This window comes from Apus apus, chromosome 14, assembly GCF_020740795.1.
Source record: "Apus apus isolate bApuApu2 chromosome 14, bApuApu2.pri.cur, whole genome shotgun sequence".
NCBI lineage: Eukaryota > Metazoa > Chordata > Aves > Apodiformes > Apodidae > Apus > Apus apus.
The window spans coordinates 7,009,010-7,153,188 of record NC_067295.1 but is presented as its reverse complement, the minus strand read 5'-3'; the positions used below and the strand labels follow the sequence as shown (position 1 = coordinate 7,153,188).

General features: G+C 38.2%; 2 protein-coding genes across 4 annotated transcripts; one reads left to right on the top strand and one right to left on the bottom strand.

Annotated features, from left to right (window-relative positions):
• Nucleotides 1–28,049: 28,049 nt before the first annotated feature.
• TMEM130 (transmembrane protein 130) lies at nt 28,050–37,761 on the bottom strand. Its single transcript, XM_051632459.1, has 8 exons — nt 37,431–37,761; nt 34,946–35,236; nt 32,919–33,087; nt 32,083–32,252; nt 31,393–31,477; nt 30,096–30,298; nt 29,310–29,422; nt 28,050–28,569 (listed from the first exon to the last, which is right to left on the bottom strand). Exons 1-8 carry the CDS (start codon nt 37,759–37,761, stop codon nt 28,399–28,401), a joined length of 1,533 nt encoding a protein of 510 aa, XP_051488419.1. The 3' UTR covers nt 28,050–28,398.
• Nucleotides 37,762–38,210: 449 nt separating this feature from the next.
• TRRAP (transformation/transcription domain associated protein) lies at nt 38,211–128,319 on the top strand. 3 transcript variants are annotated; one of them, XM_051632070.1, is made up of 71 exons: nt 38,211–38,291; nt 39,567–39,717; nt 40,063–40,112; nt 41,546–41,656; nt 42,238–42,342; nt 42,983–43,066; nt 43,569–43,625; nt 44,283–44,408; nt 44,737–44,814; nt 45,036–45,124; nt 46,010–46,106; nt 46,478–46,616; nt 49,568–49,646; nt 50,669–50,903; nt 52,643–52,970; nt 53,087–53,184; nt 53,803–53,997; nt 54,369–54,560; nt 56,304–56,469; nt 57,663–57,919; nt 58,796–58,996; nt 59,398–59,549; nt 60,631–60,830; nt 61,603–61,820; nt 61,956–62,153; nt 62,586–62,846; nt 63,816–63,977; nt 65,142–65,238; nt 65,684–65,805; nt 67,219–67,389; nt 68,087–68,155; nt 71,958–72,077; nt 72,403–72,522; nt 72,870–73,034; nt 73,403–73,584; nt 73,854–74,052; nt 74,428–74,556; nt 75,170–75,436; nt 75,967–76,173; nt 77,049–77,207; nt 77,292–77,426; nt 77,628–77,738; nt 79,007–79,153; nt 80,693–80,906; nt 81,570–81,695; nt 83,539–83,685; nt 84,680–84,882; nt 85,555–85,676; nt 86,544–86,757; nt 87,617–87,796; nt 88,486–88,632; nt 89,375–89,494; nt 89,790–90,077; nt 91,036–91,173; nt 91,565–91,677; nt 92,181–92,316; nt 97,812–98,003; nt 100,985–101,180; nt 101,449–101,714; nt 102,391–102,491; nt 105,218–105,419; nt 106,513–106,677; nt 109,133–109,223; nt 110,872–111,071; nt 111,806–112,067; nt 118,659–118,884; nt 119,418–119,635; nt 121,866–122,050; nt 123,705–123,908; nt 124,864–125,058; nt 127,073–128,319. In XM_051632070.1, the coding sequence occupies exons 2-71, from the start codon at nt 39,618–39,620 to the stop codon at nt 127,355–127,357; spliced, it is 11,514 nt and encodes a 3,837-aa protein (XP_051488030.1). In that variant the 5' UTR covers nt 38,211–38,291; nt 39,567–39,617; the 3' UTR covers nt 127,358–128,319. The 3 variants fall into 3 exon arrangements, with proteins under 3 accessions (XP_051488030.1, XP_051488028.1, XP_051488029.1); XM_051632068.1 differs by having other exon boundaries at nt 59,398–59,576; XM_051632069.1 differs by lacking the exon at nt 38,211–38,291 and adding an exon at nt 38,891–38,951 and having other exon boundaries at nt 59,398–59,576.
• Nucleotides 128,320–144,179: the final 15,860 nt, after the last annotated feature.

Here is a 144,179-nt window from a genome sequence, read left to right as displayed (position 1 = left end):
TTTGATATGCATAACAGCTCCTCTTGTTCCCACTTAACACAAAGCTTTTACTCCTTCCAGAAGTGTGACCTTGTAACTCGGCTGTGGCAACACCACGACACGTGGGCTTGTTCTCTGCAAAGCTCTCCAAGCAGCACCCATGCCCTCTGCTCTGGCGTGAGCCTTCATTTCACTTATTGCTGAATCCTTAGCAGCCTGTGTGCAGCTTGTCAGCCCTTCGTGTTCTCCCTTCCATGCTCTTAGTTTCCTAGTAGGAGGAAAAAATGGTCCTGGCTTGTAGCTGGAGCCCTTTGCTGTGACGTGTCCTTGCCCAGAGCCTCTCCTCCTAAGGGTGAATGCTCTGTCTGGCAGCCTCCCTCCAAGCTGCAATCTGCCATCCAAGGGTTATGCTGGGTGTTATTTAGACGCATCTGAGCCTCATGGGTATCGCCAGATTTCTTTGCAAAAGGGTGGGAGAGAGGAGGAGGCAGACAAAGTGCCCTGTGCCCTACTTAGCAAATACCAAAAACGGGGCCTGGTTTGTGTTGCTGCCTGCCGCAAAACCAGTTCAATAAAGACGTAACACGTTGGGGCCAGAAATCCCCCAGTTCAATGTTAACCTTGTGTAAATGCTTTCCCACTGACTAAACGTCAGCAACCCCAAAGTTGCCAGAAGCATTTTGACGCTTCCCTTTCTGGCAGACCTAAAATGGCGGCTGGAGCTGCGCGAGGGTCTCCCCGGGACTCATTAGCATGGCACCCCCGTCGCCTCTGCTGGCGGCAGCCGCGGGGGAGGTGTCACACCAGCAGCTGCTGGCAACCTGCACGCAGGAGCAAAACTGGGAGGCAAAACTGCAGTGGAGGGGAAGGATCATGCTTAATAATATGCAAATCGGTGTAGCATCTCACAAAGATTTGATTTGCTTTTCCAGGCAGCTGCTAAAAATGTTGTTTTAACCCCTCTTGGGAGCATAAATATATCCAGTAGACATAGGCTAGATAGAGAGTGATTAAATTTTATAATAACTGTAATTTTACAAGGTAGAACATTTGAAAGCTGCTGTTTCTTTCATGCTTGGACCGAGTTTGTTGGGGAGATGTCCGTGCAAGGGTAATTGTATCAATGTTAATACGGCAGAACCCTGCCAACTCATGCAAAAAATTGCACTCAGAAATGCCCTGCAGATTTGTAAGGATGTGAGGAAGTTTTACTATAAATAATGAATCATGAAATATAATTTTCAATGCACAAAGGACATGCTTTCTCCTTGCTTTTTATTGTTTCATCACAGGCAGCCCAATCCTTGGCGGTGCTGCCTGGGCTCGATCGTTATGCCACCTGGCTGCACATCCTCTCTGCTGAATCAAGTGCTTACGTGCTAACCTGAGAGACTCAGTCAAGACTAGTTTTTTTTCTTGTGCTTAAGGGCAAATTATTTGGGTCCCTTGTGTTCCTGTAACCAATTCCACACGGTGTTAAGCTTGTGTAACTCAGGTGGCATTTTATCGCCTGTCTCGCAGAAACCAGTGCTGGACTTATTGCAGTTGCTTCGATGTGACACAGCTGTAAGAAAGAGCAATAATTTGGGCCAGGGCCGGTGAAAAGCAGAGAGGTGCTTCAGGAGGCAGAGACCTGCATGAAGCCTGAGGCCTCGGTGCCTGGAAAAGAATAAATGAGCAGCACACCCCTGTGGTAACACTCAGGGAAGAGTTGATTGTGTCCTGCTCCACCAAGTCGTTGTTCAGGAGATAGCAAATTGGTATTTCTGTGGCTTGGACCCATTTCAGTTTGTGTTCCTGTATTCAGATCATCTGTCTCCAGCTGCTTGCTTGGGTTGAGTTTGACAGAGTTGCACAAATGGACTCATGGCTCATCATTTTCTAAACATCTCTATTTCTCCTCCCTTTAGTTTTTGGTTTGGGCATTTATGCTAGCATTGATACTGTAATGGGCCAGGATTCCTTGCTCTGCAAACACAAAACCAAAAGGCCATCCTGGGCTTAGGGAGTTTCCAGGCTTTATTTTGTTTAGAGACATGTAGTTGATTGCAAGTACAAAGGTACTGATGGATTTCATCACGCTGCAGTACTGTGCTTGACAAAATCTTACCTGTTCAGATGAGGCCCTGTTGAATCAGAAAAGGACTGTCCATAGGCTTTGCCATAATTTAAGGGCCAGCAGCCCATTTCATTTTAGCCCTGCAGGACTTGCCTCCTCCACCCACCCATGGCAGCAGGGAGCAGTTGTGCAGGGCAGTGTGCCCCCCAGCAGGATGGTGCTGCTCTTTGACACCTGCTGCCTTCGGTGCCTCTCCATCATGAGAGGGAGGGAGACTGTATCACTCTGACACAATCTACTGCTTCCCTTGGTGTTTGCTCAAAGCTTTGATCATTCTCTATATTACCTGTCTTGCAGGGCACTGTTTTGAATTTGCCAAGTCTCATCCAGCTAAAGGAAACTTTTAGTAATAACTACTCCCCTTCTGCCTTTCCCCTTCCTTCTCTGAGGTCTCCACACATTGTGAACCACACAGCTCCTGGTCTCTGATTGGAGTCTTATAAAACCAGGCATGTATTCTGATCCTCTAAGAAATTCTATAGCTTTTCACCTTTCCTGGTTTTCAAAGTTATTTTTTTGAAATTTGAGTTCTAAGGCATTATGGAATATTTTATCATCAGTTTCACCAGGGTTGCAAATAGAAGTGTATTTATCTCCCTATTTGTGGCTTACTTATTTATGTATCTGAGGATCATTATCTAGGTTTTAGTCCCTTATTCTGTAGTTGTGCCTAGGTGTACTTGTTGTTCCTAGATGTATAATGACAAATTTAACTTCAAATGAACCTAGTGAAAATGAGTGGATTTCCCTGAGATATCAAGGTTTATTGAAAATGAAATAGGTCTCATCTAACTCCGCTACAGCTCCTCTGTGCAGGCTTCCCTTTAACTGCCTTAAAATGTTTATTCCTCGATCTCTAATGTCCTCTTGAGTTTGTCAAGAATTGGAAGACATTTAATTTTCCTACTGCCCTTTTTATGCATGGACAAGAGATAGGTATTGAACAATTTTGCCTCTTCTGGATTATTATTGAAGCCTGTGCCAGCTGCATAGCTGCTGTGCTGCTGAGGTTCTTTTGCTCTGTTTAAACTCCCTTTCCTCAACCAGGCCTGCGATGGCTTTTTCTCTGTCCTTTTTAGTTTTCCTGATAAATATTTCATCCTTTGTGATTTTGTTGACAGTAATTCCTATTGATTTCCTCCTTTTCAGTCATTTTATATTGGCTTTTTGTTCCTAATTGCCTCTTTCACTTTGTATCAAATGAGAATGTGCTTTTAGCTAGACTTGTGCTGTTTGGTATTTTTTTAATTGTGCTGTTGTGGCTCTTGTCAACTCAAGAATTTTTCCACAAGAACTCCCAGTTCTCATCCTGTCTGCTTTTTCTATTCAGTCAGATTTTGGGCATTTTGTATTACTTACTTTTTGAGCAACAGTCCTTTTGAAGCCTTAGGTAGAAAATTACACATCACATTTACTCTTTCTGTTCTGTCTGCATTTTTTAATATCTTGTTTTATATAGTATGATGTTAAACATCAGTATCTGGATCAGCAGTGGGGTTTCCAATATGTTTGAAAAGCACTTGGAAAATCATGTCCTATATCTTTGTGTCCCAGTCTTTGTAGAGAATGTTTTCTGTTCTGGCCTTTTCTCAATTAATGCAACAAAGTTGAACACTTAGCAATTTGTTCTCAGTCTGTTTGTTCCATTTCAGCCCTAAAAAAGAACCCATGTTCTTCAGGCTCTATCTGTGGGTTTTTCTGGGTGCATTAACTGGCATAATAGAGGATATTCTTCCTTCTACAAACCCTGCTTGCATCCTTAGATTCCTACATGTACGCTGTTGGAAAATAGGATTTGATTATAATCCTTTTTAGGAGAATTCACTAAGCAAGGTCTCCTGACAGTAGGATTATACTTCTGCAGTGGTAATTTTATGTGTGAAATAGACTGTCACAGGGATAAAACTCCTTGTTTGGGGTGCTGTGTTATGAGACCTGTTGCTGTGAGATGCTGAGGCCTGGCATAAAACCAGTGTATGCTACTAGATCTGCATCCAAAGTCACTGTTGCACCAATTGCTATGAAATAATTTGCTCCTGCTGTGGCAGCAATTTTGGGTAGTATTTGGCAGCTCAAGCTGCCAGAATGATCTTGTTCTTATTGCATGGGTGTCCAGCAAACTACACAGCAAGCTGTAAAGCTAAAAAATTCACTGTTTTGCAAGAACATGGCAGATTGAGTTTGCATTCCCAGTCAGTCCCTTACTGAGTCACTTTGCTTTGTCATGAATCTGAATCACTGACACTTAATTGATGAAAACTTTTTTTTTTTTTTTTTTTTTTTTTTTAATGCAACAGATGTCCCTCTTGTGCAGGGACCTGGTGAGTTATCCTGGACTCCAGGTGACTGACTGGGAAGGTTCTTCAAGTCAAACTGATCTGCAGAGAGACAACCTTACTGCACCTAGCCATGCACAGTAAAGGATGTTTTAGTCTCTGAGTGCAGTCAGATTGAACACCATAATCATAATTTCCTGCAGCAGCCCCCTGAAGTATCTCTAGAGCATCTTTTGGATTTGAGAGGGCACCATGATTTTTTGTGTGACAGAGGACATCTGGTAGCTCCCAAGATGTGAGCGAGGTCATCATGCTGTGTTGCATGAGGTATAACCCTACCCACAGGGGATCCTGAACACAGACTGTCTTTATCTGTGAGGCTGACAACAGCCAGCTCAGCCTTACAGAGCATTCATAAGATGGTTTTTAATGCCTGGATGACTTCTTACATCCACAGAAAATTTCTTGGGGCCCCAGACTTGATGAATGTCCCTGAATAAGGTCTGCTACCACTAAACTTCTCTTCTCCCCCTTTCCTACCATGCAGCTGGAGCCAGAAAGGCAGAATCTGGCCCAAGTTGTCCGTGCTGATATTGTTTTCTAATTGCCATTTGTGCACTATCTCTCCCTGCGTTCTTCCTCCTCTCAAAATGTGTGTCCCTTGATATCTAAACACATCCTACCAAGAGTGCTCAGTGAGCACAGAGCAGATTGACTGTGAGCCCTTCTGATGCTGAATTCAGCTGACAATCAGCTCCTAATGCCAGCAGCTATTCCTGTTCTGTATCCTCTTCCTTCAATCTCATGTCGACAAGGTCAAGTTTAGAAACTTCTAACAAATGTTACTTTCTCATTAGCAGACAGCCTGTGGGGTGGCAAGTCCTGTTTTGTATATGCCACTTGCCATTTTAATCAGCTCTTTCTTCTGTAAGCTTTGGATTTGAATAGTTGGTAATGCCAGGGTGGTGAATGGCGTAAGTGCCAGCAGATCTCTCTGCACATGTTGTTTAGTTCTTCATATTTTTTAGAGCAATTAGTATTTGAATCCCATTTTCGAAGTGACTCTGACTGTTCCTGCTCTTTGAGGAGGAAGGGATGAAGTGGCAGAGCAGGAGACAACAGGGGAGGGAGGGGAGGATGGATGGATGGATGGATGGATGGATGGATGGATGGATGGATGGATGGATGGATGGAGAACATCACAAACAGGTTGCAGCTGGTCTATAGAGCTGTGCTGTCATGGAAACTGCTTCCATGTGGAGGATTCCTGGTTCCAAACCCCAAAATTACCGTTTTCCTATACTGTGCCTTCAGCATCCTGCCTTGCCTAAGGGCAGTTGAAGTTTGCCAGGGATTCTAACTCAGCTAAGTATCTTAAAGTTGTGTATCCTGCACAGTAAGGAAAATTAACTCCCTGATGTGTTGGTTTTGGATAACAGGCTGAACTAAGAGCCCTGTTTTATCATGATGTGTTTGTTGGCTCTTCTCATCTAATTATCAGTGTGATCTCTAACCTAGTGCTGCAGGCACGGTTTCACATACACACTGATAGCAATTACATAAGTGAATGAATCAAATGTATATATGTGTGAGATATATACATATGGTGATTTGAAATTGTACTGTGAAGATGTATATGTAAACTTACAGTTTGAATCAATTCCCTTTTGAATCATTGGCAATCTTTCCACTGCTGTCTGTAGCCTGTGGTTGGCTTCTTAATGATTTGTCTTCATTACTGAAAGTTGTAGAGTACATCTTCCTCTGAGCAGTTCAGGGCTGTCAAGTCCTGATGGATGCTCTGTCTGAATGATGGCACTGAGAGTTAATGTCTGCTAGTGATGCAGTGAGGTGTGTGAGATTGTTCTTTCAGTCTTGCTGAGGGGCAGAGTCAGGGCTGTTTAAGGATGAATGAGAGTAGAATGACTTTTGACAAGCTGGAAAGGGGATCTCCAGAAGAGCACTCTTGTCCATTATGCTTTGGGATTGATACCCAGCATCAGCTGTAATGAAATGGCCTCTCATTAACTCTAATCACACTTACCTCTTACTTTTCACAGTAGATAATGAACATAGTTATGTACTGGAAAGCTTGCTCTCCCTTTTTCTGCTGTGACAGCATTAGATTGCTGTGATTTATTCTCTTCATATAGGTAGTAATATGATTATTCAGTTAATCTATTATTCATTTCACTCATGATCTATTATTTTCACATTCTTATTCTGTGAGTCAATTTCTCTCTCTGTGTTTTAATAGAGTAGCATTTTAAATTGTGAGAACACTGCATTAAACATGTATAAGATTTAATCTAATTTAAAATCTTTTCTTCTAGCAGGATATACCTAATAAGCATAAACCAAATAATGTTCAAAATGGTATGGCATATTAATAAGACACATTGTGAGGGATGCATTTTGCAAATAAAACTAAGCATTAATTGATGAATATGTAAAAAAACTTTCTTATCCTTTATCCTGAAGCAGTATGATTGATATGCGAAATGATCTTTTGACAAAATAGTATTGCACACAGGCTGCCACATTTACTGAGCTTGCAAGTACTAATTCTTGCTGTCTAATGTGATACCTTTTAAAGTAACACAAAATAAGTGGTATCTCACAGGATCAATGTTATATGGATAGTGAAGTGCTTGTGAATAATTAATCTGCACTTGATTCAGTACTGGCTGAATGCATGGAACCCACTGGTGGAAAGAGATTTTAGTGTTCCTGTCTGCAGAGCTCAAGTTCCAGCCTGCAGTGACACTGCCTGGCTGTTGATTCTTATGCTTGTAGTTTTAAAGACTCTTACCAGAGTATCTGGGCAATAATTATTTTTGCTAAAAAATTTGTTTGACAGGAAAATGAAGTTTTAATTTGACTGAAAACTCCTTGAAACTAATTCAGCTTTCTACTGGCTGTCTGAAAACTGAGTAATTTCAATGTGGTTTTATGTGATACACTGGTTTTCTGCCTTGAAATTATGCTTACTTTTAGCAGTTAGGTCAATGCATTCTTGCAAAAATGTAAGACCTGTCCAGATACAAACCAAATATTTTACTATCAACTGCACAAATACTTAGTCTAACTAAATAAATTTTCTGTTTTTCTGTTCCTTTGACTGTTTTGATGACCCCTTTTAATGCTCAGTTTTTGATCATGCACACAGCCCCAGTGTGGGGATTCAGAAAAGAGTAAAACCCTCATCCTACAGAAAGCTGTGCACAAACTTAGGGTTTATTATGGCTGTGACAGTTCCTGTGCAGCCTGCAGGAGCCAGTTTTTCCTTTATCTACAGGGCAAGACAGAGGGTAGGAAGGCAGCAGAGCCCAATCCCGTGTTATGAGGCTGGGTTGTGGCCAGGATGAGTCCCCACTGTGCAGGTTTGGAAGCCTTCTCAGCTCTGTCATTTTAGACCAAGCCAGTGGAAGCTGCTTTGTAATACCCAGTGGGAAAACTGGTATAATTAAGCACATCTCTATGTCTCTGCCATTCCTTAATCTGCTTTTTGAATCTCTGGTTCATTATCATTATATCAGTGTAATTATAGATTTTCAGCAGAGGCTGAGATGCAGCAGGAGGTCTAATTGCGCATTCGGTTTCCGGGATTGCTCATTCCCAGCAGGTAACTCCAGGCACATATGGTGGAATTAGCTATTTGCTCTCACTGCTGACCTTCTCCATTTCGGTGTCTGTGAGCCCTTGCACTCCCACACTTTCAGAAGGCTGAGTCTGAAGTGATGGAAAAGGAGACTTGGACAGTTGGAGGAAGATCACTGAGACAGCTTGCTGTGAGCTGTGCCTCAAATGATGTAGAAAAATGACTAATGCTGCAAGTTCCAGAACACAAACTCCTGTGATACTAGGAGTGGTTAAAAAAAATACTTTCTGACAACAGGTCAGAAGAATATTGGTTCTGAGCATGGCTTGGATTCAGCAGTGGTTTTCCTTAAGCATGTGTAAGCTCTTGCTGAGGTCGGATCTTTCCTGAGTATTTCTGTTTATTATTTGTATCTTGCTAGTTGCTAGGTACTCTAGTTGTAGTCCAGGACCTATTGTGCTGGTGCTGTTTGAACATAAGAGAACAATGAGAGTGTTTTGTACTTAAGGAATGTATTAGGAGTGTACTTAATTCTACATATCTCTGTTAAGGAACTCACATGAAGTAAACTTCTACGGGAAAACAACTTTGAGCATTACAAAACCAATGTTTGGGAATGAATGTGCATGTATGGCATTTTTTTTAAATTGAGGGGTTGCAACTGCCCTTTGTAATTCTTTGTGCCAGGAGAAGCTTACAGAAACTGTATTACAGGAGTTCAGGAAACCCAGACATAGATGTTGGGACTTCAGCGATGGCTCTTGATGTGCTGGAGAGACACATCAGTAAACTGTGGTCATTCTTGCAGACATATAAAGTTAAAGCAATCACTACTTTCAGAACTGGGAAGGAAATTTCCCTATATATTTCCCAAGTATTGTTAGGTGCCATGGATCCTCCTGTTTCTCTAACACTGCAATCCCAGTGAATTTAGGAAAAAACCAAAACAAAACACTTTGAGTAGATGGTTCAGTGTTCTGTGGCTGTGGGTGAATGGCATAACTGGCTCTCAGTCCTTCTGTCATCAGGACTGTTTCTATTTGCAATTACACCTGCACCTCTGCAGCACTAGAAAACAAGGTGGGTGGCAGGTCTTCACCTTGTGCTCTGCTTAGCAATGTGCCCCAAAACCTGCCCAGAAACTTCCAGCAGAGAAAAATGCTATTGTATAATTACATTGCTTGGTTTTACAAAGTAGTGCCTCATAGGTGACACCCTGCAGACAATTAAAAGAGTGGGCTTTGATCTATAAGGCTTTTCCTGTTTAGGATCCTGGATGCCTCAGTGCTGGCACATCTCAAGTTGACAATTGGCGTCATTGACTGTTTGGGAAGCTTAGGCCCTGGGAATACAAAGATGCAGCCCTTTTTTTTTTTTTTTTTTTTAATGTCTTCCTCATATCCATCAGTCTTAACCGAGATGTTATTTCTAGCCCTCATTGTTTAGTATCTCCTTTCAGCAATTCACATAAGAGGAAGGTCTGCAACAATTTTGGAAAACTTTATAGGAAAAGGTTAATGATGACTGCTCCTTCTTCTACGGGCATTTGGAAAAATCCTTGAGATGATGTTTGGTGTCTTGGTGAAATGAATTATTACTATGGTAACAGCTGCTGAAATGTTACAGAAAAGTTTTTCTCTACTTTTCCTTTTTATGTTTTTATGCTGACATGAAACCATGTGGCCTTATTGCTGAGATGATGACATGAACATGTCAGTAATATTAGTTATGCAGCTTAAAAAAAGAGAAAGGAGCAAACATGTCAAACTCTTGGTATTCAGGATCTGGGCAGAGCAGTAGAAATAAATACCATCATACTGAAATAAAGAAACTAAGAAGAAAAATCACATCAATTGGAAGAATCTTGAATGCTAGTGTTTTTAAAAATTAAAATATTATTATGGGATTTATATCACAATCCTACAGTTATAAACTGCTATTTAGTTACTTAAAAATTGCCTTTACAGTAGGAATTTCATATTTCTGCCAGCATGCCCAAATCTGCCTTATGATAGTTGAGTAGGTTGTAGAGAAGGAAGAACTGAATGCTTTGCCTGCCCTGGGGTTGGTCAGGCACAAAATGTCATATCCATCTTGATGGAATAAATGGCCCTGAATTATCAAAAGTGTAAATGTCTGCTTGACCACACAAAACACAGCAGAAAAGTAAGCTTTGGGCCTCTGAATGTGGAAGTTCAGTTATCACAGTGGACACAAAAGAATCTAAAAGTGTGGAAATTAAAATTTAAAGTTAATAGAAGTTTTTTTTGTTCAGTTCTGGGTGTAAATGACCAGGACTCTGAAGACTCGGTAATGCTTGACTGGATAGGTGGATACAAAGAAGCACAGGGCAGGAAATACGGCTTTTTTGTCAGTGTCCTCAGAATCTAGCTGGATTGTCCATCATGGATAGATACTCCAGCCCTGGCAGCCCATCTTGTAGGATTGAAAAAGCCCTTGCCAGACCAGTAGTTCATTTATCTGTTGTGAAGCAGAGTCTGCACTTGGGTACATTCTCTGGACTCAGGAAAAATTCAGCACCAGCTCAATTATCAAAGCAGCTTGAGAAAGACAGAGCTGTTTTTCCATATGAAACAGGCTGAAAGGAGGATCCAAGGAACTACAGACCTGTCAGTCTGACCTCAGTGACAAGGAAGGTCATGAAGCAGATCGTCTTGAGTGCCATATACAGAACAACCAGGTGATCAGGTCCAATCAGCACAGGTTTATGAAAGGCAGGGCCTGCTTGATGAACCTGATCTCTTGGCACTTGGGGACATGGCTTAATGCTGGACTTGGTAGAGTAGGGTTAATGGTTGGACTTGATGATCCTGAAGGTGTTTTCCAACCTAAGTGATTCTGGGACCCTGACATGCTAAAGAGCTAGTGAGCTGTTTTTTCATTTATGTCCTCTGTGAAATTCCAGACTTACTATATATGCAAACACCAGGCAGGTAGAGAGCTTGATCTCAAGGAGCAATATCTGCTCTGTCCTTTAAAAACACTTGCTTTTAGAAGTTAGATCTTTGGCGATGGTTACAATGATGGGCTTTGTTCTAAGCAACAAGCACTTAGAAATACTTTATTTGAAATGGCACCTAGCATACTTTGAGATATTACTGCCAGTTTTATTCCACTATTTGGGACCTTAGTCCTTCTACAGCAGCAAAGTATTTCAGGTGATTTAATTTCTTGTACGAATAGCTGGTTGGGGCTGTCTGGCTACTGCTGATTTAAGAAGAGGAGTGAGGAATTTTGTCCATGGAAGATTAGAAGCTGCAAGTGAATCAGATGGTGGGAGAAAAAGTGGGTTTGAATTTGCAAACTTGGCCCCAAACTCGGCGCTGGCACCAAAGATGTTTTTTTGACAAATCTTGATTCTTATCATGTATAAATCAGTGGCAATTAGGAGCAACTCCACTAAAGTGAATGGGTTTATCCCTTGAAACAGAGATGAGATCATATTTAAGCTTCTGTGCCACCAGTCTTAGCAGGGAGTGGATCCTGAGCAAAACAAAAAGACTCAGGTTTGAATGTATTTTAAATTTTTTATTTTTTTTTTTTAACTATCCTTCCCATAATTCCTGCCTCTTTAAATCCAAAATAAAGTATCACATGGAGCTCTTTCATAAAAAATTTACTTTCTGCCTGACACCAGTCAGGGAGGTATAAAGCTTCCTGTGTGTACATGCTGCTTTTAGAGCTCAGTAGTAACTAGACCTGAATTTAAAACAAAAAATCTGAAGATTTTTATTTTTCTAAGAGGCTGGAAGAGGTTCAGGGACTCTGAAAGAGTCAATTCAGGCCCCACCACATCAAACACTCTCTGTAGTGTTTGAAAAGGCACCATTCATTTATCCTCACCCTCTCAGAGGGAAGAGGGATGACGTGGGAAGGACCGCCCTTGTGGTCAATGAACTGGGTGGAACTTGTGGGATTTTGTCTAAAGTTTCAGCCCTGCTCTAGGTGACATCAGGTGGGTACAGTGCAGTCCTGTGCTGCCATTTCTAGGCTGCCTCCCAGCAAGCTGGGAAGCAGAATAGTTGCATTGATATGTTATGTCCAGGCAAAGGTACTTGCTGCCCATTGAGGTTAGCTAACACAATAGGTGTGTCTTGTTTTCCCAGATGACCTCACAAAATTACTAAATTTCCATCTTTCACAGGGAGAGTAATTATTGAGCAAGCTGTGGAGTCTGGAGCTGTTTTTCCAAATGTCCTGTGTGACCTTGGACAAATCACTTAGGCAGAAATTTAGTGAATTATTAAAGCATTTCAGTCCCTTCAAGGGCTTATCTCTGGTTCATTTCAGTAGGATTTAGGCTTCCATTTGTACTTAAGTACCTAAATCTCTATATAAAATCTTAAAGTTTCTCTTTGAAAAAATGGGACCATAGAATGTCTTGTCTCACAGGGTTGCTTTGAGGAGAAATTCAAGATTGTGAATAAAATAAAAGGTTTGACTAAGAGGCTATGTAGACATGATAGAATGATCATGCATTCCCTAAAACAAAATCAGGAGTACATGCTTGACATGAGTGTTGTGCAACTGTTTCCAAGCTGGCAAGAGCATCCCGTCTCCATGTTGCACAAAGACCATGCTATAATTTACAGCAAATATCTGGAAAATACTTCTTTCACTTAAAACAAAAATCCGAAAAATATCTACCTGCCTGTGGCATGGCATCTGTAACATGCTTAGCAAGCAGCATGAGCTCTTTATAATTCATCAAAAAGGCCACACAGATAAAAAGACAAGGCTCCTGGCTGTAGCTAAATATTTCTACCCAATGCTGCTTCAAAACAAAAAGTACCAAGATGATGGCATCTGTAGTCATCCCACTCAACTCAGCACTGGTGAGGCCACACCCCAGAAACTGTTCAGTTTTGGGCCCCTCACTACCACAAGGACATTGAGGTGTTGGAGCATGTCCAAAGAAGGGCAACAAAGCTAGTAAAGGGTCTGGAGCACAAGTCTTAAGAGGAGCGTCTGAGGGAACTGAGGTTGTTGGGTCTGGAGAAAAGGAGGCAAAGGGGGACATTATCACTCTCTACAACTCCCTGAAAGAAGGCTGGAGCAAGGCGGAGGTTGGTCTGTCAAGTAACAGGCGATAGAACAAGAGAAAATTGCCTCAAGTTGTGCCAAGGGAGGTTTAGGTTGAAAGGGTTGTGAGGCACTGGAACAGGCTGCCCAGGGAAGCAGTTGAGTCACCATCCCTGGAGGGATTTAAAAGATGTGTAGGTCATGGTTTAGTGGTAGACTTGGCAGTGTTAGGTTAATGGTTGAACTTGTTGATCTTAAAGGTCGTTTCCAACCAAAACAATTTGATGATTCTACTGTATGATACCATGATAAGCAAAGGGAAGCCTTGCTCCAGCACCAGGGCCCAGTGCATGCCAAGAACAATCAGTCCACAGAGTGGAGCCTGTGTCTGGGGGGCCACCATTTGTCACCCTCCTCCAAGGATGCTACAGCCCAAAGTACCAAGCCATAAACCAATCCTGCCCAGCTCTGGCACAGAATTTGGACTAAAGTGTCCAAGCTGAGGCTAAAATGAGCTTCGAAAAGCTGTCAGAGCTGCTTTGGTAACTGCTGCAGCTATCTGCCACCACTGTGCCTTCAGCCAGGGCTGGAATTCAGCTGGGGCTGGGGTGGGAGAGTTTTCTGGCTCTGTGCAGACCCAGAAAATATTGCTGGAAGGGAAGGAGAGCTGGAGTTTGGGCTCATTTTGTTTCTAGAGGACATTGTGAGCAGGGCTGAGCTCAGTCTTCTTGTGGCCCTGGGGAAAGAAAATGTCCATTGGAAATTATCCTTTCACTTGGCACTGTTTCCAGTGGGAACCAGGGAAGATTTCAGAGATGTTCTCCCTGATGTGCTAAATCTTAGCTTAAAAAAACACAGAGATGAAAGGGCAGGCTTCTCTGGCATGCGATGAGATGTGACAGGGTGAGCGGCTGCTGTGGCTGTAATGAGCTCCCGTAACGGGAGTCACAGGCACTAAAAACTCACAGGAACAGAAATGTCTGTGTGCAGGGAGATCTCAGTGCTGCCTGCACACATGGTGTATTCAGTCCTGTCCTTTTCACATCTGTGTAACTCCCCGAGGTTTTGGGGGCACTTCTGAGGTGTCTGGGAGGAGTGGGAGAATTGCTGCACTGTATAGGTTTGCTCTGCATGCTGGCCACCTCCATAGATCCCAGTTTGCTTTTTCCTTCTTTGTATTTGAAATTTAAACTGCAGAGACTTTGATGCTATAACAGAAGAGGAAAGTTAGGTGACTGTACTCCTCTGAAAGTTGTTAGGTTATTTCCTAGTCTTGCAGTAGCCTTTTCCAGTCTGTTTTATAACTCTAGGTGAAGGTGTAATGCAGAGATATGAGATTTTCCATCATGTTGCATGACTTTGGCAAGGTTGCCAGGATCTGTAATTTAGCAAACTTTTAAAAGCACAGTTTCTTTGTGGAGTTCAGGATCTGTGTTCTCCCATGTGTTTTGTGGGAAACTTGTAGGTGTAATGTGGGTGTTGAGATCAATGAATCAATTGCTTTCTTCTCCCTTTTCTCATCTTTAGTTTCATGAATCTTGCAGAAATAAGTAAGGAAGACTAGGAAATGATGCCCCCATCCCTCTGTCTGTGGAATACAAAGTCAGATGGAAGAGAGCACTGGAGGAGAAAACTCAACTGTGAAAAGTGTGATGGGATGGAAGTGCTTACACCTGCTCTGCATTCCCTGCCTAAGCTCAGTGTTTAATTGCAATCAAAAGAATGGGAGAAGAGACATTAGAGAGGGATTTATGAAGGATTTGCTAATAGCTATAAGCAGAGGTTTGCTTTCCCTCTCCTTCAGTCTGGAGTATGTCTTATGGTCTCAATAATGCACTGACTGAGCGACGTGCACTTCTGTCTAGTGGATGGTAAATGGTGCAGCATGACAAGCAATGACTAGGAATGGTACCACCTATCTCTGCTTCCTAAGTGGGGTAAGCAACCAAACTAACTCTGTACACAGTGGAGATGCAGGAGTTATTGTGGCAATAACCTGTAGAGTCACTGTTTTTTATTATACAATTATTTCTGTTCAGATCTGACGCGATAATGTGCTATACTGAAACACTGCAGAAATGGAAATGAATGCAGAGAGCATTGCTCCACAGGGCAGAATGTCCCTGCTGAATAAAATCTATAGCTATTTCCCTTAAGCTCTAGTTAATAAGGGTCTAAGAATGATGGGTGAACTCCTTAGGGGCTGGCAGCTGAGTACAGTTGAGAAAGAATAACCCAAAATTCAGACGCTTCTCTAAAGCTTCGCTCATCCATTTGAATGTCATGAGTCTTCAAACCAGGACTGAAACCCCTGTGAAGACACACTTCTCAGCAGTATTTCAACTTCTCACATTCCCACTGGAGAAGAGAACTGCAAAGGCACACAAAACTCACCACATTTCAAGCTTAAAACCAAAAGTTGCTGGTGGACTGATAGCAGGCAGAGGTTTAGGGTGGAGGAGCATCTTTGTGACAGGTTTCAGACAATGGAAAAATTTCATCTTTGTTTAATGTACGTAGTGTGGGAAGCTTCTAGATAACAAATGGGGGAGGGCTTTGGAACCTGTCCCTATTTATTCAATGTTCAGATTGCTTATGAAATATCTTGTCTAATCTAAGACATGTTAACATGGCCCAGCCCACTGTCTTGGTCTTAATGCGAAGACAAAACACACTCCCATGTTTGAGCTGCTGGGATTCCTGGTATAGTGTAAATAGCACAGGCAGAACCTCTCCCACACAGAGCCCCAGGGCTCAGTCCTTTCACATGGACTGAGAAAAAGGCATGTCCCTCTTCCAGGGCAGGATGCGGTGCACGTATCCCTGTGTGATGTGACCTGGTCTCATATACAATCTAGGATGTGGCTTTCCAGAAGGCAGCACCCTTAGGAGAGACTGGGGGTTTCCATAGCAGGTACCGTTTCAGTAGGAACCTTCTATTCTGAAGAGAAATACTACTTTTTTATTATTATTATTTATTTTTCTGAGAGAGAAAACAAGCCACACAGAGCCTAGCAACTCTGGATTTCTGGATTGCATTCCTCAGCATAAGAACTGGCAATCTGTCAAGGATAGTCTTTCAGAATATAGATATATATTTGCAAATTGGACATCAAGTGTGTTAGCAGAAATGTGGTATAAATGGGAGATGTTTTCAATCAAAACTCAATATGCTGCTCATCCAGCTCATCTTACCCCTGGGGAGGCAGCAGTTTGCAGTTGTGGCTCACATGAGACAACAGATAAGGGAACCAGGGCTAGGGACTGCTACTCCTTGTTGACATGTGTGCCTCTTCAGGTGATGTGGTTCATTACTGTAGCCCAGCCTAGCAGCTTGCTGTCAAAATACCGGCTTTATCCTCTTTGCTACCCCTGGTTTGCCTTGCTAACCACCAGTCTCTGGTCTTTTGAGTTCTTTGACATCAATGTGAGTTCTTAAAACCTAATTTTGTCTGAACCACACCAGACTGTTTAGAAATTGTGTGACTACAACGATGCGTCAAATCTGTGAGTGTGTCTGTTTTTTGGATTTGGAGGAAAGTGCATCTGAAGGAGAGAGGAGGAAGTGTATGAAAATCCTTGGGTTTAAACAGTGATGACTAAGGATTGTCTACACAGGAGTTTCCTGTGTGATGAGATAGGTTTTGGAGTGAAGTGCTTTACTTAGCTGCCATTTCCATCCTCAATGTCTGGATCCATTGTATCCCTCCTACAAGTTTCTGAGGTAGTAGCGTAGCTGAGTTAACCAGGGACAAGATATAAAGGGATGGAAACTTTGCACAGAGGGTGTAGGATGCTGGAATTTCATATTCTTGCTGTATCAGCTACAGTATTGCAGAAAAATCTGTGTTCCTTTGCATGTTAGAGCAGAGACTGGGCAAGTCTACCCGTGGTGATTATGGAGTACTCAGGGGGAGGTGGAACATGCTCTTTGTCATACGCCTATAAATGTTTGGATGCACATAAATGTTTGCGGTATATCTGAAGAGCTTTGTGACCCAAGGCCATCTGTGCTACTTGTCCTGAATTACTGGCAGACCTGCAGTGCTTCCAAATGTCTGAAAATACACAACTAACATTGTATTCTGGCAACTTTTTCTTATAACAGAATTGTTTTAAAATTCCCAACAAGGACAAAGAACTGCAAAGGGGCATTAAAGGTACATGAAATTCTGGCAGCAATGCAGTCCTGGGTTACTGAGTTCATAAAAAAACATCTTGATAAGCAGGAACCAAGAAGAACAACTTTCCAAAGCAGAGCTAGGCTTGTTCCTAGCAGGATCCCTCCTGCTTCATTGGCTTTCAGTAGCACCCATGGCCTTGCTCACTCTCTGGGCTTCTGAGAATGTCCAGGCACTGTTGGGACAGTTTTGTGAGAAAAGCTAGAAACAATATATTATGTGCATTTTCCTCTCAAGCCACCTAAACCAAAGCCACTTATTTGCTTTATTCTCGGATTGTCTGGGTGGCAGTTGTCTTTTAGGCTGTGCCAGTAAACCTAGCACTAAATGCTGTATTAAGGTATTAGAGAGAGGAGAATAACATCAACTGCAGTTATCAGTGCTTTAGCTCCCAGAATGTTCTGTGGATTTGCAGGCAAACTGACTTGAAGGTATTGAAATGAGACCCATTGTTTTCCTCCCCACCCTCGTGGTGTCCCTGACTCCTGCAGAGCACTAAAGCTCATCCTCCTCAGATCCACAGAGGGAAGCTGAGGAGTAGTTTCAGTGCAGCTTACTGGATCCTTGATGCACTCTTGAAGGGTTTTTGATTGCATTGTTATTTCCTCTTAGAGCCAATGTGATTTCCTCTGTGCCACAATAAAACCACTCAACAATCTTTCTTCCCTTTCAGGAGAAAGGAAGCAATTTTAAAAAATATATAGCCGCATATATCTCCAGCATTTCTGGGCTAAAAAATATATGACATTTAAAACATTGTGGCTGTGGCTCTGCAGGCTTTCCTACATCCTAACAATGTCATGTTCCAAAACTTCATGACTTGTGAGATTCATGCTGGGCTGGTAACATATACATTGCATTTTTTGAAAAGTTACAGTGCTATGTATCATTAGAAAGAGAAAATACTTATTTGTCCTCTAATATTGAACACTGATGAGTAGCCTTGTCAAATTTGAATTAGAAATATTTTAAACTGTGGCTCTCAGTAGCAAATAAAAGGCATATTAGATTATTTTAGAATGTTTTTACACCTCCATGTGAGTAATTCGACAGATGGTACCAAGGCACTTGGTTATAATGCTGAAAGAACATAAAAAATGATCTTTCTTAAAATAAGAAAGTAAATTCTAAAAAAAATTGACAACGGTTTTACAGCAGTGTGGCATGTGCAGCATAGATAAAGAACTGCATGTGAATCCATAATGGCATAGCCTGCCTTAAAACCCCAAGTAAAAGATCATGCAAATAGTAATGCTGTCACACATGCACGTTTATGGAATATTTACATTCCATGGGTCTGTATCCTTCTGGAAGATGAATGTGAGTTTGTAGGTACAGGCTGTGTTTGTGGAGTGTGAGTTAGTGAAACAAATCCAGCTATTGTGAAATCTTGCTATCTTTGAGGCATAAATTAAGTGGAAATTTTCCAGATTTATACTTAAAAATTACATACTCAAGAGCTTTGGAACTGAACAAGCCCCATCTGTTTTAAAAATTACACAGCACTAAGAACGTGCCCCAGTATACATTAAAATTTGGGATGATATATGAAACAGCAATTTCTAGGAGAGTAATAGGAGGATTACAAAAAAACATTTTGCAAGTCTTTTCTTGAAGCAGTTGGTTAAATGCACTCATTGCCTGTTCTACTATTTTTAGCACTGATAATGAATCGTTTTCAAGTTTGATTTCTGATGGAAAGGTTTCATCATGTATAATGATGGGACTGTCTTAGCAGGTAGGTTGTTCTCAGCCAGGAGAGGGCTCACTCTGGCACCAGCCAACCTATGACCCATCTGCTGCATAATATCTATATTAAAATAAAGATGCTTTGGCTTTAGATGATTCTAAACTTGGTTGTGGTTGGTACTGCTGAATGGGAATATCTAACGATGTCTGAATTTTCCACAGCCTTTGCATCAAGCAACAGTTCCTCTTGGGACACACTTGTAAGCACAGGGAGGAGAAGGTCGTTGGGAACAGCCAGCACATATCTGGGGTTTGAAAAGGGGATTTCTGTATGTTCATTGTACCCAGGAGACACAATATTTACTGAATTACTGCTACTAAATTTGCTGTTCTAGAAAGAAGGAAGGAAACTGAAAAGTTGACTCAAAGCTTGTGTAAACAATTAGTAGCAAGTAAACCAAGTTGTGAACTGAGAGCGCCTCAGCTAACGCCTGGAATTCCTTTGTGTGAAGCAGCTCATGTTTCTCAGAAAGCACAGTGAGGCCCTGGACAGATGCCCTTTTGCAGGTCCAGCTGAGACAATGGAAGATGCTATTGATCCAGCTGCCCCTCAGTGCTTTTCTGCCAGAGGTTGCTGCCTGTTCCTATTTGCTGGCAGGAGGGGTTTGCATGAGCAAACTTCGGCTCAGGCCCCATCAGCAGGGCTGGCACAAACTGTCCAAATGGTTGGTGTGAGCTGGCCCCAGGGATTTGGCTAATGTAAATTAGGAAATTCCCATGTAGTGCTCAATGTGGTGGATCCAGTGCAGGGACAAGCCCTGGGGATTACTCCCAGGAGCTGGCTGGAGGGGGAGGAGGGCAGCCCTGAGGCCAAGGGCACATTGCACAGAGAAGCATTTACCTGTGGAACTGAGGAGCTGTGAGTTCACACCCCTTTCACAGTACATTAGCTTTCTCACTTTCAGAAGGTGATTAGATAGTTGTGTGCCACTGCCAGTGCATAAGGATACTCACCTTTTCTGAAAACTCCCTGTAAGGGTGAACATAGGGGTTACCATAGTCTTTCTTCTTGGGTCTCCCCAGTAGTTCAACAGAAGCACAGATGTTACCCAGAAAATTCCCAAACCATAGAATTGCCACATATTTTTTTATGCTGTTTGCTTCATTTTGATATTTCTCTGAAGGTTGCTATGCCTTCTTCTTTCTCTTTCTGGACAGAAAGTCCCTTTGTAGTGTCCTGATATTGCTGATACTATTTTTCCAATTTAAAAGCTTGCTTTGAAGTTATTTCTGCTTCCATGGCAGTCAGTCCCCAGGAATTATTTTGTTTTTACATAATTTACATGCCTGTGTTTTGTCTGTGGTGTGAAAACCAGCAGAATAATGCTTGATAATAACAACAACTGTACATCCATCGCTTTCCTATTGACACTGTGACCCTTCCAAAGTCATTGATAAGTCATCATCTTGTAGCAGCTCAAAATGAGCAGCGTGTAAGGGGTGAATTCCTGCTGGTGTAGTGTGGCTATCAAGTGTCTTCATTGCCTCCTGCACCCTGACAAGTTCTTGAAGCACAGTTTCAGCTCACCTGTCACTGAACCATGGCCACCTCTGCAACATGCATGGCAAGTTTTGATCCAAACTGAGCTCCCTGGGGAAGGGCAGGATCTGTTGATGATTATTTCTGGCAGATGTTTGCCTGTCCTGTAATGACGTGGGAGAACAGCTCTTTGAATCACAGGACTGTCAGTAGCTGCAAACATCTGCGGATATAGGATCTGTAATCTCTCCTCTCAGGCCCTGACACTGCTGTTTAATCTGCTATTTGTGACTACAGTTTGTGGGGGGTTTCTGTTTGGTTGGGGTTTTTTGTTTGTTTTGTTTGGGTTTATTGTGGTTTTTTGTTGTTGTTGTTGGTTGGTGTTTAGTTGCTGTTGTTGTTTCCTGTTGGGGTTTTTTGGTGGTGTTTTCTTTTTTTGGTTTTGTGTTTGTTTTGGGGTATTTTTTTGGTGTTTGTTTTTTGTGGGTTTTTTTGTTGTTGTTTTGGGTCTTTTTTAATAAGAGTCATGTAAAATCCACTGCAGGAAGGAATCACTGTGCATTTCTCATTTGAATGGCAGAGGATATTGCACAAATAAATACATGTATATGTATGTATTTGGAAAAATACACAAATATATCAATAAAAACACGGGGAACTGTAGTCCAGATATTACCACATACTTCAGAAAGCCAAACAAAGGCAGCAGTTAATACATGGGATGGAGCTGCTGAGTTTTCCAGTGGTACAATAATGAAAAGTAGATGTGCCTCAGGGTCCTGCTCAGGCCTGATGGTGACATCTGGGAGACCCCAACGTATGTCTCAAGGATGACATACCCAGAGAGATATAACAGTTCTATATTAAAGTGCTCACTGCTTTGGAACCGAGGACTTTCTGTACTGAACAAAATCTGCCTTTGATTGATCAGTTCTGAAATGAATCGATTTATAAGTTTGCATTTTTTTGCTTTTCTTAGGGGACAGATTTCAAAAGCCTTTTGATCTATTGGTGATAGGTATTTAGTAACAGGCAGGTATGCCTTTACAAAAAGAACCACGGAAGTCTTGTAGACAGGGACACGTATAAAGCCCTGATCAAAAAGCATTCAGAACACATGTTCAGCAGGTCCATTGACTTCAGTAGGCCTGTGCACACTCACAGGGTTGCTCTTGTGCCCATTCTTCAGCAGGATCAATGGTTTGAAAAGGTAAAATCAGGCTGCTGTTCTGTGGAGAAAAAAAAAAAAGAGGTAATGTTTACTCTAAAGGTCAGAAAATATTTATGTGGCATCTTCTGTTAACAGAGTACAGGCAGCACAAATCTTTACAAATAAGTGTCCTGCTGGTACCAATTGAAATGCGGGAGGCAGTTAGTGTCGCTCAATTGTAGCTGTCATTTCATCCCTAGGGAGGCATTTAATGGATGGTATTTCCCTACAGAGAGTCCTGTCTTTTCTTTCTGTACTTCATTAGTAATAGTTGAGGGTCCTCCTGTTCATAAAAAATGTATGCACTGCTTACCTGATTTTTCACATACTGTATTATGAAAAAAGGTGCAATTCCTAAAGAACTAAATAGACTATGTTTAATTACAGGTTGTCTTCCTATCTGCAAGCAGGTTTTCCCCACTACTGATTACCCAGCTGAGGGGAAAGAAAGAATAAAACAGAGAAAAGAGAGTAAAAGCAGAATAAAGCTATGGCTAATTGTAAATCCACTTGTCTCTGAACGCTTCCCCCTCCCCATCCAAGCTGTGAGGCCTGAGTCAGTTTTAAGGATACTTAGGAATGTATCTTCTATCTGCAGTGAGATATCCACAGGAAATGGATGCCTCACTCCTGTGGAGGTGGACCTGTGATATGAAACACTCTTCTTATGAATAATTTTATCCCTAAATGAAATCTTGCAGTTGTTTGAGAAGGTAGAGCATTAGTATCCTACTGCTGTTAGAGGGAGGAAAAAAAAAAAAAAATCACATGTAAGAACTCGAAATATCAAAAGTAGATCTACCTGGATTAATTTCAGGTCCAAAACTCAAGCTGTAACAAAAATCCAGGTCTTTACCTCATGGCTCAAGGGGACTATACTGACCTATCTCTCTTCCCCAAGGTCAGGGACTAACTTTTGTTTTCTGATACTGTCTTGCAAGTGAATTCATTGCATGTGAAAAAATTATGGTAGTGGGTTAAGAAATGGGTTTTGCACTAGACACAAGGTCTCCAGATGCAGGTGCTCACTGTATGCCATTTGATGTTGTCCTGAGAACTGGGGTCTCCCACTCAAGCAAGGCTGCTCACCTTTTCTTTGGTCCCTTTCCACCATTCTGAGAAACTGCTCCTCCAACTCTGGTCCAGTGTTTGCACTGAGGCAAGTGTTTCAGTGCTTCACTGAAGCAGAAGCAAACTGGCCAATTTCATACTGGCTTGTTTGTTTGTTTGTTTGTTTTTGGTTTGTTTTTGTTTTTTTGTGTGTGTGGTTTTCTTGTGTTTGTTTTTTTTTTTTTTTGTTATAGAGCTTGAGATGGTGAGAAAAGTCCATTAAATTTGAAGTTTATTATTGTGGCAAGAGTGTAATTTATCCAGATTGCATGAATGGAAGAAAGGGCATTGCTGTTTAATTAACAAGTGTTTGGATTATTTTAGATTATTTTTTCCTTTTTGATTTAATTCAAAATACAAGTATTTCACATATAATGAACGAACAACAGATGAAGGACAGGAAACTGAAAAGATGTTTAAAAATTATGGCTTTTATTTTATTTTTTTTCCTATAAAGTATGTGCTGTTGATCATTATTGCTGTGGTCTGTTCTTATCTAAATTGTAGCTGAGAATAAACTTTAAATGACAAAATCCTAATTTATATTACCAGGAAGGACTGAGTTTAGAGAGCTATTCGACCAGAATGTGTCTGTTAGTTGCTTCTTCTGCTTCAGTGTTTCTAAGACCTTACACTGAAGCCGTGGGGACCTCCAGGAGATTTCAAGAAATGTTTATGTTCAGCTGTGTGCACTCAGGATCTGCTTTACACTGTGGGCTGCTTTCTTCTTCATTTTCCTTCATTTATGTCATTGTAGATTGAAATTTCACAGTTACTCCCTTCATGGAAGGTTATATTGCCTTCATTCACAGGTCTGGGCTCAGTCCCACCAGGTTCCACTCGTGCAGCAGGTGTCCTGTTGATGTGAGGGACTGTAAAACAGTGTGTTGTCCTGTCCAGTGTGTTCAGTAAAGCACAGAAAGCTTCCTCCTGGAAGCATTACTGCCTGCACAGCTTGCTTAGTCTGTCCATCCATCTCCTTCCAGTGAGACATGAAGCGCTCACCTGGCCCTGGGCAAAGGTTTCTGTGCGCAGTGATCGACACCGAGTCATCTCTCATAGCACCCTGGGCCGGTGCCCAAAACTACAGCACTTGTTTTGTGAATACTATGCATCTTTTATGGAATCTGGTGGAGCATTTAGCTTACATGCCACAGCCAGGCGTGCAGAAAAATATTCGCGGAGAGTCTTAGCAGCTGCTCACCCTTGCCGCGGCGGCAGCGTGAGTGAGGACTGTGGAAATATTCTTGTGCGTTGGGAGACACCTGCTGTGCAGTCCCCACATCACAGCTCCGCACCGCGCTGTGCCCAGGCTCCTTGGTACAGCTACTAGGGTAGGTAAGCGTATCTAAGTTGGTGTCTCTAAAAGGCTGCCTGAAGGTAGTGCTTACCCTGCTCGGCGGGCTGTAAAAAGAACCAAGATTAGGTAAACGGTCTGTGTAGTTCCTTAATCTTTTTCATCTTCAACTTCGTGCAGGCATCTACACCTGCCCCAGCACCCAAGCAAGCTCCGTATCTCCGCGTGGCTCCCTTTTGCCTCCTGTGAATGGTGATAATATCAAATCTCTGCCTCCCAGGACTGCTGTGAGGAAATGCATTAGCAATTTATTTGGCTGGGATAGGCGTAGAAATATTTCACTAGTGCTGTAGTATAATTTGCTCTTGTAGTGGTGTCAGTTGTTGTGCAATGATGATATTTTGTACAAACCCCACTACACACTGCACCTGCTGGCCTTACGCACACTGCTGTAGGAATTCTGCACGCTGGCAGTGAGCGTACCCAGGTCTGAAAGATTAGACCCAAGAACTTTCTGGAACTTCTGTGTACCTGTGTTGGTGGCTGTAATTTAAAACCCACAGTGCTTGGTGGGCTGTCAAAGCTGAGATCTGCAGGATTTAAACAACTTTGTGACAGTTGCAGGATAGCACTTCAGTTTCCACGGAAACAGGCACTGGCTCTCCAAAATCAAGGTGAAGTGTTGGCTGATTATCTAATAATAATGCTGAACATTTAAGCATGAAGTTCTTCACTTTCCTTTAGCTGAAACAATTTCCATTCCTACAGCATCTAGCAAATGCAATAGAGGCCTTGTGAATTCAAACTGTTTTCACAGCGTGGGCTGTTATCTACTTTCCAGAGAGGAAAGAGATTTCAGCCTTGACCTGTTCAGCCACTGAGCCTCATGCTCTGCTAAGATAAAGGGCTAATTTGTCCCCACATTTACTGCACAGACTGGCACCATTGTTTATGTGACAAATTAGAGAATAACAGAAGTTCTTTTGCTTTACTCTACCTTTTTATACTATGCCTTTCCAGAATATTTTTGTCCTCAGATGCATTTCCTTGTAATTGACTCTCATTGCATAACATTTTATCTGCTCATACTCTTGCTTATCACCAGAATTTAATTGCTCTTTGGCTTTGTACTCACTGGTCTCTTGTTTTGAATCACTGAGTTTCATCGTTTTGCTGAACATTCCTTTTTCCAGGTCATTGATTTCTAAGGTTAACAAAATGAATCCTCCTGCTGATCCTTGTTACATCCCACTAACCTCCTCGCTATATCCTGAACCACTCAATTACCTTTTGTCTTCAATTTCAGAGGCATTTATTGAACCCACAGATCAGTCTTCTGTGCAGGAAGCAGTTTTATATTGGATTCAGGAACATATTCATGTGAATATTTCTCACACTTATACCTTAATTTGTTAAGGTTGTTTAAATTTTCTTGGTTAATTTGCTTCTTGACGTGCCCTTTAAAGTGTACTTTCTCCACTGCTTATTTTTTGCAAGAGATGTCTTTCTCACCTCTAGTCTTTCCATCTGCTCTTAAATATCTTCCACTGTTTTATAGTGTTGACTTTCCTCTCTGCTGCACTTTATCTTTTCACCTTTCTGAATAATTGGACTCCTTTGCCATCCTTTGTTCATTTTAGGAAGTGAGTAAAAGCCAATATTCTTGTGAAGGACATTTGCTCTGTTTTCCTCTCTTGGAAACTGGGGACTTTCTTAGGCCTGACTTTCATATCACTTACTCCAGGTCCCTCTTTTGTTTTTTTTCACTGAGGGTTGTGTCACAACCTGGGTAGAGTAAGCCAGGAGATTATTATCTTAGGCTGCATGATCATAAAGGCTGGCACTTAGATTACAAGAGTACAACACATATATGTATGACTGACAACATACGTGCAATACATATGTATATATGTAAGCTGCACAACCTAAGAAAAAGTCATGGTTGCTTGTGTTACTTGATGATTTTTAGGAAGAAAGAGTGAGAGTAGAAGAAAAGTTTAGAAAGATAGATAATAGAAAATCACCAGTCCTGGATCCAGCGTTGGGCCAGCCAGTGGGGAAGAGGGGGTGTCAGTGAGGGTCCCCAAGCCCACCATTGCAGCCCCCTTTTTTATAGGCCCAGTTCCCTTGTTTTGCAAGGATGAGCAGTTGTGTTTGAGTTGCAAGACTGGGCAGCTGGAGTGGACCTCTGCACCTTCCACCCCTCAATCATTGTCCTTATCTCAGTGGTTGTATATGCAAGTTGCAGGATACCAGGCCGTCATGGTTGTCTCCATCCTCTCAGGCAGGCCTTTTGAGATGCAAACAAGACTTTGTTTGAGGGGTTGCAATAGGGTTTTGTCACCAATTGCAGCAAGTATGAGTCCTGAGGGCTGGTCCCTTACAGGTTGATACCCACTTTAGCCAGGTTGGGCACGATCAGTTGTATCTCAGCTAGGATGTACTGGGTGGAGCACAGAGGCACAAAACCAAAGCAGCAATATTTGTGGCCTAACACCCCCTGATACTCTTTGAATGAGCTGAGTCTTAATGGGACAGAGCACAGGTCTTACTCTTTTGATATGATCTTCCTCCAACTCAAATGATCCCTGTTCCAGGTACCTGTAACTGAGTCTGCTCTCATAGTTACTGTCTTTGCTAGGAGTGCAATGTGAAGAAATACACATTCATTAGTGTGCCAAGGAGTTAGCAAGGGTCACATGTCTGTCACAAATGTAATAAAAGAAGCCCAAACTAAACTTCTGGCTGCAGAGAGCCCCTGTGCAGTCTGTCTGGAGCCACCATCACTCCAACCTGCATTTTTCACATCAGAAATCTGTTATATCCAGTGCCCAAGGACCGTGTAGCCCTTTACAGAACACGCTGACATTCCAGAACAAGTCATGTACTTTTGGCAGAGGCTCAGACGCCTTGGATCTCAGGAACAAGCAATGAAACTGAAGCTCTTAAGAACAATAACTTCTTTGCTAGTCTAAGGAGAAGCACATTTGTAACAGTGACTGAGTATGACTGAAGATAAGAGTTTGACACCAGGGCACTGAGAAGGAATACAAAGGACTCCACACCTAATCAACAAGCTTGCTTATAAATACAATTTGTCATTAGGAAAAAAAAAGCCACATGAAGTTCTGCCTTGGGAAGTACTTTTTTTAACAAAAAACTTGGTTTTACTGGATCATTTGTTATCTTAGATTATCTTACTGTATTTTTAATGTATCAAGTTAAGTAATGAAGCCATTCTGAGGTAATGTAATTTTGTTCACAGACAAACTGAAGCTCTGGGCTTCTCTGAGGAAACACAGAAGTTGAATGTGTGAGATAAGCACCTGAAAACTTCATGGTAAATCTCCTCACATTCAGACAACTCTCTCCCAGTCAGTGCATTTGAGAAATTACAACATAATTGAAAAATCCCAAACCCACCTTTCCCATGGGCTTTAAATCAGAGATGGGGAAGGTCTGTCACATTTTAAAAAGGAAGTGGCTGCCAAGGAACTTTTGTTTAAAAGCCTCTGGGGGGAGGAAATCAGGGTGAGCTGAAAGCTGGTAATGGAAGATAGTTTGCAACAGGCTCAGAGTTTATGCAGCCTTGAACACTGACTATTAATTTGAATGTAATAAGTTTTGCTGAGCAGCCATGAGCTATTTATACAGATTAGAGTAGTATGTGTACTACTTCATAAAGTGTTGGAGATGTGGAGTCTTCTACAGCACTTGCTGCAATCCCACCCAGCTACTGGTAACAGCTAACTCTCCATGAGCAGGTCACTGTACCAGCCACTAAAGTCCCAAAGAAGCCCATTAACTTAAAGAAGGGATCTTTTAAGACATGAAGAAAAAAGACAACACAATTAGGTAGTCTGGTTCATTGGAACCAGCTAGACCTTTCCCAACCTGGACAAGTCAGTTCCTTTCTATAAAAAATACACACTCAACAGCATTTTGCGTGACTTCCATTTCCAGTAATATTGTGGTAACATAGGGAAGAGAGGTATGTTTGTCTGAAGCATTTTCTTCTTTGAAACAGACAGCAAAAGGAACAGAGAAATTACAAGAGGTAGTGAGTTTAGCAAGCCTGCACATAAAACAATCATTCCTAAGAATAAAATGCTGCATTTACAGCTGTAAATGTATACACCCGTATAATTTTAAAATACAAAGCTACTTTTACTGTGTTTTGGGGCTTGCTTTTTTGTGGTTCAGAGAATGAAACACTCAAGTGCTGGACTTAAAAGTGGTTAACCTCACTGCGTTGGCAAAGCCAAACCATTCATGCAGCACTGGGCATTTAACTCATCTTAAGTGAAGAAGGTAAACTTGACAGCTAGTGTAACCAAAGTGCACTTGTGTTCTTCACACGGTGTATGTTTTGACTGGCTTGTAAAAAGAATGTAGCAGTTCGTGACTCTCCCTGGCAGCTTCTTGAGATGACAGAAGGCAACATGATCTGCAACACATTCGGCCTGACTCTGAATGAGAAGACAGGCTTTTATCAGAGAGTGGAGAAAAGTCGAAGTCAGCTACCTAGAAAAGGAACATCAAAAAGATAATTTTTACTTTGGGTCCTACTGGCTCAAATGAGTCCAGCAAGACTACTTTGGGCCAGAACTGGCCCTGGGGCCTCAGCCAGTTTCAGTCAGCCACCAACTTCAAATAGACTTCTGATTTATACCTGCTGCACAGCCAATGTCTCTAGAGGTTTATTATTCATATTGTTGCATGATGTAAAGTGTATTAGATATTTTCCAAAGGGCTAAAAAAGTTCCTTTTCTTTGGGAGTCCATGCTTATTACAAATATGATATTATAATTAGTGAAAGCTACACCAGAGATAGGAGGGAGCTGGGGAGACAAAGGTCATATACCAGGGTCAGGTGACAATTTAATGCCACTATAGGTAACATACCCATCCTTTTTTACTGCCCTGTATCCTCTTTCACTACCCTCCTCTTTTCTTTCATGTAACCACTTTGAGGTAGGTGCTCTGGAAGGGATACTTCAATGTAAGCCCCTGCCTGGGAATATTAACAAACTGCCCATGAGAGCTCTGGCAACTTGAATTACAGTCATAGTTTTCCACAGCAGCCAGAAACATGCCTGTTGCTTCAAGTGTTTCCTACATTGTTTGTGCTTTCCTGTGGAACAGATCAGATATATCAGGGAAATACTCCCTCCACCTCTGTTTGCCTGGGGATTAAAGAAGGGACATGGCTGAAACGTATCTAGTTACTATCCCAGCTCAATGTAAAAGTAACTGAGTAATACCTCCACGAGATCTTTTTGTTGTGTGTTGCTTCGAAAGGTCATGTACAGCACCAGTCCTACCATCACTGAAACCAGAGCGACGCAAAGTAGGACAAAGAGAACTGGGTGGATCCCTAGGAAAGAGCACAGGGGGACGTTCCTGGAGTAATACAATACACTGAGAAGAGGCTGCAGTGAGAAGGAAATTACGGTTTAGGACAACTTTTCATATTTTTAGAACAAAGGACAAGGATGTGGCATGGAATAAGTTTTTCAGCCCAGATCACTTCAGGTCTTTCTGAAATCTCGGAAGTGGGAATGTTGGGTTGTGAAGTAGTTAGGGTCTTTCCTTTTTTACCCCTTTTTTCCCTTGAACAGCCTAAAATCCCCCACCCCCAGGAGGCCTAGAAAAACCTACCCTTAGAAAACCCATAACTAAACTAAACAAAAAGAAGAACTGAGACTGCTTAATTAAGGGAGTGTTACAGATGCTATGTTTTCCTAGTTATCCTCTCTTGACTATAAGAACCAGACTATTTAAACTGAAAGAGATGTCATTTAAGTTACTCAGCCTTCCCAGGAAACTCATTAGCTTCAAGACACTCTTGAGACGAAGGCTACAGCAGGATGCAAGCTCAGAGCAGTTATACTTGGCACAATACAGGCTCTCCCTCATCTCCCTGCTTCCTGTGCTTTTAGGGATCTATACCGGTTTCCAGCACCTTCATCTGCAGGCTAGTAACTGTCCCTGACATCTTTGAGACTGTCAGTTCCCTGGCAGGGGGGAATCTCTGTGCTTCTCCCCACCTGTTGGCCACACTTTTATTTCATGGTAGGTCTGCAGCATCGTCACGCCGTTCTGCACTCGGACGCTGAGGCAGTACCGCCCGGCGTCACTGAAGGTGTGGCTGAGGTTGTAGCAGGAACCATCAATCACCACCAGATGGCATTTGTCACCTTCAAGTGGAATGCACTCGGACTTTATAAGCCAGCACAATGCCAGCGGCGGGCTGAAAAGGCGAGAGCAACCAGAAAGAAAAAATGAGCTGAAAACTTCGCAAAAAATTTCAGCTAAGAGCTTATGAATCACTCGGTTGAAGTGGTGTAATAATTTAATTTAAATAGAAGCAGAGAAGCAAATAACTGCACAATTCTTTGGTTTGTAGTATTTGTCAAGTGAAAAAGTTCTTTGTGATGCTTCTATAAAAGCCTCCCAGCTGAGAGTTAAAGACCTGAGCGGGTCACAGACAGGCCTCTGTGTGTAGAAAACGCCTTAGTCCTTGTTTAATAAAGATAAAAGGAATGCTTTTTTCCTGCACTTCCAAGGGAGTATAGGTTTTTCCTTTGTTCTTCTTACACAGAAGAATTCACTGTCTGTGATACTTAAGTGCACCCAAGACTCTTCTGATTAAAAAAAAAACAAACAACAACCACAACTGGAAAGAATGTAAAGTGAGATCTGTACAATGGATTAATAGCTGGAAAAGGTAAATAAATGGCAAGGATCTTGGTACTCCCTTACAATAACAAAAAGTTTTTTATTTGCTATCAAGCAATCTAAGTCCTATCCATTTTATGGCCATGTGTCTTCTCACCATGTCTAGTTGATGCCCTTTATTTACATTTTCAGACCCTTGTTCCAACTGATTCTGCTTGGATTCCCTTGTGCACTATGGACTTTGAGTCTGACAACAGACAGAGCATTTCTTTACCCTGCCTTACTAGTGTTTTGTTCCTTATCTGTTTAGGTAATTCTCTGCTAAAGAAAGGAGTATATTTATGTGTTTAGCTCATTTTCTAAGCTTTGTTTTTGAGAACCGATCTCTCAAGCCTTTGTTGCTTTTTATCATAAACTCACATTGTGTCAGTCCTGTGGGTCTTAGGTCTGAAGAGCACTGTCCGTCCTAGAACCAAGCCTGCTTTTAGGGCTCTCAAGTTTGTCTGTAATGGTTTTTGGCTTTTTGTATTTACCTGCATGCTACTTCCAGTTTCCACTCCTGCCATTCGTGTTCTGAATGGAAACTGTGCTGCTTTGTCAGGACTATTTATGCCTTTGGCAAAGGACTCTGCCTTTGGGGGGAAGTAAGTTGTGTTTGCTACTTACGTGCCATTGATATGAAGAGTCAAATTTAAATTTTCCATTACATGAGTCTCTCTGGAGCCCACTACATTAATACTTCTAACAGCATCTGAAAGGAGGAACAAAAAGCATGTCACACTGCACATATAAATTTGAAATTAACTGGTTTTTCAATGAATGTTTGTTTTCATAGGTTTGCAGATTTTAGTTCCATCAGACAAATAATAATACTTGCCTCACACCCAAAAGGGAATCCTACTGCTAGAGCTGTTTGAAGTTTTCAGAATGTTTTGTGATTTCTTTTTAGTATATAATCAACTACTTCATTGATCCTATACATTTTTACTTGTGTTCATTTACTCTGGAAGCTGATCACATCAATGAGACTTTTCTAATGCTTATTTTTAGGGATAGCCAGCACAAACAAATCCTTCCTAACTTACGGTAAACGTTTTAGTGTAAGTTTTAAGACAGTTAAAATTTTGGTAAACAAAAAAGAAACAGAAAAGTTGATATATTTCCATATATTTTTTCTGCATTTGAACAGCATGAAGACTATTTTGCAGAGGAAACTCTTTATTTAACAATGTTGACCAGTTCCTGCATGTGAAACAATGCTGAAGTTGTGTTATCATATGAACACATTAAAGCTAGATTGTATCTGTACATATATAGCAAGTTCCTTGTTGAGTATGCAAAATGTTCTACAATTACCTAGCAGCTCCAGAGCAGTGCTAAAATCCCCAGTTTTCTGCACTGTTTCTCTTTCATGTATGATGCTTCCAACTTGCTCCCATTCAGCTATGACTTTCAGATGCACTGTGCGATTCCCCATGGTAGAGCAGTTATAGTAGACAAAGGGTTCTTTAGTAATCTGATAAACTCTATGTGCAACAAGAAGAGATTTAGAATTAAAATAGTCTTTTAACAAGTCCTTACTTATTTTTTATTTTAAAAAGAGCAAGCCTGAATATATTTTCTTTACAGACAATGCTGCAGTTGTTTGTGATTCTAATGTCCATATCAATGAGGATTGATGTCTGAGGCATTGCCAATAAAACTACAAGAGGTATAAGACCCAGAGTATATTTATGCATTTTAAATCAAAGAAATCAAAGGTAATGCTAAAAGAATTCTCAAAATGGAATAAGAATAGTCAATGAATAATGAAAACTACCTTTATAGCGGGTGGGATGTAAGCTAACTGAAGCATTAAGGGGAAGGTGGGGAGAAAAAAAATAGGAAAAAAATTAATATTCAAAGACTAAAGCTTACTTTTCCAGTTCATTTGGCTCATTGTACATACAGTAATACACTTAAGCACACACTTGAACAGGGAATTTAGATCTTCAAAACATTACCTTTTTGTGAGTGTGCAGTGACTTACTTGCCAAAGTTTTCATAATTCACTTGGCTGACATGCTAAGAATGTACAACTGGCAAAGGTGTGTGCTTTGTCCTGTCATTTAATCAGGATTTTTTGCTAGATGAGGATCTGAATCAGAGCCATTTTGAGTACTCCTTAAGGCAAACATAGTAACCATACCTACCCATCTCCAAAATCCCAGTTGTAGACAAATGATGCCGACTTGAAGTAACGACTTGGGTCATGAAGACAGAAAGAAATCCGGGTCACGGCACCTGTGGAGGGACTGGAACCACGTCTGATAAATCTGCTGTCTTCTATCTGGGCAATGGTAAGATTCCCTGTGATAAATTCTGCAGAATAGTACAGTGGGGAAAGAATGATAGCATATATCATTTTCATAGCATGCTCTGTGTGAGTATCAAAACATTATTTAAAATGGACTGTGTAGGTCTTTCTGTGTCCTAATCCAAGTGTATTTTGTATCTGTTACTCAGTGTTGTTAGTGAGGCAGAGAAATTAAATTGTTAGGTGTTATACAGGGGGTCATGATAAATCTTCTAATAGAACTAAGAGAAATAATCCTTCACTGATGGAGGTCAATATTGAACTGGGATTAACACCAAATTTCTAGATCAAGGGATTCAGAGCCGAACCAGTATAAACACCTTTCTGTTTGGGGTGTGGGTTGTTTTTTTTTCTTTTTTTTTTTTTCTTTTCTTTTTTTTTTTTTTTTTTAATGGGGTTTTTAAGTTGCTGTTTTTTTGGTTTTACCTGCTTCCACAGAAATGAAAATTTTACTGCTATGAATAACATGTGCCCTACATAGACAGTATAAAAAGGGTGAAATTTTGATGTCTCTGAGAGAATCTGTGCTTGAGTTTGTTTGCAAGGGCTGGCAAAGGCTGATCTAAAAATCCCCTCTAACCTATAAAGACAGAAGTATTATAATGATAGACTTATCAGTTCATTGATTATGGATATTAGCTACCAGTAACAGACTCTTAAGCTGTTAACAATTCATTAAATCTGGTTAACTCTTCTCTAGGTGATGCACAAATAAGAATCAGAATTAGTGCTTCAGACTGGGGCTAGTCATGCAGAGCTAACTGGAGCTGTAATTTATATGAGTTTTTGGCAACTACCTTTGGGCCCCTGTGAAGCCCCTGTGGGTGCTCATGCCTGGAGAAGGAAGAAAGGTACAATTGGATCTTACTTTTCACAGCTATAGGAAGCTTCCCTCCCTTTTGCTTGTGGCATGAGAATATAAGACATTACAAAGCGAGAAAGGAAGAAGTAGATACTACGCAAAGCAGCAGTTGTTAAGAGAGAAAAGATCTCATTAACATTTTTTATAAAGACTTATCAAATAAGCTTGGTGCTTCTCGAAGAAAAATCTCTATAGGTATTCCCCAAAATGTCAGCTATGCCCTATCATTGGCTCTTTTGTCCTCGTGCATGTCCTTGTCTTTGGCTGGGAGCTTGGTCTAATCTGGAGTGTCTGAGAAGAGCACTGGGAGATGTGGCCAGAGGGATGTGGTTATTAGTCCTTGAAAGAAGTTATTGCAGGAGGCTCCCAGATGATATTTTGTGTAAATTCCTGTGCCAGAGATCAGGTTAGCAGAGTTACTGCACCATTGTTCAATTTGTCCAGAAAATGCATGTTTATGGTTATGAATATTCCCAGTGATCTGAAATGGCACTTAGCAATATTTGGCACTTAGCAATATTTGGAAGTGCAGCTATGACTTCACATCCAATTTCAGTACACTCAGTCAGAATTTTAAAAGAAAATGTAATGGCTCTGTTGTGCAGATGGCTTCAGATTTTGCTATGTCATGCAACAGGGAAAATCAGTCGATTGTCACTGCAGCTTGTCATCCTAACTTCAGGACTAGAAATGCTGGGAAGCATTTCAGGAAGCATTGTTTTAGGAGTCTGGACATCACTGAACAACACTGCAGCTACTGAGGTATCTGGCTTCTAGCTCAGTTTTCCAGTGACAGAGGCAGGGAAACATGGGCAGGCTGGCACTTGCATCCAGAGGTAGGTGGGCTACATTACAGCCCAAATACCTGTTCAAAACCACCTTCGATCAAAAGGCAGAAGTCATATTTATATCTGGCTTCATTTTCTGATACTAGCAAAGGCAGCAGGCATTCTGATGTGTACTGAATTCCTGAAGACAGAGAAGCTGTAAAGCCGTATTACCTGTGATCTGAAGCAGGGTGTCATTTCTAGCAACTGGCCGACACAACCAACAGTTTCTGTGGGTCACCCAGACAGATACAGGAAAAGTCCCAGGAAATTCACCGGTCAAATTAATCACAGAGTTCAAGTGGTGCTCAGATTTCTCTATCAGAATCAGAGGAGCATAAATCCAGTTAAAGTGATACAAGTTTGGTGCAACAGTGTTATTCTTCATACTTAGACTGGCGTGGACAGTAGCCTGAGCCCCTGTTGTGATCGGGCCATTGTTGGTTATTTCCAGACTATACTCCCCTGTGGAAACCAGAAGAAAAAAACAAAAGCAACCAAAGCATGTTGAATTCTGTTGTATTCTGTGGGGTTTTTAAATTATTATTAATTTTTATTATTATTATTTACAACTTTTAACTAGTCAGTTGTAGTTACATGACTCACAATGACAACAAAGACTTTACTATCTTTCTTTTTTTTTAACACTTAAAAACCTGAAACAGAAAAACTGTTGCATGTATATATGAGTTCAAACAAGTAGCATTGGACATCGTATTAGACTGGATCTTAGAAATGTTAATAGTAGAAGGAATGTTCAGATGAGAACATCACAAAAACTTTGATGAGGTTTTACAGGCAGAGCTGGGCACTGGCTGTAGCTTCAGCATCACTAATGATCTAACATGTCACTAATCTTCCAGCTACTGGAAGAAAGTCAAACTCAGCTCTAATCTCAATCCTAAAAAAATGAACTTTCAAAGTCAGGAAATATTTAATCTAATAGATTCCTTTATCAGCTCTGTTGACTGACAAGTCTCTCCCATCTTTTTGCTAACTGAATAAAAAAAACCTTAGTACCAGCTTCTTCTCTGGTCTACCATTGACTTTCTTTTCCAGAAAAGGACTGAAAATCCCAATGTAAATAAAACTTGTACCACTCCCTAGTGGCAGATGAGTTACCAGCAACCTGATCTAGTTAAGATGTCCCTGCTCATTGCAAAGGAATTGGACTAGATGACCTCTAAAGATCCCCTCCAACCCAAACGATTCAATCAAAGAGCGAGGTGTGTGAAGTACAGGACCTGTGATCCTGAACCATCCCTGCTGCTCTGGAGTGCTCACCATTATCTTCTCTGCCACATTTACACAAGCTACTGACTTCAGCTCTTACAAGTACCACAGGGAGCAGAGCACAAAGAAGGTTGGATTTTATGGAAAAGATATTTTTTTTTTTAAATAAACAGTGCAAGAAGATTAAATGACCTGCATGTGTTAAAAACAACAAAAAACAACTCCAAAACAAGTGCAACAGCCACTGGAAGTTGTGAATTGGGGCAGAGTTGGGAACAGAATCTGATTGGTTGCCTCTAACATGGAGCATATTCCTTCCCTACATCAGTGATGTTCCTAGTTGTCCTTTCACTGGAGAGCAATGGGGCAAAGCTGTGCAGAGCAGCAGAGCTGAGGGGGGGTGGTATTCTGCTGGTAACTTCCCTTCTCTCTTTTAGCAGCCACCAGATTGCTAACAGGGACCTGAATCTTTGAGCTTCAGCAGTTGCATCTCTCGTTCATCCAAGACCTGTGATGTGGAGGGAGCACTGGGGTCAGCTAATCCCTGTACTGCCTTTCCTGCACCCATCAGCTTGGCATGGGCTGGAAGGAGAACCTGGAGCATCTGCTTAGTGCCCACATTTTATTCCACAGATCACAGGTGCTGAGCAAAGCTGGATGCAAAAAGACTGTGAGAAAAAACTGTAACATTACTGTCTGAGCGAGAACTTCACTGTTCCCATTTCACAACCCAAGGAATGGTCCTCAGTTCAGATTTTCAAGTTAACAGAGAAATGCTTATGTTGTGATGAAATTTGGTGCAGAGGTTTCTGGTCTCAAGAACATTCAGTCTATCCTCTTCTTTGTTTTAGTAGAACTTGAGGAAAGAATAGCCAGCTACCTCATGCTTATCTAGCACTTCTCCTTGGAGGTTATCACGGTGCTTTACACACCAGGGCCGTGCTGTAGCCCCAGCTGCAGCAGTCGGAGATTAAGTGGCCAACCCAAGGTCACCCAGTGAGTCATCGGCAAAACAAGGCATTTCATCCAGTTCAGAGATTTCTTCTACCTTTCCGACCTCTCTCAGCAGAATGCAGCACAGGGAGGCTACCAAAGCAAGAGACGAGGCTGCCCAGGCGCCTTGTGACCCACTGCGCTGGCTCCAGGGGAGGAAGCACAAACGCAGCTTTTAGCTTAGAAAGCGCAAAGCAGAATCCTGGCTCCCCGGGATGCCCCAGCTCGCTGCGAGCACCCAAGGTCGCAGCGCCTGGGAATAAAGTCTGGGCTGGCGAGAGAGCGCCCGGAGCCGTTTCCATCCCCTGCTGTGGCAGAGAAACCACCACCGCCCTGATGCCGGATCTGTGCCCCCCTCTCCCCGCGGCCGCAGCTGCCCTCGCCCCCCTCGCCCGCTCCCCGGCGGCGACGCCAGCGCAGACCTGCCCCTTACCTGCCGCCGCGGCGGCGCGGCCGAGCAGCAGCACCGCGCAGACCAGCCGCAACATGCTGGGGGCGGCGGGGACCGCGGGCAGGCACCGCCGGGGCCGGGGCCGGGGCCGGGTGCGGGTCTCGCCGCGCTGGGACCGGCGCTGCCCCCGAGGCCGCCCGCGGTTCTGCAGCAGCTCGGTCCGCGCCCCCGGGGCGCTCCCCCGCGGCAGCGCCCAACCAGCCTCTCCCGGGGGAAGTTCCTGCGGGATTGCGTTGCCAATGTAACTGGCTGCTGCAAAACCTCCGGGGGATTGAAAGCAAAATAATAAATAAGCAGCACAAACGCTGCCCATCTGCAGAGAGGGTGGGCGCAGCTCTGAGCGCGTCAGCGTTTGGGAAAGAGTTCGTGACTTGGTTTGGTGGCTGACATGGCAGGGACGAGGCATTTTTCAGGCTCGGGCGGGGTGAGGGCGCAGTTTGGCTGCGGTGACTCGGTGGTTCAGCGCCCAGGCCGGCGGGTCTCCCTAAGGAGTCCGCACCCCCCGTGGGCAGCGGGAGCTCCGGGGGAGAGCCAGGAGAGCGGCTCCCACAGACGCAATGCAGGGGTTTTGATTTCGTTGAAGTATCGATTCGAAGTCCTTTCTTACTCCCGGCTGCACCTTTTCATTTCAGGGAGCAGCCCCCCCCCCCCGTGCCGGCTTTGCTCCCGCTTCCCGCCGCGGCGGGGCCGGTGCCGCGGCCGCTCCCCCGGGGCGTCACCGGGTCACGGCTGCATCGGCGGGGCGGGACCTCGGCGGGAGGTGCCCGGCCCTGCCTGGGGGGCCGACGGCGGCCGCGTTCGCACGGGGCAACTCCTCGCTCGCCGATACCAGCGTCGCGGCCGGTGCGTTAAGCGGAGACCCCGGGGCTGAGAGAGGGACGGGCCCGGCGGCAGCGGGCGGGCCCGCTTCCCAGCTGCGGCCAAACCGCCCCGGCAGGGCAGGGGTAGCCGGGTTTACGGGCCCCAACCGCGCCTGGGCGCGCTGAGGGGAACGGGCCCCGGCACCCGCCTGCGCCCGGGGAGATGCGCGGGAGGCGGGCGGGCAGGAGGAGGCGGCCGGAACTGCGCTCAGGCGCTTCCGTTGCGCCCATGCGCTGCCGCCGGCCTGCGGGGCAACAAAGGAGGGCGCCGGGGGGGCCGGGGCGGGCTGAGCCCGGGGAGCCGCGGGGTGAGCAGCGCTGGGGGCGCCGGCCCCTCGGTGGGCCCTGGGCGCCGGGGCGGGGTGAAGCGAAGCGGCGGGAGGCGAGGCCCGGCGCAGCCTGCGGGGCGGAACCGGTGCGGCGCGGGGAGGAGGAAGGGGCCGCAGCCCCGCTAGCTCCGCGCACGGAGGCCTCGGGCCGCGACGGGAGCCGCGGGGGGCTGGGAGGCTGCGGGAAGGCTCGTTGCGGCCTTTCACGGGTGCCCGTGTTTACAGGGCGGGCGCCTCGGCGGGGATGGGGTCGGCGTGATGTCGCCCTGGCAGCGGGGAGCGACCCGGTGGCGACCGGCCCTGCGGCGGGGAAGGTAAGGGGGGGCTGCGGGCCCCCGGGCGGGGCTGTTTGCGGGGTACCCCCCGCTCTGGGTCGCGGTGGGCGCAGTGAAGGGCGGCTTGGCTGCAGCGGGCTGTGTGGGAGAGCTGACAGGAACGGGCCGAGGTGAGGAGAGAGGTCGCCGCTCTTTCAAGCTGAGCTCGATGTCGGGTTTCTTTACAAGTGAGAAAGGCAGCAGGAAAACTTCTGGCACCTCTGGGAGGGAGTCCTGCTGAGGTTCGTCCAAGGGTAGCTGTAAGTTTGGGATCCAGCTGGGTTGGAAGACAAGATAGCAGGTGTGTGGGAGCAGGAGCATCCCTCAGCCTGCTGGTGCTTCTGGGGGAGCATAAACCAGCCGAGATGTGAGCAGGTGTGGGGTGTGATGTGAAGAGCCCAGCAACCGCTTGTATCTACAAGTGTGATCCGGTGGTGCCGAGTGCTGTACGTGCTGGGCCTTCTGTTTGTAAGCCTAAATAAATGCAAGAGTTACCTTTTTTTTGAAAATAAGTGTCCTTTTCAGTACGTCAAAAAGAATGGATGGTGGGTGCTGTAATAGCTGGTGTTAACCAGCCATATAAAGTAACATTTATGTATTTAATTTTTTTTGTAGGCGTGTTGGTCTTGATTTTATGTGCTGAAAGCTGATCCTTCCTCCTCCAAGATGGCATTTGTTACAGCACAAGGGCCTACCGTGGTGGACCAAACCACTTTGATGAAAAAATACCTTCAGTTTGTGGCTGCTCTTACGGATGTCAATACACGTAAGATACTTTGTTTCTATTGAAAGTTACGGTTCTTCCGTAGTTTGTTTAACAAGCCACTGCAATACTGTTTAGACAGCTGATAAATGTTTTGATTTAACTTGAAACTTCATTTGAGTTTTGTTTTTTGAAGAAGCAAAGTGATGAGCAATACTTGCATGAGCCAAAGTGAGTGAGTTGTGTGAGTGTTGTGTGATGGTTGGTTGTGAGAAGTGTGTCTCTTATAACTGGGCCATGATAGCTAAACTGATAAGATCTGATTGCTTCTTTGATCAATAAGCCTGGTGTTTTCCTTTATCATGGAGTTTTTACATTTAATTTTTTCACTTGAATTTCCATTTTCAGCTGATGAAACCAAATTGAAAATGATGCAAGAAGTCAGTGAGAATTTTGAGGTAAAATAAAAAACCCCAAACAACAAAACCCCCCAACCTTCTGAAATGGCAATCTTTCTTGTGCTTGTTGTATGTTGGTTTGATTTCTGATGTTATGTTGTTAAATATTAATATCACATTACTTATGGTTTATATTGTTATACGTAGTTGATTTTAGATTTGTATTTAGGAAATGGTGAGATTATTAAAGAATGACAATATTTGGAGTTTGAGAGCTCTTTCATTCCCTAATCTTTATTCATTAAATATTTAAATAAATGTGAAGTAATAGATTTTTTTTTTTCTGTTTTGTTAAATTATATGAAATCTCTGTATTTAAAGCATTTTTATATTTAGTTCAAATGTGTGTTGTGCCCTCACAAAGCAGAGACCTCTCCAGTTCCTCTGTGTAGTTCCACAGGACAGAAGTGAGGGAGGAGTTGTGAGATACAGAATCTGATATCAGGACTGAAGGTGGCTCTAGTGACACTTTTTGCATAGTAATGAACCATCAAGTTTAGATGAGCAGCAGAAAAAAAGGGATACACAAGTCAAACCAATCCTGTGTTGGCAGAAATTATACTATAGTTGATTACTTAGTTATGATGTGTCTGCTTTGAAATTATAGAGAACTTACTATGTTGTAGAATAAAATCAAGATCTTAGAATCACTGTAATTTTCTGTATCTGTTTTTTTAGTCATGTTGTGATTTGATACCACTATAACGTACTTGTTTTTTACCTGCTTGATTTGAAGTGATCTTGCTATGTCTGTGATACAGAAATATAAATACACATTCTAGTCCTTTTTCATATCTTTGGCTATTTTAAAGTAAGCTTTATGCAGAGTTACATCCAGCAGGTGCTGGGTGTTGAAAGCTCTGCCAGTTTTAGTTGTTTCTGTGTTAGCAGTGGAATTTCCCATCCAGTGCTTTTTGTTGGGTTTGTTTTTTTTTTTTGGTCCAGTGTAATGTGACATAGTGGAATAACAGAGCAAAAGCTGTGCATGCAAGTAAAGCAAAACAAGAAATTAATTCACTACTTCCCATGGGCAGGCAGGGGTTCAGCCATCTCCAGGAAAGCAGGGTTCCATCAAGCATAACACTTACTTGGGAAGACAAATGCCATCACTCTGGATGTCCTCCCCTTCCTTCTTCCCCTAGTTTTACATTGCTGAGCATGACATCATACAGTATGGAGTATCCCTTTGGTCAGTTGGGGTCAGCTGTCCCTGTTGTCCAGCAAGTCTGTTGGAATTGGAGGAAAGAGATTAACTTGTATTCACTTTTGTTTGTTCCACTAATGGTGCTCTGCAGTGTGTCAGCAGATGCAGTCACTGAGTCTATTAAAAAGTCACTGAAAATATTTAATAGAAGTTTTGAATGTAGCTTTTTATTACCTGTATAATGTCTATTGTATCTGTCTCCTCCCTTTTTCTTTTTTTCCTTAATTAGAATGTGACATCATCCCCTCAATATTCTACTTTCCTGGAACACATCATCCCTAGGTTTCTGACATTTCTACAGGATGGAGAAGTTCAGTTTCTGCAGGAGAAACCAGCACAGGTAGCCTGTGTGGAGCATCTCTTACCTTTTTGCATGTGTGCAGCAGACTACTTGTTCTGTGAAGTACTTGATTAACTTAATTAACTGATTTATATGTAGACTTTGTTATTAAAAATAGATCTGTTATTGGAATGTAATTGGGAAAAGTCCAGTTTCTAAATAAGTTGCTTGCAAACTTTGCAAATGTGGCCTTCTATGAAAAATAAAGAACTAGGTGCAATAGAATTTGTTTTGTTACTGAAAAATGACACATTGTTACAAATTACTGACTTTACTGTGGAATGAAAGGCAAAAGTTGAGTTTATGTAGTCACTTAAAACTGGGTTCCTTAAAAGAAGTCTGATGACTTGCATTTTGCAACAGTAAATTTGTTAAGTTTGCCTTATTCACATCCATGGGTGGTAGCAAGCATTCATGTGTCTATAGATAAGCATATGTAGACACAAAATAAAATGGCTTTTTCTCTTTTTAAGCATGCAGAAGTATTTAGCTGAAGAGATGTTGCAACCAGTTGTGTTTTGTGGGCTTTTAAAAAGTTCTATCATGTATTTTTTTTTTCCCCCCTCTACTCGTTTTTACAGCAACTCCGAAAGTTAGTGCTTGAAATCATTCACCGAATACCAACCAACGAGCATCTTCGTCTGCATACCAAAAATATCCTCTCAGTGATGTTTAGATTTCTAGAGGTATTTTTCTTCTTTTCCTTAAAACTGTTTCAAATTTTCAAAAAGATTTTCCTCTTCAACCTCAAAAAGTACTGGGGGTAGGAATTTAAATAACTGCTTCTGGAACAGGGCTTCAGCAGTGTGTGATCCCTGACTTTCTACAGGTTTTCTGCATGTACTTTTCTGCCCTTTGGAAACTTGGATATTACAAATGCAAGGAGCTGCTCTCATGCTAAACAACCTTTCATTCATGAATACTTTTCTGTCTTATATAAATGCAGAGACCTTGTTGTAGAGACTTTGTTTCTTATTTGTAGTTGAAAACATTGTAAATTGAAACTCACAGCAAATAACCTGCTCTGCGTGGAGCTGTGTGAACAGCCCCAGTTGTGTCTGGGAGGCCTTAGAAACAGGTCTGGCTGTACGCAGTAGTTGAAACTTCTGTTTTTTTGTTCTAGTAGGTGTGAATTTAATTTTAGCCACACTGTAAGGCTGGGTGGCAATATTGTATCCAAGGAAAGGCATCTTACTCATACAAATTCATTTTAATGGGGCACTTGCAGGTTGCTGAGATGAGTATGATTTTTATGGGGTTTTGAAGTGCTGACAGAGTAGTTGAAGAAAGCAGCAGCAGCCTCACTGAAGATTTTCTTATTTTCAGACGGAGAACGAAGAAAATGTACTGATTTGCCTAAGAATAATTATTGAATTGCACAAGCAGTTCCGACCAGCAATCACGCAAGAAGTAGGTCACGAATCTTGTTACATTGTATCTAACTTGCCACACGCCTCAGAATCGTTACTTTGTTCCCTTAGGCTTGTTTGTTTGTTGGGATTTCCTGCTGTCCTTTTGTGTTGTCTGGCTGTTGAAACTTTGTATTTAGTTTTGTATCCTTAAAGTAAAGAGGATTGCACAGTGCTAGCATTCCTGGGAAAAAACAAACTGTGAAAGCCTAGTTGTTCTTGCTGTAAGTGTTCATGGGCTGTATTTGAACTATCTTGAGATAACAGATAAATCAGATTCTTTCCAAGTGCAATTTGAATATTGTCAGAACAGAAGGAAACAAGAGAATGGTTTCAGGTTCTTTTTTAAGCATAATGAAAAGTACACTGTAGTGGTGACTAAAGATTTTATGTAATTTTGCTGTTAATACAGAGATTCTAAATTTGTGGGTTTTTTTTTTTTTTGGTTTTTTTTTTTTGTTTTGTTTTTTTTACTTATGGTATTCTGACTTCTTCCCTCCTAGATCCATCATTTTTTGGACTTTGTGAAACAGATTTACAAGGAACTTCCAAAAGTAGTGGTAAGCTTTGTGTTGCTTAAGTTAGCCTTGCTGTAGCCAGGAAACTAGTTTTTGTTTCTTAATTTTATCTCTGAAGGGTATTAATATAATTACTTTTGTATATAGTGATATGTAGTAAAAACTGTTTTAACAAAGATAGATATTTAACAAAGATGTTTAACAAAGACACATTTAAACCCAGACAAATTTACGTTTTGATTTAGATAACCTTCAGTTTCTAGTACACTGTTGTTAGTGTGAGAGTACTGAAGTGAAATTATATAATGAAGCACTAGTCAGTTGGCTGCAGTGGTGTCCATGTAGCCAGATGTGGTTTTTTGAGGGAAGGATGAGATGATGTACTTTTCAATGTGCTTTCACCGTGGATGCCGTTGTCTGCTCTTCCTCACTGACAGAGAACATGTTTGAATATTTTTCTTCAGCAAAATCCCCCTTGGTTGGGGCTACTTTTCTGCTTCTTGCTGTAGTGGGAGTAAAAGATTGCAGGATGTGTGTGTAGTCCTAGTCGATGCTGCAGTGTAAGTGTTGTGTTCAGAGAAGAAAAAACTGCCTGCAATAAGTTGTGGGGAAACATGATGTGGAGGGATTCTGGTGAGATAAATGGCCTTGTGACTGCTACGAGCACGGTTGTATTTTTCTTCTGCTCTTTGCCTGTAGAATCGGTATTTTGAGAATCCTCAGGTGATTCCAGAGAACACCATTCCTACTCCTGAGACAGTTGGCATGATTACAACAATTGTGGTGAAAGTGAACCCTGAGCGGGAGGATAGTGAAACCAGAACAGTGAGTATTCTGGCTGCTCTCTAACTGGGAGACTGTATCACAGCACCCCAGATCTTAGGGGCAGGTGAAGGTAATAGCCTTTCTATTTGCTTGTTTTTCTTATCAAGATTTGTTTGTAGAAGCTGATTGAAACTTACTAGATATTTTCTATGCAGCTGTAATTACAGGATTTTTATTTAATATAATACCAAATGGTTTTGTGCCTTTAAAATGTTATTACTGATAAACGTGGGTCTATTAAGATGAATAGTTACTTTAAAATTTTGTTTTAAATACTTTTTTTGATTAATAATGGAACTGTTTATGAAACATGTATTCTTTCTTTCAGCATTCTATAATTCCCCGAGGATCCTTATCTCTAAAGGTCTTAGCTGAGCTACCTATTATTGTTGTTCTTATGTATCAGGTTAGTATACTCCAGTGTTTTGCATGTAAATACTTTTTATTACCTAATGGCTTGTGTAACTTCCACTAACATGTTCATAAAAATGAATGTAAGGTATCTTTGAGTTTAAAATAGGGTCTAGAAATAAGTTGCTGAGATTTCATTTTTTCTGATTACCTCTGAAAGAATTTAACTGCCAGTGTGACTTGTAAATTTCTCTGATAATGCTTTTTTATTTTTAGCTCTACAAACTGAACATTCATAATGTAGTTGCTGAATTTGTGCCCTTGATTATGAACACTATTATAATACAGGTTTCTACTCAAGCAAGGTAAGAGCATTTTAACAGTATTTTGATGATATTTGGGATAAACTACTTAAATCTGCCATTCAGTATTGCCTCAAATATATTTATCTTATATTGTGTGATTTTTACTTCTAGTTTTAGTGTTTTTAATCTCAAAAATTGCAGTGATTATTTGACTTAGAATTGTCAAAGTTTTGTAGGTGAAATGGACACATCCGAATATTTCCATTATTTGTCACTGTTAAAATCCATAGCTGTGCAGTAGATCCCAATATGTTGGTTGATAATGCATTTTAAAAAAGGGACTTTCTGACAGAAATTCATATTACCGCAGAGAATGTGCTGGAGACCATGTTGGGTAGGACACTTGCTGTTGGTTAATCTTGACCACACCACGAGTGATGCATTTTAGCTCTTCCAAGGTACAGCTCAGATGAAGCCTTGTGATGTTGCAGATACAGGTGCTGCTTTTCCTGCTTCACAGAAGGAGCAGCAAGAGGTGCTGAGCCAGGGCAGCAGGAGCAAGATCTCTTTCCCTATCTGCCTGAATTATCTGAATTAGTGGTTGAAGCTTGAGAGAGACAGACAAGTTTGTGGGTGGGAGAAAAAAAACCTGCCCCGGTTAGGGGAACGGAGCCAAATATTTGATGCTAGTGTATTGGCTTGGCTTTCTGTAGAAAGCTGAAAATTGTATGGCTGCCTCAGGGCTGTGCATTTCTGCTTAGAGCAGAAGATGCTGGGAATTTGAATGGCAGAGAGCTTGTTAAAAATGGGCTCTCCCATGATGATTGTACTCCCTTCCGAAGCAAGAACCTCACTATGAGGTCATTTGAAACCGCTGTGAATTTTCTGAACAAAAATATTAAAGAGGAGGAACAAAATGATAACCACTGTTCAATTTAATTTCAGGCAACACAAACTTTATAACAAGGAACTATATGCAGATTTTATCGCTGCTCAAATAAAAACATTGTCTTTCTTGGCTTACATCATAAGAATATACCAGGTAGGTTGCGTTTTTGTCACTTTGTTACTCTGAGTGCAACAGACCCCTAGGTACTTTGTGTTAGGAAAGTGACAAGCATGACTGCAGTGTGTCAGGGACTGGAGAGAAGAGCACTTGTGCACTGAATCTGAAGATAAAACTACACTTGGTTGTCCTTTCAGAAGTGTCCCCATATGAATGCAAAGTAAAACTGAGCTGTTCACCCTCTCTGCCCCAGGCATTTATGGAACAGCTGTTCTATTTTAGTTTTACAAGTAGATTCCTAAAAGAGAAACAAGCGCTTTTAAATTGCTTGTTGTTTTGTGAATGTAAAGCAAACCTTTCAAATGGGATGTCATCATAATTGCATGCCTGTTATTTTTTTGCAATAGGAATTAGTGGCTAAATATTCTCAGCAAATGGTGAAAGGAATGTTGCAGTTGCTCTCCAATTGCCCAGCTGAGACGGCGCACCTCCGGAAGGAGCTGCTGATTGCTGCCAAGCACATCTTGACAACAGACTTGAGGAGCCGTATGTAGTACTTATTTTTAAAAATGTATCTATAAACTGGAAAGACTTCAGCTATTTCTATGTATTTACTAAATTGCCTTTTTTTTTTTCCTCACTATTGCATGTCTCTGGTTATGTTGGAAGTGCTTGTGATTTTTGTGTTGCCTTCTTTTTCCTTAAAAAAAATAAAATTGTGTAAGATGGCATACTGAACAAATGGCTTTTCTGGCTTTCCAAGCATCCATTGTTTCAAGTAATTATAATTTGATGATAAACATTTGTCTTGGTTTGTAATTGTGCCAGCAATTGTATGGATACTTATAAATCTGTTAACCTGAGTGGAAGTAGTTCTGTCAAAACCTGATACCATATATTTGAGCTCATAGTACTTGCCTCTAGCAGAGGAAAGCCCTTTTTGGTCTGCCTGAATTATCTGGGTTTGGTGGATATATTCTGTTTTGGCAGAATTGTGAAATTGGAGATGAGTCTACTTTGTAAAAGTTTAACTTACATCTTTCCATCTTGGCTGTGTGTACCCCTTTCTTTTCCTTCTGCTAACAGCAGTTATGGGGCAGTGTGATGTCTTGCAGGTATTCTTAGCTTGCAAAAAAAAAAAAGCCTGTTTCCTGGTTCTGATGTTTAGTCATATGGAAAACTGTTTCTTTGGCTGTTTTTCTAAATAAATTAGCTTAGTTGTTCTACATTTTTCAGCCCCTGCTTAACAACCTCTGAACTTCACCAGTTACATCAAAATTAAACAGAGGAGTGATGGCTTAAGATAGGGTGTTCTTCATCCGTTGTGAGCTTTAGTGTTTAAGTAGTGGACAAGACTTGAGTTAGTGTCTCTGGAGGAATGAAGAGCAGTGTGAATTTAGCAATTCCTTGCCCTTGGCCAGCAGGCTGCTGTTTTAGCACACATGTTGATAACACAAACCTGCAGCCCTGCTCTTGGCTACCTGGCAGCTCCAAAGTGGATCTAGAGGGGGAAATACTTAAAAATGCCAAGGAAAAGAGGGACTGTTTTATTGCAGGAGGAATTGAGTGTGAAGAAGAGAAGAAGTGGGCTATAAAGTGTGTGAAGATCTGTAAAAGATAAGGCTTTGGTCATTCTGTTGGTGCAGTTCAACTATTTGGCAAAATGAGTGTTCATGTTTGTGGATCTTGCCATTGACATTGTTGTTCTCAGTGAAGTAATCTTTCAAACTGAATCTTCTGTGTTGATTGAGAACTGATGAATAACACCGTATATCTTATTGTGGTGCATTTTTTCTGCATGGAACTGTGGTCCTGATTCCTAAAGGAGAGGGCAGAGCTGAAATTGTACTCACTTTCTCCACTGTTATCACTGTAAAGACTGCCCCTGTCTAAGAATAATTCATGTCAGCAAAATGTATTATGCACATAAATGTTAGATGGAGGTTTTAAAACCTGACATAGAATCCAAACAGAATTTAAAAACTTGTTTATTTTCATCCTTATTAAGGATCCTTATTAATCCTTATTAAGCCATTCCTTTTGAGAGTTTTTACTGAGATGTCCATTTCAAAAAGCTAGAATGGTTTGTGTGGCTTTTCTGAAATTCTAAGTGTCTGAACAATGTGAACATTTGTTAATTTCAACATAAAATATTCTCATTATGAAGTTTAATGAGACAGTTCCATTAGTGGTCTGGTGTAAACAATTTATTATTGCTTGCTTTACTTTAATTTCTCTTACTAGGTCCCATTAAGAGTAATAGGACAATGCAGAACTATTTATGTTAAATGTGTTCAATACTCAAACTCATTACTGTATTTCAATTTGCATTTCCTTTGCTGTTTTTAATTGTCACAATTTGTATCTTCATCTCTTTTCTCTGCTAACACTAGCACATCTAAAACTAATTTGTTTTATCAAACAGAGTGGTTTGATCAAAGATGATTCCTTTCTAACAATCTTTTTGACTCAGCTTGTTTCTCCACAGCGTTATTTGTTGGCTGTGACTGATTTTTTTTCTCCTGTCATGACTGCTGTGGTGGTTGATTTGTAAAATAATGGATTGTCTTTGCATGTAAAATCTTTATTCCTATTTATTTCCTTTTTATTCTGTAAGTCTTTCATATCTCCATCCCCCTAAAAAGCAATGCTGATGCTCTCCTTTTATCTTCCTCTGTGTTTTTGCAGAACATGACATTCTCTTAAAGCAAATATATTTACCACATTGTCCCATTCACTTAAGTGGACCTCACAGATTTCTGGTCTATTTCAGTTTTCATTCAGAAAATGCTGGATTTCTATCTTTAGTATTGTTTGGAAATCTGTGGAGAATGAGGGTTGCTGGATGATTCTCTTGTTACTTGGCATTAAGCAAAAAGTGTTAATAAGATTTAGCTTGCTGCATTACTTGGAGGTGGGAGAAGTTAATCCTTCCTGCCATTTCCATCATCTGCCTTTAGGGTGGTGTGACCTCCATAAACTTGTTGATCTCTATATTTAAAAAAGAAAATGCTTCTTTGCTCTTGCTTTGTCACTTGGTTCTATTACTAAAATCTTCCTTCTTTTTTCCCTGGGCCCCACGTTGCATGTATTCCTCTTTAAGTTCTGGGATACAGCCTGAATGTTCAGAAGCCAGACAAAATAGAGCTGTGTTGTATATTGTGGCCCTTTCCAGTAACTTGTTAGTTACATTTAAAAAGTTGTGCAAAGTTGAAAAGAACATAAACGTTTTTTCTCTTTCCAGATGTAACTGGTTTTGTTTTATCAATGCTGTGGCTTTGCCTGTGTGCTGTAGTGTTGCTCAAGGGGCAAGTGTCAGTGGAGCTCATAGTCACAAGAGGGTGATTGAAAGTTTCCTTGTAAATGACACTGCCTTTTGGAAGCTTCAGCAGTGAATTTTAGAATAAACTCATTTTCTGATTGAGGTTTAAATACCTAAGTTAGTGGATTAATGCTTAATGATTTTAAAATAATTCTTTTTTTTTTTTTAATTATAGAATTTATTCCATGTATGGATAAGCTATTTGATGAATCTATACTAATTGGCTCTGGATACACTGCCCGAGAAACGCTGAGGTATGACAGAAAGTTTGGAAGAGCTGTCTGAGTGCTTGGCATGGCTGGTGTCTTTCAAGGTTTATTAATATTTACAACAGTGCCTGTATAGGGTCTTAAATTTATTGTGTTAAATAACGGATTTTATTAGCTTGTAATACTGGAAAGGCTTTTGCTACTGTGAAGAGGGGTTGTTGTTCAGCACTGATGGCTCAGTGTGGCAGTGTGAGCATATGCCAACATGAAATAAATAGGTGAATGAAAAGTGTTTCATGTTTTTGAATTGAAGAGCACAACCAAATTGGTGGTTATGGTGAAATCAACGCAATATCTTTCCCATATTTAATGAAACAGTGTAAAATCTGAATGAGATTTAAACGGTTTTGTCAATAAGTCCCTTAGAACTTACTCATTTGCAATTGAGAAAAAAAAAGAATGGGGAGAATACTTAGTGTCTCTGTCTTCAATAGTCTGCTAGTTTTGAGGTGCATTTGCTGGCCAAATTCAAATAAGTGAACAAGGAGGATTAATTCCTCTTGCTTAAGGAGCAAGTGTATCTTACTGACAACATGCAGTAGATTAGAAGTATTGGCTCTACTTGGTGCTTAAACCCTGTATTTGGAAAGAAAGTATTTTAAAAAAATTATCTGTTTTTATAACTACTTTTGAAATAATGAATCAACAATAATTAATTGTGAAGCAGCTTGTCAACACTGTCTAAAATGTGACCTAAACCATGCTAATTTGCTGTTAACTGTATGTGGATCAAACTGTGTGCTGGGGATATTCAGCAGTGGGGGAGGAAATACCAGAGAGGGAATATTAGTATTGTGGGACAGATGAATGCATCTTTGGTTAGTACAGGTTATGATTCTCTTGTGTAACTGAAGAAGCCTTATGACCTCTGGATTTGCATATAAAAATAGAACATTTGGTTTTAAAATCTTGGAAGTGGCTCCAGGTAGTAATTACTGGTTAAATCCAATAACAACAATGCTAACTGTCCTCCATGTGTTTTCTTTGTTTCTTGTTTTCACCCATAGACCTCTTGCATATAGTACCCTGGCGGACCTGGTGCATCACGTCCGTCAGCACTTACCCCTCAATGATCTCTCCCTTGCTGTCCAGTTATTTGCCAAGAACATTGATGATGAGTCCTTGCCTAGCAGTATCCAGACAATGTCTTGCAAGCTTCTGCTAAATTTGGTAGACTGTATCCGCTCTAAAAGTGAACAGGAAAATGGAAATGGTAGAGATATTCTTATGAGAATGCTGGAGGTATTGATTTGTTTAAAACATTTGATAATAAGTTGAATATCCCATTTTATAGCATGTTGTCAATCACTTTTTACTTTCTGCTTTCTTGAGAACTGTATGTGGAAGCAGTCTCCCTTTTAATGCTTTAGAGGAGGGCTTCTTCAAATGCTGTGCAACTGGGATAGTATCTCAAGTATAGTGGTGATTCTTTGCTACCTCAGCTCATTCATTCAGTGACTTGCTTAAAAGCAGGAAACTGAATTTCTATGATGCAGGGAGTAGCTTAACTGCTACTGTTTTATTTTTTAAATTTTCTTTTAAATTTTAGTTGTAATCTCCTTTTTCCCCCCCACTTAAGAGTATTCAGTAATTTTTTTGGGTTTATTTTTTTCTGTCTTCTTGCTATGTGTGTGTTTTTTTTAACCCTGAAAGGGGATTATCTTGCAGTTTTTTTGGGTTTTTTGTTATTTTTAAAAATCAGGGATGCACCCAAAAAGCTGTCATCAAGTTTCAAGTGAAACACTACCTGCCTGCTGTAACCCAGTTGCTAATGGAAAAGGATTGCCTAGTGTTTCTTCTGCCACAACATAAAGATACACTCAGTTGTAGAGTAAAACGTTTGTAGGGTGAATACTGGTTTAATCTGATTTTGGGATGTGAGAACTTGTCTTGAAATCTAAATCAAATTAGGGTTAACACTTGAAGATAACTGAGAAAGCTGGATGACAGCTTTTTTGGGAACAGGAGATCTAGGAACTCTGAGTGCAGTGCATCCCCTCCACCTTTGACTCTTCTCTGTCTCTGCCAGACTGCTGTGGTTCTCAGTGCACTAGGGAAGATATTTAGTCATTTTAGTCACCTCCAGATTATTTGATATTACCTTCAAGTCTTTTTTTCTTAAGGTATTGGTAGTTTAAGCAATGGCTTTTGTCCTAAAAACAAAACACAGATGATGATGCAAGTGAGAAATCTTGATGTTATATATTGGAAAGGATTTTTATTCCATATTTCTTGAAGCTTTCTAGTAGGGTTTGTCTTCCAAATAAACAACTTAAACTACTTAAAAAATAAATCTGTAATACAGCACAGTTGTTTGGTCATTTATTAATCAAATTAAAATCTGTAATTATGTCAATTCAGAGAAGATACAGCTAGGGAAGAAGGCAGTGTGGGAACTGTGGTGGTAGTGGTGAAATACCAGAGCAAGCCAAGTAGATCTAGACTCTAAAATCTGGGAAGTACATAAAATTTTAAACAGAAACCTTGTGCTGCATGTTCCTTGTTTAGTATCAGCCATAAAGCAGAAATGTTGGGGACCACTCTTCTGCAGGATTGGTTGTTGCTTTCTAAATCTAACGTACTGTGTAAAATCAAAACGTAAACCTATGGTGGATGCATCTTCTAATACATCTGATGTACATTACCTGTACATACACAAGGTTTTTATACTTAATAGTAAATATTTAGAGACTGAAATATTGTTTAAAATATGAATTAAAATATCTTTTAATTTTAATTAATTTTTAGTTGATTTTGCTAATTTTCAGCAAATATTTTTACATTTGGAACTTGCTAAAAGTAAGCAAACTGTTGATTCACTTAAAATTTTTGCTGGGATTTGAATGACTTCAGAAATACTTTGTTGTAAATTTTATTGATCTTGGTGTGCTGACTTGAAGCATTAGAATGGCTTTTGAAGAAGAAACTTATTTTGTTTTTTCTTCCCCCTCCCTGCTCTGCCTTTCCTGTGTGTGCCTTAGGTTTTTGTTCTGAAATTTCACACTATAGCACGATACCAGCTCTCTGTGATTTTTAAGAAGTGCAAGCCCCAATCTGAGCTGGGGGCTGCTGAAGCCGCCTTACCGGGAGTACCCACAGCAGCAAATGCAGCACCTGTTCCTGTCCCATCTCCTGCCCCAGCCACTCCAGTGGCCCCTGCACCAGTACCTGTATTTGAAAAACAAGGGGAGAAAGACAAAGAAGATAAACAGACATTTCAGGTCACAGATTGCCGAAGCTTAGTAAAAACTTTGGTCTGTGGTGTCAAGACAATCACGTGGGGCATAACATCATGCAAAGCTCCTGGGGGTAAAACTGCATAATATTTAACTACATTTATCTTTTGTAATTCTACAATTGAAACTCTCTAGTATGAAAGCAAATAATATTTTTAATGGTTAACTACTGTCTTTACCTTCTTGCAGAAGCACAGTTCATTCCCAATAAGCAGTTGCAACCTAAGGAGACTCAAATCTATATAAAATTGGTAAAATACGCAATGCAGGCTTTAGATATTTATCAGGTATGTAACCTGGCTGCATAACACTCTTCTTTATACAGTTACTGTGTGTTATATGTTTTAATAACCATCTATTTGTCAGCTGAAAGAGAAATTTCCTGTGTGGTTTATTTGCATTGAGTCTTTAATTTTAGGACTATGGCTAGTGGGCAGTTCTGTGAATTCCAAAGTACTTGTCATGTGCAAGGAACAATTATTTTCCTAACAGCTGTTATTGTCAGGTCAGGTCAGACTAAAAATTATTGTTTTCACGTAGTGGATTTTGTCTTCAAAGAGATAGCTGGGCTATCAGTTGAAGCATTGACATAGCTATGTTTATCTTCTGTAGTTATACAAAGTACTGATGAAGTGTAGATGTACATGATTTGGAATTAAGTAACTTTAAAAATACGCTATGATATCTCCTGCTGTTGTCTTTTCCCACTTCTGACTTCATGGTTTTAAAATCTGTGCTGGAAACACTATTTTAATATTTTAATTATTCCTTCTGGCTCTTATGCCCAACTTGGAATGGTACAGGGCTTGCATGTGAAACCTGTAAAATCTCAGTTTTTTTCAGAAGGTATTTTAAGAATAGAGGGGGAAAATGACTCAAATTCCATGTCTTCTCAATTGCTGTAGGTCCAAATAGCAGGAAATGGACAGACATATGTTCGAGTAGCAAACTGTCAGACAGTCAGAATGAAAGAGGAAAAGGAAGTTCTGGAACATTTTGCTGGTGTGTTCACAATGATGAACCCTTTAACTTTTAAAGAAATCTTCCAAACTACTGTTCCTTACATGGTGGAGAGAATCTCAAAAAATTATGCTCTTCAGGTACTATGTTTTTGTTTACTTTTTTTTCTTTGGATAGTAGGCAGCATGTAGGAAATAGCTTGTGCTTTGAAGTGGGGTTGTAAATAATAATGTTGAAATTGGCATGCAAGATTTGAAGCAGTCTTGTTTTGTTCAGGTTGTTGTGTTAATGGTCTGGTGTTTTATAGAACACGTCCTATAATATACATTGAAATGGATAGTTCAGTTAAATGCATGATTGTTTTCCACTGAGGATAAGCTGAGCCACTTGAGTAGCAGTGGAGATGGGGAAAGAAATTTGTTGTAGTTCTTTATTTTAAACAGGTAGTGTGTTTATCCCTCTGTTCTTTTCATTACAGCAACAGTAACTCCTTTGTGTTTTCCTTTTATAGATTGTTGCCAATTCCTTTTTGGCAAACCCTACTACTTCTGCCCTTTTTGCTACAATTCTGGTAGAGTATCTTCTGGACCGACTGCCAGAAATGGGCTCTAACGTGGAACTCTCCAATCTGTATCTCAAGCTGTTCAAGTTAGTCTTTGGCTCAGTTTCGCTATTTGCAGCTGAAAATGAACAAATGCTGAAGGTAAAGGTCATTTGTGTTAAAACAAACAAAAAAATACTCTGTTTTGACTCTTTAATACATTCTTGAGATGTCTGAAGGAACTTAAGAGCTGTATGCTGTCTGACTTTTGATAGTCTTTTGTGTTTGAACCACTGTCCATCTCCATTATTTCCAAATACTAACTACCTTGCCTTATAAATAAGAGATGGTTTCTGTGAATGGTTTGCCTCATATTTGAAACTATTAAGTTCTGTACTCATTCTGATTATAAATGACTGATGTGTGCTCGTGGTCTGATTGGGATTGCCATAAACCCGTGAAACTTCCCAGTCAGCATATGCATATATCTTTGCATATTTTTTTCCCTATGTTTCTGTATTAACTTAAGAGTTTTGCTTAGACAGGAGGCACTTTTTTTTGTGTTGGTGAATGTTGTTCATGTACATTTCTTCATGTGCCTCTTGAGTTAGGTAGTTCTGTGCTCTTGAAAAGTCTGGATTAAGGAATACCATTTTTTTCTATTGACAAAATATTGTTGGTGTATTCCAAGGATCTGTTTATGTCGAGGAGATGATCTCATTATTCAGTGAGTTTAGAAATAGTGAGTTTAGAAATACTGAGCTTGAAGCAGGAGGGGGCTTTTCTCATAAAAGTAACAGCTGCCTATATCCAGAAGAAACATCTAAGATGTTAATTGAGTGCTGCAACTTCTCTCATCAGCTCCTTCATTTTCTCTTCCCTCTACCTTAAAATAAACAAAATTTGTGAGGTAGGTAACCATGTGGTAATTGGTTCTGTGCTTAACGATTTGTTACAGCAGGATTAGTTCAGTTTTCTGGGTAGAACAGAGTAGAGACTCCTGATTTTCCAGATTCTTTGAAATGTAAAAATAATATGAAGCAGTATTCATAAGTAATATGAAACCATATTCATATAATCTTGCTTAAATTCTTCTCATTTGTCATCAGAATCAAGGTCATTTGGAATTTATAAGCTGGAGATCCAATTTTGAGTGTGATTTACTACCTTCACAGTTTCATGCTTTTGCTGCTTTTTTTTTTCTTTCTGCAGGATTGATGATATGGGCCTTGGGTAGACAATTTAATTGAATGATGAAGGCTATTTGCAGCATTTGCATAGCAATGCAGAAAGCTTTTAGATGTTAATAAAATCCAGACTTGTGTCACTGTTTGTCCCTGTGAGAATCCTTGCATTTATCAACTATTTTTAATGGTTCCTGCAAACAGTGAATGTCCTCTAGAAAGGCTGCTAATCCAACAACCAATTACTTACTTGTAGAAGTTTGTTTTCAAAGTGAAATTCACTAAAATTAAGAAGTAGTGATGAAGTTAGATCAGGAGTAAAATAATATTGTGACATGTCATCTCGTGTCATTTTGACACGTGATTTCTTCTTCACATCCCTAGGTTCTATGGAGCAAATATTTTTCATTGTGTCAGATTTGCAGAAGGTTTTTTGTTTTAAAAAAGTTACTGCTTGGAGTAGCAAGGAAACTTTGTCATCTGGCTAATATGAAAGCAGGGTTTGATTAATTAAAGAATGCTCTGGATTCTTGATATTGTTCAAATTCAGATTTACTTTTTAACAGCTCTTCAACAGTGGTGTAAAATGAGCCTGGTATCAAAGTACTTGGAATAGCTGAAGGTTTTTGATCTGAAAAACTTGTCTCATGTTAAACTCTTGTACAGTACAATGATGATAAAATTGATATTTTATTAATCTTCAAGCTTTATTTTTTTATAGCCACATTTGCACAAGATTGTGAACAGCTCTATGGAACTTGCACAGACTGCCAAAGAGCCCTATAACTATTTCCTGCTGCTCAGAGCACTGTTCAGATCTATTGGAGGAGGCAGCCATGATCTCTTATATCAAGAATTCTTGCCGCTGTTACCAAACTTACTACAAGGTAGAACAAGACCTTCTTCCCCACCCCGGTTTCTTCTTATATAAGTGGTAGTAATAATTATGTTGTGTAATTAAAAAAAACAAAGTAAAATTCTAACCCTGATAAGTAGCTTCTGATCTTGAGCTTAGCAGTTGATGAAATATTTTGAATGTGGCTTACTTTTATTTATTATCAGCTGCTTCAGGCTCCATAGTTTTGGCTGCTTCGCAGTTTCTGCTGCTTGTTTTTCTACTTTTCGCTGGGGGGACATTGGGGTTTTTTCTTTGTTTCTTTCATTCAATTTTTGCTATGGATAACTTGGTTAGCATAAAGCACTGATGGATAAGAGTAATAGCAGAAGCAGTGTTGCCAGCCTGTCGCTGGTTTTGTGGGAAGAGCATTACAGAGAAGCTCTGGTTGTCCTGTCTGGTTGAGAGCATGTGTGTGCACCTGCAGGTGTGTGATAAAGAGAAGTGCAAGTGATGCCAGTGTGTGAAAAGACATGGAAATAACAATCAGTTTGATTAATTGAGCATTTGTTCTTGCAAGGACTGTGTTCCAGAGATACTGAGAATGAGCAAGGAGATGTGGGGAACTACTTAAATCTAAGGACAAGCTAATAGGAACAATTCCAGGAATGTGAAATCCTGTGGTTCCCATCTACAGCTCTAGGGGTGGTTTTTGTTGTAGCTAGCAAATATGTATGTTATCTATACATCATTATGTAAAATACATGTCAGAGTAGAAGTGCCAGGTAGGTTTATGGATTATATTAAATCTCAGCGGGGAGAAAAAAGAAGGTGAGCAATGTGTTGATGAGTCTGTATGGGACAGTGAATGTACTTGAACTCATTTAATGTTTCTTTTCAGGATTCCAGGTATTTGAAAAACAAGTTGTTCTGTGTGCATTTTTTTTATATTGCTACAAGGCTGAGGTTTGAGTCAAATTATCTGCTAGTTATATTGAGTCTAATATTAAATTTTAGAATATGCATAGATTTAATTTATATGCATGTATCTGCAAAGACATTCACTGCATGCAATCCTTACATCTAAGTTATAATTATGAATGGTATTTTGTAAATATGTTATTTACAGAGCTATAACTTCTACAGAATTTAAAAATATCAGGTTATTCTGAATTTGGGAAATAGCGATTTTTAACAATAAACTGTCTTCTTCCTTTGAGTGTATAACTTATCAATGATTTTCAGGACTTAATATGTTGCAAAGTGGCCTTCATAAACAACACATGAAAGACTTGTTTGTAGAGCTCTGCCTCACTGTGCCGGTTCGTTTGAGTTCATTGCTGCCTTATTTGCCAATGTTGATGGATCCCTTGGTGTCAGCTCTCAATGGATCTCAGACCCTGGTTAGCCAAGGCTTAAGAACTCTTGAATTGTGTGTGGATAACTTGCAGCCAGACTTTCTGTATGATCACATTCAGCCCGTTCGAGCCGAGCTCATGCAGGTAAACATGTTGTTTCCTGTTGGACCACAAGAGGTCATGGATTCACTAGATATTACTAGAAATTTGTGTGAACCTTTAGTTATAAAAACTTGAAAAATCTGTTGTGGGAACCATACCAGTCTATTTTTTTATGTAAAATGCCAGTTAATGTTGTGCTGTTGAACTGGAAAACTGAAAAATTTGAAAATGAATTAATGATTTATTCTATATCTCTTGTTAAGGGGTTAAAGTTAAGACTTGTGGCTGAATAGCAAGAGTATTTCTATGTTTAAGATAAGTTGGTACAGAAAATGATTAAAATTTGTTCATTTCTTAAAAGCAAAACAAGAAAAGCTGATTGCTTTCAGCATATCATGATTGACAGCTATATGAAGTATTAGATATACAGTGAAGATGATGTTTGGAACAGTGTTTTAAATTTGATTATTTCCCCTAGTGCAGTGCTTGCATTTACTTTATCCTTTAGTGTATTTGCTTTTTGTATTTCAAAACTAATTCTATGAGGTTAATTCACTTCAGACTTTATTGGCCTTTGTGCTTCTTTTTTTAATTATTTTTTTAAAAATTATATTTTGTTTATCTAATATTAGCCATAAACATGAAATTACATTTTGGTGTGGCAAAGATTTTGTAGCTGACCAGGTTAATCTAATCTAAAACTGCACTAAGGGCAACCTTGTTACAAAGCACTTGAACTGCTGAGAACAGAGAAGAATACTTTTATTCTACCTAGAAAAGTATTTTCTGGAAGTTATGCAGGATCAATTATGCAGATACAAGGATAACTGGGGTTTTTTTTGACCATTTTTAATGTTACAATTTGAAAAACTTTGAAGTGCAATTGACCTGACCACGTAATACTTAAAATACTTGCAGGCCTTGTGGCGCACGCTGCGCAATCCTGCAGACAGCATTTCTCATGTGGCTTATCGTGTACTCGGTAAATTTGGTGGAAGTAACAGGAAGATGTTAAAGGAATCACAGAAATTACAATATGTAGTCACAGAAATCCAAGGACCCAGTATTACAATTGAATTTTCAGACTGTAAAGCATCCATTCAGCTCCCAATGGAAAAGGTAAGGGCTTAAGTTATTTTCTGTGCTGATAAACTGTCTTACTCAATTTTCCTTTATTATAGATTTTTGGAAGTTTGTTTGCTTGTAAGAAGTTGATAAAATCTGGGGTATGTCTGCAGCTCCAGATATGTGTTAAAGAATATCCAACACTATAGAATTTACGTAGTTAAAAGTAGGTTTTAGGATCTGCCATGAAACTTTGCATTTATAAAAGCTCAGCAAATACCACCCTAGCTTCAAGTCTGCTCTCACAGGCATTCTCTGCGTTTCTTAATTTGGGCATTCCAAATTGTGCGTACTTTTCAAATACTTTAAATACATTGCTCCCTTGGTTAATCACCTAGTTGCAAGCATTAAGAACAAGAAATTGTTTGGTTGCTATCTACCTGTTATCATTCCAGGCAATTGAGACTGCTCTGGACTGTCTGAAGAGCGCCAACACAGAACCCTATTACCGGAGACAAGCGTGGGAAGTCATCAAGTGTTTCTTAGTAGCTATGATGAGCCTGGATGACAACAAACATGCATTATACCAACTCCTTGCACATCCCAAGTATGACCATTCTTTAAACGTAAATGTGTATGTAAAATTTATAGTGTCTTTAGAATAAGCTAAATTAGAGACAATGGTTATCTAGGCAATGTGTTCTTCATGGGTTTTTTGCCTACTGGCTTATCCTGCTTCCTTTTGAGTCAATGCAGGAAGAGGAATTTTGTCAGAATGTTGTTTAATGCCAGTGACGTGTGAATGTTTCATACTTCAATTTTCCTCCCCTAACCACTGTCCAGTGTTTATTCTGTGATGTATGATTAGGCTTTTAAAAATTAATTTTAATTTAATAACTTCAAATAGTTGTAATATTCTGGTGCTTAATTGCATTCTAAATGTTAACTTAGATGTGTATTCAAAGTATCACAACCTATTTTTTTAACCAAGGAAGGGAGATATGAAATGCAGTTTCATTTGGTGATTGAACTATATCATAGTCACACATATAACCTATGCTTGTCTTAATGCAGAGGCTTTTTATTGAATGTTTTTGTTTTATAACTGTAATCACTGATACTTAATGAGTTCATTGCTTTTAGAGAACTTTGACACCTGTGCCCACAAAGTGTGTGTGACTTTGAGCCTTGCAGTGTAGTAACTGTAGCTAAAGTGTATGGTAGCTTTTAGAATTTGGACTTGTTAGACTTGACATAAATATAGCTTTGCAATGAATAGGTTTCATTGGGCAGTGATTTGATAAATAATGTTTCCATCTTTCAAGATTTAAATCAAATGTCATTTTAAAAAAGGGAAAATGTCAAAATATTGAAAATAACATTCTGTAATTGAGTTGCAGTGTGATGCCTGTATACCTATTATTTGTGTGTATGTGGGCTTCTTCTGAACCACTGGCTTTAAATGTTCCTGATGAAATTGAGCTATCCATCATGTTTGAGACCAGTGGTTGACAAAATTAATACAGACTGAGTGAACTGGTCTAACACCATCAAAATGAAGGGACGACAGGAGGTGGGGAAGGAGTTGGGTATTGAGAGCAAACTTTAAATCAAGTACTTGATGTGCTCATGATTGAGCTGCCAGTACTGCAGGGTGGGGTTATAATGAACTTGGTGTTGTCTTTCAGCTTTACTGAGAAGTCCATACCCAGTGTGATTATTTCCCATCGATACAAAGCTCAGGACACTCCAGCTCGTAAAACCTTTGAGCAGGCATTGACAGGGGCATTCATGTCAGCAGTCATCAAAGATCTGAGGCCCAGTGCTCTGCCTTTTGTAGCCAGCTTAATCCGCCACTACACAATGGTGGCAGTGGCTCAGCAGTGTGGTAAGTCAGGAGGAACAAAGGTCATGGCGAATGTCATGAGAAGTGGAGAGGTTAATACTTTTTCTAACAGTAATTTGTTATAAGCAAGTGATGATATTGCAGTTGCTTCTGGGTAGATATGTTGTTTGTTGTTTGATGGCTTAGTTATGTTTTAGTTATTTTGAGCAGTGAAAAATTATTAAGCAAGTTTTAGAAAACAGTCACCTAATAATATTTTTCAAATGCTGCAGCCAAGGAAATAATTACAGCTCAGAACAGTTTATATGTCATGAGCGTTTGTGTAACTAGATATACACAGTTATCCTTGCAGGTTTTTGAATTGGGTTGTTTCCACTTGTGGTTTTGATGGGCCATGAGAGGAACTAAGTGAACATTAGAGCACTGCAGTGTCTCCTGTCTGTGATGTGAAATTTTTGTTTGGAGTGAACTCTGAAAAGTAATGGAGGAAAAGACATGGTATAAGCATACCACTCTTCATTGTCACATTAATATAACTTGAATTTTTATGATTCTTCATTTTAATTAAATCTTCTTGCAGTGCATAGTCTAGTGCGTAGAAGAAAATATTCAAGTAGATGGAATCTTTTTTTTCTTCTAAGAGTGAACACTGCCTTACAATCCATTTATATGCAAATAGACACAGTGGTTACTGGTTTTGCCATTAGCTAGTCAGAGAAGTAGTAAAATCTAATGGAAAGACTATTCATATTTAAATACCCATTGTTTTAGCTTTTATTCTGCTCTCTCTTTTCTTCTCCAATACAAATTACAGGTCCTTTTTTGCTGCAGTGCTATCAGGTTGGAAGCCAGCCAAGCACAGCCATGTTTCATAGTGAAGAAAATGGGTCAAAAGGCATGGATCCCTTGGTGCTGATTGATGCCATAGCAATCTGCATGGCATATGAGGAGAAGGAGCTCTGCAAAATAGGAGAGGTGGCTCTAGCAGTGATATTTGATGTTGCAAGCATTATCTTGGGTTCAAAGGAAAGGGTAATATATATATATTTTTTAATTTTTTTTTTAAAATAGAAATGGTCTAGTTTCAACCAATGCAATTTTGCTTTTAAAATTCTGTAGGCTACCAGGGATCTCAAAAACCAAACTGATACATTTCTTTGTTTTCAGGCTTGTCAGCTTCCCTTGTTTTCATACATTGTGGAACGTTTATGTGCTTGCTGTTATGAACAAGCCTGGTATGCTAAACTAGGAGGGGTTGTGTCCATTAAATTTCTTATGGAACGACTGCCACTGATTTGGGTCCTCCAGAACCAGCAGACTTTTTTAAAGGCACTTCTCTTTGTTATGATGGATCTAACTGGAGAGGTATTTAATTAATGAATTATATAAAATACTATGGGGATTCACTGTCACTTGTATAGAAAACATTTGTTTGTTTGTTTGTTTTCTTTCTGTGTTTAGTTTGAAAGGTGTTCATCTTACCAAAAAGCTCTATGTTGTTAGAGATACCTAGAAATGTAGCTTGGCCTTTTCTCTATTGGGAATCATATGGTGACAGCACAGCTAAAGGTTCCAGTGTCTGAGTTCTTTTAGAAAATTGTATTTCATTGCAGCTCACAGTTTTGGGATGATTGGTGGGAAGACTAGCTGAATATTAGTTCTGTTTAAGCTTTATATGTTTTTAGCTGCTTCCAGAGTGTTCATAAAAATGAAATGCTAAGTCTGTTGATGAGTAGCGTGTAGATTTGTAATCTGTGTTCTGTACTTAGTTAATAAAAATAATCTGTGATACCTTAGGTTTCCAATGGAGCAGTTGCTATGGCGAAGACCACATTAGAACAGCTTTTGATCAGATGTGCAACTCCTTTAAAAGATGAAGAAAAAACAGAAGAAATCCTAGTAGCACAGGAAAAGTCTTTTCATCATGTAACACACGACCTTGTTCGAGAAGTAACATCTCCAAACTCCACTGTGAGAAAACAGGCCATGCATTCGTTGCAGGTACTTGCACAGGTCACTGGAAAAAGTGTCACAGTGATTATGGAGCCACATAAAGAGGTAAGCAGAAGTACTTCTGAAAGTCCAAGTGAGTTTGAAGTTATTTACCAGTTTGGATTTGCAAAATGCTTTTCTGAGTACATTTTTCCAATTCAGTGAATTAAGTTCTTAGAGCTTTGATAGCATGTATCTGGCATTTGCTAGGTTTCATTGTGCTAAAATACACTGTGGCTGGAGTACTGTAGATTCATACAAGCTGAGCATGACTACTTAGGCAGTGTTTATAGTGGCATCAAGTTGATTTAGTTCCTGATGTTATGGGCTACTTGTCCTACCGCCAGTCAAACACAGGGTAGGCCAGGTAGATACTGCATTTTGAACTGTGATTTTGTGTTACTCTCTAAATATGAGGTATATTGCAATGTTTCCTTATCCAAAAAGAGATTACAAAGATCAGAGCTTTTTGAAATCTCTTTTTTGTTAGCTAGTCCTTAAAGCTAATAGCATTCATTCTCTTGAAAGATGAATAAACATACATAAGCCTTAAGGGCCACTACAACATATGAAATTATCTATGTTGTTATTCTAGTTTGGGAATGCACAGAGAAGCTCCCTAACTGATACCTGATTTTGCTTAAGCTGTTTAAGGAGGAGAGTAAGAAGTTGATGTAATGGAAATCAACATACTTTACTGTTTTTGTTTTTTCTGATGAGCTTAATATATGCTTGTTTCTTGACTTGAGCATTTGAAATATTTAGGTCTATGAAGGTCTTTGTTGTTTATAAGTTGTGTGAAGTTACTAAATATTGTAGATCTGTTCATAGAAAATCTGTAATAATGACAGATACTGAGCTGTTTTACTGGCTGACTGTGAATTAAATTAGTTCAGAGAAATACTTTTGCTTTTTGCTCAGTGATTTCTAATGAGGTATATCTGGAGCCATGACTAATGATGTCATCTTAGTGACTGGGTCTGAGAGGTCATTTGAATAGGCTGTTAATTCAGTAATCTAAATTACATTTTTTAGGTTCTCCAAGACATGGTTCCTCCTAAAAAGCATCTACTCAGGCATCAACCTGCAAATGCCCAGATTGGCCTGATGGAGGGAAATACATTTTGTACAACCCTACAACCCCGACTGTTTACAATGGATCTCAATGTTGTGGAACACAAGGTTTTCTACACAGAGGTACTTCCTTTTTATGTTCTCGCGTTTGAATGTAGATACTTAAGTAGTGATGGTTTTAGAACTTTCATTGCTAAAATGCACAGAGAAAAATCTGTATTGTTAAACTTTGACTGAAATCTAGAAATATACCTTTTGAAATGTGAACTAAGGTCTGCCTTTACCTACAACATAATAGCTCTGAGCTAAGCAGAATATTCTAATGTGTGTGAAATATATTAAATTAACTTTTGTGTTAAATTACTAGTCTAGTAGTGCTAACTTTCACAGATACTGTTTGTTAAGGTTTTTTGAGTCCTTAACGGTCTGAGTAAAATCAGATGTATACTTGGAGAAACTGTCTAATCCCTTGGTTTCCTAACAGTCTTGTCCAAACATAAGTTCAGATCTTTGATACCAACAGTAATTGCAATTAACAAGGCAGGTGTGGGGTGTAGTTGTCACTGGAGAGGATTCTCTTATTTTTTCCTTAAGACAAACTCAAAGTGCTATAGATCAAAAAAAGTCTGTAAAGGTAAGAGTAATATATTGGTATTGTGAAGATCTGAATCTTAGGAGCATTCTTGGATATAGATACAACCTGGATGTTGCTAACTTGCTTAACTTTGTTTCAACCCATTCAGTGTTTTCTAACTAAAAACATATGCAGATACTGAAAATACTTTCCTGCAAAGAGGAAAGCTCTGTAGCAAAGAATTGTCTCTCTGGGTAGTGACCCATGACCATCAGAATTACTGAAGACATTTTCAGTACTTTTTTCCCCTATAAATCTTCTGTTCTCTTACTACCTTCCTCAGTATTTTCAGTACTATAACTGCCTTTCAGGAGGCAAGCTTTTTTGTAGACCTTTTTATCATGTGAGCAGCCTGTTTACAAATAGACCAGCTAGATATTGGCCAAAAAAATGCGAAATGGCTAATTTTTGCCTGACTTTTCTCTGATGGTAATGCTAATGGGTTCTCTTGCCTCTAGCTAACCGCTGGTTTTCATGGGAATTTATACCTTGACTTTGAGTAGAATTTTTGCCTCTTGGTGAAATTTAGAGGTTGATTAGTGTGTTTGAGTAAACTTGGCTCTTTGAGGAAACAAGCCTGAAAACGTAACTGATAGTGCCATCTCAAATGTGATTCACAATGCTATATGAAAATGACTATTTTTTTTCCATAGTTACTGAATTTGTGTGAGGCTGAAGATGCTGCCTTAATGAAACTACCTTGTTACAAAAGTCTTCCATCACTTGTACCTCTTCGGATTGCAGCCTTAAGTAAGTAAAACTTCCTAAACAAAATTTCATGCAGAGAAGTGTCCTTCTGAGCACTGGACAGTCATCTTCCCAAGATCAGCAGAAAACTTGAGGAATGACTGCTGACTGCTCTCTAGAGGTCACAGTTTAATGGAGAATAATGGGGGAGGTATTGCTGCTTCCTTATTTCTAGGGTTTAATTTCTGAAATGAACCCAAAATACTTTAGACTAATTATGTTGTATAACATTAGGAAATCTTTAGAACACTGTTAACAGAATTTCCATTCTTTTGCTATTATGTGATGCCTGTTGCTTTTGGCAAAGCAAGCTATGTTTTAGCTGTCTGTAATTTAAGATTAAATAAAAAGAAACTTGAAGAGAAGAAATGTAGAATTACGAGGTTTTTTTCCCTTCTCTTTTCAAATTGGCTTAACAAAGAGAACATATTTACATTGATATTTGCAGATGCTCTAGCTGCCTGCAATTATTTGCCTCAGTCCAGAGAGAAAATCATTGCTGCACTTTTCAAGGCACTTAATTCAACAAATAATGAACTGCAGGAGGCAGGAGAAGCCTGCATGAGAAAGGTTAGTGTATTAAAACAATGTTGCTTTTGAGACTGTTACTCTCTCTGCTTTACTTTCTTGCACTTGAGCTCCTTGGGGAAGTTCTATACAGAAAATAGTGTCTGCTCTGAGTTTTTGTTAGTGACACCAATATAATTAAGTTTCTGTCAGATGTGGGTTTTTTTGGGTTTGACCTTAGACCTAAAAATTTCTTGTTGTTGAAATTAAGCATTATAAGCTCTTGGACAAGGACCATGATGAGTCTTTCTGCCTGTCCTGTCTTTTGGTCTTTCTGTTTGCTTGGTATTTGTAAATATGTCTTCTTTTCTAAATGAACAGTATCAGTTCTTCCCAGCAGTTTGCCAGTGTGCATACCTGGCTTTATTGTAAAAGCTTTTCTTGGGGTTATGTGTTCCTAAAGGAAGTGGTAGAGACCCCAGAGTTGGTTTTAGAAAAGCTAGCAATGCAGCAGAGTTAGGTTCTGCGTCACATTATGTCAGTTAGCTTAAGAACAGGACTGTGGCTGTACTTTTAAGGTCAGAATTAGTATCCTTACATGGCTGTTCTGTTTACAGTGTAAAAAAGCTGGAAGACCAGGGAGAAGGATAGTATCTCATAATGATTTTTTGCCCAATAGATAAGCCTGATTCTGTTTCAGCAAGATCTTAAAACCATTCTTCTAAATATAGAAAAAGATAATAAAAATAGTTTCTTTGTAATTATGTGTAGATTGGCTGGCTTGCAACAGGGGTTTTAATTGTAGTTATGCTGGTGGTTTACATGTGTTTAGGCCATTGATTGATGAGAGGTCAGACATCTTTTCATGTCACTTAATGAAAGAAAATGCACTTATCATTCATGGCTTGCTGACAATACAGTTGGATTGAGAGGTAAGAGGGAGTGAGTAACGGTTGCCCTGACCTATGCATTTGGTATAGGATTTTTCTGATCTTTTTCCCTGTGATAAATCCAACCCCACAGCATATTTGGTTATGACAGGAAATAATCTGTCTGCTTACAGCCAGGTTCTCTTGACCTTTTATGTTACTCAGGATTTATGTAGATTGTAACACGGAAATTTGTTCTATTGCCTTCAGCCAGATTCACAGGCAATTTTTAATAAAGCAGTGTTTAAGTAGTTTGTCCATAGCTGTATATTGAATTTATAGCTGTGGCAGTTTTTCAATCCCTCTGTAATGAAGATCTCCTACTTAATTGTTTTATGGAATGCCCTACTGTGTGTCAGAAATACTGAAGTGTTTCCCAAATGCATCTTGTCACTGTATTTATTTCCAGCAAGAACTAGTTTAAGCTATTGCATTCTGTAAGTACAAAATAAAAGAAGAAAATCAAGCAGAAATTGTTTTCAGAAAGTTGCTTGCACAAAAGTTGCTAGTATCTCTGTCTGTATCTTAATCTTGTGCTCTCTTGCAGTTCTTGGAAGGAGCTACCATTGAAGTTGATCAAATTCATACACACATGAGACCACTGCTTATGATGTTGGGAGACTATCGAAGTCTGACGCTGAATGTTGTGAATCGTCTGACATCTGTCACTAGACTTTTTCCAAACTCTTTTAATGATAAATTCTGTGATCAGATGATGGTAAGCCAATTCAAGTTTTCTTTAGCTCTTCCAGAAGAGTTTTTTCTTTTAGCTAATACTGGTGGTGTTGAAAAGTCAAAGAACAATTTGTATTACGTGATACATATATTAGAAGTATAAGATTTTTGTTTCACAATCAATAGAAAAAAATATTCTTTAAACATTTTGAGCTGCTAAACCAGGAAGTTAATGCTTTTCTAGTACAGACATACCTAGTTATGCCAAGGTCTGCTTAGACAAATGTATCTTTTAAGCAAGATGTTAGCAGCATTATATATTAAGGAAACTGTTGAAAATGTGTTTTACTTCCTAGTGGGCAAGTCTGTTTTGGTATCTTCTTGATATGTAAGACAGTTGAAGTTTGAATTTTTTTAACCATGTGTGTGAATTTTTTATCCTTTAGCCATAGATATTTAAGTATTTAAATGCATGCATATCAAGCAAATCATTAAACAAGTGCAAGCCTACCAGACTTGAGATTTTTGTGCCTTTTAATGTACATGCTCTTCTAACCCCTGTTTCCTTGAATATGGAGAGCCTTTTTAGCAACACTAAACTCTTCAAACTGAGGGAATGAAAACAGCTACTCATTTTCCCCTTTGTTTCCTACTTCTTCTTTTCTTGTAGCATATGCTGTCACTTGTTAAAATGGAACAGTATAATTAGAAGAATACTACTAATTATTCTCTCTTTATAGCAACACCTGCGTAAGTGGATGGAAGTTGTAGTTATTACACACAAAGGTGGACAACGGAGTGATGGAAATGTAAGTTAATGAGTGCTTTTATGTGGGAAGACAAGAAATAAATAGTATTAATGTTTTGGAATTGCAGAACTCATTCAGCTGTAAATGTTGCCATAACTGATTACACACTGATGTTTTGTTACAAGATAATGAATTTATATGTATAATGAATTATTTATTACAAATCTTAGTAAGAGGAGCTTCTCACCTGCTGACAAGGGTTACTTTAAAGCCTGTTCTGTACAGGTTGCTGTGGGAATAATAGCTCATTGATTTCTCCCCAACCCCCCTCAGGATTTGCAGCTTAGAAATCTGTTCTTTATTGGAATGGCTGATGAGCTCAGCAGCATAATCCCTCTTTTTTTCACTAATGTGTTTGATGTTCATAACATAGTATTTTGAAAATTATACAGAATAATAATATGATCCCAGTTAATTTTATGTATAAGTTATGAAAAAATGGGTTTGATATTTGCCTACTGAGACCACATTAAAATCTCTCTCCCATCCAAACTAACGGCCTCAATGTTGAACTAGGGGAAGCTGATCAATTTTTTTGTAAATGGAAAACTGCACAGTGCAAAGACAGCAGGGTGTGCTCTTAGCAAGACACCACTGAAGGGAATTCCTGCTGCAGTGTTGTTTCATATAGATTGCCACAAGTCCATAATTTTATTAAGATTTTATTAATAACTTAGTGTTGTAATTCGTTATTGCAACTAGGAAAAAAATTGGGGGAATTTTTTCATTTCTTTTTTTTTTTCAAATTAGAATGAAATTAGATTGGCTTTTTATTTCCCTCAAAACATGGAAGTGGCTTTAATGGCTTTCATTACTCTTTCCTGTCATTGCAAAGAGAGCTTTTAAATCTGAATTTAGTAATTGCTTTTTATTTGACCTAGATGTTCTCCAACAGAATAGAATTTGGTTCTTATGTTTATAAAAACTGTACATTTTTTAGATAAACATATTGTATTTAGGTTAGAGTAGTTCAAAGGCCTTGACATTGTTCTTTTGGGATTCACTTTTCCTTGAACTCAATGATTATAGATACCTTGTGGATTTCTTTATCATGACAGTCTTCCAAACCACAGTCTGGCACCTCTAGAACAGTTTTCAGTTGTCCCTAAATCACACTTAATTGTGAAGTCTTCTACTTTTAATATTTTTGGTGATGTTTTCTTTGTAGTTATGTGTTTAGCTCCTAAACCTGCTTTTTTTTTTTTTTTTTTTTTTGAAACCTACCTGTGTTGAGGCAGAGGTGCACATCAGGTGCTTGAGAAGGAACCTAATGTCACATCTTGAGGGAGGAGAGAAGTCTATGGAAACATTTTCAGATAGAATTGTGTGCCTGTAAAGCTCATGGAAAGTATGTTGTTTTTTTTCCTCCCAGGTGTTGCTGTAAGTTTCCTTAAAAATAACAACTTTAGGAAACTGAAGGAGGGCACAGACACTGTGGTGTTTACACAATTGCTGTGACAGTCTGTGTTCATGTGTCCGTATGTACAGTGTGCAGTTGCTGTAACTGTGTCTTCTGCATGTGGAAAAACTAGGGTGCTGAGCCTGGTGGTCTGAGTTACTGTAGCCAGCCTTTCACATACTCTGATATCTTCTTGATCATACTGGGATTCCAAAATCTGAGATATTCACTTCAAAGCAACGTTAGGGGGTGTTATTGGAGGAGGCTGTATCACTCAGACTAAGTGATTACGTCAAGGAGATGGTAGTCACAGAGTGGAGAATGGAAGTGGTCAGGAAAGCCTTATGTTTGCTAGCTGAAAGGGTGCAGAGCACTGTTACAGTTACCTTTTTGACCTGAAGAGTTTTCGTTTTTCCAGCAGCACATTTTGAAGGTGCCATTTGATGCTGGTGCTGCTGTTGTCCTGCAGTTCTCCAGCATAGTGCAGGTGACTCAGCAGCAAAGTGTCTTGATGAAACTGTCCAAAAATTTATGGAATGAATTTTCATATGTAAATGAAAATTTAAGACAAACTAAAAACTTCAGATATCTCAGTTATAAATGCTGCATAATAATTAGCAACTGTTGATGCTAAAATAATTCGGCTCTTCCATCATCTAAATAATTTTATGCCAGTGCTACTGTGTTCCTGAATTGTGACTTGGCTGTTTAGATAAATGAGCAAATTAAACATAACATATTAAATAGTGATTAAGATCTAATTAATTGGCCCAGTGACTGAAATTTTTGATTTAAATCCTTTCTTCGTGTATTCCCTGCCTCCCCAAGGAAAGGTGTGTGTTTTAGGTCATGTCTGGTAATGGAAAAAACAAATTTTGATTAGATGGTTGCTCTGGCTGTCATCATCAGCAGTAGCATCCCAGTGGAAATTCTGCACTGCAGCCTCTTACAAGGACTTTTTAGTTTGATAGTTGAAGTATTAAAAGTGCTTTCATTACTGATGCTGGATGAATTTGTCTGTGAAGATGCTAAATGATTGTTTCCCCTAAATGAATAATCTCTAGTATCTTTTTATTCAGTATAAATATTTGAGAAGCTATGTCTAAACAATGTACAATTGAAGCAAAGATGTTTTTCATCCTTGTTCTTAGGAGAGCAATTCAGAGCATGGGAGATACACATTGTCTCAGTTATTTCAGTTTGAGATGAGAAAATAACCCAACTGAAGTCAGTTTCTGACTGCAACCTGAAGAATAGCATATACTGATTTGTTCGTTTATTTGATATTCTTGTGGGCTTTTTCATGCTGTGACTTCTGTTTTGGTTCAGCCTGCTGCAGAAGGGGTAGAGGTGAGAAACTCAGTGGAGGCACCAGGAAGTTCTTTGTTATTGTGGTTCTTCTGTTTGCTTTTATTTTTTGTATTTCAAACCATGATTTGTTAGTTTTATTACTGTGTTTTGGTCAGAGTGCATTGCACCTCTGAGTGCAGTGCTGTGAGTTGTCTTCTGTTTGTCTGTGGTGGAGTTGTTTTGAGAACATTGCTGTTAAGGATGTTGAGCATGTTTAGTTTCTGTGAAGGTGTAAGAGCTTTTGAAAGATTTTGTGTTCTTGGTTCTGCACTTCAGTCCTTGAAGGTTAGTCTTGTGAGGGTCTGTCTAGGCAGATGATGTTGAAGGAATGGGGCCTAATACTTTGTGTTTAAATGCAGCTGAGGAAATGCAATACACTTGATAATACTCTTGAACTGCATATTAGAAATTAGGTTTGGAGGGATGATGAGAGTGAATGTTTTGTTTTGGTTTTTTCCCTTCCCTTTTCTTACTGAAGAAATTCCACACTCTGGTTAACTGAAATATAGTGCCTGTTTAAATTATGCAAAGAAAGACAAACACAAATTTATTTTGGACTTCAGAAGAATGTAATATCTAGTGGGAGAACAGGGCTGACTTTTCTTTGAAGTAACCAGCAGTTTGCAAGGTATACTGAGCAGTGCTGTGAGGAAGCTGTCTTTTCCATCATGTCTAGTCCAGGGTTGTGGGGTGTATATGAGCAACTGGAAAGGAAGGTCTGGCTTTTTGATGCATGAGCTGCTGCCAGTGCACTGAGCACTCTGAAACTCCCCCATCACCATTATCATTACACAGTGTTTAGCTTTTACCTATAAAACACCACTATACTGAAAAATAAAATTAAACCATGATATTGCAAGGGGGGAAGGACAGACTTCTGCCAGAGCAATTTTTTCAATACATCATGGTAAGTAGATGCTGTGAATATGTTAACCCTTAGCATTTGGTTACTGGCTCCACCAGTAGCGAGAGGAAAGAAGGTAGGATTTGTGATACTGTTTTAATGTATTTAGATAGGAATATTGATTTAATTGTGTTTCATTTTACCTGTAGGAAATGAAGATTTGTTCAGCAATTATAAATTTATTCCATCTGATCCCAGCTGCACCTCAGACTTTGGTTAAACCTCTACTGGAAGTTGTTATGAAAACAGAACGAGCAATGTTAATTGAGGTAAAAGCAGAAATTAACATTACTGATATTTTTGCTTTATAGAATTTTTAAACATTAATATACAGCAAGTATAATATTTTAAACATGGGAACATCTGATGTAATAGATAAGTGAATATGCTCTTTGACTTCTAGGAGGTGTTAACAGTTGTCTTAGATTCTTAAAAATGAAGTTTTGAAACTGTTGATAAGTTCTCATCATCAAAGTTCTGAACATTTTGTAGCTGCACAAATGTCAAGTCAAATGAATTTATCTGAGGGCTAATAAATTAGTATAAAATACTCTTTACTCTGCATTTTGAATTTAAGCTTTTTGAATCTTTCAGGCTGGCAGTCCATTCAGGGAACCACTGATAAAATTTTTGACACGTCATCCGTCACAGACTGTGGAGCTGTTCATGATGGAAGCCACTTTAAATGATCCGCAGTGGAGCAGAATGTTTATGGTAAGTTGTGTGGCAAGGGGAGCAGGAGAAAGCCCTCATTTTCACACATCTGGTTGATGAAAAGTTGTACATCTTTTCCATGATTTTTCCCCTGCATTCCTTAATCATGGTCCTACTCAGACTGCAGGGTGCTTATTCTCTGCTTTGAATTTATTTGTCCTGAGACGTTGACTTTATACCTTTCCAGATCATGTAGGCTTATAATTGAAGTCATAGAGGTTATTTTTATATATGTGAAATATAACCTCTGCAACTTCAGTGAGGAATATAAAACTAATGGATGATATAGCCTTTGGTAGTTTTGCGTTTAATGGTGGTTATTAAAATTATTTCTTTCTCTTCCTCAGAGTTTCTTAAAACATAAAGATGCCAAACCTCTACGAGATGTGCTGGCAGCTAATCCGAACCGGTTTATCACTCTGCTGTTACCAGTTGGTACCCAAGCAGCTGTCAGACCTGGTTCTCCAAGCACTACCACAATGCGTCTCGATCTTCAGTTTCAGGCTATTAAGGTATTAATTTATTCCTGTTTGTCTCTAGAGAGTTTAAACCTTTTAGTTACAGGTTTGCTACATACAGGCTTTTAAGTGTGTGTGTATGTATTACAAGTTGTAGAAGACCGTTTGAAAAAATGTAAAGTGTTTGTAGTCAGAGTCACTCTAGGAAGGAAAAAGAGACTCAAATAAAATATATATATTTTTTAAATCAAGTAAGAGACAAGAAGAAAACATGGAAACAAACTCTTTTTAAAACAAGAAATTCCTTTAAAAGTATTTTAGGACCCTTAATTGACCTTAAAGAAGTGTGTTCATATGATTGTTTCTACTGACAGATCTGTTGCATGTTGACACTGCATTTGTCTTGTTTTGCTTTTTGACAGATCATAAGTATTATTGTTAAGAATGATGAATGCTGGTTGGCAAATCAACATTCCTTGGTGAATCAGCTGAAACGTGTGTGGGTGAGTGAAGCTTTTCAGGAGAGACATCGTAAGGAGAATATGGCAGCGACAAACTGGAAAGAACCCAAGCTGTTAGCATATTGCTTACTGAATTACTGCAAGTATGTATAAACATTGATTTTTTTATAGCTTGAACACATTATTATTATTTTTTTTATTTATTTTGAAAATGCTATAAGGGTATAGATGGGTACTCAAAAGGGTTTGCAGTTACTGAAGAGAAACTTTACTATAAGGCTGACATTAGCTCTAAAACCATGTCTCTTGTGCTGCTTATTTAAAACCAAGATTAGTTGCTTCATGAAGGTAGCAGCATGGCAGTTTGGTTGGGCATTTTTTCACTGAAGCTTTTTACTTTGTGTTTTTACAGAAGGAATTATGGTGATATAGAGTTGCTCTTCCAGTTGCTTCGGGCTTTTACGGGTCGATTTCTTTGCAATATGACTTTCTTAAAGGAATACATGGAAGAAGAGATCCCCAAAAATTACAGTATTCCCCAAAAACGGGCTTTGTTCTTCCGGTTTGTAGACTTCAATGACCCAAACTTTGGAGATGAACTCAAAGCCAAGGTAACTAAAGCAATTAAATCGAAGAAGCCTGGTATTTAGGTTTAATTTTCTTCTTGGGAACTAGGACAACAAAACTGGCTTACTTAAATGTCAATGAGTTTGATAATTGGCAGAGCCATTTAGGTTAAAATATCATACCTGAAGAAGAGCGATAATGAACAGAAACAGCAATTCATCTTGCTTTCAATGCTGACTACTTTAGTTTACACTTTCTAAGAATCTTTGACCTTGGAGTGGGAAAAGGGAGAGGGAGGGAATCTGCATGCATCTGTTTCTTAATTTTTTATTTATAGCTTCTTTTTGTAATAAGTACTTGACAGCTATTAGAAGAATCCAGTAGTTGAGTGTAACTGCTTTTTTGTTTATATTCTGTAGGTGCTGCAACATATCTTGAATCCTGCTTTCTTGTACAGTTTTGAAAAAGGAGAAGGTGAACAGCTGTTGGGACCCCCAAACCCAGAGGGAGATAATCCAGAAAGCATCACTAGCGTTTTTATAACAAAGGTAACAATCTTGGTTTGCATTAAAGTGTTTGAAAATTAAAACAAAAAGCTGTTCCTCTCATTTGGCTTTTCAACCCTTACTTGAATTAGTTGTGCTATTTCTAAATATAGCTACTTGTATCAAATCATATAACTTTGAACTGCTGTGCGGTCATGTTAGCAGTAAGATTGGACTACAATTTCCAGTTTATGATATCTCTTTGGCTTGGATGTCTGTCTTTGGGATTACAGCCATATAAGGCCATTTCTAGTCTTGTTCATAAGCAGTTTACTGTGATTGAATATTGGTATCCTTGTAATTCACTTTGCTTTCATTGACCCAGGTAGCAGTTATAAAATAGATGTTGAAGATGAAGGTTGTTTTTCTTAATTATTTTTTTAAATAGGTTAGCACTTTGGAATATCCTAGGTGTGCTTATTATTTAAATGTTCTCAGTTTAGGAGGTTGTTCTGTGGGTGTTAAACTGAACAAAAAATGTGTTCATAATTATGTCTTCTTAAAAACCACTCGCAAAGCAAAAAATGAGGACTTGGCTGTTATAGGCAATAAAGTTGTTTTGTTTTGTTTTTTTTCTCACCTTCCTCCTCTCCTCTTTGATTATCCCTGAAACTAGGTGCTCGATCCAGAAAAACAGGCTGATATGCTGGATTCTCTCAGGATCTATCTCTTGCAGTTTGCCACACTGCTGGTTGAACATGCTCCACATCACATTCATGACAACAACAAAAACCGGAACAGCAAACTGCGCCGCCTGATGACGTTTGCCTGGCCTTGCCTCTTGTCCAAGGCGTGTGTGGACCCAGCGTGCAAATACAGTGGACATTTGCTCCTGGCACACATCATTGCAAAATTTGCCATACATAAGAAGATTGTTCTGCAGGTATTGACTACGAGCTTGAATTCACACATGGCAGGTTGATAGAAGTTCTGTAGTGTGCTTTCTTTGGTTTTAAAATGCAGAGTGGAGGGTACACAGTGGGTTTGGGTACGTAGTGTGTCACAGTTAAGTTGGTGTGCAAAGAAGAGATACAGAAGCAGCAAGCCAAGTATTAATAACAAATTTATTTGGAGATAGCAGAGTATAGAAAAGTTTGAAGTTAAGTAAAAACAGAGAGGATAAATGAGACAATCAAAAGTTGTTTTGGTTGAATTAACAAACATAGTAATATTTCTTCATTTAAGTGACACACAGTTGAGACAGAATGTGGGGACCGGAAGAAAACTTCAAATTGGACAGTGGAGAGGGGAAGAAAAGGGAATGTAAGGGAGACAGTAGTGTATGCTGCATACTTCTGATAATGAGCTGTCATCATACATTTATTATGATGTTTAGAGAATCTACGTTGTAGTTTCTTTATATTTTTGTAAATATGTATAATATTAATGTTGATCAGAAACTTTGGTGCTTAGGTTTTTCACAGCCTTCTAAAAGCTCATGCCATGGAGGCCCGAGCTATTGTCAGGCAAGCCATGGCTATTCTGACTCCAGCTGTGCCTGCCCGGATGGAGGATGGACATCAGATGCTGACTCACTGGACACGAAAAATCATTGTGGAAGAGGGTCACACAGTTCCCCAACTCGTACATATTTTGCATTTGATAGTACAACATTTCAAGGTATGTGTAGCAGTTATTCTGATAGACACTGTATCTCAGATGTCAAGGAGGTAAACTGCAGTTTGGTTAGAAAATAACATAAATTGATTTATAAGGTTTAGCTTCAAAAGACATCAGCTGTCTTATTTAAAAATGAAAACATATTAAACCAAATAGTAAAGTGCTTACTAAGATTTATAATGAGTGAATTTAGAATTAAAAATGTTATGTGAAGGTCTGAGTTTAATTCAGTACTCATTCATTAGCTAGTGCTCTTTAACAGCTGTGATAATTCTTCCAGAGTTGTTTAAAAAAATTGCAGAAGTGTATGGTTTTCCATCCTCCAGTAGTCCTTGTTTGTTTGACTTATATATTCTGTGGGGTTAACTATTTAACTTTTATCTCCAGCTAATGTATGTTGGAAAACATTAAACAAATGGAGAAATGCTGCAGAATGTCAATAGGGGAACATTTTGAAAATACGTGTTAAAATACAATCCCAAGTGACAGCTAGCTAATGGGCTTTTAAGTCACTTTTCTGGAATCAATGCCTCAGTGCTTTCTGAAAAAAATCTTGAGTGTGTTTGCTATGTGGGTTGTAGCTCTCCAAAAGGACTGGCAAAAAAATTGGAATTATTGGTCCTTGAGAAAAATTGTGTTTCTTCAAAAGAACCTGTTAATTTAATGAAATCAGTAGTCTCTACAGAAATTGTAACCAACATTTTATTTTCAAAGCACTGGTTACTTTTCCAGATTGCAAAATTGGAACATGTTACAGATGTGGCAAAGTTCGGGATGAAAGACTATTTTATCGTTTTGTTTTATTCTACCTCTGTAGTTTTTATGCAGGTTTTTAATGGTTAATAGCTAACATGACTGTGAAACCATCTTTTCAGGTTTACTATCCAGTGAGACATCACTTGGTTCAGCATATGGTTAGTGCTATGCAGAGACTTGGCTTCACTCCCAGTGTTACAATAGAGCAAAGAAAATTAGCTGTGGATCTTGCTGAAGTAGTTATTAAGTGGGAATTGCAAAGAAGTAAAGACCAGCAGGTAGGAAGTCTAAATAAGTTGGTAAAGGTTGAACTGTTAGACAGTTAAATGCTTTTTTTAACATGCACATTACTGATATTTCAGCCAGATTCAGATTTGGATTCAAGTGCAAGTGGAGAAGGAGGAAGTTCTGCCTCATCTGCTGTTAAAAGAGGATTGTCTGTTGATTCTGGCCAAGAAGTAAAACGATTCAGGACAGCTACAGGAGCAATAAGTGCTGTAAGAAAAAATTTGGGTTTTGTTCAGAGACTCTGGAATTATAACCTGCACTGACTAAGCAATTTAGTGTACTTGTTTCTTCCACAGTAACTCAAAACTCCCCAAACTGAAGGTTATACTTTTAGAAAAGATTTGAAATCTGTACTGCCTGTTGTCCTCCTTCAAGTTTGCTCATGTTTCTTGTGTTTTGGATCCATGCAGGTATTTGGCCGTAGCCAGTCCCTGCCAGGAGCTGATGCGCTTCTTTCCAAGCCGATTGACAAGCAACACACAGATACTGTTGTGAACTTCTTGATCAGAATTGCTTGCCAGGTAGTGTCTTTATTCCCATATGCAAATATCAATGCAGCATGAGTAGCCAAAACCATATACCCCTCTTTTCATAAGAGTCCCTTTATGCTTGGATTATTGTAGTGTTTGTGTACTTTCTTTTGCTGAAAGGTTAGATTCTCTAATGTGAAATTGTACAGAAAGTGATTTTTTTTTTTTAATTTTAAAAAAGAGGAAGAAAAATACAATTTGATAACCAGTTTAAGCATGTTTTTCATTTCACAAATGTTGGTTATTATTAATGAAAGGTATGCTTTAGCTTCTTGCTGCTGTTGCATGTTTCTAGTTTGCTGCACGGAGTGTGCACTTTGAAATTAAAACTTTAATGTGAATGGTTGGAATTCAGATTTTGAAATTGAAAGAGTCTTCATTTTACTGTGCTATCAACCACTCCTAGCATCTTGTGTGTTCTTTGCTTTCTCTTTTCAAGCAAGTTACTATATCAGGAGTGACACGATTGGAATAAACTTGACTAGTAGAATTTGGCTGGAGCCAGGCAAAGACTTCAACATTTTCCATAAGCATTTTTTTCTTAATTCAGTTATATATTTGCCTGATGCTGCAAAGTATGCTTGTTCTATTGCCTGGATTTAATGTAAAGAAGATTTTACCCAAAACCTGAATAATATTTAGAGAGTGTAATAGAGAAAGGTATGTCAATTGCATAGCTACGGATAATGGAATTTTGTTTTCAAGATCGAATACATGGAATTACTTCTTTTCATGCAGCATGTAGAACTAAAGCTTTTAACCAAATTTTGTAAAGAATTAACTGTTCTAGGAAAACTAGCTGGGTGTAGTCCAAAGCCCCAATGGCTTCTGCTTCTGCAGCAGACTCAGCTGGTAAGGAACATGGAATTCTATGCACTGCAGTCCATTGCACGGAATAAATGTGCTCTTAAAGTATAAAGGGGAAATGAGTAAAGAGCTATTTATGTTTATGGATACCTTGCAAACCGAAAGATTTAACATCTTGTAGATGTTTAGAAATAATGTATGGAATTGTAGAAATAACATAACTTATTTAAATATACATTTGATGGGTGATTTGGGGTAATTAGCTAGCAGTTCAGATATTTACTATTAGTTGTCAGCTTTTTACGCAGTTAAACACTCTCTGACTATACTGATGAAACTACTTCGGCTCATCCATTTCAGAAATAAGGAATTACATGCTTGCTTGGGATGCATACTGAATTAATGATTGGTTACAAAAGGGTGTCATTTCGTTAACTCTGATTAATTGCTAGGTAAACGACAACTCAAACACTGCTGGATCTCCTGGGGAATTGCTGTCTCGCCGCTGTGTCAACCTTCTGAAAACAGCTTTACGACCAGAAATGTGGCCAAAATCAGAACTGAAGTTGCAGTGGTTTGATAAACTGCTAATGACTGTGGTAGGTAACATTCTAGTCCTGTAAATCTTTTCGTTTCACTAGAACATACATTGATTGAGTGCTAGTGTTATCTGGGTATTGATTTTTCCAGTCTTAATCTTTTCTTCTTTGTAGCAAAATACATAAATTGTGAAATATGTGGATTGTTTCAGTGGTAATAATTTGTATAGCTGCAGTACTTAAAGTATAAGACTTAAGAGCAGGTGGAGTAACTTCTGTATTACTTGGATTTTGAAATAGATTGTAGTTTGCTTGCTTGGATGGCTTACTGGTTGGGTGGGTTTGGTTTTCTTTTTTTTTTATTAATAGGAAGATTCACAAGTAAGATGGATTTGTATAGGTTCCTAGCTTTCTGACTACCTGATGGTAATACGAAGTTCACTAAAGACTACCTTCCGTTATTTGATGCAACATATTTTGTTTATCATCTGTATGCTATTTGTAGCTTTTTGCCATATAATGAGTTTTACTAGTTGTATTTTATTTGTATCATAGTATTTAATACACCAGTAACTCTTACTGTGTTAAATTTTTAGGTGCTTTGTTGATGTCACCTTTCTGTTTCTTTGAATAAAGGAGTAATAGATCCTACTTTTGGAAAGTTCAAAATGTCTAAGGTTACACAAAAATTTCTGTGGCCCATTTTTTCCAAATGTTGATCTACATGTGCCATACTTTACTAAGGCTGGTGTATTTATGGAGATAGTCCTTGAAGGAGCAAGTATCTGCTTGAATCATTCTCTCCTGGTGGAAGAGGTTTTGGTGTGGCTTTGGTTGTTTGGGTTTACAAAGGTTGATAGTGCTTCTGGAAGCTCTTATTTCTTGCTTTACTCATCTTTTCCCAAGCAGTGTGCAACCTGAGTGAAAATTGCCATTAAACTGCCATTTCCCTGCCTCAAAATAAATGCACCATACCACCCCTCAGGTCTGAGGAAGGTGAACATGGTTGGTTTTTACTTAATACAGCCCTCTGAAACAGGAATTTTGGACCTTAATTTTGTGCTATGTGGTATCAGTTGTTCAGGAGGTTCAGAGAAAAGAAGCTTCTACAGAAAACAGACTAATTTACTATTTTAATGCCAATTTTTGTAGGGTTTTGTTGTTTTTTTTTTTTGCTTTAGTTCCAAATACTACCTCTTCTGACCTTTCAACTAGGCCTTAGCATAGAATGTGCTGTTTTAACTCTTCACTGAAGGCCTGCCTCTGAAAAGTGTTGACTACAAGATAAAATATCATCCTCTGTTGAAAGCATTTCTAACTAGCAAGGCTGCAGACAGCTTTCTGAACTAAGGACTACAGAAACATCAGAAGGAACATAAACTGTAAATGCTTAAGTAACATTTTTATGGTTAAAGATTTTATACCAGCTTGTATTTTCCAGTTTTATTTTGCATGACTTGTACAAAAGATTGGCTTGAAACATTGCCAGTGTAGAAACATCAACTTTTTTACAGGTTTTCAGCAGATTTGATCTGGATTTACTATCTGTGTCCTACTTGTGTGATTCCCTCACTGCTTCTTTTTATGTGTTCTCTTTAGGAACAACCCAATCAGGCCAACTTTGCCAACATTTGCACTGGCCTAGAGGTCTTAAGTTTCCTGTTAACTGTACTGCAGCCCCCTGCTATCCTTAGCAGCTTCAAACCCCTGCAACGAGGTGTAGCAGCTTGTATGACTTGTGGGAACACCAAGGTTTTGAGAGCAGTCCACAGTTTGCTTTCTCGCTTGATGGGTATTTTCCCCACAGAGCCAAGTAGGTGGTGTTTTCTTCCTCCTTTTATCCTTTATTGCTGAATAAGTTAAGTGACTAAGGGTGGGATGAGGACACTCTTTGGAATGTGCTAATACTCTCTTTTATGATTCCTGCATTTAATGGTCCATTTTAGCTTGCACTTTCAACCTCTGCGTAAAAAAAAAAAAAAAAAGAAAAGCTGAAATAAGTAATCGTGTGGAATACATCATTATCCATTGACATAAAAACTTAACAACCTGTGGCTGTCATAACTTTGGTTCAAGAAATGTATGCTATAAATTTAATGTATTTTTGCAATTACAGTTTTTTAGCTTCAGAAGTGGAATTATAAGTAATTAAGCTTTGCTGTTTTGCTAAAACAAAGGAGAGTGTAAAAAGGACAATAGGCAATATCCTGTGTCTTAATATAACCTACTTTAGATAACCTTTTCTTAAAAAATATCAGTAATCTAAGACATCAAAATTAATTCATTAGAAGTAGTGTATGCTATTATAACAGATGCACTGGTCGTATCAAAAAGAATTTTATATAAATGAGGGATCTGTTTGTGCTGCCTCATTTTATTACTGAGGTAAAGTTTTGGTGCTGGTATAGAGGGCTGTATGTTCAGAGTGTGACTGTTCCTTGCTTGTTCTGTGGCTAATGTTACCAAAACTCTGTAGGTACCTCAAGTGTAGCTTCAAAGTATGAAGAGCTGGAATGCCTTTATGCTGCAGTTGGAAAGGTTATTTATGAAGGACTTACTAATTATGAAAAAGCCACTAACGCCAACCCTTCTCAGCTCTTTGGTAAGTTTCCCTCATCTCTACTTGATGTATGTAGAGTGCCCCTCAATGACTGTGATCTTTTTCTCTAGCTTTTCTTTTCCATAAGGAAACCGAAATCTGCTGTTTGTAACTTAACTTGAGAGACATGGGATGTCTATCATCTGTGAAGAAAAGGACTGGGGGTTCATGGCACTCTGTCATCTCCCAGTAGCTGACTTGGGAGCAGTTACTGGAAGTGGGGAGCCACAGCTGCAGTAAATGGAAGCTGTGTTCAAAGTGCATGGGAGAAAGATGCAGCGTTCAGGTTAACCAAAAAACGCCATACATGGAAAAGCCAAAATCCTACTCGGAGACACAGTAGAATATTTCAAGGAATCTGTGTAAACATTTTTACATGTTACTGCCTTATATGTTCTTTTTCAGTTATCTTTAAAGCCTTATTTATCAGCTGATTTAAATGGTGTTGGAAGATTTATTTATTTATAGAACTTTAATTCTCACTAGATAAGAAATTACAAAAATACGATTTTTTTTCTTGAGTGAGCAAATGTGATTTTTTAGCATAAACCATTCTGAAGAGCTGAAATGTTCTTTTCTTGTACTTACTTAACTGGTAGAGAGCTCAGCTACATAACACAATGACAAAGAGGTATTGGAATAATAGAGTTTTGCCCAGAACTGGTTTGTAGGTAATACAGGCCTGAAATTGCACGATTTTGGAAAACTTGCTGATTTAAATGGCAAATGTCCTTCACTGTTCTACTCTGTGGTCTGTGTAGATACTTGTAATTTCACTTTGGGAATTGCCTATTTTTCAGATGTCAGGATGTGCTTTAAAGCAAACTAACCAAGAAAGATGTTTCTTATATTTTGTCCAGAGCTCACTTAAGAGCAGCACTACACTCTAACCATCAGGTGGTGCATATCTTAAGAATTCTGTGCTTAAGAGACTCAACTTTGTGTGCCAAGTGTGTGCACACCTGAGCAGGAGAAGAAATAAAAAACTTGGGAAGCAGCCATTCTATGAACAAAGCACTTTTCTATCAATATTGTTGTAGGTTTTTCTTGAATTATGAAGTTCTAGTAAGGAAAGGGGTAGCTGTAGGTTTTTTAGAGGGTAGAGTTTGACCAGGTGTATGTCCTTTTTTTTTTTTTTTTTTAAAGAGTTAAGTATTTTAAAGCACAGAGATTGCTACAACTGGCTTGCATGTATATGGATAAGCTTATGTTAGTATAGGCATTGCTAATGACCATGTTAAATTTGAAGGGACTGTGATCTTGTAAGCGCTGTGCATTCATAAACTGTGCCAAAGTTAGCAGTTTTGATAGTGTTTTTTTTTTAATCTATTAAACTGATTTATGAAACTTAAGTTTCTAGAACAGAAAACTGAGATTGTGTAATTTTTTTTTTTTAAATTACTCTAAATTCTTAAACCCAAGCCTAATCATGTAAGTTTTCCTACATGTGCAACATTAGAAGCAGTGTATTTTTTTCTGATTAGCTATATTTTTAGATTTTTTTTTTAAGGACTTTGAGAAGTATCTGCTCTCAGTTCTTTTGTCTTCCTGTTCTCCCTCTTGCACTCCATCACACACTTATATACAGAGCTTCCAAATATTTTGATTAGTGCAAAAATAATTTTTTAGACTAAAGACTAATGTTGAGACTGAAACTTTTCTTCTTATTTATCCAGATTTTCCATGTTCATAGCTTGGCTTGTCCTGTGCTGCTTTCATGGCAGGACAAAATACAACTGGAGCACTTCCCTGTGTCCTTTCATAGCACATACACATTGAAAACCTGGATCTTAGGTCATGCTCAATCACAGTTTAACTTCCTTAAGTATTTTTTTTTTATCTACAGGCACTTTAATGATTCTGAAGTCAGCATGCAGTAACAATCCCAGCTACATTGACAGATTGATTTCAGTTTTTATGCGATCTCTGCAGAAGATGGTCAGGGAACACTTAAACCCACAGGCTACAGCGGGAACACCAGAAGCAAATACAGGTATATATCACTGATTAGAAGTGCTATAAAGTATTAAAATATCTTCATCTCAAAGGGATTTAAATGATTTTATAGAGTTTTGTTTGCATTATTACATATGGAAATATACTTCAGCATTAATGAAAAATATTGGTGTATTGAAGCATAAAAACGGACTTGGGAGTTCCTGTTACCTGCTTAATACATGAATTTCAGTATCAACTCAAGCATTTCAGTGAATATTTGTTGATTTACAACATATAGAGAAATACAGAAATTCTTCTGTATATTCTTATTTCTGTGTGCTTTCCCTTTGTTTTTTAAATCCTTCCTGTTTGATAATGTTAGACCAACTGTTTGTGAAATTAACTTGTTGGAGCTGCTGCTTTCGTTTTTATCTTGAAATAGCATCTTTTAAAGTCTGTACAATTCTGTCTGTCATCAAGAGAATCATGAGTCATTGAAAAAAATCATGTTCTTGTAGAAGAAAATTCAGTGCTAGTAAAAAGCACTGTAATTTATTAATTAATAAGCTACTGAAGAAAATAGTTTGGAAGAATTACTGCTGTTATATTCCCAGCCCATATTTTAATTAGGTAAATGAGAACCTTGGAAACTTTATTAACACTGAGAAAAAACTGGAAAATTATTAAACTTGACAGATAAGCCAGTCAGGAAATTAACAGAACAGAATAGTATTTCTTTCTTTCACAAGCTTAACTGTAGTTTTTCATTACTGGGGTTCTGTAATACCTTTTACCAAAGATTTACTGAAATGAAACCTGAAACTGAAAGGATTTTGAATGAATTTTGGGTTTTTTTCTGAAAGAGTCTGTCTCAGTTCTTTAGGAATGGAAAATAGTAATTCTGAAAACATTATTTCTAAGGATATATTTCCAGCTAACAGATACTCCTGTTGCTATTTTAAAAATTACAACATCCTCCCTTGAAGTTTTCTTTATTAGGCATTTTATAGATGTAAACACAATTCTAATCCTTTTTTTTGCATCCACAGCAGGTACAAGTGAACTGGTAATGTTAAGCCTGGATCTTGTCAAGACTCGCCTGGCTGTGATGAGCATGGAAATGAGGAAGAATTTTATACAAGCTATTCTAACATCTCTCATTGAAAAATCTACTGATGCTAAAATTCTTCGTGCAGTGGTAAAAATAGTGGAAGAGTGGGTGAAAAACAATTCCCCAATGGCAGCTAATCAGGTAAATTAAGAAGATAAAATAATTATTCCTCTCAAATACTAAGTAACTATAAGCCAGTGTTATAATTCATCAGTTTTTGATAGTGAGGTTTGTGAGGATCTGTTATGTGTGTTTAGATGACCTTGATGAGGTGCATCCTTTATGAAAGTAACTGGAGTTAAAGATGCTTAATGTTTTATTGGCTAATATTAGGTGTTTGATCTCAAAACCTGCTTTGCTGAGAACTTGTTTTAAAGTAAAAATTAAAAATTTGTTTCACATTAACTTGATTGGAGAGATTATTCAGGAAGAAGATGACTAATGCTGATTTAAATTGGGTTATTACTGTAATATTTTGTGCCCTTCTCAATTTGCCATATTTTCTGTTGAGTGCTTGACAATCCAGTGCTGTATAGAGGGACCTACACTTTAAAAAATGTTAGATTTTTGTAAGCATTTAATAACTTTAACCTGTTTTTAGTCATGACTTGAAAATGCTCTAGCATCTATTAGAAGGATAAACACTTGAATTAATTTCTTTTTAAGAACTATGACCTTCTATCAAGCTATTTTTCAGGACTTCAGAAGTGAAAGGCTGATGTAAAGGATGGCTGAGGTGTACTTTGAATGTGCCAGTTCTCTGCATGTTTTAAGGTGAACTGACAAAATTAATCATGTCTTCTTTTAACACAGACACCTACTCTCCGGGAGAAGTCCATTTTACTAGTGAAAATGATGACTTACATTGAAAAGCGTTTTCCAGAAGACCTTGAATTAAATGCCCAGTTCTTAGACCTTGTTAACTATGTCTATAGGTAATTATAGCAATTAATCATTTATTGCAGCTTATTGGCTCATAATTTGTACCATATATGACCTTTATAACATGCCATCCATCTTTTAAAGTCTGAATTAAGTGATATTTCTTTTCTTAATTTTTTTTTTCTTAATTGCAAATTCAATTAATTTCACTGAAACCACAGTATGTGTTTATGGAAGGCAAATTGAAAATAGAAGTTCCTTAGAAAAGGTTTTCTTTTTGGCTCTTCCCTAACCTCTTACTTTCCCAAGATACCAGGTCATCCTTGTAGCTGGTTGTGTTCTACACACTGTGGTGACAGCTGGAATCTGTCTTTTCACATTGTTGGTTATAAAAATTATTTTTGTTCTTGGAAATATTTTAAAATTCTACTTTCAGGAGAGTTACTTTGCTACCTAGACTGACAGGCTTTGTAACACTATGAAATAATTGAAATAGTTGCCTTATCAAAAAATTCCAGGTATTTAACTTTGTGCTGATGATTGACAGTCTTTTGAGTTACTCTTTGCTGCTGGTCTGTTACGAGGTTAACTATGCAAAACCCTGTTGTGGACATGGTGGTTGGAAGTTTTTATCAATTGATACCATTTAGCAATTCAAACAAGATGTAGATGCAGCTGAAACCGTTACACAATTATGAAAAGATTTTATTCTGAAAGAGTTTTTACGATAGCTCTGGGGCATTTTTCTAACAAGCAGCAATATTTCTTTGCAGTTTCTCTGAAAATGCTGCAGCTGGATGCATGCCACACCTCATGGGCTTCAGCAGAATGTCCCCCCTTTTGGATTTTAGTATTTTATATATAAAACTTAGAAAGCATCTCATTCTAACGTCTCTGTCATTTCACCTTTTTCATTTTAGGGATGAGAATCTTTCTGGTAGTGAACTTACTGCTAAACTGGAGCCAGCCTTTCTCTCAGGTTTGCGTTGTGCCCAGCCACTCATACGAGCCAAATTTTTTGAGGTCTTTGACAATTCCATGAAACGTCGTGTTTATGAGCGTCTGCTCTATGTGACCTGTTCTCAAAACTGGGAAGCAATGGGAAATCATTTCTGGATAAAGCAGTGCATTGAGGTAGGGAAATTATTTATGTCAGAAATACAAATACAGTTGGAGAAATATATTTTATTCCTCATTTTTTCTTGGCTGTGCATAAAAGCATTGTGCAATGTGTGTCTTGTAGTATGTGTTATCTGTATCAAACTTAAAAATACGAAGTCTGCTGCCACAGATACTTCCAGTGGTGCTTAAAAATAAATCCAGTGTCTAAGCCATGAGATGCTGATGCTTTGAAAGAGGCTTTAAGATCAACCTTTAAAATCTATTTTCCCTGCAAAAAGCTTAATGACCAGATTAATACTTCTTAAGAAAATGCATCTCTTGTAAGTGATCGTGATTAAGAAAGTATGGGAGTTGCTATATATAGTAGATGATTTCATGAAAACTGTTAAGGCGAGAGTGTCTGCCTTGGTGTATGACAACTGTTAGGTGGGATAGCACTGAAATGAAATTGCATTTTGGTGGGTTTATTTAAAACAAGATGGGACCAAACATATTTTAGACTTTCATTGTAAAAGGGGTTTCTGTATAAATTAGCTAATTGAGTGCACTAAATACACGTTAAAAATACAAAATATGGCATCTAGGCATAAAAGATCCCTCTTTCTTCAGCATTTTCAGGGAAGCCTTGAAAAACAATCTTGAGAATATAGCCACATCATACTTACAGTCAACTTGAGAATGGTGACAAAATGTAATCAGATTAAGATGAAAATGTATTAGTGTATTTATTGAGTGAAATTGATAAATAAACCTTAAAAATATTATTGCAACTTTTATCTTGATGATAAATACTGAACCACAGTGATATTTTCTTTGAAATACTGCAGTAAAATACCTATTTAAAAGCTTTCCTTGGTTTTTGATGTCTTAGCTCCTGTTGGCAGTGTGTGAGAGAAATACCACAATTGGGACAAGCTGTCAGGGTGCCATGCTTCCCTCTATCACCAACGTTATCAACCTTGCTGACAGTCACGACAGAGCAGCGTTCGCTATGGTGACCCACGTCAAGCAGGAGCCTCGGGAAAGGGAAAACAGTGAATCCAAAGAAGAGGTAACAGAAAATACTGTAGAAAAAGAAATATCTGGATGGAATACAGCTCTTCCTAGTTTCTCATCAAATAAGTTTGGAGAATGTCTGGAAGGGGAGACCTCATTAGTCTCTACAACTACCTGAAAGGTCATTGTAGAGAGGTTGGTGCTGGTCTCTTCTCACAGGTAATCAGTGACAGAACAAGAGGGAATGGCTTCAAGCTGCACCAGGGGAGGTTTGGATTGGACATTAGGAAAAATTTCTTCACAGAAATAGTGGCTAGACACTGGAATAGGCTGCCCAGGGAGGTGGTTGAGTCACCATCTCTGGATGTGTTGAAGGGTCGTTTGGATGTGGTGTTGGTAGATATGGTTTAGCGGAGAACTTTGTAGAGTGGGGATGATGGTTGGACTCAGTGATCCCAGGGGTCTTTTCCAACCTGAATAGTTCTATGATTCTATGATGTGCAAAGATTGTTCAGTGTATCTTGTGTTTAAGACACTGTGGTTTAACCATGCATGAGTTTCTCGTTTAGCCATTTCTTTACTATAGCACGATAGCAATTCTGCATCCAAACCCAAAGAACTACCAAAAATAAACAGTGAGACCTGAAAGAAGTTGGTCAGAGGGATATTTTGTATTGGTTTGGGGGAAAAAGCAAAAGTACTTAGAAAATATCTGCATGCTTTGAGTTGTTTACTTCTGTCTAGGATGTTGAAATAGACATAGAATTGGCTCCAGGAGACCAGACCAGTACACCTAAAACTAAGGAACTTTCTGAGAAGGACATTGGGAATCAGCTGCACATGTTGACCAACCGGCATGACAAGTTTCTTGACTCTCTTCGAGAAGTAAAGGTTGGTACAGGTTGTTGGTTTTCTAACACACCTTTTTAATACTCAAATCTTCAAACTAACTTGAAACTTGAGGGTTTTTTCCCCCCCCCTTTTTTTTTCCTCCTCTTTTTTTTTTACCTCACACTTCTGATTTACTTTTTTTTAGCTAATGATTCTTATCTCAAGAGATCTCTTGAAATGTCTCTTCTAATCTGAATATGATTTCTTATTTGTGTAGGGTAAAAAATTCCTCTTAAGCCTTCACTTAATTGCAGGTCATTACTGTATCCCTTTACTACAAAGTTAAATGTTGTCCTTCTTCACTGTAAGTGTATTCTAACTGTTGGGCTGAGAAAACAGTGATGGCAAAGACCAGATGTGTGATCAAAAAAGTGTGTCAGCATCTTGTCTTTAAATAATTTATATGAAGATAATTTTAGCTGAAAGCCATGTGAAAATGATTCTCAGAGTAGTAACAGCTCTATCCATTTAACTTGATCATTCTTATTACCCAAGTCATCACCTTTTTTCCTTTCTCCTTCTTTCTTTTTTAAAAAAATCAGACAGTTACAGGAATAAATCAGTCTCTATCAACATTAAAGTAGGATTAAATTCTTGTTACAGTAGTCTGTATTGCTAAATGAAACATTTTTGATATGCTCATTGGAAAAGGCATTTGCATTACACTTTGAACATCTGTGAACTGCTTTTCCATAGTTTGTATTGTATTTTTCCCATTTATATACATCTCTTTTGTTTCTAGACTGGAGCATTGCTGAGTGCCTTTGTTCAGTTATGTCATATTTCTACACCTTTAGCAGAGAAGACTTGGATACAGCTCTTTTCACGACTTTGGAAAATCTTGTCTGACAGGCAGCAACATGTGAGAATCTCTCTCCTCACTTACAAATTCCTCCTTGTAAATGACTGCAGTTTCAGGAAAATGTATTTGTGTGATAAATAACTTGTTCACTTGCTTTAAGTTTGCCATTCTTTGTGACTAGAGAATGCTATATACTTTTATGAATACATATTTTGAAAGAAATAGGGCTTTTCAAATTACAAGGAGAAATACACTTATCAAGTGATTATTCCCTTTAATAACAGGGTTTTTAATATAAATTATCCAATTTAAGAATCTGAATGGACAGATAACTATTATGTTTTTTTTCTTCTAGGCTCTAGCAGGTGAAATAAGCCCGTTCTTATGCAGTGGTAGCCATCAAGTACAACGAGATTGCCAGCCAAGTGCACTGAACTGCTTTGTAGAAGCAATGTCACAGTGTGTTCCTCCCATTCCAATCAGACCTTGTGTCCTGAAATATTTGGGAAAAACTCACAATCTCTGGTTTCGTTCTACACTGATGCTGGAACATCAGGCCTTTGAAAAAGGACTGAGTCTACAAATTAAGCCTAAACAGACAACAGAATTTTATGAGCAGGAAAGCATAACTCCTCCTCAACAGGTAGTGTTTTATTAATTGAAAGACTTTATAAAATGTGAAGAGAGAAACACAGTGATAATATAGTACAATAATATAATATAGTACAATAATATAATAATTTAGGTTGGAAAAGACCCTTAAGATGATTTAGTCCAACCATAAGCCTAAGACTGCCAAGTCCACCACTAAACCATGTCCCTAAGCACCTCATCTATCATTTAAACACCTCTGGGGATGGAGACTCAACCATTTCCCTGATCAGCCTGTTGCAGTGCTTAATAAACCTTTCAGGGAAGAAATTGTTCCTAATATCCAATCTAAATCTCCCCTGGCACAACATGAAGCTGTTTCCTCTCATTCTACTGCTTGTTAACAGGGCAGAGAGACTGACTCCCAGCTCACTCCAGCCTCCTTCCAGCAAATTGTAGAGAGAGATAAGGTCTCCCTTCAGCCTCCTTTTTTCCAGACTCAACAACTCCAGTTCCCTCAGCCACTCCTTGTGAGCTTGTTCTCCAGACCCGTTACCAGCTTCCTTGCTCTCTGGACACGCTCCAGCACCTCAATGTCCTTCTTGTGGTGAGGGGCCCAAAACTGAACACAGTACTTGAGGTGTGGCCTCACCAGTGCTGAGAACAAAGGAGCAATCATTTCTGAATCTTTGTCTTTTAAAACTTATTGAAGTAGTGTCGTGTTGTTGTTTTTTTGTTTTTTTGTTTTTGTGTGTGGGTTTTTTTGGTGGTTTTTTTTTGTTTGTTTGTTTTTTTTAATTCAGTGAAGAAATCCCTGTTAGGTAGCTTGATCTACCTTGGCACCTTTGTGGTCAGCTGAGGAAGCTAAATGTTACAGATCCTGTTTACCTTAAAAAACGAGTTGTTGCTTTGTTAAACAGCTGTGTTTTCTATTATTTGATCTGATATTTGAGATCATCTGATATATACACAGCTTGACTGTGGAGAAATATGTGTGCTCAACATTTTAGGAGATACTGGATTCCCTTGCTGAGCTCTACTCTTTGTTACAAGAAGAGGATATGTGGGCTGGACTGTGGCAGAAACGCTGTAAATTCCCAGAGACAGCAACAGCTATTGCCTATGAACAGCATGGCTTTTTTGAACAGGTATATCTTGATATTGGAAACAATTTGAGTAGTTCTGCTGTCAGGAGGAATATTATGGTCAGCAAGAAAATATGACAAATATTAATAAACAACTTTAGTCTTCTAAAATAGAAAGTGTCACAGCTTTTCTGCTGACTAAATTAATAGTTTAAGGCCAAGCAACATCTAGGTAAGGTGAGATATTTGAGCACATTCATCAGCTTTTCATTATATTTGGAAAGCTGCCAAATAATGACTGTGTTCAGGAATGAGTTAACATACTTCACCTTATTTTTTTTGAACTTTGAGTTTGGAAAAGTTTTCTTACCACTTCTTTTAAAAAAAGAAAATAATACTGAATTAATGTGTGTATAGCAGATGGAAAAAATAAATTTGTTTGAATTTTATTTAGGCACAAGAAACTTATGAAAAAGCAATGGAAAAGGCTAAAAAAGAGCACGAACGAAACAATGCCTCCCCTTCCATCTTCCCTGAGTATCAGCTCTGGGAAGACCATTGGATCCGGTAAGATTTTAAAGCTGATGTAGAACAAGTATTTTTACTCTGCAATAGAAGTAAAATACCCCGCTGGTTTAAAGCATTAGTTAGGAAACTAAACTTAGCTCAGAACTTAGCTCAAATACAAGGGAAACTTAAGGGAATAAAAAAGCACTATTCTTTATTCCCTTAACAGACCCTCAGAAGTGATATGCCTGAAGTGCTGTAAAAATATAATTTGCTGTTGGTGGAAACACACTAGACCTAAAATTTGTTTTTCCATTTTGAAATGGTGGTTCTGGGAGACACAAAATGCAGCTCTTCCCTGTTCACAAGTTTCTGTATTATAACTAGTAATAAAAAGCAAAACTAAACAAAACTTCCCATCTGGATAAAACTTTTTCCGTGCTTGCAAAGCTGTTAATGAACAAATATGCAGATAATATTCCAATACAGAGCATTTCTAGTCACTTCTATTGACTTTTTTTTTCTTTTGGTAACCAAATTGACAATGGTTTTGATTTTCTTAGTTGCTCAAAAGAATTGAACCAGTGGGAACCATTGACAGAATATGGCCAGTCAAAAGGTCATATCAATCCTTACTTAGTACTGGAATGTGCATGGAGGGTCTCGAACTGGACTGCTATGAAGGAGGCTCTGGTGCAGGTGAGTGAGGGCTTTTTATGCTAATGTTTAGTTTCTTTGTTCATTTTATGGATTACATTTCTAATAAGTTAGCATCACAGTTCATTTCACAGACACAGTGAACTGCTCTTTGGGAGTTTTCTGTGATGTCCCAGCACACAGCTGGGTGTTTTGGCAATTGAAGCATATATTTTCAACAAACTTAGTTCTCTTTTCTGTTTATAAAGCTGTACTATGTAAGAAATGAAGAAATTTAGCCAGGGCAAGTGAAAGACATGGTACATGGTACCAAGTCATTAAAAAGGAACAAATACTTGCTATAGTAGTGTGTGCCAGCAGGGATATGTGCAGAAACTTAAAATGGGACCCTTGGCAAGTACATGCTGTTATTTAATATAATACCATATGGGGGGTAGGGAGCATTTTTTTGCATTTTACACCTTTGCAGAAACAAATGTTCCTTTTGTGAAAGGGAATAAAGTATGAAATAATCTATTACCATTTCCCTGTCTGTGTGCAATGTCACTATGCTTCCAGGTGTAAAAGGATAAAATTGCCTCTGTTCTTTTCAGAGAACACTTGAAAGGCAAAGCCAAAACATCCTCAGCCTCTCCTGTCTAAACTTAAAACTGCTAAACACAATTTATTCTGTTCATTTCCACTGCAAGTGTAGGGGGATTAAGACATGTCCAAAAAATGAGGGTCAGGGACTTGCCAGATAAATTTGGTTTACATTAAATACCTTAGCATATCTGAGGAATATTTGTAAGGCTGTGTTCCAGGATCCTTGTTAAAAAATCCCTGAAACAGCAATGCACGAAATCTCAGTGTCAGTGCTGATGAGTTGGTGAGGGTGGTGTACACTGCAGATTTTACCAGTAGTTACTGTTTTAATGAAGACAGTGACAAATTTGAAGTTGCTTGTATGTGGTGGGAAACGTATTGGGATTACTTACTTGGGACATGCTGGTTTTCTAGTTTCTTAGATTCTGCAGCCTTGCTTAGTGGAGGCATAATAGAAGGTTTATTTTTCTTTCAATGTTCTGCTGTACTGCCTGGGGATTGCTTCCTGGATCTCTTTCCTTTTGCTTTCTTCTGAAATATTCAAATAGTTCATTACTGCAAATTAACTGCTAGATTTCTAACTTTATTCTCACTCTGAGTCTACATTAGTTCTATTTAAAATAAGACTAATTTGATTTTACAATGTATCCATCGCATATAACTTTAAAACATCTTGAGAGCACCAGAGGTTTGAGCCAATGTGGAGATCTAACAAGAGATGAGAGGGAAGAAGACCACGTAATGAACCTCAGGCAGTGACCCTGAGATTGGGAAGCAAAGAGGGGGGAGGCTGGAGGAGAACAGGTTTGTCTAGGAGTGACAGGGATAACTGGGTAAATAGACTGCAGCAAGATGATGAAGAAAGTGATTTTGTTTGCAAAGTGTGAAGGACTTGGTAAAACCAGCAGAGGGGAGAAAGACATTAAATATTGCAGGGTGCATCAAAGAGACTGGCTGTGCAGGAGACAGTTTGAACTGATTGAAAAGGAGAGAGATGGGGGTTGGACATGAACAAGGATCACCAGGACTACAGAAAGGGACAGGAGACTTCTAGAGGGAAAAGATACTTTGATTCTGCAAAAGCAGATTTATAATAGTGCTGAGACTTTGAGACAGCACTGCTGGTAGTTGTTCCATGGAAGTTCCTTACTTGATTTTCTGTGGAATCAGAAAACCTGAGTTTGGAATTTTCTGGTGTTCCAAGGTTTCCTCAGAAGCTTAATGCATTGGTGATTATACTTTTATAGTTTAATGTATAGTTTATGGAAACATAAAATAATGTGAGCTGGAAGGGACTTACAGAATTCATCTGGTCCAATGCTCCATTCATAGCAGAGCCCAAGTAGATCAGGTTGCTTGTCCAGTAGACTTTTACAATCTCTAAGAATTGAGATGCCACACTCTTTCTGGACATGTTCTTCATCTGAAGTATCATAGATGTGCCCTGCCTGTTATATGTTGGTTTAGGAAGCAGCACAATATTTTAGAAACTAAGGAACTTGTGTATGGGAAGTGAGGGAGTTAGCATCTTCATTTGGTTATGGATAATATGTATTGTTTGTATTGTCCTGCTGTTGACCTTCCTGATTCATTATGGAGTTCATTATTGTGTTCTGCTTGTAATTAATTTTGCTGAACAACAAGCACTTGTAAAACATTTAACCTTCCTTTTGTCCTTCCCTGGGTGTCACTCATGAGACTGTATTCTATGCTGTCCATGTGCTTGATGAATAAATGCTTCATCCAGTTTGTACTGTTACAGAACAGCTTAAAGGCAGAGGGCACAGCACATGCAGAAAATAACAGTTTGAAAGATCTTTTTTCTTTCTGAGTGTTCATAAACTTTTTTTTTTTTAATGTGAATGGGGTTTAAATGGCTAGGGAAACATGCTGAAAATGTCCATGCCCTTTCTGAAAAGGAGCAACAGAAAATAAATAGATAGATCTTTTTATCTGAGAGCAAAGTTTGAGGAATTCTTCCATGTTCAAGAAAAAAAAAAAAAATTTAGGTATTTTTAGGTAACTTCTTCCTTATCTTCTCTTAGGCATCTTTCTTCCCAACTGTTTTAAGAACCATCCCATGTGAATAAGCTGGTGTTTATTGTTCTTGATGTTGCTATAGAATGTCAGGTTATACACCCATTTCAGGCTTCCTGGGACAAATGACAGACTTCTTCTGTATTGGAGTCATCACTAGATTTTCCTGTTTTTTGTTTGGGTTTTTTTTAACTTCTGATAAAAAGTGATTCCACATAAAAGATTGGAAATAAATTATTTTTTTTAATTTTAAGGGAATACACCCTCTTTTTGTGGTAGATAGAGCTGTTCATGTGTGATTACTTAATGCAGAAACATAAACCAGATGTAAAACTGAAATCTGAAAGGTGAGAATACTGCATTAAATCACAAGAGGAGATGAGAGGAGCTTGCTAATCTTCATAGCACTGTTGCTATACAGTGTGGTATTATTGGAATTACTCTGCTAAAGATGCCAGAGTTTGGAATGGGGAGATGGATAGCTTATTTATAATACATTTTCTCTGAGAAAGCTCTGAGCAGAGCCTTAGGCAGTGTTTTTTTTCATGCTGCAGAGAGAGAGAGAATTAGTCCCTCACTTAATTGGGGTTTATGGTTTCATCAGTGCTGTTAAGTTTTAAACCAATACCTACCAGTTATTACATGTCAAATTGTCAGTTAACTGTCTAGGTTAATAATATTTATAAAAGATGAATTATGAAAAATGCTGAGCATCCTTTAATTCTAATATCTTGCAAGATTAAGTTCCTGTTTACAGAATATCCTAAGAGCCTGCTTCATTCTGACAACTTAGCCTCCCATAAGAAGTGTGCTGAGTTTTATGTCTCTCTTACTTTCATCAAAATCAGACTGAATATTGCATTTTTAAATTGGAGTATGTATATTCTTCTGTAGCATTTTATTTTGTCAGAAGGGAAAATACCTGGATGCAATCAGTATGTTGTGCTTTAAAGGCTAAATTATGGAAACAGTAAAAATTATTTAATTATTTTTAGAGACTTTCGATGGAACCTAAATTAAGAGTGTCCAGCTATTGCAACAGTTGAAATAGAATTTTTCAATATTTGTAGTACCACTGGTTAAAATTAAGTAGGTATTTCTGAAAATGGATTTTACTAATCAGCCAATGTGAAGCCAAATCTGTCAGTAGCAAGCTCCTTATGCTACAGAAATGATCTTATAGATTATATTTACATTTTAATTAACTTTGTTCTTATAAAAATTGGTATTTTGTGTCCTATTTAAGTATGCAACTTCAGTGGCTAATAATGGAAATAACATTTTTTGATAAACCTTTAAAGCCTGAAGTAAGAACTGTATTGTACAGTGTGTTATAAACTTTGAGTTTGAACAGAATGAAGTAGATCATATCTGACAGGTTCTGGTTTTGGAGATTTGCAAGTTGAGCAGAAGTGGCAACCACGAGTAACTGCTGATATGCTTTAGCTGCAGTTATATTAAATGAGATATTTGCAGTAATGAGACATTTACCAAACGACTAAGGAGAAGATGCTGCTGAAGCCATAAATGGAGCTTTTGTGGCTCTACTCAGATTCTTGTAAAAGTGTCAGGACATGTTTGCATAAATATTAGGATATGAAAGAATAATTGATTCTGTGCGGCTGTACTCACTGCTCCAGTTTTATTGATATTCTTTAATGTGGCTGTTTTTTTATCAAGTTCTATGGTTGACTCGCAAGAGGGGTCAGAAAAGATGGCAAATATGCATCAGGTTTTGTAAATTTTGGTGTAACATTTTTAATAGTCTACCTATTGAGCTATTATAATAGCAAGTGGCCTTTGATAGGACCCAAAACTCATTTCCATTTGCTCACATTGCCATTGTGTTTAATGATCCGTTAGATAATGTAATAAAGAAGGAGATTATTTGCACTGTGTAAGTGTAAGGTTGCTACCTGGCAGTTTCTCTTTGCTGGCTCAGGTGTAAAAGTCAGTTGAGGATAACAGAAATAACAATTGTAATGGTAAGATACAGTGTATCAACAAGGAGATAATGCGGAGGGACTTCTGTGTTGCATATAAATTCGTAAAGGGTTTGATGTGAAGTGGAAGAAAGGGAAGTGAAAAAATTCTAGATTTAAGGACTGAAGTGTCAGTTAGTGAGCACTGGTTAACTGCAAGTTTATTGTAAAATACAGAATGTAGTTGCTTGGCAATTCAAGTACTTTGCTGGTTTGAGTTGCCTTGTTTCTACTGTTCCAAAATTTTAAGGAAATGATTTAAAATTATTTTAAAGTGTTTTTAGCACAATGATCTGACTTTGCACCTGTATGTAGAAATTACTTTGACACAAATGGGAAGGTTAGTTGTAAGTTACATAAAATTATTAACTGTTCTCATAAACTCAGTAATGTGCTAGAGCAGGCAGTTAGGAGGGATGATGCTGGCACAATGTGCTGCCACACAGAGATGGGATCCTTTTAAGTGAAAAGTTGACATTACTTGTTCTGGAGCCCCTGAAGCAGCTCAGAGGTAGGATGCATTATCTGCTGAGAAGCATCTTTTGTCTTTGTACAGGGTGAATTAATTGGTTTGCAGCAAGCTTGGTGCTCCTGTTGCAAGACTGCTTTCAGCTTGCTCAGCTGTCTCTGAGCTACACCACAGCTGTCGGTGTAAAAATACTCCAACAGCAGGTTGTATGTAGGCACTTCTACTCTTGTGCCAGATTTACAATTTATTTGCTAGCCTGCCCTTGCCAATGACTTTGAGGGCTGAAACCCCTTTAATGACAGGAATTTTGATCTTTTTGGTCCGCTATCTTTACAAATTGAGCTAGCTTTTATAACAAAATAATACTGATTGTTTGTGGAAGAAGGGTTTTAAAAAATAATTGTACAAAGTCTGCAGTTGAGTCTGACCAGTCTTTACTAGACATTTTTAAATTTCTTTACCAGGTGGAGTTGAGTTGTCCCAAGGAGATGGCATGGAAGGTGAATATGTACCGAGGATACTTGGCCATCTGCCACCCGGAGGAGCAGCAGCTGAACTTCATCGAGCGGCTGGTGGAGATGGCCAGTAGTCTGGCTATTCGAGAGTGGAGAAGGCTTCCCCATGTGGTCTCACATGTTCATACTCCCCTTCTCCAGGTAAGAATGAAGAGTTTTTTATTGCCAGTTATTTTCCAGTAGAGTTTCAGGACTTTTAGTGACTGTGAGTGTAAAAGATTTTACTTTACAGTATTGATGGGTTTTTCGTAATGGTGTTTTTTTGTCAGAAGTTGCAGAATGTGCATTTCAATTCCTTTTAGAGTTTTTATAGTTCCATCTGTTTGTGGCCTACAGAGGTAGCTATTTAAAAATTGATCAGATAGCTCACCTTTTGTTTTGGGCTAATGCATAATGCACTGCAGTACTTCAAGGTCTTGAACGCTCAGTGGGTTTTGAAGTAAGGTCCATTTTGGATGGTATATTATTGCATTATATTGCTTGCAGAAATGTTGAAATAGCCTCCTAAGTGTTCTTTTCAGTTAAACATGCTAAACGCATTTGGAATTTTGTCAGCTGTACTGTACTCATATATAAATATCATCTTTATATTGTTTTTTAAATCTCATGAACTGTTAATGCCTGGTAAGGCACAAGTGTATTCAGAAATGTTGGTGTGTCTTTGAGGAGCAGTGTTCTGAACAGGCTGAGCAAGTACTGAATATCCCTGAGGCTTAAGCATTAAGGTCAAAGAGCCAAAAAAGGTTGTGGTCTGTTGTTAGTGAAGGACTGTTCAGGTGAGCATTACTACCTCAAGGAAAAGTGCTGTAGGTTCTGGCCAATGTGAGCCATACCTCTTCTTTGTCATTTCTACATTATATTGCTAAAGGTTCTGATTTGCATCAGGGAAGGGAAGTAGGAAGGAATCTAGTCTTCTAGTATATATTTCCCATTGGACAGGGAGTTAATTTGATACACATTCTGCTGAAAAGGAGAGTAGATTTTATTAGACAAACTGACGGGTACCTCAAAGCTTCATGCATTGCTCTTCAGCCTTATTAGCTCTCTAGCTAGCTCATTTCATCGAGTCATTTTGATTAGAAAAGATCTTTAAGATCATCAAGTCCTGTGTGTCATGGCCGGTGTGATTAAACTAAGTAACTAAATCTGCAGGGTCTAAGGATGACTCTACCCGGGGGTAGAGCTTACACAACAGCCCATGCCTCAAGTTTTTATAATTCAAGTTGAATGAATATGGAAGTTTTCTCCATGTTGAAAGGAATTTGTCAAGGTACAATGCTTCATTTGTCTGAGCTGACACAATACTACTACAAGGCTTCTTGATGAAATTAATTTCCTTCTTCTACTCAATTTTCATGGATGTTTCATTTTTCCTCCCCTAAGAATGGCAGTATCTGCAACATGAAGGGATTAGTGTTGCTAAATGAAGTATTTAAATGCTTTCAGATATCAATTAAAACAAGCCCTTAAAGTAATCTAATATGTATATATCCCTCGTGAAGAAATGATAAAATAGTGAATGACTGACAGAGGTACAAATGCAGCCATGAGTTTGCACTGCAGTAATTACTTTCTTTAATATCAGATAGTATGTGATTAAATACCTGTGAGAAAATTAAATTTATGTGATGAATGAGTGTAGGATGAAGGTTAAGCTATTGTGAGAGATGATTGTAGGAAAATATTACGTTGGTTAATTTTTTTTGTTTCCAAGAGATTTCACTCTCTAAGTTTGGACTGCCTTTTTTATCCAAATAGTTACCTTATTGGGTTGATTAACAATGAATACAACTGTTATCTGCCAAGTGGTATCTTCGAGAGTACTACATTGGTTTTATTGCACTACAGGTAATTAAAGTCCATTAAAATTTGTGGGCTTTCAGGTTCTTGAAATTTTAATAAAATGTTTGCAGCCTTTAGTAGATTTGAGACTACTGCCATCTCCTGATTGTTCCTCTTATTAATTTGAGGATTGTAGATGTCAGTGAAAAAACATTCTAAACTAGAGTAACTTCTCAAAGGTAAGGTCTTTGCAGAATATCTTAAAGCCTTCAGGTGCCTGTAGGTAGCATTTCTGTACATTCAGGTGTCTACCAAGAAGTTAGATCATGACTGTTAAAATTTCTGGTTTTTAATTCTCCAAAGTTCTGTTTGAGGGTTTGTTTTGTTGTTGTGGGTTTTTTTGATCCCTGTATTCAGCACACTGTGTATATATGTTTACTTGTGCTTTTCTATGATTAGGGTTGATGTACTAAGTTTAAACCTGTATGCTAGAAGGTCATTCTAACCTGTAGTTGTATTTAGTTGTGTGTGGGGAAAAGGGTGGGGTTGAAGGGAGAGTGCAGATTCTGGTGAACTCTTCTTGCATTGTTGTGTGGGATGGGGTTTTTTCTGGGTTTTTTATGTGGGTTTTGTTATTGTTTAGTTTGTTTTTAAGAAAAATATGGTTCTTGAAAGCGAGACACTGCCATTTGAGGGATAGTTTGTGAAAGCATTTGCAGTTCAAAATAAAAGAAAGGATGAGAATATTTTTATCGTAATACTATGAAGGAAAGACATGTCATAGTTGCCCAATGTTAAACCTAGCAAGGAAATGTATAGTATTAAAGGAAGAACACGTTAAGCAGAGACCAGTAATGCCTTTTTGCAACCAAATAACATTAGGGCATTTAGGTTTTGTCAGAATAAGGCATGCATTAAATAAACCGGTTGATACTTATTCTGTGTCCCTGGAGAAGAGGGGAGCCTGAAGTTAGACACAGGCCTTTAGTGAGCATGTAAGAAAGTACTTTACTGCACCCTTATTTGTTAAAAATAAGTAATAATTGTTTGTTTATTAAGAGTAGCAACCCATAGGTATGAATTTTGTGTGGGTGATTCAGCAGATGAATTCAATATTTCAGTAAGTGACTGAAGTGTTGAATAAATCTCATGGATTTTTTTGCTGTTTTCTTAGTGATTAGATTAGTTAAAGGTCATTTATGCAACTAATAGATCCTTAAAACAGCGTAAGTAGTTTCATCTTTACTTGATCATTTAAAGGTGACATCATTCATAGAGATCTTTTTCTAATGAAGAAATTGGCCAGTTTTCATACCATCCTTTATGATATTGTTTTCTAGGCAGCACAGCAAATAATTGAACTTCAAGAAGCAGCCCAAATAAATGCAGGATTGCAACCAACTAATCTGGGGAGAAACAACAGTTTACATGACATGAAGACTGTTGTAAAGACTTGGAGGAACAGGTTGCCTATTGTGTCAGATGATTTATCCCATTGGAGCAGCATTTTCATGTGGAGACAGCATCATTACCAGGGTAAAACTGCCTGGTCCAGCATGCATTCATCATGTAATTTTTCAAACAACACATTGTTTGAAATAAGTTATTTGCTTGCTTTTTTTTTGTGGTTTATTTTGGTTTTAAACTACAGGAATGTTGTTGTTTTGACAAGTGTTTGTTCTTGTTCAGTTTCATTTGAGTGTTTCATTATCTCAAGTCATCATTTTGTATGTATTGCTGTGTAAGATACAGCTACGTGTATAATTTAGTTTATAATGACAACCATTTCATGCTTTATTTCTAGCCATTGTAACTGCGTATGAAAATAGTTCTCAGCATGATCCTAGTTCCAATAATGCCATGTTGGGAGTTCATGCTTCTGCATCAGCAATTATCCAGTATGGAAAGATAGCTCGAAAACAAGGGCTGGTCAATGTAGCTCTGGATATCCTGAGTCGCATCCACACCATTCCAACTGTGCCCATTGTGGACTGCTTTCAGAAGATTCGCCAGCAAGTTAAATGTTACCTTCAGCTGGCTGGAGTCATGGGCAAAAATGAATGCATGCAGGTACAGTAGCTTTTTCTCTGAAGTTTTTGTTGGACCTTGGAGGATTACAAAGGCCATCAGATGTATTGATTTAAATGAGCTGCCTCTATGTGGAACAGAGTCGGAATTCTGTTGGCAATGTTACACCATGCACAGAGTGTTGGTTTAAGTAACGCTGATAGTCAAAACCAGTTATTGTCCTCTTTGAAGCAAATGCTGGGAATGTGTTAAAAATTAGCCGAATAAAAAAGGTACTTTGAAAATTATATTATTTGCGACAGGAAGAAACGCCACCATTGCACGGCTAGCTGATGCTCTAGGTCAGTTTTCAGTCTGAGTCAGGAGTGATGGGTACAGACATACTGAAGTGAAATTGTGTGTGTTGAAGGGAAAAAATGTGATTATAAGCAAAGCCCAGTGACATGATTATAAGGTCAGCAAACTGAAACATAATAATAATGGAATGTAACGTAATATAAATAATAATAAAATTAAAAAACAAAGTAGAAATGTTAACCCATCACCTGATGAATGTTGTTTATAATATCAATCCAGATTTTAAAAAATGTAAATTAAATACTAGAAACCTGTGCTCTTTAAATTTCAGGAGAATATTTTGGCTGTTTTCTTATCACACTTTCTTTTTAATTGATCCTTCAATTTTAGAAAGCTTTTCTTACTAAGGCTTCTTTTACAGGGTCTTGAAGTTATTGAATCAACCAATCTGAAGTACTTCACCAAGGAGATGACTGCTGAGTTTTATGCATTGAAGGGAATGTTCTTAGCACAGATTAACAAGTAAGTATGTTGGCTGGAAGAGGCACTAGCACACATCTGAGAAAAATGCAGCTGAAGGATTTCAACACATTAGTTGAGTAGCAAAGTTGTTCTATATGTTTATACCAGCCAAAAATTTGTCACAACTGTGTAGGAAAGTAAAACTGTGCATGAGAGTTTCTTTGGAACCTTTGGAAGATGTAATGGTTGGTCATATTGCTAAGTATTGCAGGAAAGAACTAGTTAAAGCAAACATTGCACCAGTTCTTTTGTATTTCAACGGGTGAGATGTGAAGAGGCAGGGTGAGTAGGTTTGTCCAAAGCATTGCAGCTTAGGGTAATTTTTCCCCCCTGTTTCTGTGAGCACTTAATTAGACAAACTGAAGTCTAGTGGGTGTCTTAGTGTAACTGGCTTATTTAATTATGTTTTTAATGTAAATATCACATATAAAATGTAAGAAAAAAATGTGGTCTATAAGCTTACAGCTACTTAAACAAAATTAGCCTACCTCTTTGTTTCTCTTATTTCTGTTTCATTTTTCATTGTCTATGTCCCATTAATAGCTGCAACTAGTCAAGGCATATGAAAAGGTGTGATGGCAAAGGTCAGAGTGCTTAGATAAATCTGGTGTGTCATGCAATGTGGAAATGCAACCCTCATTTCAGATAATTTAATTGAAAAGATTAATGTGGTTGTGTTGGAGACATCTTGCATTGCAGCAATTAAACACCTAGGTACAAACCTTTTTTTTCACACAACTAGTTTTTATTATTTTTGCTTTATGCTGACAGGCATCTTAGTATTTTGAGGAAGATCTCTCTTTAATTCAATAAACAAATATCTCTGCAGTCTCATTTTGTGTGGTGATGCCAAAGATTTTGACAACTTGCGGTATGCATGGTATTTAGTGGCAGTATTGCTCCATGTTACATGAGTGGAATAATTTAATTACTACTACATTGTGGACACTTATAGAATGAAATCCATCAGGTCGCAAGCTGTACTCTGCAACCTCACATAGCAATTTAAGTCAGGAAATGATTAATATCTTCTGTGAATATCAGAGAGAATCTGAAATAGGCAGAATGTAATTACTTTGATGGAAAATTCAGTGGGATTTTTCTTATGGCCATAAACGAGCTTAGTTTCAGCTGGGGTGTAAAGAGAAGAAAGTCTGCCTTTCCCCATCCTTTTTTTTATCTAATTTTTTTTTTTTAAATTCATGCAGATACAGTGAAGGGCAGCTAAACTGTCTCTATTTGTTGTTTCAGGGTAGAAGGGGTAAAGGTTTCTGTTTAAAACCTGGTTCTGATGTACTTAAAATTTCTTAATCTTACCAAAAAACATACAGGCATTTTTTTAACACCACAGCTGAGGTCAGGAATTGAGGAAGGTTGCAGTCAGGAGCAATGGCAGTGTTGAACCTGAGCATGTGTGACTGCTAATTATCCATGTGCCAACTAAACTGGAAGTTAAAGGTCACCTCTGCTCTTGTATCTCCCTGTGCTGCCCATTTGCTTAGCAAGGTGATAGAAACCATTTTTAAAAGTCATCTCCAGTGTCAAGAATGATGGATTGTAAGAAGGAGAAAAGAAACAAACCGAACTGAGAAGTTCCCTTTTTATAAAGGGGAAGTAGTGACACAAAGTCATCTATGCTGCTGTGGTAGTTCACTTCAAATCCTCCATCTAGGGTGCAGAAACCCTCTGAAAGCAAGTAACATATTCATGTGACCTAGAAACTAATACATACTTTGACAGACAAATTTGGTTTCCTTTTTATAGTTTAGCCTCAATAGTTAGTCATTTTAGTTTATCACTATAATCCTCCAAGCAAATATTTTAAAATAAAACATACTCTACTGTTTATTTTGAAAAATTAGTCAATTAATTTTGTAATCTTGTACAGTTTATTTCAAAGCGTGTTCTGTAAGGGAGAATTTTAAGTTTCTAGAAATAAAGGATCTTATTATGCTTTAAAAGTTTCTTGCTTTCAGTAATGTTATGTGTGTTTTCTCATCCTTTATGCCTGAAAAGTGACATAAGTTTGAGGGCATAAGTATATTGGGATGAATCATGCCAAATCTTGAGGTAGGAACACTTGAGGAAACCTAGAGAAGACTTCAGAAGTATCAAACAAATAATCATTTGGTTACCAAGAACTGTGTGATTAACCTTCATATTCCTTCACTTTTCCTGTTGAAAAAATAAACTTTAAAGCTGTGGGGATGAGGAACTTACTTATTCCAGTTAATGTTGATTGTATGTTTTTTCATCACTTTGGTGAGAGAAGAGTTAAGTAAAATGTAGTCCTGCAAAAGATACCTAATATCACATCTTCCCAATATTGCTTTTTCTTACTATTTTTTTTTTCCACCCTCTTTCCTCAGCAGAGAATCACTTTTTATTGCATTTGCTTCTGCTGTTGTTTTGTTGTCATTTGTTCTTCTTTCTCCCGGTATCATACTCTCTTCCTTGAGTGGCAGTTGCAATGCACTGGAAGTTTTGTTTAGTTTTTTCCATCGAGTATCTGGAGATCTTAGACCCTTACATCATTGTTTCCCTTATGAAGTATTTACTTTCATAAGTGCTGAACTTTAAGGAAAGCGAATGCAAAACACCAGACTTAATGGAAAGATATTATTGGGTATTAAGAAAACTAAGCACAATATCAGAAATCTGACTCCTAAAGAGTTTCGTAACATTGTGTTAGTGTAAAACTAATGTTCTCACTTGTCACAATACAGGTCTGAAGAAGCAAACAAAGCTTTTTCTGCAGCTGTGCAAATGCATGATGTGCTGGTGAAAGCATGGGCAATGTGGGGTGATTATCTGGAGAATATCTTTGTGAAAGAACGTCAGCTTCACCTGGGTGTGTCTGCCATTACTTGCTACCTGCACGCATGTCGGCATCAGAATGAGAGCAAATCAAGGAAATACTTAGCAAAGGTAAGACCTGGGTGTTTAAAACAGAATTGGAGCTCCACGTCTTTCAGAAATGGGGGGCATTACGTTCAGTGCCCAAATTTCTGCAATTGGAGGCATAATCAGTTACTGATGGAAAGCTTTAATATAGGCTGAAAGTCTGCTGGTGGGTCATTGTGTGTAACTCATGGGATTTTCTGCTTCATTGGCATAGCTGGGGGGTATTTTTTAAGGTGTGGGACCTCTAAATTCAGCTTTTTCGACTTATAATGTGGTGAAATATCTGCAGAAAAGCATCCTTTGTTGCTCTGAAAAATAACGATTTGATGTTTGTAGTTACTTTTGATAACTCATTAGCTTTTACCTCAGAATTAAATTTTATTCCATATAGAGTTTTTCTCTTAATTTTTTTGCTCTAACTCAACAATTTCAGCTGAAGTTCTTTCAGTGATGTACCTCTCAGTTTGGGGATATTTACTTTAATCTCTCTCATGAAGAAAATATAGAAAATGATAGCAGACTGTGGAAGACAATCTGTTTTGAACACAGAACAAACACAGATAATATTTATTTAGATTAAAAGTGGTCTCCATAGCACACTGAAGTTTATTATTCTCCCTGTCTGGTTGCGTAACTTAGTGATTTTTAGTCAGTACTTAATATATTTGCATTTAAATTGAATTGCAGAAAAAAGTATCATTAGGGGTGGACAGTTAAAATAATTTAAAACACCCCAAGAATTACTGAAGCTCTCTCTTCAAAGTTAATTTATCTGAATAATGTATTTTAGGTTCTATAAACATACCTCATTTTTCACCCACTGCCCCAGTCAAAAACCTGAAGAATTTGTGGAATGCAATCAGGTTCATTGGCTTTTTTAATGTCTTGTTTCATAGCAGGTATTATAATTCCATATTTTTAACATCCTTTAAATATTACTTGTAGGGGGGGGGAAAAGGACATTGGCCAGGGATAAGGAATCTACGTTCCTGTGTCTGAGGATGCTTTGACACTTTGAAGACTCCACTACCATATTAATAAAATAACTGTTTCTTTTCTGCATCATGTGAATGACATGCTTTGAATTTAAGCCCTGAGATGTACTCTTCAAATTCAGGTGCTTTGGCTGCTGAGTTTCGATGATGATAAGAACACGTTAGCAGATGCCGTGGACAAGTACTGCATCGGTGTCCCACCCATTCAGTGGCTGGCCTGGATTCCCCAGCTGCTGACATGCCTGGTTGGCTCAGAGGGCAAACTCCTTCTGAATCTCATTAGTCAGGTACAGAAGATAATTACTAATTCTTTATTGTCTGTAATCTTTGTTTTTAAGACAGGACGCAAATATTTTTCAAAGCAAATTAAGAAAATTATGAGCTTTAAAATGGCTCTTACTTGCAACTGCTGATGAGTTCAAAATGCTAATTTCTGTAAGTAGAATATTTTAATTTTTGACGTGAGTATTACTTAATGAGATTAAATCCAGTGAAATTGTATGCCATATGTGCACGAGGCCTTATAGCTTTCCCTCTGCAATGCTGTTTATTCTATTTTTGTGAACATTATAGAACACATTTAGAAATACATAGTTAAATCCTTGTAACATAGAAGTAGAGATAAAGAATTGTTAGCTTTAGTGACTAAAAGGCAAACTATTGCATTACTGCTTTGTTTTTTATTAGACTTGATTTCAAAAAACAAGGCTCTGTCAGTCAGAAATCTTCACCAGGGCTTTGTAAATTTTCATTGAAGTTTAGCAAGACAAATGATTAGACAAATAAGGATGAAGTGTAGGGAGTTAGATGAAGAAACTGACTTCTTGGATTTTTACCTCTGAACTGACAGACATAAGTTTTGATTAATCTTGCTTTGGGATTTTAAGATTTTACTGCCTATTGCTGTCTGCTCTGAAGAGTATCTAAGTACAGAACATATACCTTTAATCAGTATAGAGTTCTTTGAGCACCTCTGGAGACTAAGGGAGAGTAAGTGTCATATTTCTGTTAATGTGGTTTTTAGATACTGGTTTGTTACTGCTTAATGCAAACAGGGCTCAAACATCATGTTTAAGAGATCTTAACTGTTTGTAGTCTAACTCCAGCTCTGTTTTGGCATGTGCGTGATCTGGAAGCATTTTAATGTCAAACAATTGTGAGGTCCTGTTGACATACAGGTGAACATATTAAGCTCTCCCAATAGCCAGTACCCCAGCCCACGTCTCTCTGCAGTGCTCCATTTCCTGCAAACTGGCAAAGGACAACTGCTGTGCTGAATTCCTCACAGTATTCTTTCCTTCCCTCTACTCCTGATTTTTGAGATCTGGACTTGATGATCCTTGTGGGTTTCTTCCAACTCAGTATATTCTATGATTCTGTGATACGTAGCTCCTTTATACTCTCCCTTATTGATTCTCAGAGCTTTGGAAGAGCACAGATATTTTTGTAGAGAGAGAATATGTCCATATGTGTTTGCATGTTCATTGATACTTAAATCTAGATAAGTATGTGTGTGCGTATATATATATATATATATATGTATGTTTCCTTCCTCCCTCTCCATAAAATTAAAGTGAAGCTTTGAAGAGACCGTGCATTGAAACAGCTTAGGAAAGCAAGGTAGCTAAGGCAAAATTTCTGATTTGTATGGCTTGGTATTGTCTTGCAACATCAGTGTGCTCAGCTGTCTTCTGAGAGCAGGCAGAAAAAACTTAATTCAATAAGTTGTAGGCACTACCTGGAAGTCATACTGTAGCTGGAGCTTAGGCTTATAAAAATCACAGATATTTTAGTTTATCTTTCCTTTAAACTTTCAGTCCTTGGAAGGAATATAAAAGCAAAAAAAAATACCAATTTTTCTCTGTTACTAACTTAAAACTCTAAGTTTGCAGAAGTACTAGAACCTAAACTTTACAGTTCTCTTCAAATAATTTACTTGTTAATTAAAACATGAAGCATGTCTAAGTCATTAGTAACCTGCCATAAATATATTACTGAACAGTTAAATGCCATTGCAAAATTTCTACCACTTACCATACCCATTTGGGTGGAGGAAGAATCCATCATTTAGTAAAACTGGCTGGAGAAGCCTCCGGTCATGTCTTAAGATGTGCACTGTCATGGATAGTACTTAGGCACATCATTTCTTTCTTTTAATAGGTACTGAAATGTACAGATTTTAAAGGGGATGCTTAATTTTAATATCTAATTTTGTTGGGTTTGCTTTGTTTTTTAATGGAAGTCATACAACATCTCTTTTAGTTTTGGGTGAAATTGGTATATCCTTTTATATTAAGTACCAGAATTAGATGGAGTAAAGTTGCTCTCTAATGTGCTTTCTTATCAAGGATCATGGGGCTTGCTGGGAATTGTGGCTTAATTTAAAAACTAACTGCTGTCATTATGGCTGTTTTTCTTCCATTATGTACATGAGTAAGATCTTTGAGCTGGCCCAGCTGGTGCTCTGGCATTATGGTGTTTTCAGGTTTATTAGGCAATATGATCTAGAAGCCCTAATTAGGCAATGTCTTAACAGTGTGTGTTGGGAGTTCCCATTTCATCCTCTTTGGGTTTCTGTTACTGAAAGAAGCTTTAATTTCCTAGTTTTCCATAAGCTGTTATTTAAAACAAGGAGCTGATGATTACTGAATTGCGCTCATTTACAAAGAGAATATGTCTGTGTTGATCTGATCTGTAGTCAGTTTTCCTTAATGAGAAATAAGTGTGTGTATCTCCAAATAGGTGGGCAGAGTCTATCCCCAGGCTGTCTACTTCCCTATCAGGACCCTGTATTTGACCTTGAAGATAGAGCAGCGTGAGCGCTACAAAAGCGGTGAGATTGATAATGATCAAATTGTTTGGGCTCTTTGTAACTTAGTTATTATTTTTGGGTTCACCTGATTTTACTGGGAAAATAGTCTCTAGAAAGCACATAAACTTAGGAAAAGACTAAGGAACAAAATTCTTTACAAGCTTTACTTGCATTTATTTGTTTCTGTGAAGTGAAACCTACAGATGGCTTGAGCTGTCTTGAATTTTCCTGAATAAAATACTCACCAAGAAGAACTTTCTCTTCATTCTCTTGTCACCTTAATTCTTGAGAATCATATGTAATTCATTGGATTTTTATCTTGGTGGAGAGGTAGGTTCTTGGATTACAAGTACAGAAGAGCATGATAGGTTTCTAAGAAGTACTAGTCTAATTTTGGTTGGAAGCATAAACCATGCAACATTCAGTTTGTTTTCAAATGAGTCAAAGTTTAACAAATAATCTGACAAAAGTTGATTTCATGTAACTTAAGTGAGTTAAACTGCTCTCTTTGAATAACCTGTACTTTAACGTCTCCACTGAAAAGTCTTATGGTGAATTTTCAAGTAAAATGAGCAACTAAGTTTACACAAAAAAAAAATAAAAAATTGTGGCTCTGAAGAAATGTCTGGAAGGTGGGGAGAACCTTAGGCAACTTGCACATCACCTTTTTCTTTTTTTCCAAGAACAAATCCTATTGTTTTGTCAAATGATTCCACAGAATTTAGCTTTTCTCTTGTCCCATATAATTGCCTCAGAATCCCAGGAGAGCTACTTGAAGAACTCTTCCTTCTGTTCTGTATTGGTTGTAACAAAGTGCATTGTTTATTTAATTGCCCTTTTCACTGGAAATCACTTCATTAAATTTCTGCATAAAATTTTGAATGACACTAATTTTTCTTTGGATGCTCTTTAGGAGGAGACGCCACATACCATAACACATTAATACATTAATATCCAGAGGTTTCTGTGCCAAATTCTTGATATTATCGCATACACATTTAGTAGTAACTACTAGAATATTTTCCTTTAGGTTTGCCACAGGCTCCTGCTCTGTTGGTGGGCTCAGTGAAGTAGAGGGAGGGTTATCTGATAAAGCAAAATTCTGCTTAATCACTGTCTGAGGTAGTTTTAATTTGAGAGATTGGTTGCAGTAAAAGATACAACCTGTGAGAATTTCTGTGATGTTGGCACCAGCATGTTTGTTCTTCATTAAGGTGTGAAAGATCTCCTCAAAACACGGGGGAGGAACCACCCCTATAATTTAAATAATTTGATCATAAATGAAACAACGTCAGTTACGTCAAGAACATGGTTTGGTGGTTTAAAACTAAGGCTACACTTCCGGAGTATTTTTGAAAAGTGCTTATATTGCCCTGAATTTGGGCAGTCTGTACCAATGAACAGCATTTGGAGCAGTTTCCTTTCTAAAAAGCCCAAATTTATTTTCTAAAAAACCCAAATTTCCCTTCCAAAACGCCCAAATTTTCTTTCTAAAGAAAAAATGTTCTCAAGTTTTCTCAAATTCAGTAGGTAATATAGGATTAATATTTACTGCAAATTTAAACCAGATTCTTGGATCAGTTTTTGTATTTCATGCAGGCTTGTATTGTTTCATAAAAAGTAATTTTTAACCTATTTTTTTCTTTTTTAAAATTTTTGCACTTTCCAGATTCTGGGCAACAACAACCAAGTTCAATTGGAAATCAGTCCCACTCTGCCTCAGATCCAGGGCCAATCAGAGCCACTGCTCCGATGTGGCGATGCAGCAGGATCATGCACATGCAGCGAGAATTGCATCCAACACTTTTGTCTTCTCTGGAAGGCATTGTAGATCAGATGGTCTGGTTCAGAGAGAACTGGCATGAAGAGGTATTTGGCTTTAATACACTTTCATATGTATGTATCATGTATGGAAACGGGACTGCAAAATATTTATCTAGAACGATATGTCTGAACTGATGTCTTTGTAAACCTGGTTGTTCTGATTGGGGATTTAAGGAGCTTGATTATTTTTGGAAGCAATACAGAGGTTTCCCAAAAGTATTAATTTGTTTAATGCCTCTAGGATTTAAGCTGTTGCTTGTACTAACTGAAAATTTATATTCTCACACTAACTTCCAGGGATACCAATTTCCTTCTTGATCTTGGTGGGTGGTGATTGTTGCCTGGAGTTTGAATTATAGTAGAGAGCAGATGGACATGCCACTTGTATTATTTTTCTTTCAAAATGTCAGGCTTTTCTGTGCTCTCTGCCTAGCACAGTGTTCGTTTGAAGGAAGATTCTTCATATGACATGACTTTCTAATGTATCACAAATATGAAATGTAATATTTAGCTGCCGTATTCTGCTTGGTCTGCTTTCAAGACCAAGGTGGGCCTGGTGGTGCAGCATTTCCACTGCTCAGTTTGTTCAGTTGCAGTGTTAAGAATTAGTTCTGTCATTCGGTTTGACCCTCTGATGCAATTTAAAAATACAGTTTAAAATAAATGTTTCTGAGAGGATAACTTTCCTGCATAAAGTGCACTGTGGGAATAAATACTTGGTGTCAAATCAGAAGGCCTAATCTTCCTGATTATTCTGTCTTTTTGTTTTTAATTCTCAGGTTCTGAGACAACTGCAGCAGGGCTTGGCAAAGTGCTACTCAGTTGCCTTTGAGAAAAGTGGAGCTGTTTCAGATGCCAAAATCACTCCTCATACACTAAATTTCGTCAAGAAATTAGTCAGCACTTTTGGAGTAGGTCTTGAGAATGTCTCTCATGTGTCCACCATGTTTTCTAGTGCAGCCTCAGAGTCACTAGCTAGGAGAGCACAGGCAACAGCTCAAGATCCTGTTTTCCAGAAGTTGAAAGGGCAATTTACAACAGGTAAATATTGATTGATTTATTTACTTTAATATTGCTTTTAATCTCCAGAGAAATTACCTCTCTAAAATTTGACTGTGAATGCATTCTGCTTTTCTATTCTTCTTCCAATATTTTTCCTGAGAGAGACGATAGGAAACAACACCTTTCTGTCACTTGCCATACCTGAAATAGTTTGTTTCAGTCTTCTGTGCAGTAATAAAGATAATTCAAGTGAAAAACAGACCTCAACATAGAGAATGAGTTTATTGTTTTATTTTTATTGACTAAAACTATCATCAAACAACAGATGTGTTTAAAGATAGATTAATTTACTTTAATATTTTTTGCAATTTGCATTGAACTGCCTGTTGTAAATGAGGAATAAATCCATCTTTATTTTGTGGTGATGTCAGAGTTTAATGAAACATTCACCCAGAACTCCAAACTGACAATGTTTTGTGCAGTTTTTCTAAGCAGGCTAACTCTGATGAGTAAGATTACTTCAGTGTTTTGGATAAATATGGTTATAAAAATCCTATTTACATCATTGTTAGGTAAAATTAATCTATAACTTTAATCAGATCTAATTTAAAAGATACTTAAAGGAAGTAACTTTTTTGCTTGATTTGTTTTCTCTTTATCAGTGGAGTAACATGTTTGATTATTTGATGTTGATTTAAAATTCTAAGAAAAGCTTGTGCACAGTAGAACGTGCATGGTTTTGGTATGTGGTGAAGAGTGTTAAGGCTATGCAGCTGTGTATGACAGAAGGTGACATTGATTGGCATCAGTGGTGAGGATTGCCAGGATTTCAAGTTCTGCATAAATTCTTACATAAACTAAGTCAGCTTTTCCTTAAAGATAATGGTAGGGTTAGATGAAAAGGTTAAATATAGGTTTTTGTTTTGGGGTTTTTTAACAGAAGAATTCAAACTTATTAGTTGTTCAAAACTGGAAAGAGAATTTTTTTGAAGACCTGGGTGTTCCTCTTTTTCTGAATCTGCCTTCACTGGGACTCACATGATTCTGGCATGAGTTAAAGCTCCATCATCTTAGCTCATTTTTTTAAAAAAACATTCCCTTTCCACATCAATCTAGTTCCTCTGCAAAAGTGACTTGCATTGCAAAATTATTCTTTTTAGACTTCAAAGTTGCATAAAGTTGCCTTAACTTAAAATTGCTTGAGGTCAACACAGCTGCTGAGCATTTTCAGAGTTAGACAAGTAGACTTGTGGTGTTTTTTCAAGCATTTTACCGATAATGTTGTGAAAATAAGTGAACTGATGGGAATCTTGTTGAAAATAACTCAGTTGTAGATGTGACCTACATATCTTGTGCACGCCAGATATTGCATGATGTCCTTTTTGAGGCACAACAGTTGCATGACAGCAGATAATGAAAGTCCTGAACCATATAATCAAATTTTTAATGGATGAAGTGTACTAGTGAGGGAAAGTGGAAATAGAAACATTTTGTATGTCTTTAATAGAAGCATATAGAGGAAAAAAAAGATAATTAGGAAATTATTAATGGGATGAAATTTAACAAACCAAAATGCCAGGTTCTGTACCTTGGATGGAGTAACATGGGGCACAAGTGGATTGGGATTGGAGTGGCTGGAGAGCAGCTCTGCAGAAAGGGACCTGGGGGTGCTTGCTGACAGCAGGTTCAGTAAAAGTGTGGGGAAAAAACAGGTAATTAAGCTGATCAATATAGTTATGATTTTTTGTAGTTTAATTCATTATGCAGAAAATGAAGAGGTTTTTTATTAATTTTGTAGTAACAGCAAAATGTACATAAATAAATGAAGAGGATTGTAATTACAGTACTAAAGATAGCAAAGGCTGTTTTAACTTTATGAGAAACCATTTGTAAATCATTCCTGCTGTGTCCTTTTGTCACACTAGAAGGATCATGTTTGTTTTTCTAATTCTTGGTACCAGTTGCATTTAGATGATGGACAGATAATTACAGTGGTTGCTCTCCATTTCAAAAGTATCCAAGCTGAGGAGCTGTCTTGGAGTAAACTCTCCAGTTATTTCCAGATTAATGTTGGCAGCTATTTTTTATAGACACTTTAAACTATGTTTGGTTGCATAATCATTTCTGTCAACATCTGAGTGGCATCTTGATTCCTGTTTGGAGCTATTGGAGGACTCTCACACCGTTTCTTGTGTTCCAAATAGTTTGTCTGCAGCAATCGTTGGAGCTTTGATAGGTCAACTTTTTCCATCCTAACATAATATATTTTAAAGCCTAAATTTACCTTTTTTTTTATTTTCCCCTGGAACTTGAAATGCATAGTTCTTTGACCATCTTTTCTTTGTTCCTTCTCTCCTTCTCCTAAACCTCTGAAATCAAACAACAGGCAAATGCTGAGAAGTGCTCCCTTTGAGAGCTGTCTCAGCACTGAAAGGAAGAGAAAAACTGCCTCAATTGTTCTTTTGTGGGCAGATGATAGTTTAGAGTTTGGATAGTTTTCTTTTTGCAACCATCTCTCCACTCAAGCTATGAATAGCAAATTCCAAAATATACCCTTAAAGGGCAAGATAATTTTCTTGGGAGTTTTGTCACCCAGCACAATGAATTATTTACTGCAAATGGAAACTGTAATCAGAAGGAAGCTTCTTGAAGTCCTACTGTGTATCTGAAGTGTGGGGAGAGGACAGGGTAAGAGCTCTGGTAATAATTTTCAGCTTTTTAAAGGATTATTTTATTTTTTTTTTTATGAGTGAGCATAGCATCACTTTGGCAGCAATTTATTTACTTTCCTTCTGATTTGTAGATAACAGGATGTTATTCAGAGAATCCTGGTGAAGAGATATTTTACCTTGGTTTAGTCTTTGCAGTCTTGGGTTTCTGGTGCTGACTGATAAACCAGAAGTTCTGCTTCATATTTGTGTGTAACTGTCACAGACGTTTCATGTTTGTTGGTGCTCTCCAAGAGTTCTTGTGAGAGTAAAGAGAACCTTTCGGAAAGTACAGAGTATGCAAATGTCTGAATAATAACTTCAGAATCAAGACAGCTCCGACTTTCTGTTGGAGAATGCTCAGATCTTCTTCAATGTCACAGGTGTAAAGAATTTGGCTCTGCACAAAGCTATGCTTACATTTCAGTTCTAAGTGGCATTTTACATGATGAATGTCCTGTCTATTTAGTTGAAGATCTTTGGGTCATGAACTTTCTTAAGAGGCTTTGTCTGTGGTCAGAATAATTTTTAGAATCTTGCAAATGAGCTATTGCTTGTGCTAAAAGCATTAACAGATCAGAACTGTTTTCTGCCAGTGTAGCAGAAGTGGATTGTTTTAGTTGGTAAGTCCTTGTTTGGAAGTGTTTCATTTGGTTTTTAATGGTATGCTCATGTTCTGTAAGTCAAGGGTTTTGAGGGGACAGAGGGTTTGGCACTTATTTTGCTAAGTAAAGTGTGTTCTTTTTTTGTGTTTCTTCATGAGAAGTGATGGTACAGCCCTCATATTCAGCTTTATCTAGTTGGGTTCAGAACCATCAGGATTTTTTAGTTCTGTCTCGCTGGCAGGAGGATTGTGCCCCCTGTTTATCCTTTCATTCAAAGTGGCAAAAACTTGTCAATGATGCTGGGTCGGATGGATTCAGATAGGAAATCTTGAGGCATTCAAGACTTTGAATGAACTTATCTGAAATACATGTATCACTGTAAAATCTTTAGCAGAATTAAGAATAGAGAATGAGCTTCCTCAGTTTAAATGTGGTCTGTAAAGTGTCATGATCTGTGAATATCTCCATTAAAGATGAGGAGGTAAACTTCCTATTATTTTTAGGAAAGGGTGGTATAAACAATAAGGTATTTTAAACCTCCATTTGTTAGCTAGGGATATTCCCCAGTAGTGAGTATGGGGAAAAGAGGATTGGTTTGAAACAGGGATGCTGTTTATCTAGGTTAGGATGTCTGCCAAGAGAGACTTTGTGCACAAATAATGTCTGGTTTTGTATCTCCCTTTCTTACTGCTGAGGTGATTTTTCTTCTCAGATGGGCTCTTTGTGACACGAGCAAAAAGACTAATTGAACTCTCTTTTCCCCATCTGCCACTGGGAAACAAAACAACAAAAATCTTAAAATAGTCACTTCAACAAACAAGCTATTGTTGTGGTGAACTGAATGACTTTTTTTTTCTTTTTTTTATGTAAGGAATATATATTGATGCTTATTTTTACTAGTTTGGTGATTCACTAGCACAAAAAACTAGTTGCAATTTGGATATACTTTCCTGCACTACAGAGAATTGGGAGATAAATATTTCAATAATTTTGTCACTTTCATGAAATTATTTACTCCCACTGCTCACTAGAGGGTAGGCTTGGAATTACAATAAGAGTGTTTTACAGTGTTATTGCAATAGATGCACTGCCCGTACCAGGCAGAAAAAAAATTAGGAAGTATTACAGTTATACTCATTTCTGACATCCAGAAATATGAAACTGTATTTTTTATTATAGACTTTTTTCTTAAAGAAGTGGAAAGGATTTTGTGTGTGCTGATTTTTTGCTCTGTTTTGGGCTAATAGTCTTAAGACCTTGAACACTTTTAGCATATCTGTATATAGTGGATGTACAATGAAATATGTTGGGTTATGTGTTCTCTCATGTCTTGTTTAGGTAACAGAGCAGCAAAATTAATGGAATTCTAGGTTGCATGATTTTATTTCATAATAGTATCCTGTATATGTAAAGGAGAGAACTTGGAGAATATTTATATGCATTAATTGCTGGATGCAAGCACTTAATTCACTATCAGCATACTTACAAATAGATCCTTGTAGCTTATTTACGTGGTCAAATTAATTTCTCCTCTGACCAGCACTCATTATTGTTTTGTTTTCGATGTTGTTTTTATTTTATTCAATATATATATGTGTGTGTGTGTAAGATACTGAAACAGAATCTGCAATAAGATTCACACTCATTTTTGGGACTGTTAATTTTCTGTTGAACCATAATGAAGATTGTTTGTTCTGCTGTAGCTGTAAATCTCAGAAATACAGAATCAACATTCTCAATTTCTTTCTTGCTGTTGCTTTTTCCCTTGTAACATGTTGAACTTAAAATAGCATCTTTTAGACTGTGGTATAGAAATACTTTTTAAAAAATTCAAGTCTGTTAGCTAACTTGTAAAATTTGAGATGCCATTACTAAGGAGGTTTACAGAGAGAACAGTTTATTTTCTTACCCAATTCTGTTTAATCTCTGATTGTTGTGGCATTGAAATGCTGAACCATCATTTCATTTGTGTTTATGGTTTATTAATTTTCTGTCTTTGGGGAAATTCAAACACTGTTTGTTTTGTTCTGAAACTGTAATGAAAGCAGTGTTGAGAAGTTGGCACTGGTATTGGCCCAGAAAATGGTCAATATTTTAGTGATTTCTGGTACAGAATTGTTTGCATAGTGTATTGAAGACAATGTATTGGCCTTGAAAATGTTATTACTTGACTTGCACATGAGCTAGAGGAGAGAGTTCCATACTGCGCTACTGTGATGTTGCAGAGAAAAGAGCAGCCTGTTTGCATAATATTGTCATTTTTGCTTAGACTGTCATGTCTGTTCTTCCTGTGGTGACATGCACGTGTTACCTAAGCCAGGAAAGAATCAAGGCAATTTTCTCGCAGCTCAGAGTAGGAGAGAGTAGTAATAGCAGTTTTACTGTTTGTCCTGCAGTTGCTCACAGATTAACTTTGTACACCCGGTTGAGGCTCCTTCATTCCTTTTAAAAGTATAAAGTTTCCACTGATTTTAAATAAATACATCACTTTTAATGAAACAAGCAGAAAATTATAGTGCTGCACTGTAAAATAAGCTTGCTTTTCCTCTTTCACTAAATGATCTGACCCAACCTAATAGATGGGTTTATTACTGCCTCCTTTGTAAGCAGTCTGGCTGGTTGCAGTATGTAGACAGTTCAATACAGTAATAGAGTTTAAACTGTTCAGAGTGTGTTTTCCTAGTGTTTGCATGTGTGTAAAACAGTTCGTTATTTACAAGAAATAGATAATTCAGAGCTGTGTACAGAAAAAAGGTAGCAGATTCTGACAGGTTTAAGTTATATAAAATTTTGGGACTTTTCTGAAAGGTTTGCTATAGACATTAAATACTGAACAGAGCCTGTCTTTTAAAGGCAGTACAGCTCTCAGTGTGTGTACAGTTTGCACTATTGAATTGTATGATTTTTTCTTCTCCAGTATCTCCTGTTGTAGAGTTTTTGCTGTCGTATGATCATGTATCAATTATGTTCTGATTCTTCTGTCTCTTCTGTGTTTGTCTGAACCCACTGGTTTTCCTGTGTGTTTTAGGTTCATAAGTAGCCAGGTTTCTTGGCTAGACTTGCTTGGTAGTGAGCTTTCTTTTTTTTGTGGGAGTTGCTGATTGTTGTACCTTTCCCTTTTGCTGTATTATTTGAGACAAGTGTGATGCATTTCTACATAACAGGTGTGTGCTGTGTGTGGGATGTTGCTTGAGGGCATGTGGCTGAAAAAAGCTCTTTGAAAATGCCAACTTAGGACACTTGATAGTTAAATACCCTATATAGAATTTGAAATCCTCAGGATGTATCTTTTTTTTATCTTTTTTTTTTTTTTTTAGACTTTGACTTCAGTGTCCCAGGGTCAATGAAACTTCACAACCTTATCTCTAAACTGAAGAAATGGATCAAAATTCTGGAGGCAAAAACAAAACAGCTTCCAAAGTTTTTCCTTATAGAGGAAAAGTGTCGCTTTCTAAGTAATTTTTCAGCTCAAACTGCAGAAGTGGAGATACCTGGAGAATTCCTTATGCCAAAGCCAACACATTACTACATCAAGATAGCAAGGTAATCTAAAAATACTCTTCTGTAGTTGAAATTCTGAAAACAGAGAAGAAAATTAAAACCTCTTCCATCCATCCACCCTGCAAAAGGAGATATTCTGTACACTTCATATATTTGAATTATATATATAGAGTCATACTTTGGTAGAACACCTTTATTTTTTAATATTGTATCCTCCTTTGGTATTTTGACATTGCCCACCAGGCAACTGTGCCATTAGATGAAGGGTGTATTTCATTTTTTTTTATGTTGACATAAATTGAGATTGGTTGTTCTGCTGTAGTCAGTAGAGGTACTGTTCTTCGAAAATAGTCTAATGATTAATTTTGCTCAAGAACTGTGTTTTCTTAAGAAACAAAATCAAACAGAAGAGCTTTTTGACTAAAAAAAACAACTATGGGCTGGCTGGATAATAGACCTTATAATAAAGCTGCACTGCCTTAATTCTTCTATGGGTTTTTTTTCATTGTTTCCATTGTGATTTAATCTCAGAGGAGATTAGCTCAGGTGCTTTAATATCCCTTTCTTCCTGATAGGTTTATGCCCAGAGTGGAGATAGTTCAGAAACACAACACTGCAGCCAGAAGACTCTATATCCGAGGCCATAATGGAAAGATTTACCCATATCTGGTCATGAACGATGCTTGCCTGACAGAGTCTCGGCGGGAAGAGCGGGTGTTGCAGCTCCTTCGCCTTCTGAACCCCTGCTTAGAGAAGAGGAAGGAAACCACAAAAAGACATTTGTTCTTTACAGGTACTGCAAAGAGATTTTATTCTATGTATGTGTTATACTCAAAGATGATAATTGCTGAAGTTTTTGACAACTGCTAATCACTGGTAAGGTTTTTGAATATTCAGAAGGTAAATTCTCATCTGTCTAGATGATTAGTCTTTTGTGGCATTGTAGTACCTCTCTGAAGAAGTAAAGTTGAGTGTATTTGATCTACGGTGTTTTTAGAAGAGCTTACATGTATTATTAAGTTGTAACATCTATAAGGCAGAGGCATGCCCGTTGGATCTCTTTCTATAAAAAAGATACATGTAGTTCAGGACAAGGATTTAGAAACATTTGGAGAAGGACAGAACAAAACTTTTTCTCCCCAAGCTGCAGTAGATGAATATTGAATTTCTTTTACCTCTTCCACATAATACAGAAGAAGAAGTAATTTTTTTGGTAGAGCTTTGAATTTTATATGCGTGGTCTATGAATTCTATGACATGGGAATGTGTCTTTACAATTTTTGAAGTAACTTTATATATCCAAGGTGATGTTTACTTTCAAGAATATATACTGACTGGTTAGTTGTTGCCAAATAAAATCGATTCATAACTAGGGACTGGATACAGGACTTGTGCTGAGCAAACTTCTGTGATCCTGTAAAAGGTTACTTGGTTTGGAGAGTGCAGTTTGCCAACAGCACCACCTGGCAATGCTTAAACTCTACAGAATTAATGAGGAGAGTTAAGGAGGATTTCAATATGATTTCTGTGTATAAATAAATTGCCAGATACGTAAAAAAAGGTCACATATTTCGGCATTTCAAAACAGAAACAGTGAACGAAGGCTGAACACACAGTCTTAGTTTCTTTTTTTAATGTATAAATACTTTTCATTTCAGAAGCTCAATTAATAGCTTCCTTATAAATGAGTTCTGTATGTTGCATTAGCCAGCATTAATAATACTTGGTGGGTAAGCAGGCAATATGTTATGGATAAGGGAAACTTGAATCAAAGACATTAAGACAAAGCTGCTACTTTGCTGTTGTCCTTTTAAAAAGTTCTGAGATCTGTTTTTTAAAAAGTGTGGTTTTACCAGTCCTCCTTTTCGGGCTAGCAGTGTCCATTGACATGAAGTTGCTGTCATCAGTGTATGTAGCCAGATGATGCAGGTTACACCTATAGAGCTAGAAATGCATTTTTGAGTTTTAACTTTAAAAAGTCCAAACTGTACAAGCTAAAGAATTTGTTATAACAAAAGGTTAATATGGTATCTCTACATATGTGAAGGCAATTTTGCATCACACTGAGGCCAAAATAACAAAAATGCAGTAGATAAAGCCTTGAAGTCTATGATAAACAATGCCACTGGTACAGAAGTGTGTTCTCTATATAGCATGATTAGTAAAGTAACATTTTCCTTCAAAGAGCTGTTTTAAAACTATAGTATTTTTTGAATTGATTCTGTACCTTGTGGTTTGATACCATTTGAAAGAACCTAGAGAACATTAATTTCTCTGCTTCCAAAGGTTAATGGAAGCAGACCAGAAGAAACAGCTCATTAACAACCCTTCTGCAGAATGGATTTTCAAGATTGAAGACATTGCATCAATTTAAATGCATTTAAACAACTTTTCCTTAAATTTCTGAGTTGAATTATTACAGATTCTGAGGGGAAATTATTAGAGAACCATTTTACTGGTAACTGGAGGTTGCTCTCAAACAGTACAAACATTGTCACTGGAAAAGTTAGCTATGGAAGAGCTATGTCATTTAAACATCTGTTCTTCAACTATCTTCAATTTTTTTTTTCCCTTCAGTTTTTCTGACTTATTTAAAATAACCTATTGAGTTTTTTCCTTCAGAATTTTTATTTACCTAATGCCAGTGTCATGAAATCAGATATTATGAACCCCTTTGCATCTGAACAGAGTATTATCCTCTTTTCTGCAGGTAAAGAAAAATAGGAAGAAAAAGGAGTATCAAGGTTTTTTTTGCTAATATAGTTTATGTTTCTTATGTTAAGGTAAAAAAAAAATAATCTATCAAACTTTTTTTAACTGACCCTGGGAATCAGTTATGGGTTTAGTAATAAAATATTTATCTTGATACACTTCAGTTGAGTATCTTAGTCGTGTTTTGAGGGCTGATATTTGCATGCTAATTTTTCTCCTCATATTTCAGTTATGGATTATCCGTTTTTTTTCTCTCTGTCCCCACCCCTCCCCACCACCATCTTCTCTCACCCTTCTCAAATTGCTCCTAGTCCCCCGCGTTGTAGCAGTTTCTCCACAGATGCGTTTGGTTGAAGACAACCCCTCTTCCCTGTCCCTGGTGGAGATCTACAAGCAGCGCTGTGCCAAGAAGGGCATCGAGCACGACAACCCCATTTCTCGTTACTATGACAGGCTGGCAACAGTCCAAGCACGGGGAACTCAAGCCAGCCATCAGGTACTGGAATATATAATGACTTCTAATCAAGGGTTTTTATTGAGGACTACTGTGTCCAGCTGCGCACACACCTTCCCCTTTCCTGTAACCTTTCACCTCTCATTAGATGTGAGACAGATTATTTTGCAGAGATGTTGTTTTGATTTTTTTTTTTTTTTTGGTCTTCATTTTGTTCTTGCTTAATGTATCCTGGAAACTCTTATATCTTTTTGGTATTTCAGCTTTTCTTGGAAAGCTTAAAAAAAGCTGTATTTCTTTTACTTTAGGTTGTTTTGGGTAACTGCAACTGAAAACAGACAAGGCGTTTATTGCTTTTTGGCCCTTCTTTGTAGTGCTTTGAAAATAATCTATTGATAATGTAGGAAACAACATTTCTAATTTACATAAGCAGTTTCAGCATGGTGTGTGACACAGGCTTCCCATGTTGTTCTCATGTATCTCCTAAAATTGCTAGTGGATTAATTTAATCTAAGTTGAATAGTAACAGTTAAGTAATCTCACCCTAGTAAGTGATACTACTCAGAAAGAACAAAGCTCCCTGTCTCTGTAACCACCACCAAACATCCAATTGTGATAAATGAAGTTATTTTATGTATTTTTCTTAAGGTCAATGCAAATTTTTACAAAAAATGCCAGTCCCTTTTCAAATATAGCTTTTGGGAAGTACATGGTATTCTTACATCTCAAGACATCATTTAGAGTAAATTTGTTACAAAATAAAACAAAGTGTTACATAACATCTGTTTCTATTTTGAGAATTTTTCCTTCAGGTTATGAAACTCTTTAAAAGCCATTTAATTGAAGTCAGTATGATTATCATGCTTTCTGCTGTAATAGAAGAGATCCTAACTCTGTTTTTTTAATTAATTAGGCTAGAATATGCCACAGTAATTAAATAGTTTGATAGATGGCGAATGTGTGCATCCAGGGGAAAAAAACTATAGCAGTGTTCAGTTACCAGAACCAGCTGGAAACAGCTCTAAGCTTTTGTCTTTTTGTATTTTTGAGGTAATTTCACTGTAATGATGCATGATACAAATTACCCAATGTCTTTCCCTACTTATGTAATAAAAATCCTTTACCTTTTACCCCATATATGAAGAAACCATCCAGAGAGCTGTCTCTAGGTTGCATGCTTTGTAGGTCCTTTGTTTAATTTCAAATCTTGCCATTATGCTTAAAAGAAAGGATTTTATTGCTGCAAAATGCATATCAAGCTTGCAGTGAAGCTAGAAAACTGAAGTATGTTCCTTTAGTTTCCCATAAGGAAGTCCAGCACCACAAGTTTAGTGTCTCTCTAGCTCAGTTCTGATTGGAAGTCTTGAATAGAAGATATTTCAAAATCAGGATATGTAACTTTTCAGTCTTGGGTTTTTGAACATGCCTGTTTGCAGTTCTCATGCTTATATAGTTTTATTAAAAATTTAGTCTTTTCAGATAACAAAATATTCTGTGTGTTTTGACAAAGAAGTCAGGAAACAATGTTGGATTGGAAGCGTTCAAGTTCAGGGTGGTTTTTGTGTTTTCTTTTGTTTTTCTCAAATGGGATATAGCAGTTGGGAGAAGTTTGGTAATTGCTTTTGGCATATTGGTCTGTTGCTAAGAATTGTGTTAAAAACGATGTCTTTCATTTAATTTTTTTTTTTTTATGTAGGTTCTCAGAGATATACTTAAAGAAGTACAGAGCAACATGGTGCCACGCAGCATGCTGAAGGAGTGGGCTCTGCACACCTTCCCCAATGCTACGGATTACTGGACTTTTCGGAAGATGTTCACTATTCAGTTAGCCCTAATTGGCTTTGCAGAATTCATCTTTCATTTAAATAGACTCAACCCTGAAATGCTGCAGATTGCCCAGGTATGCTCTAGTTTGTTCTGAACGCACGCTGTCGTCTTTGATCAAATGGAAATTTCAACTATACTTTTGAAGTGAGTCAAACCTGTGATTCGACATATATAATTAACAGTGCATTTCAGTAGGCTCTTCATTTATATGTGATTGCACATCATGTAAGTAGTAATTTAAACTGCAATCCCTGTGGACATCAACTTTACTTTCTGTGGTGAGAACTGAGACCTTTGTGAAATTGTTCTTAGATATTGGAATTGTTTATGTAAATCACTGATAAGTCTCTCATTTTAGTCCTCCAAAATATTGCTCTGGATAGATCTGTGTCAAACAGATGAAAAAACCCAAACATTTAGAGCTTCATTTTCTTAAAGAGAAATACCATTTTTCAAATACTGTTCTCTTTTCAGCATTGCCATCAAGCTGCAACTCTTATTAACAGTGATTTTTCTGTTTTAACCCAACACATAAGGTGAGGCTTGCCACCTTAGTAGGGCAAAGATGGTGTATGTTAGAGTCTTCATGCCATTTTAATGCCTGGAGGGTAGCACTCTGTGTAGCAATTAAGATTCTTTAATTCTTCTAGATAAGCATTCAGCTGCTTACCTAGAGTGAAAAATGCATATCCCTTGCCCTGAGCTGGGATATGTAGAGAACAAAGATCTGTCTATCTGCATGACGCTATATAGGCTATGCTACAGAAGAGTCTCTTCCTTAAGTTTGATATTACAATAATAGGTATTTAGTAAGGGATTTTGGACACATGTTTTGAGAGAAATGCAACTGACTTTGTTCAAGCCTTTAGCTTTTTTGTTCAAAAACTGTTCGGCTTAAAGAGTCAAGAGCTATTGGAGTACTATTTGTACTTTGAGTATTAACAATTAAAAAAAAAATTACTTCTTTGGTTTCATTAATGCAAATCTGTTTCTTTAATTACTTTTGTGCATCTTGCTTTTAAATCCAGGATACAGGCAAGCTAAATGTAGCTTACTTTCGCTTTGACATTAACGATGCTACTGGAGATTTGGATGCCAATCGTCCAGTTCCATTCCGCCTTACCCCAAACATTTCTGAATTTCTTACCACCATTGGGGTGTCTGGTCCACTGACTGCATCTATGATTGCAGTAGCTCGCTGCTTCGCACAGCCAAACTTTAAGGTTTGTATACCTTCTGAAAGCTTGTCTGCAGGTGTGTTGTATTTGTCAATTTATAAATTGAACAGTACTTTCTTGGTTAAGACAGAAACCAAACAGTCCATATTTGTTATTAAATCTTACCCTCAGATCATCAGAAAGGCCAGCTAAATGTTTGCAGTTTGCCTTTTTGGAAAGAATAGGAAGAAGATGACTGTAATTCTACCCTTAATTTGATTTTTTTTTTTTTTTCCCCATGCATGTTAATTCAGGCTGATCGTTTCCACTCCAGCCTCACAAATCCTTACAAATGCTAGCAGTGCTAAATAGTAAAATGACAAACGCAGTATCATTTAGAATCTTCATAACAATCTGTGAATAGAAGTGTGTCTTGGCCTTTTGTTAATGGAATAGAATGCTAAAGTTATACTGTACTTTGATGGATTCTAGCTCTTAGCACGGAGTAGTTTTCTAAAGAGATTGTCTAACTTCCTTTTAAATTCTAATGCTTTCCAAAAATGAGGCATCTTATACTTAGGCAAACAATTTGCGCCAGAAGACATCGCACAGAGTGTACTGTAGCTAGGGTGTGAGCTACTTTTTAAAAGAAGGAAATTATTCTAAAGTGATTTTTTTCTTTATATCTAATACAGAAAACTGTTACAACGTTTTTTAATAATTCATCATCTTACCTTTTATAGCCATGACTATCTGCGCAAACAAATTTGCAGACATGGCCTGTTAATAAACCCAATTAGACTTGCCACGTTGATTTGGTGTGGCCCCACCTTGAGTTTTGTGTGCAGCTTTGGGTGCCTCAATACAGGAGGGACATGAAGCTATTTGAGTGTTTCCAGAGGAGCGTGACCAAGGTGGTGAAAGGTCTGGAGGACGAGAGGGAACGGCTGAGATCACTTGGTTTGTTCGGCTTGGAGAAGAGAAGGCTGAGAGGGGCTCTCGTTGCACTCTACACCTTCCTCAAGGGGGCAGTGGAGGGGGAGGTGCTGGTCTCCTCTATCTGACCGGTGATCAGACACAAAGACATGGAATGAAGCTGTTTCAGGGGAAGTTCAGACTGGACATTAGGAAAAGTCTCTTCACCAGGAGGGTGATTGGTGACTGGAACAGGCTCCCCAGTGAAGTGGTCACAGCAGATGTGTCTGGATGACACTCTTAGTCATACAGTTTAATTTTGGATAGTCCTGTGAGGAGCAGGGAGTTGGACTCAGTGATCCTTATGGGTCCCTTCCAACTTGACATATTCTGTGATTCTGTAATTTCTTGAAGATCAGAGCACAGATGCCTGTTTATTCTTTTTGGAGCAATGAGTGCCAAGGTGAGTTCAGACATGTAGCAATTATTGCTTTAGATTATTTATCTTTTTGACTTGAGAGGAATAATTTTAACACTTTCCACATTTATCTTTTTTTACAAATGTCCATAAAATATGCACAGTGAATTTGACTCAGGCAGCATACCTAAAAAGTTTATTTTAGAAGCAAGAATATCCAAGAATAGAACTGGCCTGTATGTACATATATATATTATATACCTTTGTATGTATATTACAGTCAGTGTTCTTTCCCTGTTTCACAGAAAAACAGTATATCCTGAGAGCCTAATAATTGTGTAAAAACCAACCAACCAAACCCAGCTTTGCAAAGCACTCTTAATCTTTACACAAGATTTCTGTGTATGTGTGCACCTGTGGCTTAAGTCATAAATTTAGTGGAGTAACTTAGAGAGAATATACATGACTGTATTTGTGTATGAAGATCTTAATATATAATTTATGTGATATTCCATTTCTGTAGGAGTCACTTTGTTGTATTTTCATAATGAAAGCTTTTCATTAAAAATAAAAACCTCAAAAATAAGTAGTAGACAATTGGTAGCCACACTCATCCTGAGAAGACTGAGAATGCAAAGTGGGACCAAAAGTGTCAAAATGCTATTGACTAAAATCTAGGTATAATTTTATAATCCCTGATGGTTCTTTGGATTAAATATAATTGTCTATTTTTTCTCCTTCATATAGGTTGATGGCATCCTAAAAACTGTGCTACGGGATGAAATAATTGCATGGCACAAGAAAACACAGGAGGATACTTCCTCTCCACTCTCAGCAGCTGGGCAACCCGAAAATATGGACAGCCAGCAGTTGGTTTCACTAGTTCAGAAAGCTGTTACTGCCATCATGACTCGACTTCATAATCTCGCTCAGTTTGAAGGTGGAGAAAGCAAAGTCAACACTCTGGTAGCAGCTGCGAATAGCTTGGATAATCTCTGTCGTATGGATCCTGCCTGGCACCCCTGGCTCTAACTTGAAATTTTCAATAGCTTTTTTTGCTGCTGTTTATGGTGTGAGCCATATATTGTGTTAAGAAAATGTGAAAAAAGCTTTCCAGACCGTGGCTTACCTGTCACACTGCGTTTTGTCAGTCTTCATTTTAGTTGTGTTTACAGTAATATGAAAATGTTACTGCTTTTAATTTTGTGATGGGATATTTCCTCCTGCTTAAAAAAGGTTTTTAATACACAACAACAGCTTTCACAAGTAGTTTCAAATGAAGAGAGGAAACTTAAATAATATACAGAAAAATCTTATTTTATGATGGGAACTATAAAACTAGCACTTTTAGATTTAGGGCCTGCCATTCCTAATAACCTGCAGTATATAAAATTTTTATACAATAGTAATTAATAAAAAAAAGAAGACAGTATTCCCAGTTACTGAATTTTACTTTGTGAAATTTTACTTCATATCTGTCCCTTCATTATACCAAATTGAAGGCACAAATAAATACTCTTCCTTTCAGTTTCTTTCAAATTTACATGAGCGATGTTGGTTTGTACAGAGAATTTGTACCAAATGTATAGAGGTGACTTTTTGTTAGGCACTGAGAATATGGTGATCAAATTGTGCCAGCTTTTCCCTGAGCACAAGCTATGTACAGTACAAGTGTAAACCATTTAGGGTATTTGGTTTAGTTGTGGACAGTGTTTGGGGGGGGAAGTTTATAAAAAGGATGGGAAAAGTTATCCTTTGATACATGTATTTGGCTGTAATAGATTAAAAATACATCTTACAGAGTTATCCTTTTTAATGTTCAGAATTGCAATAGCTTCTTTAGAATGAATCTGTTTCTCTGTAATTTAAGGAAAGATCAGTTTGTTGTTTTACTTGTCTTTCTGTTGTATTAGCATTTTTATAAAACTTTGGTGTTGAGAATGTTAAATTTGTACAGAGTGATTTTTTCAAAATAAATATTTTGTAAAACTCTCTATTGTATTGTTTTTATTTAGAATATTTTAAATATAATACTGTGGGGTAAACAGACCAAAAAGCAGGTGTAATCTTTAATAAATGCAAACAGACTGTATGTTAAAGGGTGATGACTGCATCATTAGGATGTGGATGTGATGTTGTCATGTGTAGTGTTGAAGTTGTTTACAGAAGAGCTGCAAATAGGAAGTGTGCATATGATAAGGTTTTTCCATTCAGTATACAGTTTCTTCCTAGTCAGTCAATTAATGTGTTAGCCATCTGTTTTCTAGAAGTCTTTCTTGAAACAGAATAGTCTGTTTCATGTCTAGGAGAAATTCAGCTTTTAACTAATTGTTCAGAGGTCAAGATTATATCTGCAGATGAACTCTTATCAGTGGAGTTGTGTTATTCCCACAGAAACAATCTTGATTACCACAGTAAAGAATGGGTCTGTCTGCTTTTGAGAGTGGAACTTAAGATACTATTGACTGAATGAAAAGGAAAGCTTAGTGCTCATAAATGAAACGTAAATGTGCAATAATTCATTTATGGAAAACTGTCCTATTTTTAGGTAAAAAGCCTGGAAAATAAATGGAAGTTCCATTTTAGTTGTAAAATAGAACATGGTATTAAAGAACAATGATAAATTTAGCTTATTCTATGTAAGAGTTGTAATAATCTAATCCTAGAAGTTTTGGAATAAAAAACAAATTGGAAATACTTGTTTGCTAGCTTAAACTGCAACTTACAATACGTTGTATGTTTCTCTGAAATTATTTCACTTAGAGGATTTCCAATGCAAGTTGTTGGGTTTTTTCATTTCTTTCCTAGGTGAGACAGACCAGAGCTCTTCCCAGCTGAATCACTACTGCCTTTCCCCTTAGTTATTTTGAAGACCTTAGCAAGAGCTAAGGAACTCAAGCATGTCATGACTTTGCTAGGTGTCTGCGGCCTTCTTTCCTGCGTCCAGCAGATCTATAGCAGATAAGGTCCAGCAGAAACAGATGGTAAGCATTCAGCCCTCAAAAGCTTAAAAAAGAATGGTAGCCAACTGGTTGACCCTGAACCATACCCACATAATGACAGGTAAGGCTGGTGAGTTTGTGGACTTGAGATGCAGGCATTTAGATGAAGGGGATCAAGTCTTTCTGCTTAACATAGTTCATTCCTGGATCAAAGGATTTGCTGTGGGATTTGTCTGGGAGGAAGAGTTTATTCTCACCAGATACTTTTAGTTCTAGGTTATAGTTCTGTTTCCTTTTATGATGAATAAAGCATGGTCCCTTTGTTCCCACACTTGGTTTGTGTGCTCCTTATGTATTGAAGAGAGGATTGACAGATGGAGTCAGGCTATCTGCAGTGTATACAAGTGGAAGCTCAAATACATAAATGCTAAGGACTGTATAATAAGGATTTGGGAAACAAACAAATCTCTTGTTTTTTGGCAAAGATTTCCTTCGTTATCAAAATCACATTGGCAAGAAGAACCTGAACTTTCTTTTTATAAAACATAATGCTTTCTGCATGTGTCACAACATACTCTAGATGCAGTCACTCACAACTAAGCCTGCTGCTTTCATGAGGAGAGCGATTGTTGGCTTCCTTTTATTGAAGATAGTAACGATTGTAGCTGTGAAATATGACACATGCTGCATCAGAGGAGCTGCAGTATCTTTCCCTAATCATTTGCATGTCTTAAATATGTCTGACTCTGAGATATCACCACATTCCCTGACAATCGTCACATAGTTCAGCCACTTTCTCTGTTCATAATAGAAATCATAATGGAAAAATGAGAATGTAAGTTAAAAGAGACAAACTTGGTTTTAGATTTGTGACAACTCTCTTGTTTATTCAAATACACTCCTAAAAGAAAATGTGGGATGCAAGAGAGCAAAGCTAGTAGGGAGAAGATAATTATTTTAATGAGGCCCCAAACAGTGTTAATGCACAAATGTTAATGCTTGGTTCTCATTTTTCATGAATATATGCTATAGGTTTACCTTTTTTTGTGAGAAGGCTTACACAGTCTTGACCCAGAGTTTTATGACAGTCTCCAAGGAGGCAAATCCTAAAAGCTTTTAGCATTTTTACATGAGCATTCTTCAGGGCCTGGAGGAAATCTTCTGACATAACTTGTATGCTCAGCAACTGCCCATTAGCAGGTAAGTGGCTTGACATAGTACAGTATATGAAGTTCTGATTATCTTCAAGAACACTTGGCATCTATCTTTGCTGCCTTTAATTTTTTATGATTGTAGATAAGGGTTCCCCCTGTCTCATTAGTTCAGATATATGCTCAGTATGCATGTTGCTGAGCACATACTTGAAAGGGAAATTCATTAATTATCAATTCACTCTAAGTAATCCCTTTAAAGTTTCTTCCTTCAAATTAGGTATTACATGAAAAAAAACCCTGTTATTACTCTGTAAAATCAAAGTAAGAGAGATAAAAATTAAAATTGTCTCTGAAATTGTGTATGTGCATTATGCCATTCTTAAAAATTCCTCCTGTTGTGTTTTTGGATTTTTTCCTCCTGCAGACTCCTAGACAGAGTTGGCTGGATCTTTATGAGGCTAACTAGTAACAAGTCCTTCACACCATAGTTGTGCCAGCCATATATTAAGTCTGTGTAAAATGGAGATGTACATGTTGGTAGACTTTCACACACATACCCTTGTTGGTATGAAGTGGGCTTTATGGTAGATTACTTGAGTGACAGAAATACGAGTAACAAAGACACAGATTTGGCATGAAAAACTGCAGATAAAAATGTGAGCTGTGGATTTTACATGGAGAATAAATAGTTGTCAGTTTTCTGAAATATACTGTATTATTTCAGTCTGCTAATTTTTGAAATGATGTTTGGCTCCATATTTATTAGACAACGCTGCTTCAGTTTAGCCATTTATTATTACAATCTGCTCTCGAAGTAGATTATCAGAATACATTTGCTTAAGTGAATTATATTCCAAAACAAAATAATTTACCATTAGTTGGGTGAGTCCACCCTCTGAAACTGGTGTGCTGCTTTCCTCTCCTGTAATTGGGCTGTCCATGAATTGTCAGATACAAAGAGCGAGTGAGAGATTAGTTATTACTGGAAGAAGATGACTCAAAGCATTTCAGCAGCAGACAATGAAAGCTCTGTTTCGTAATGGCAGTAGAATAAAGTTGCTTTTAAGGCTCCAATCTGTTTCAAATATGATGTATGAAATGTTCCTTTGTGGTGTAGAAACCTATTCAGGGAGAAGAATGCACACTCACAGGAGCTTTTAATCAGCTCAGTGTGGGTGCATTTCACATCTAAGAGGTTCAAGAGGGCACATGTGAAACAACTGTTGTCTTGCATGTGATTTATCATCATTCACTGGATGTGTTGGGGTCCTTGGTGTTCACCTGTGCAGGCACTCGTAGGCAGCCCTACATGCAATTTCTTTTACAGGAGGACTCAAGGTGCTGAATCGCAGGAAAAAAAACAAAAAGTCTGTGAAATTGTTAAACTAGAATTTCACCTCTTGACTGTGGCCTTTTCGTTTGCTCTAAATTAGCCTTGCCTTTCCCTGAGAGTTTCAAGAAAAGAGCAGAGGAATCACTATTCCTGTGTCAGCCATTTTGCGTCCTCTCTTTGCTTTCCGACCTCTCCCCCGTTATAATCGAATGTTTTACTTGAAGAGTTTTTTCTTTCTTTCGGTTACCTCACAGAAAACACCACATCTGAGTGTACTGAGCGTGAAGGCTGCTGGGCCTCAGGCGCTGGAGCAGCGCCCTGCGGGGAGGAGGCTGCCGGCTGCCCTGTGCTGCTCAGGGCCAGTTCCAGCTGGTTCCAGAAGGCAGGAACTTCAGCCACTGGCGGAGCTCGTGGTGCCGCAGCATGTCCACCAGCAGCGCTGGGAGGAACCCGGCTGTGGAGGATCCTCACAGGCCAGACCAGCAGTAAGAAGCAGAAGACCTGTGGAGGAGAAGAAAAGGAAGCAAGGAGCGGCGAAAGGCGCCATTATATGTTGCCCGTGGCTTCACCCAAGGGATTGGGAGGCACCGGCTGCGAAAAGGAGGGAACCTGAGGCTCCGAAGCAGGAAGGAGAGGTGGCAAACTGAAGCTGAGCTTGACAAAACGTGAAGAAAGGTGCTTCTCTTAAGTGTTTCATTGTTTGTGTTTGTTGTTTCCCCCTCAATAACTGAGTCAGTAATTAAAGGTTCATGTTAATTGGCAGTAAATTAATTCGAGTGTAATTTCCCCAGTCCAGATTGTTGTGCTGATGACAGTAAGCAGCCTTGCAAATGTGTTTAGCTGTGGTAACTTACTCTGATGGCTGGATTTTGTACAGCCAGGACTTTGAAGACATTGTTGTGGAAGCTTGTTAAGGGAGATCTTGGTGCTACAAAAGCAGTTCTTCTTTTGTTTTTCATTAGGTGATGATTTTCCCTCTTACACCACTGAAACGCTACATGTGGTTAATAATGGTCTTGGAAACTATTTCTTGAGGGAACTATAAAATTTGTCCTGACCTTGTCTAGCCTTGAAAGATTGCCATGACTTCACTGCTTGCAAGAAGCCTGATACAAAGTTTCACGTGGTTTGTAGTGTTCTGCTATGTCCCTGTTTCCAAGGGAGAAGCAGTAACTGGTGTGGGCTCTTGCCTCCCTGTCCTGTATTTTGGAAGTATAGACTTCTCGATTTATGATGACAGAAGCTCTTTATTTCTTGTTGTGTTCAACAATGCAAACCACTTTATTACTTTGTATGAATATATATGTTGCCATTTAGTTGGTGCTGGTTGGATTTCTTGCAAGAAATCTTTTAACTGTTGCAGAAATCAGCTCTCATAGCAAACTGCTGATTAAAGTCCTTTCCCAATCCACCTGATTCTTGTGCTCCTGAATATTGTATAGGCATTTATTGTATTTAGAAGTGATATTAGCTTTGGCTTTTAAAATTCAGGTGCCTTATGCCCTAATACCAGCCCTCACTGGCTGCCTACAGTCTAATTTTATTTTATTTTTTTTAGGAAAGAATATTTATCCAGGCTCTAGAATGCTGTCAGAAAATGTACCATAATCAGTCAACCACTTCTTACCCTCAGTCCAGCCTCCATGATCCAGTGCAGTACCAGCTATATTAAAGAAGCTTTCTCAGTCTGTTATCTGAAAAAGGACAGAGACCTTTGCAGGCTCTTTGCTTCTCTTGATACTAACACATTAATTATTTTTTCTCTGCACTCGTTGCTGCTCTTTGTAAGAAATTGGCATTAAAGAATCTATTCTGCTGATTCAGCAAGAGTTCTCATCAGTAGCAATTTATAAACCAGTTTACAGTGGGTCAGTATTACTTAACCATCCATTGAAGCAATACAAGTGGTACAAAACTTTTAATTGAGGTCTGATGGTGTCACTGAAATGTTGTTTCATTGTGTAATAGCTGTCCCTATTCCCTTCTGTAATAAAAAAAAATTATCAAGTAGAGAAAGATGCCATATTAAAAATCTGTAAATTTGTTATTGTAAAGGCTGTTTTTTAACACCTCATGCAATAAACTCTATGCTGTCTTTCATTTTTTTAGCTTGCCTTGGGAAAGCACTACTCTCCATCTTTGTCAGATTCTGTAGAAGACAGGGGATCCAGACTTCAGGATTGCTTGTCTAACTTTAAATGATGCACACTCTCCAGGATGAAGTAAGTGGGGGAAAAAATATTTGATGGGGGTTATATATATGCTTTGTGGTCCATAGTAGTGAAAAATTCTGCTCTAAGTTGAAATAATCTTGCCATTTTTGTTGTTAAGGTATTGCAATCTGGGTGGTCCAAACATAATTTTCTTGGAATTGCTTTTGAGACATTTCTGTGGCACGGAGTCCAAAATTTGGTGATCTCCCATAGCACCTTTACCTGCTTCTCCCTTTTACTACGTGTGTGGCAACAACTAGAAGAGACTAAATGCATGGACATGCATGGATACATGGGAGATGGCAAGATCACAACAAAAATAGTAGGTGGAGTCAAATGAATTTGCCTTGCAGGCTGGATCTGGCTTCCAGATGCCTAGCTAGATGCATCCTGTGTGGCATATGTGGCTCTTGCTTTAACCTTTGGAAATTTCTGGAGGAAAAGAGAGTTTTCTTTTTAGTATTTAATATAAAATTTTGGTGAAAGTTTTGGGTGGATATGTGGGATTCTGAATTTCTAGAAGCAGTTACTGCATATTGCTGGGTGTGGTTTGTAATGATGGTGGTTTTCTCATGGAAAAATGCATGGAGAAATGTACAAATGGCATTCAGGTGAACACTGGTTTTAGAGGAGTTAAACTGGCAATAAGTAATTTAAACCAACCTGCTGCAAAGATGTAGTCTTGATTGTTGGGAGCAGCTATAGATATTAAATGTAAGATCTTCAGGACATTATATACTGCTCATGAGATGTCCTTGATTGACTGCAGTGGGGCAATGTTTTAATCCTTATCCCGCAAATTAAAGTGAATATAGCACAAGAATTATCATCCAGACTAGTCCAGTCTTCTGCAGCTCTGACAGTCCAGTTCTTTCAGTGAAGCATCTTAATAGACCTCTCAAAATATGAATTGTGGTCTCTTGTATTCTGGAAATTGATCTAAAACTGAAGACTTATTAAATAGAAACACTGGGGCACTGAAATAGTGGCCATTTGCTACCTGATTTTGATCTGATGATTTTGGAAAAAAGAAAGAATCTTCCTGAGCCTTTCAGAACTTTGGAAGAAAATAAGCATTAGTTTGACGTGAAATGATGACTTGTTTGTCTCTGCTTTGGCTGTTTCACTAAACTAGTACATTGTGAATAAGGTAACTATTGAAAACAAAAAAATGCATGTTTCATTCTTTTTTGTGACAGATGTGATTGCTGTAGAGCTGTGGGATGGTTCAGTACAGATGTGAATTTTGAGTTAATCTCTCAGAACAGGCTATTACTCATGCAGGGAAAGTTATCTAGTAAGTCCAGTTTGGCTTTTGTTTGGACAGATTTTTTAGGAGTACTGTGTACTATATGATCCATCACTTCTTTTTGTGACCTGAAAGAAGTCCTTAAAATGGTGGATTTTTGTAATAATAGTTACATCCAAGAGCACTCAGCTTCATTTGTTGCACTCTTTTGCAAATCCACCCAGAACAAGATCTCAGCTTTGGTAACTGTTTTTAACCCCAGCTTGCCTTCTTTATAAAATGCATTAATAGATTAATTCAATAGCTGTTTTTTAGTGGGGCTGATTTAATTCAATGTAACTTTTTAACTTAAAGTTTTATTCTAAAATGCTTTTTGTAACTTTTCAGGCTGTTGCTGAATAAGACTGGATACTTGGTTAGGCTGTGTTTGTGTAGCTCTTGGTACTTACTGCCGCATGATAAGCAATGCTTGAGAAGGAGTTTCACCAATTTTCAACCCTGTCTTTTTAAAGAGAACCACTGTTTCAGGGTTTTTTGTTACGAGCAACTTACAACTTCTTAAATGACATTACAAATGAGAAATACTATCTTCATCTTCTTGATGTTTCTCTCACTCTTAAATGTCATTTAGTAAAAGAATAGTAATGAATTTGCTGAAGAACAAGGTAGCTTTGTCAGATCACAGCCTTAAAAAAAACCAAAACAACTTCTTTTCATTTAAGCAGAATTAAGTGTATATGAAGAACTGGTCATTCTTAGAGGAATGGAGCTGGAAGAATTGTAGCTTAGTATACAATACCTGAGGACTCAAGAGAAACTCTGATGTCCAGGGCCCAGGCTGGAAAATTTCAAGATTTGGTTTACGTTTCTTATTCTACCATTGTTTCACTTTGTCATGTTTGTCAAGTTACTTCACTCCTGTCTGCTTTTCACTTACCCTTTTCCAAAGAGGGAAAAGTTTGAACCAGTGCTTGGCACACTGACAGGCCCAATGCAGAACCATATCTTTAAGTATCCTTGCTATTTAAGTAATATGTTGCTATTCAGCTATGGTTGGTTTCATCACCCACGAGCTAGATGCAGACACAGAAAAGAAAGTTTGCCCCTTTTACCTTTAGCAGAATTTTCCTCATTTCATTTCTATGTGTTAGTTTAACACTTTTGAGGTATTTATTACACTTTTCCCAGAATGGAAGACAACACAAATGCACAAATTTATTGCCTTAGTTGCAAAAGTTTTCTCTCTGTATTTGTTGCTTTTTTTTAACAATTATATTTGCCCAAATCAATGATAAGATCTGCACACGTAGAGCTGTATGATTCACCTCTCTTCATGCTTCTAATATCCAAAAGTAGCAGGGATAAATGCTATGGGTTGGAGCGGTAGATTACAGAACATGAATCAGTGATGAAAATGTGCAGATGGACCTGACATCAGTGGTGTAACGGAAATATTGTTTCATGATTACTCTTAGGGATTTGCAGTATCTGTCCCCACCATCTTTAATAGGTAGCTGTTCATGAATCAGAGAAGCAGCATGCCAGTGGGAGGAAATGTATGAACGTAAATTACAGAATTATTCTACTTGCTTTTATGCATTTAATAATTACAGAGCAGAAGTCTGAGTATACAAAATAAACCTTAGACATCATGATCCTAAACAACAGGAGCAACACACCAACATGTGCCCTGTAAAATATAAAATGATTAATAAAAGAGTGATTTGGACACTCCTTAATTGATTTTCCTCTTTGATGGGCATTAGACAACAGTACTAAATTCACTTACCATATTTGCTTACACTAAGTTAACAATTCTCAAAGCAAAAGCTGGCAATTTGGCCATAATTCTTTCAGAACTGAAGCTGATACCCCCGTGTGGCCCTGCTCTGAGATATGCGGGCACGTTAACACAGCCAGTTTCCCCACGGTGTGTGGATGCAGCTAGTAGGGTGAGTGTTTCCACCATGTACTACAATCCCCCCTAGGTCTCTCAGAACATCTCAAAAAGGCAAAGAGTAAACATACAGAAAGTTGATTTAACTGTAGATTGCTGATCAAGACATTAATGACTTTGTTTCACTTTCCTGTACTGCAGCTGGGAACAAGCATAGCCCTGGCTCCTCCCTTTTACTTAGCTGCCTTTACTGCCTTTTGTCCTACAAACATGGGCATTCCGTAGGAATGCATTCCCATTATTTTCTCTGCAAGGAAGAAGCAATTCTTGGACTGAAGATACATGGCATGTTAATAAAGCTGGCTGAGGAGTTAACCTCATTGGGGAAAAAGACCTAGGAATCTTACTTTTGTTACTTTAATTCTGTATACATCACAAACAAACAAAAAAGCCATAATGGGAAAACCATTTTATCAATATACTGTGTCAATGGTATGGGGATTAAGGGGAGCTAAATTGTAGCACAAGCACATAATGTTGAACAAAGTACTCCTATACAATTTAATCCTTTAATCCAGGCAGTAAATAATGTTTTTTGATGTGACACACAATCACTTTGATTACAGCAGCAAAGGGGAAATTTTTTTCTCCTACTGTATTATGTAGGATAAATAGGAAAAAGACTGATGGAGGTTTGATGGAGTAAGCCTTTTAAATAAACTCTGTCCTTTACACAAACTAATATTTGGATGAGGGCACTGTTACTAGCAGAGTATGCCATGGCTTGATTTGTTACCACCCATCTCTCAAGTATCATAAGTATTCTGCCAGAAAGAGTTTTGTTATTGACATGGGATAATGTCATATTTTTCTGACGTTCCACTCTTTAAAGTGGTTTATGAATGTCCCCTTGATAACTGCATGGATCTTGTAGATTTCAGTACCTGTCTCTCTCAGGCTTCAGATGTCATAGCCCAACACCCCTGTATCCTGTGTGATGTCAGAGTTCACCCAGTCCAAGTGTTTATGTTACGTGTTAAAATATTTTGGGGGTAAAGTTCTACCACACAAGGTAAAAACAGGTGAAAATGTTAGCAGAAAGTGATGAGAAATACAAAGCCAACACCAGCATCGAGGCATTTCATTAGTTCATTCAAGTTTTGTGAAACTGTTTTGTTTTCTGAAAACAATATAATATTTTGGGTTTTTTTAAAAACTATTTTCAAATTAAATGCATGTTTTTAAAATTTAAAAATACACTTTATTTTTAAAATTTTTTTTTTCAAGCTTTAAAAATAGTAACAATTTTTTTTAAAAAATATTTATTTAGTTCAACTAGAAGCAAAGAGATTTGCAGCATTTTTGTTGGGGTGCAGGTGTTTTTTTCTTACTGTGCTATTGATTGGTTATAGTTGCAGCTGGTATTTTAAGAAACCTCAAGTTGTTCCTGCATGTCACTGGGCTGTAATATGCTTTGGGACTGTGTTGCCTTGGGACTACCCGATCAAAATAATTGTGATTCTGCTATGATGACAGGGGGGCAGATCACTGTGATGTTGAAATTAAAGATAGTGAGCTATTTTGAGAGCATGAATTTACTGTAGATAAAAAGATGTTTGGATTGAGATGCATTTAACAAAGACAGAATTTGTAAAGATTCATCCATCCACACTGCGATGGTAAGTAGACAAAGTAGCATTAACTAAGTTAGTTGTGTTCCTGCACTGTTTGTGGGTATTTGTGTAGTACGTGGATAAAAATGAAAGGGATGAAGAAAGTGGTGATGGCTCATTCTAAGCTTCTTCGTACTTGCTGTCAGTTATCAGTGGTAACACTGTCTAGAGTTCCCATGACAGAGCTGCCTTCCACTTGGTGCCATACAGGATTGGGTTTTTGAAAACTCTAGGGATAGAACTGATGGTTTTAAAGTGAAAGAAAACTTGAGCAGGATGGATTATTATAATCTAGTTAAATTGACATCTAAATAGGGCAGGCCTTTTAACACCTCCTGAGTAAATATTGGCAGGATTCAGGGATTGTTGAGCTTAGTTTGTCCTTCAGAATCACCCCTTGGCATGTCTGTTTTATGTTTACAGTGTGTCTAGTTGAGAACTGTTGTTTATTAGTTACCCCTTATTAATTACAGTGATGCACTTCTGAAGGCTCATGTTTATTCTTGATTTGTTTTAGCCAGTTTTATTAGAAAGCCTGCTGGGCCCCTTGAAACCAATTTTGTTGTCTAATGTCTGTGCCTGATTTCTTTCTTGCTTGGTTTTGCACCCTAAACTTGTCCTTTTCCAAAGACTGGAAAACTTTATATTAAATCACATGTGGATCCAGTCTTGGTGTCTATAGGAAGGTAATTTAAATTCTAAGTTGTTTGTAATATCCTTAAAATATGGTAGAGCAGATTATTTCCTTTTTTTTTTTTCTTTAACAACAAGTGGATCCAATTTTGTTTTTTACATAATAATTATGCCATGTTTTTCTGAATTATCAATCCTTTGAAATGTCTCAAATATATGCTTTTAAGTGTAGAGCTTAAGCTCTTTGTGCAAGAACTGTTGTTTCCTGTATTTTCATGCTGCCCACCACAGTGAGGTTTTTTTTCATCCCTCTTCTGTGTTATCCCAATATAAATAGTAAAGCGATTATGCATTTTCCTCAGAAATCCAAAGGGTCTTTTAAGTACAATATATTTTTGTTCAAATGTAATATTGTAAGTCTGATTTTTCCATCCTACAGACTATAAATCATACCTGTTTACAGATATGTATAGAATTCTGTGGACTAATGATTTGAAAGTGCTATCACATGAAAACAATGGTGTCGCACAATGGTCGACTCCCTTAGGAAATCACATAGCTATCTCAGTACTCAGAAGGTTTAAAACTGTCAGTGCTTGGTAAAGATGAGTAATAGCAATCCTAGGTGTTCTCAGCCTTGAGTTTTAAAATTGTTTTCAACTCTCAATGCAAATGTCCCTTTCAAGGTGAGAAATGTCACACTAGAAAGGCTGAAAAGTTTCCAGGCAATTACACTGGTGAATAAGTGTGTATGGATTCTTGATAACTTCTAAATAAGGTCTTTAAAAATAAATAATAATAGTGAAAAAGACAGGAGCCTCTTGTAATTTATATATGGGTCGACTGGACTGGAGAAAATAAGGTATTGAGTCAATCTGTAAGGCTATTTACTGAGTGTTGAAATGTAGAAATGATTTATTTATGGGTTTTGCACTAAGCTTGCCACTACGGATCCAGCTCTACAACGGCTATCAGGTGTTGTGTAACGACATGATCTAATCTCAGTCAGTGACATGCAAAGCCCCAGGTCTGATTTTAATTTGCAAACCACTATCATAGTCAATAGACCATCCACAGATTATCTTTTTTAATTTGAGGCAAAATATAAAAAGCAAACGAGAGCCTGTATAAACAGCAAACATGGCTTCTCTTTGTCTCCCCTATAGCTCTCTTTGCTGTAGACAACATGAAGTCTTTTACAAGTTTTTTTTCATTTTCATATTGTGGCAGGAATTTGGTTACCTGTCCAACTGATGTAAAACGCCAGCTTTTGTCTTTTTCTGGCAGATTTAGGAAGCTGAAAGACAGAGACACAGAAGGAGGATTGTTGCAACTGTGATTACTATTGAGCAAGCAAACATTAATATTTCAGAGGAGAGAGAGGAATTTAATGTCTGTTGTGATTTTTGTACTTTTCTGTTGCCATGTGATGGTTGTTTGATGGACACCCAAGTGACAACGTGTTCAGTACAACTAAGATTTAATTACCGTGTTGCCCCTGCAATATGGCCCCTGCATAACACTTGAGAGCAAAAAGAATTTGGGTCAGAGATTGTATGTAACAAATACTTGGTCAAACAGTTGGTCTCTATGAGAGTGGGATTAGAGCCCTGCCCTCAGTCTGAGGAACACCCAAGTTTTGTCTTTGGTTGCAAATAGAGCAGCCATTTAAATGCTGGCTCTGCTATTGAATCACTCCGTGGTGTTGGACTTATTTTCATCTCTGTGGCTATTGTCCTCAACTTTTGTACCCTTTCCTTCTTGCTCTCTTGTTGCATCATATGAAAAGGCTCAAGGAAGATTCCCTATTGCAGTAGCTCAGCTTCTCTGCAATTTCACATTTGATGCACTGAGACCGACTCAACTGCTGAGAATGTGCAAATTGCTGGGAATGTGTCAGGGGACTGTGAAATGAGTGCAGCTGAAGCCTCTGTATCCTCCCCAGCAACTGTGTGTCTCCATGAAGTAGAGCACAGGGGGGTGGTGTGGTAATGCTGAATGAATTAAATTTCAGAGCATAGGCACCTGAAGTGAGACTTGCACTTGTAATGATGAAAAGGACTAAACAGAGAGTGCCCAGGCTTTTTGCTATTCTGGACATGATACTTGTGACCCACTGCTCTGTTTGGCTGCACAGCTGGCATAGAACTGCTTTGGGGAGCTTTAAGTTGGTCCCACACAAAGCTGTGGGCACACGTGCTGTGTGTAAAGACAACAGGTCTAAGATGAGGTCCAAAAACAAGCTGTAAGATTTCAGTGCAAGAAAACAAGAATCCTAGGATAGCAGAAAATAAACATGCTTCTGTGAAACTATTATTTGTAGCCACTTAGAAAAATGACTTTAAAATTTCTGTTTAGCAAATTCCCTTATGCAAAAGAGAATTTTTATTACTGCACCAATTATTATTTAATGTGAATTTGAATTTTAAATAACCCTTTTCCAAAGAAATATATAAACTTGATTGCAATTCTTTTCCCCATCATTATGCTTTAGGGAAATAGTACATGGTGTGCCTGGAGAAACCTGAAGACCCTTTAGTAAACTGCCAGTTATGTCACAGAAGGAAAGGGAATCTATTTAGATGCTATTTCAGTGGCAGAAATAAATCTGGTGCCATTTGGTGCATAGGTTTCTAGGCTAAATGGAAAGAGTGTATATATTTTTTTTATGATGTTAAATATCTCTGATGCATAGCAGGTTAAAGGAGCTGAAAATACAAATTTAAAACAACTTCTCTTAAGGCAAAAAGAACCAAAGAATGATTTAAACAGGTGAAGGAATTACATACATGGATAACTGGAGGAAGGTAATTCTGTCTATCATCTAGTAGAGGCAACTGACAAAGATATGAGGCTCTACAACTATTTTTATCTAGTGCTTTATGGCTGTGATCTGAAAAAATGCTTACACACATGTATGACATGGAAGCAATTCCATTGCTTTCAATGAGTTAGGAACAAATGGGCAGCCATATGTGAATGCGTTTTCAAGCTTAGAGCTTTCAGACTCTTGTTCTTTGTGTCTGTTCAAAGCATCCACTGAAGTCAGTGGGAATTTGGGCCAGTTGAAGAATTCATCTGGAGTTCATTTGAAGCAGTCTCATAGCAGAGCTTGAATTTCCTTTCAGGATGTATGTCATAAAAAAAAAAAGAGAGAGAGAAAAAAAATAGGCAGCCATTTCACCCCTCCACATGGCCTATCCAAGACAAAACATATTCTGCTAACTGCTCGTGGAGGCTAACATCCAGCAGAGCATTGCTTAACCTGTAGACAGTTATCCTCCCAAGACTGGGCAGATGATGCCTTCAGGAGATTTCAGGGCCTGCTAAAACAAAGCTAGGAGAATACAGCCAAGCAAGCCTTGTGCCAGGAAAGTAATGTCCACTGAGGGCAGGCTGGCTCTCTTCTTAAAAGTTTGAATTTGGAGTTCCTGACCACAGGGTGTCATGAATTTGTTGATGCTAGTTTGGAAACCTGTTGTCCTGTATCCTCCCTGCCTGGAGTGAGCACTCTTTCACTGTCTTGTATTTAACAGCTAAGCACTCTCCACTCTGTCCCGAATGTGGCTTGGGACAGACAAGCTCTCGGTAAGGTTGGTGTAGCATTTTGAAACACTGGGCTAAACATGGTCACTTGCTAAATGATTTCTAGTGCGGTTGAAAAGAGTGAATAAGTTGATGTCTGCATTATCTCTAGGTTTCCCTGATCTAGTCCTGAAAATTGTAATTAAGATTTCATTATGACTCTTGCCTTTAAGGACCAATGATGTGTATAAACCTGCAAACTGTTTCTGTAATAACATTTCAACAGAATAAGTTTTGCCTTTTTCTTGGAAGCCTTTTTTTTTTTTTTTTTTTGATTGTAAGAAACAAAACAATTTAAAAAGATCTTTTCCCATAGGATTGATTTTTCCTCTATGTATTGATACACACCTGAAAAAACAGCACCTACCATCCAAACATCTTTCCTTACCTACCAGTTATCTAGAGGCACTTAGTTGAAAGCCCGTTAGACACTCCTACCAGGAGTAGATCAACCCCATGCATCTATGAAACAGTCTATTGATATGGACATAATTAGATTTTTATCAGTTTCAGCTAGGTGTAACCATTTCATTATAATTGACCTGGATTAGTTTCTACATGTCTCCCTCATTAAAACGTATAGCACCTGTGCTAATGGGTTTTGTTTCTATCCAGATATAATGAGGACTGGCAGATCTGCATATTCTCTGAGCGCACCAAGAACAGAGACAAATACTCCATTTTATTACCATCTGACAGAGACATAATGATTGCTGAGGAACTCATTACCGTCATATTATGCAATGATTTGACTTAAAAACCTTGCCGTGCTGCAGCCTGGCAGTGGTAGAGCTCTTGGAAATGCATGGTTTTTTGTTCGAATAGTGTGAGCTGAGCCAATTCTCTTCTCCCCATGTCCTGTACAGTCTATTTGCTTTCTAGATTTCTGACTGCTTTGGATTGTATTTCATTATCGTGCTGTGTAATTAGGGAATATCACGGAAAGATGGTTAGAATAACACGTGATGAAACTACAGGTAGTGCAGGAAGCTTGTACAAAAGGCAGAACTTTAAAAATATTTTTTCCTTCTCTCTCAACACTCTATCATTTGCACACCCCATAACACTGTGGTTTATAGGTAAGACATTCTGGTGTCTCATCTTTTGAGGCAGCTGGTGAAAGAGTTCATGCTGCTCTTGGTCAACTTTCAGCAGCTTTGCAGGTATAGACAAAT

Excerpts from the sequence above, each read along its gene's own strand:
- TMEM130 (XM_051632459.1), bottom strand. The coding sequence starts at position 37,761 with ATGGGCAGCGTTTGTGCTGCTTATTTATTATTTTGCTTTCAATCCCCC. Across the intron at positions 33,088-34,945 it reads CACCCTGCTTCAGATCACAG|AATTTATCACAGGGAATCTT; the intron begins GTAATACGGCTT and ends ACTATTCTGCAG. Across the intron at positions 28,570-29,309 it reads AACAAAAAGATCTCGTGGAG|GTAGCTGACTTCGACTTTTC; the intron begins GTATTACTCAGT and ends TTCCTTTTCTAG.
- TRRAP (XM_051632068.1), top strand. The coding sequence starts at position 39,618 with ATGGCATTTGTTACAGCACAAGGGCCTACCGTGGTGGACCAAACCACT. Across the intron at positions 62,154-62,585 it reads TGATGGATCTAACTGGAGAG|GTTTCCAATGGAGCAGTTGC; the intron begins GTATTTAATTAA and ends GTGATACCTTAG. Across the intron at positions 88,633-89,374 it reads ACTCTCTTCGAGAAGTAAAG|ACTGGAGCATTGCTGAGTGC; the intron begins GTTGGTACAGGT and ends TTTTGTTTCTAG.